This window comes from Acipenser ruthenus, chromosome 12, assembly GCF_902713425.1.
Source record: "Acipenser ruthenus chromosome 12, fAciRut3.2 maternal haplotype, whole genome shotgun sequence".
Taxonomy (NCBI): domain Eukaryota; kingdom Metazoa; phylum Chordata; class Actinopteri; order Acipenseriformes; family Acipenseridae; genus Acipenser; species Acipenser ruthenus.
This window is the reverse complement of record NC_081200.1, coordinates 17,543,277-17,687,455: the sequence shown is the minus strand read 5'-3', so window position 1 is coordinate 17,687,455 and position 144,179 is coordinate 17,543,277. Positions and strand designations below refer to the sequence as shown.

The following is a 144,179-nucleotide window of genomic DNA, read 5'->3' as shown; positions in this document are numbered from 1 at the left end:
CTGCCTCACTGCTCTTACCGTACAGTTTCTCCTCCTGCCTCACTGCTCTTACCGTACAGTTTCTCTCTCTGCCTCACTGCTCTTACCGTACAGTTTCTCTCTCTGCCTCACTGCTCTTACCGTACAGTTTCTCCTCCTGCCTCACTGCTCTTACCGTACAGTTTCTCTCTCTGCCTCACTGCTCTTACCGTACAGTTTCTCCTCCTGCCTCACTGCTCTTACCGTACAGTTTCTCTCTCTGCCTCACTGCTCTTACCGTACAGTTTCTCCTCCTGCCTCACTGCTCTTACCGTACAGTTTCTCCTCCTGCCTCACTGCTCTTACCATACAGTTTCTCCTCCTGCCTCGCTGCTCTTACTGTACAGTTTCTCTCTCTGCCTCACTGCTCTTACCGTACAGTTTCTCTCTCTGCCTTGTTGCTCTTACCGTTCCGTTTTCTCTCTCTGCTTGCTCTCTGAGGTGCGCAGCTGGATGGTCCCGTTGAAGTCCCCGTTATGTTCCCCATGGTGAGTCAGGGGGGTGGAGAAATCAGTGGTGCAGAATTCAGCACACCTGAGAGCCACACAGCCTTCTCCTGTAGAGGGCAGTAAAGAGAAGAGTCAGCTCATCCTGAAAGCTGAATGTCTTAAGGGACGGTGATTGACCACTAGGGGTGTGCAGTTGTAATTTCTGTCAATTTTGTACAGAAATGTAGTTCACTAATTCACATGGGTTACAGTTGCAGAGGAGGCCGAAACTGTACAACCCTAGTGGTCATTTCTGACACCACCACGCTTCAGAAATGTAGCTTCTAGGAGTTTTTTCAGCTGCATGTGGTTGGTAAATAATGATACAGCAGAAACAGCAAAACAGAACTGTAAAATAACAGCTCCCAAGGCCCTAATAATCTTTTGCTATATTCATAAGATTAATTTACCTAAGTTTGCTTTAGCTACTTCACATCTGCAGTAACAGAAATAGTGGTGCAATATGCAGTGTGATATGTGTCTTGTTAGTCACCATTGCAGTTGTGGAACAACTTTAAAATCTGTTGGCTATTTTTGAATATGGAATGATTACATATTCAGCGATACCAGGATATTTAGTAAACATGGAGAGTGGGGTGCCTTATAAAAGTTTTCCATAGTAAAAACATAGCAACGTTTAACACTAGAAGGACCGGAGATATACTCATACCTAGAAGGCCCGAAGCAGTCTTTCTGACGGTTGTATTCAAAACACTAAATAATATAACAAAAGGAGAAACAGTCAGATGTAATTATTTTTCTCTTTTTACTGAGTACGCCACAAACATCTGAACAACTGAAGCATATATATACTGTATATATATATGAACATTCATTTATTTATTTTACACATCAAAACAAGAAAATGTAAATAAATAAACATCTGAAAAGGCATCGGTTTACAACATACATATTTATAAAACAAATGATAGCAAAACATTTTTTACTTTTCAACAGCAATCGGTTTATTATCAGATGCGCAAAAGCAACTGAACAACGTAGATAAATAAACTTAGAAAAAAACATTTTACAGAATCGCACAACACAAGAAGTTATAAAAAAAGTCTAATTTTTCTTTTTTTCGACAAAAGGGTATTCCTTTACCTTGAGTCTAAGGCTGTTCACAATCAATACAGATAATGAGTTTCTCCACGCTGCCTTTCTGCACAGGACACAGCTGTCTGAAGTTTTGTTTTTATTGCCCTTGCCAACCTGCATTGGCGTCTCTTGCTGCTCTCAGCGGGGTTGCCAGCTTCAGCTGTGGGTACACGCATGGCAGTCTCCCTCTGTTCCAAATGCTTCTTGTGAAGTTGCTGTGCTAACTGTAAAATATATTCTCTCCTTGGTAAATTCTTCTCTGTGCATTCTTTGTAAAGTACCCAAGAGTTGATGGCTGTTACATCCAATACATTGTAAAACACCTGAAGAGACCACCACCGGCAGCCAGCTTTCACAAAATACTTCCGTGCCATCTGATCCAAAACATCAAGTCCATATTTTGTTGCGTTGTAAAACACCACGGTCTCTTGTATTTATTTTCACTAGTCCCGATGCTAATTGACTGACCAAAGCAACGCAGCTGGCAAGCAGGCGCCAGCCTTCAAAATGCTGATTGCAAACAATAGACTTTCAGTCATTCACTCAGAGAGTAGAGACAAATCTGATTACAGCTAAACACACTGCGGACTGGTAAATAAAAATAATAAAGTAGAATACCGTTCTGTATAATCAAAATACAATTGTTTTCTGTGTGGCCGTCAATGTGACTGCTCCCGGGGCTTTTAGGTATAATGTAATATATCTCCTTTATTTCTGCACTCCCGTGTTTCATGCTTTGTGAGAATATTTAATACATACGGACAGAAAGGTACATGAACGTGCAGCCCCATATGTGTTACACGACTGGAGAAAATTACATTTTAAAACCAAAAACCACCAAAATGACTGCTGCGGGGATTCTAGTGTTAATAATGCAAAGTGAAAGCATGACAAAGCATAGTTAAGGATTGCAGAGCCCAGAGAGGCATGGTAAAGCATATTTAAGAGCATAGCAAACTTTATTTAAAATTATTAAGTGCATAGTATGTATGAGAATGCATGGGAAAACTGCAAAATTACAGTGCAAATTTACTGTGGTAAACTGCGGTAAGTTTTTCTCATATAAATCATTTTAGAGGCAATGATTCACAGTTGAGCTGTCTGAGTGCAGGTAAAGCAGGCAACAAATGTCCCATTCTCCCAGCACAACCAACCTGCAGGGGCAGTCAGTATATGTTTGATTCACTGTACTTATTATTATTATTATTTATTTCTTAGCAGACGCCCTTATCCAGGGTGACTTACAATTGTTACAAGATATCACATTATACATTATTTCACATTATACAGATATCACATAATTTTTTTACATACAATTACCCATTTATACAGTTGGATTTTTACTGGAGCAATCTAGCTAAAGTACCTTGCTCAAGGGTACAACAGCAGTGTCCCCCACTAGGGATTGAACCCACAACCCTCCGGTCAAGAGTCCAGAGCCCTACCCACTACTCCACACTGCTGCCCTATGTAGCTGAATAGGGCAGAATAGCTACAATGTCAGTGTACGCTTGTCAGTGTTATAAACACCACAGAGCTGGACCCTGCGTGACATTGTTCCCCTACCGTAGGACTCGTCACAATCCGCGGACTTCACGCTGATCAGGATGTGTTGGTCCAGCAAGTACTCCGGGTCGGAAATGATTGGAGTCAGCTGTAAAAAAGAAAATAAGTATTTTTATGTCAGGTTGTAGTGTCTGTCTCTTTGAAGCCCACCTTACACTATGAGCAACTACTTTATTCCCAGTTTTTACAATAGGTTAGTATTTACTGATTTTTTATCCCAAATTTAGTGCACTCAAGCATGTGAAAATACTGATTTACACCAAGAAAATCCACAACTTTACATTCGGTAAATACATTTATGTAAATAACTCCTATTCTTTTGGAAGAGGTAAAACGCCTGTTAATTTTAAAAACTAGAACCAAACAACTAAGTAATATAATCCTAGTTCTCTTCAGAACACTCAAGGTGTTTGTTTCTCATTTTGTAACATTAAGATGATTTTTTTTCTCCTTTCAAAATTAAAGTTAAAGTTAAAGAGTAGAGGACAATACGAACTAGCGCATCTTATTTTAAGAAACATGCATTTTAATTTTAAATCATAACATCTGTTGGGACACTAGATTAAATAAATCTGTTTGCAAGCCATGCTTTTAGACTGCACTTCCTAGGTCATTTCACCTGGAGACACCTTCTTTCTTTTCAGAAACCAACCAAATGCTTCCTCTAAAGACTGACGTGAATTGCAGCCAGTAAGATGACCCTGAAGACGTTGCAGGGGTGAAATGACCAAGGAAGTAAAACAGTAACAGACTTCCCAAAGCAAGGCAAGGAAACCGAGAGCTCTCTTTAATATACTGTATTACCAGAAGTCATGTTTTAATACATGTTTGCTATAAAAATGTGTTTCTTCCAAGACCACACATTTCAGATAGTGAACAAAAGTGCATGACAGGTATGATTTATGGAATAATTTTTTCAGCTACAATTACTTTAAATGAAGGGTAAAGTGGACAATACAGCTCCTGGTCCTTTATTAATTTTTGCAATTAATTATACAGATTTTTGAAATCATTAAAAATATAAATATTACAGCTGGAGTATGGTGTAGAAAGATTGTGTTGAGTAAAAAGACTACAATGATTTTGTAGTATTCCTTTTTCATATTGAAAGCAATGAGTTACTTCACTCTGCACTCGTAATGCATGCTTTCTAGATGCAGGGACATAGCTAATCCATGCCTGTCTTTCACATCTAGCCACAGGTAGCTATGATTGTTTTTAATGATTACCAGTTGAAATTGAATTGAAAGCCAGACTCACATATTTACCTGTGTAACTTAGCTAAATGTCCAAAGTTAACCTGCTCGGAAGCATGGTGGTGGTGTCTGTGCATCAGATTTAAAGACAGTCGTCTCAGTGATTGCCTCCGAGGGCGCTCCCAATCGCACCTTCAGTGACCCCTCCTGATGTTCCTTGTTCTCCCCCTCGGTACTCTTTACAAAATCTGAAAGACAAAACTTCCCATGAAGATTCATGCATGCCCTTTCAAACAATACTTGTTGTGGTGAAGGAATGTAGAGAGTACAACTACAGCTTGATCTCTGTAATCCCCTGAATTCAGCTGTTAAATATAGGCTTAAACATACTGAAAACAAGGCAATGGTTGGACGTCATGTTTATATGATATAAATATATTATATTATATGGGCAGCAGTGTGGAGTAGTGGTTAGGGCTCTGGACTCTTGACCGGAGGGTCATGGGTTCAATCCCAGGTGGGGACACTGCTGCTGTACCATTGAGCAAGGTACTTTACCTAGATTGCTCCAGTAAAAACCCAAATGTGTAAATGGGTAATTGTATGTCAAAATAATGTGATAACTTGTAACAATTGTAAGTCGCCCTGGATAAGGGCGTCTGCTAATAAATAAATAATAATAATAATAATATAGCAAAGGACAATGAAGTAATTATTGAAGTTCGCATCCTGGCAGTGCGAAGTTGCCAGTCTTCACTGTGGATACACATAGGGAGTACACATTGGCTCTGGTGCTTCCATGGAACAGGGAGGGATTGAGTCACTTCATCGTGCTACAGCAGACCCCACTGACCAGGAGCTTGGTGAGTTCAAGCAACACCTGCAGGGCTGGCCTTTGTCCTCCAGCTGACATCCGCTCTCGAGTTCCTGGGTGTAAAAGAGGATCGGCGGACGGCCATTGACCTTCATTTCTTCTGAGCTGTTGTGGATAATTGTTGTGCTCAGGGTGGGAAATTGGACGTGTTAAATCTGGGACAAAATCAGGGCTAAAAATCACAGCAACATCACTGCTGAATAATAACAGCAGATATTCTTACTCTACAAAATGCTAGAGTGGAACTCAATGAAGAATTTGGTCTTAAGAATCGCTACGTAGTTCATAAACTTGATCCCACCCGGACCGTCTGTGTTGTCGGAATCTGAAAATCGGACAGTGAAACACTAAACAGTACTGTTCACTGACACAGCTACTGGCTGTTATCCCATTCTGCTACTGTTGGTTTTGTTCTTACTGTTGAACACATTTGGAGGACCTGTTATTTGTTAAGTTTCCCCTATGCATGGGGATTTGGTCAGTTTCATGCCACAGATAATTCATTCAGCAGAAGTAAATTAATAATACACCAAACAATCAAGCCATCACAGAATATGTCAATAACAGATAAACAAATTAATAAATATCACATTTGTAAAAAAAATAACGCTGACCATTTTTGGAGACAAACTGTGACGTAACCCCAACCTCAAATGTAACAAAGACTGGGTAGTGATCACTGGTCATGATGTCAGAGGTACATCCTGCAGAAAACATATACAACAGCATAAACCAAATGAGCAAGATGGGCCGAATGGCCTCCTCTCGTTTGTAAACCTGTAAAAATGTTCTTATGTTCTTAATAAACCAGAGAACAGCTTTCATCTTTTTACATTTCCCTTACTATGTGATGGTGTTTTAAATCAGTGATTTTGCACTGTCGCTCCAATGTCGAGTCATTATTTAGATAGATGTTGCGCTTGTCTGGAGTACCCCTAAGTGCTGGGACCAGTGTTGGGCAGTTTTAACACATTACTGTAATCTGATTACCATTTTCAGTAACTTGTACAGCTAACGCATAACATGGAAACCAGAACGCGCTTCAACAGTGCAATTCAAACCTTACACTACCAGACTTGTAGACCTCGAGTCCGGGACTCGGATTGCATTTTTCATGACTCTGACTCAGACTCGAGTCACGGACGCAAAAGACTCGGACTCGGACTCAAACATTTGGGCTCCGTGACTCGGCGATATTAATGACGAGTCCTTTTTTATTTTCTATTACACAGATAATATTACAGTTACTAGGAAACCTGTGCACAATAAAAACCCATCCATCAAAACATTATCCAATCACTGGTTAGCCCTGTTGTCTTTGCTGCCAATCATAGCAAGAATAAGAAATTGGAAGTGGGGTAGGTTGCAGCGTACACACACCCCCACTCAAATCCAAGACGTAGGCTAAGACGTAGCTTTACAGTAAACTAATGTGATCCATCTGCGTCTCCATCCATTTGCGTTTCCTTCCATCTGATGATGTAGATATCGTTCTGCCTGGTGTTGATGGCTGAAGTGTAATGCTGGCTCCAGGGATCAGGTTATTTTGCCTCCCCAGTGCATCATCACACACAACGGCTGTGATGCTGGCTCCGGGGATCAACAACAGTGCGGTCTCCCCAGTGCATCAGCATGACAACCGTCTGAATTGAGCTAAGTAGGGTACATCTCTGGGGTCTTAAGTGGGAACCTTCCATCCTCTGTGTTTCATCGACTAGCCCACGACATCTCAAGAGGGCTCGATGGTGATTCTGGCATCCCAGCAAGGAATAAATTATGTTAGCATGGTAAACAAGTAATTACTTCTTCCTCTTTACTACTTTAAACCGTGTTATAAGTTTTTTAAGCACTAATAAATAAATTTCTAAAACTGCATTCTTGAAAAATACAGAATTTTATTTTTGGGTTTACTGAAAACAAAAACGAATGAAAAATAATAATCATATAAGTTATAAGCATACTTTTATAGCTTCTCGTATTCATATCAGAAAGTTGCGCCATCACTGTTTGCAAGCAACGTCAATGAATTCACCTGGCAAATTCAGTCGAAAATTGCCTACCGTGAAACAGGCAGATATATCAGACTGATAGGACAGGACTGATTGATAGCAAAAAAAAGAACGGCAGAATAACTTAATACCACTTCATTTACCAAAATCAAAATGACTTATTATGGATGCGGGAAAAAAACATTAACAATACGCTGTGCAGCGTCAAACTAGAAATCAGTCTTGTGTGAACTTCATGTTTTGGTTACATTATGAACCTACACAAAGGGGAAATACCAGGGGCAGCCGGTTAACAGTGTTCGCTTGCTCACTGAACCCCCAGTCTCTTATTAATGAATTGTGCTTCCCTTCTTCTGGGTGATGTGTGTTTCATTCCCACTCTCACATGACACTGGCACATCAAGTATTCACTGGTCCAAATTAATCAACCCGACCCAACCGTGACCCAGCCCAATGTAAAATTCTTGTTATTAGACTCGGATCCGACCCGGCCCGAAAAAAACAGTGGAATGCTTTTCCTTTCCCTAGCTAGTATATGCACTGACTAGATACAGTATTAAAGCAGTGTGTTTTTCCAGTCAACCTGGAAATCTGGTTTAACTACAGACTACATATATTTTATAATATATTAACCTTGATATATTATCATGTATTTTAAAATGTATGTGTTGTAATACATTTAATATATTTCGCCATATACAAATGTGACCACGCTGTTGAGTGGCGTGTGGGTGGTGACGTCACGGACCAGGTAGTAAACAAAGGCAAGGAATGGCTGTGGTGAAACTGAGCGCTAGGGCGCTCAGCTATTTTATTAAATGAACAAACAAACAAAAGATTTAAACAAACAACAAAACAAAAAGGCGTGTTGACCAAGCAAACAAGTATTGTGCTGGTTTTTAGCCAGCACGTCTAGCAATTGTTTTGGTTCTAAATCTCTCACAGCCTTACGTCTTTCGTCTGATACTCTTCGCTTTAGCGCGGGCATCTGGAGGCTTTTATATTCTGGCCGAGGGGTTAACTAGCTGTTAATTATCTTATTACTCCTCGGCCACAGTCTGCACAGGTTTAGTAAGGATGTGTGACTGTCAGCTAGTTAAATAACACCATGTAACAATTTTTTTTTTTTTGGTTCCTGGGTAGTAAGTGTTATTTCCTAATTGCTTATGCCTCAAAAGTATAGAAAATGGCTATTATTTCCCACAAACTTTGCTTTTGTGACCAGGACAGTGATATTTTGAAATTTACCTATTTTCCAGAACATTCCAGATAGATTCAGTGCTGAGTAAACTTGGAGTAACTTCTAGAACTTTCCAGTAATATAAATAGTAGTATAAATACAGGGGCCTTCCAGCTGCCTAAGTGGATACATTTCTGCATTTTTCTGAGATGGCATCAAGAGGCTGCAAGCATCTGGCAGATGCATTTTGCTATGTCTGCGGCCAATTTATCAAGACAAGAGCGAAAAAGTACTCCGTGGAAGCATCTGCTAAGATGTGTGAGGCCTACAAGGCATATTTCGGCATGCCTGTCGGGGATCAAGACAAACCTTGGGCACCTCGTTTCACCTGCGAGCACTGCAAAAGAACTCTGGAAGGTAAGATGGACAATTGTTGCTCGGAAATTTATTTTATAAAATTTTATAAAATTTTTAAAATTGTAAAATATTTTTAATTTTAAAATCTTTTACAATTTTCAATGTTATTGAAAAAATATACAGACGTGCTCAAATTTGTTGGTACCCTTACAGCTCATTGAAATAATGCTTCATTCCTCCTGAAAAGTGATGAAATTAAAAGCTATTTTATCATGTATACTTGCATGCCTTTGGTATGTCATAGAATAAAGCAAAGAAGCTGTGAAAAGAGATGAATTATTGCTTATTCTACAAAGATATTCTAAAATGGCCTGGACACATTTGTTGGTACCCCTTAGAAAAGATAATAAATAATTGGATTATAGTGATATTTCAAACTAATTAGTTTCTTTAATCCTTTGCAGTCAATTTATTAAGTGCGCATCAGGCACGTCAGGTCCAATTTATTTTCACACACGCAGTTAATTTTAGATGCGCTGTTTAAAAGTATTTTTTTCCACAGTCAAAAGGGTTTAAAAGGCCCTGCATATCAACAAAGCACTCACTAGGCATCTCCAGCCCCGCCCCACCCTTTTGTTTGCTATAGCTTTCACATATGCTAAGAAATAAATAATAATAATAATAGTCGTACATACCGATCAATCATCTCCTGATCACTCGTTTTATCACCAAACGCCTCAATAATGCGATCCAAGTCATTATTTTATTACTATAACATCTGCAATTTGTCTGTGATATTCTCTGAGCACTGATGCACTACCAGCCAGCTTGTTTCCTTATGACCGCCCCTATCTGATGCCAGGGGCAAGTATGACTATTCATGAGATACACCCTTTTTTTTTTTTTCGGCTTGTCTCGGCTCCTGTCGCACCCACTCAGCCATTGAATGGTTTTCTCGGCTTTTTCCGGAGAAAAAACGACTAAAAACCAATTTATTTGTGTCTTTTTGATGATGTCGGACAGGGTCCGACATTGGACCTGATAGGAATAATTGCAATGTCGGACCAGGTCTGACATAGGACCGCAAAGGGTTAATTAGTATCACACATGTCTCCAATCTTGTAATCAGTCATTCAGCCTATTTAAATGGAGAAAAGTAGTCACTGTGCTGTTTGGTATCATTGTGTGCACCACACTGAACATGGACCAGAGAAAGCAAAGGAGAGAGTTGTCTGAGGAGATCAGAAAGAAAATAATAGACAAGCATGGTAAAGGTAAAGGCTACAAGACCATCTCCAAGCAGCTTGATGTTCCTGTGACAACAGTTGCAAATATTATTAAGAAGTTTAAGGTCCATGGAACTGTAGCCAACCTCCCTGGGCGCGGCCGCAAGAGGAAAATCGACCCCAGATTGAACAGAAGGATAGTGCGAATGGTAGAAAAAGAACCAAGGATAACTGCCAAAGAGATACAAGCTGAACTCCAAGGTGAAGGTACGTCAGTTTCTGATCGCACCATCCGTCGCTTTTTGAGCGAAAGTGGGCCCCATGGAAGAAGACCCAGGAGGACTCCACTTTTGACAGAAAAACATAAAAAAGCCAGACTGGAATTTGCAAAAATGCATATTGACAAGCCACAATCCTTCTGGGAGAATGTTCTTTGGACAGATGAGTCAAAACTGGAGCTTTTTGGCAAGTCACATCAGCTCTATGTTCACAGACGAAAAAATGAAGCTTTCAAAGAAAAGAACACCATACCTACAGTGAAACATGGAGGAGGCTCGGTTATGTTTTGGGGCTGCTTTGCTGCGCCTGGCACAGGGTGCCTTGAATCTGTGCAGGGCACAATGAAATCTCAAGACTATCAAGGCATTCTGGAGCGAAACGTACTGCCCAGTGTCAGAAAGCTCTGTCTCAGTCGCAGGTCATGGGTCCTCCAACAGGATAATGACCCAAAACACACAGCTAAAAGCACCCAAGAATGGATAAGAACAAAACATTCGACTATTCTGAAGTGGCCTTCTATGAGTCCTGATCTGAATCCTATCGAACATCTATGGAAAGAGCTGAAACTTGCAGTCTGGAGAAGGCACCCATCAAACCTGAGACAGTTGGAGCAGTTTGCTCAGGAAGAGTGGGCCAAACTACCTGTTAACAGGTGCAGAAGTCTCATTGAGAGCTACAGAAAACGTTTGATTGCAGTGATTGCCTCTAAAGGTTGTGCAACAAAATATTAGGTTAGCGGTCCCATCATTTTTGTCCATGCCATTTTCATTTGTTTTATTATTTACAATATTATGTTGAATAAAAAATCAAAAGCATAGTCTGATTTCTATTAAATATGGAATAAACAATGGTGGATGCCAATTACTTTTGTCAGTTTCAAGTTATTTCAGAGAAAATTGTGCATTCTTCGTTTTTTGTGGAGGGGTACCAACAAATTTGAGCACGTCTGTATCATATATGAAAAATGTTGCGAGAATCTCTTACACATTAATCATGGGTGAAATAAATGTATTTTTGTAGGATGGTACAGAGGGGAAAAGAGAGCCATGAAGTTCGCTATCCCAAGAATTTGGCGGGAACCCACTGACCACTCAAGCAACTGCTACTTCTGCATGGTGGACCCTTCCAAACGTCGGACTGGCAAGAATGCACCTGCTATCATGTATCCGGACCTTCCTTCATCCATCACCCCCGGTGCCACACTGCCATGAGCTCCCCGTACCCACTCCTCCGGAGAGAGAGCAGCCGTCTTTAGAAGAGAGCAGCAAGTCAGAGAGCAAGGAAGACGTTGTAGATCCAGATGACAATTTCAGAGGTGGAGCTGAGGAGAGAAACCCATACTACCCCAACCAAAAAGACCTCAACGACTTGATTAGAGATCTTGTTCTCACCAAGTTCAATGCTGAGCTTTTGACGTCTAGGCTCAAGCAGTGGAACTTGTTGGATGAAAGTGTGCAAGTCGCAGATCAGAGGAAGCGTCCCCAACCTTTTTCCAGCTTCTTCACCCGTCAAGATGGGCTCTGCTTCTGCCACAATGTGACCAGTCTGTTCGAGGCAATCGGAATCGCCTGTAACCAGAAATATCGAAAAACTACTCACTTCTAAATCTTTTGTAGTCATTTTTGTATTACTTTAGTATAAATACATGTTAATTTGGATTCATATGTTGTTTTTTTCTGATTTTATGTGAACGAAAAGACACAAATTCGCCCGTTTTCTCATTGGAAATAGGTAAATTTCAAAATATCACTGTCCTGGTCACAAAAGCAAAGTTTGTGGGGAATAATAGCCATTTTCTATACTTTTGAGGCATAAGCAATTAGGAAATAACACTTACTACCAAGGAACAAAAATTGTGTTACATAGTGTAATCAGTAGCTGATCAGTCACGCATCCTCACGAGGTTTTTAAAAATACAAAAACAATAACAGATAATGGCGGCGGCTTTTATACGCGCCACAAACAATAATACAAATAATAATAAAACAGTGCACATATACATAGGGGCGGGACACTCCGCCACAAGAAATTATTGCCGTTTTCATATATTTTAGGTTGGAAAAATATATTGTGAAATATAAAGTAATATATATGAGACAATATATTTGATATATCTATATCTATCTATCTATCTATCTATATATATATATATATATATATATATATATATATATATATATATATATATATATATATATATATAATATACAGTCACCTCCAAAATTATTGGCACCCTTGATAAAGATGAGCAAAAAAGGCTGTATAAAATAAACAACACAGGTAATGAGCTATATTTTATGCTCAAATATATGGGAAAACCATATTCTTTTATTCTAATACAATTGCTCAGAGAAATATTTTTTATTAGCAAGTAATACAATTTTTTCTCAAAAATAAAGGTGTCAGAAGTATTGGCACCCCTAAAGATCCTTATAAATAAAATCAGACAAAATGAAATCTGCATTAAGATTCTCCTTCTTTAAGTTCATCTCAGTCTTAAGGAACTGTATTGTGGCCTTCCACTACTAAGTGCAGGAAGGAGAGTGTCCCTCCCCCACTCCTACCACTGCTGACAGTGACAGAGCATAAATCCAGAAATAACACTGAATAACACACAACACTTTCCAATAAAAACACTCGATATAACGACAATAAACAATAACGCAATAATTAACAGCAATTTAAAAGACAATAGAAATGTTCCCCATAACCCTGCAATCCCAGCAACCTTTGCGTCACTATATGCAAATATATATGCAAATGAGCTATTGTTTTTGTTTTCATATATTTTAATCTATCAGCCAAGAAGAACATGCACAGGGAATTAAGGCATATAAATTGGGATAAGACTGAGGTCCTATTGTAAGTGACTCTGCAGCAGCAGTTGATGTATAGTTCACCCCCACGTCTCTGTAAGTCGCTTCGATAAAAGTGTCTGCTAAATGACTTATTATTATTATTATAATTACAATTATAATTATTATAATATTTAAGAAATGTAATTATTTATCTACGATGTCTATCCTCTCCGTTTCAAAGCTGCTCTCTAGGTCTGGCAGGACAATGTGTACAATTCATAAAATATTATTGGTCTTTTTATTATTATTATTTATTTCTTAGCAGACGCCCTTATCCAGGGCGACTTACAGTCGTAAACAAAAATACATTTCAAGGATCACAGTACAAGTAATAATACAATTAAGAGCAAGATGAATACAATGTTATGATTTCCATTACATAAGAGTAGATGTTAAAACTTCATGCTGATTTGAACTCGGCTCTCGCCAAGATAAGCACCAACTAAGACGTAGCTTTACAGTAAACTAATGTGGTCCATCTGTGTCTCCATCCATTTGCGCTTCCTTCCATATGATGATGTAGATATCCTTCTGTCTGGTGTTGATGGCTGAAGTGTAATGCTGGCTCCAGGGATCAGCTTATTGCCTCCCTAGCGCATCAGCACACACAACGGCTAAATACAATGTTTTAATGTTAAAGTACAATCTAGATTTTTTAAATCATGTCACTGCATAAATAAGATTTTGCAGTATGTGTTTATATATATATATATATATACACACACACAAACACAATGTAAAATGTCTGTTTCTGTGTGCTTATATTTAAAATATATTTCAACTTTTGTTTCAGCTCATTTATATATTTAATTATTTAATATTTATACAAAATATATTTTATATATGTTGCAATATATTTCATTTTCATAAGGGTGTCCAAACTGGAAAAAAAACTCTGTAAACTGCAAACTGTGCCTGAGAAGTGACTATTTGTAACTGTAAGTAGTCGGTTTAAGCAACTTGTAATTGTAATGATTACTTCTCTAACAGTGGCCAAGACTTCCTCACTCCATTCAAATCATGTGACAATGTGACCTTTCAACTCTTGGAGTCCCATAGACAGAGAGAGCAGGAAGAGCTCAATATTGGAGCAATAAAACCAGTCAGAGTGATTGAAAATACCATTGATTGTAAGAAAAAAAAAACAATTAAAAGCTACTTATTATAGCATCCTTTCATTGGAGCAAAAAAATATAAGTGTGATATACTGTAGTTATATACTAACCGTAAGACTGACAAACCACATGCACCATGGGATAGGATTTCCAGAGCACCCGGTCACACCAAGAAGGAAGGTTGTAATTCGTCTGCAGGGGAACAATGAAAACAAGTTGTTTTTGTGTTTACCATGTTCCTCACTATCCAGGGTATCTCTAGTACGCACGTGGTACTACGCATTACACATCTGTTCAATTTCATTATTTCCCTCTCCGCCGTGCCTATTGATCTCTGTCCTATTTTTTTTTGGTCATATACATGATATTTCTATCTGTATAAAATGACAGGTGTCCTGTACTGCTTTCTTACCACAGTCACAGTAACTTGGTCTGTCCAGGAGATAGGTCTGGATGGAAAGGATGGAGGTAAGTCCCAGCTTTTAAACGATTGGGGTAAATCAATGAGGGAAGAAGAGGGGCTGCCGTCTCTAGAACAGCAGCAAGCCTTTAATAAAGTAAACTGATAGTTAATATTTCCTCTTGTAGCACTCTGCACATGATAACAATATCCACAAAGCTACCCTCTCACAGCTGTGATCACCTATTTATAAAGAAAACCAAAATCAAACGCTCTGTATAATAGTGAAGCTGTGTAACATGTGAATATATGAAAAGTGGCATTTGCATGTGCATTGTGTTATACAGACACGTTATGGATTGTGACCTCTGTAAAGTTCAAAGCTCCTTAACTGTTGGTTCTTTTACCCAGTGTGTAAGATGATTGTTTTCAGGGTTGGACTCAATTCCTATTTTTCAATTTCAATTTCATTTCCAGTTCCTTTTCAAAATCAATTCCCAATTTCATTTCCAAATCCATTTCCCTTTTCATCAATTCCAACACATTGTTCACAATTGCAATCAGCAGTTTTCTGTTAAAATGAACTTCTCACAGTGGCAACAAATTACTTCAACTGAAGTTACTGTTCGTCAATTGGCTTCAAATGAAAGCAGTTGAACAATCACAACAATTATGTCAAAGCTTCTCATTCCATGTCCCTAGTCATGCCCTCAGGTCACAAGATCTTGGTTTAGGGAAAGCATGCTTTTCAAACTAGGCACTTAAACTCTGGAATTCCAAAACATATTAGGTCTCAAATTCTGTTCAATCCTTTAGAATAAACTTGACATATTTTATAGGTTTTGCCTTTTGTTTAGGACTGTGTATGTGAATGCTATTGTGTGGGTTAATTGTGATTTGGCCTTTGCAGTTGTTTGGGCCTCTGCTTTAAAACAGTAGTTTTGTGGTTTTTACGTATATCGCTTTGAGGTGTCTTGAAACAAAAGGGGCTTTAAAAGCTGTTGTTGTTGTTGCTGCTTGAGGAGTGCATGGACATTGGTAAGGGCCCAGCCTCTTCAGTTATTCATGTACAATGTTAGGGACTCACCCCAGTGGCCTTGGCTTTGGTATAGACATATCTTTCATAAGTGTGTCGCTCATAGCGAAAGGCGGGAGCAAATGTGATGTCTTCTTCCTCTAAATGAGACCGGAAATAAGAGATAAAATCAGTTTTCTTAAGACAGAATTTTATTATTATTATTATTATTATTATTATTATTATTATTATTATTATTATTATTATTATTATTATTATTATTTATTTCTTAGCAGACGCCCTTAACCAGGGCGACTTACAGTAGTAAACAAAAATACATTTCAAGAATCACAGTACAAGTATTAATACAATTAAGAGCAAGATGAAATACAATGACTTCAGTTCTAGCAAGTACAAGTATGACAAAATACGATTAAATAACGGAGCAGATAACAGTGTCAGTGATAGTTACATCAGGATATAATTAAATACAAAATACTACAGATTAAATAACACTTGTGACAGATTACAGTACTCTGTAAAGTACAGGATTAAATGCAGTAAAATAGGGATCAGATAAGAGCAAGGAAAGCACATTTAAGGAAGAGTGATAGTGTCCAGAGGGAAAAGAGGAGTTCTAAAGGTACTGCCTGAAGTGGTGAGTCTTGAGGAGGCGCTGGAAGGTGGTCAGGGAGTGGGCAGTCCTGACATCTGTAGGAAGGTGTGGTAATGAAGACTGGTGCAGTGCAAAAGAGTATACTGTCCAGGCTGCCGTTTCCCAATAATAACGATATTTATTTACAATTCAACAGAAAGTTCCAAAAAGTAATCCAAGCAAGAAATAATAATAAGCCCCGCTACCAATCGATGGTATTGGGGCCAAATAACTAAAAGGTTCAAAGTCCAAAAGTAAACAAAAAGACACACCGTTAGCCACAATCCTCCGTGCATGAAAACTGTGCTCTTTTCCTCTGGGGATCGTGGTGCGTGCGCTGTGTGGTGTTGTGCTGTGTGGTGAGGGGCGTGCTCTGGGGTGAATGCTGGATCTCTGGCTACAGCCTCCCGTCCTCCTGCTTCTCTATGAAAACACAAACAGACACGTAACACACAGATATACAAAACACTAGCTCCGGCTGGTCGTTTTTACTTTCTCAGCGCAAGGGGAGGTTTTGACGTAGCTGCTTCCCCTTTGTACCCAGCAAACTCCTCCCTGCAGTCCACGCGTCACCAAGGTTTCTCCAATAGAGGGCTGCCCCGCAGCTGACTGCAATGGAATCGTCCTGAGTACTTGCAGCTACGCGCCCCTCCTAATATAGTCACCTTCCGGTTTCCACCTACCACCGAGGTGGCAGATCTAGGAGGCAGCATACCTTCCCCCTTACACAGCGCCATTTCTAATCGGGAGGGAGATTTACAGCATCGATCCTTTCTCTCTCTATCACATATCTCACCCCTCAGAGTGATGCCGAAGGAACACTCGGCCAACTCTACATTCCCCAATGGTCCCCCCTCCCTTGAAAAAAATCTGCATTTTGATGCTCCTTACCCGCACGATGTTTCACTGTATAGTGGAAGGGTTGCAGCGCTAGATACCATCGAGTTATCCGAGCGTTATTGTCCTTCATCATGTGTAACCACCTTAAAGGAGCATGATCAGTGACGAGAGAGAAAGAATGCCCCAACAAGTAATAGCGAAGAGCGTGAGTAGCCCATTTAATGGCTAAACACTCCTTCTCAATGACGGAGTAGTTAATCTCCCTAGGAGCCATTTTTTTGCTCAAATAAATAACAGGGTGTTCTACCCCGTCAACTTGTTGGGACAGGACCGCCCCCAGACCAATGTGAGAGGCATCGGTCTGCAGGATGAACTCTTTGCTGAAATCTGGTGAAATCAGAGCGGGAGCTTGACAGAGTCGCTTCTTGATCAAATCAAATGCCTCCTGACACTGCCCTGTCCATTTAACTATTTTTGGAGCAGCCTTTCCGGTGAGATCTACCAGGGGGTTAACTATGGTGGCATACTCGGGGATAAATCGGCGGTAATAGCCGTCTAACCCCAGTAGTGATCTCACCTGTGACTTGGTTCTCGGGATCGCCGTCTCCACCAGCGCCTGGACTTTGGAAGTGATCGGTCTCACCCGGCCATTACCCATAATGTAGCCAAGATATTGGGTCTCCTGTTTGCCAAATGCACACTTGCCCAGCTTGGCTGTCAGCCCCGCCTCCCTCAGAGACTGGAGGATGGCTGAAACTCTAACAATATGCTCCTTCCAGATGGAGCTAAAAATCACCACATCATCAATGTACGCGGCGGCATACTGATGATGAGGAGCTAAGACCTGGTCCATCAGTCTCTGAAAGGTGGCGGGAGCTCCATGCAACCCGAAGGGCATGGTCCGGAAATGGAACAAGCCATCTGGGGTAGAGAAAGCAGTTTTTTCTTTCAAGCTCTGAGTCAGTGGAATCTGCCAGTATCCCTTCGTCAGGTCCAAGGTCGAAATCAACCGCGCCCTACCCAGTCAGTCAAGGAGCTCATCCACCCGGGGCATTGGATATGCATCGAACTTGGAGATGGCATTAACCTTTCAAAAGTCCACGCAGAACCGAGTGGAGCCGTCCTTCTTGCCCACCATCACGATAGGACTGCACCACTCACTCCGGGAAGGTTCAATGACTCCAAGCTCGAGCATATCCTCCACCTCCTTGCGAACAGGAACCCTGCAACTCTCTGGGATCCGGTACGGTCTCTCCCGGACCCTGACCCCTGGTGGAGTAATAATAGCATGAGAAATAACATTAGTCCTGCCGGGCAAGTCAGAGAAAACATCACTAAACCTTTCCTCTAACTGGTAGAGCTCATGTTTCTGATCCGGAAGTAACTGTTCCCCCATTGGAATATGAGTTGTAGCTGGTGGATTGACAGTGGGACCAAAATCCTCTTCCAAACTGTCACCAGCTACAAATAGGGCCTCCCTTTCGTTCCAGGGTTTTAGCAAATTGATATGATAAATTTCGGTTTTATTTCGGCGATCGGGTTGTCTAATTTCATAATTTACTCTACCAATTTCCCGAACCACCTCATATGGCCCCTGCCACTTAGCATACAACTTAGATTCCGATGTGGGAAGTAGCAACAGTACTTTATCACCTGGCCGAAAAGTCCGAATACGTGCTTGTTTATTGTACTGTTGCTCCTGGCGATGCTGAGCTAGTTTTAGGTTCTCCTGTGCCAAACGACCAACCAATGCTAGGCGGTCTCTTAACATAATTGCATATTTGACCATGTTTTTAGAAGTTTTTGTTTGCTCCTCCCACCCTTCTTTCACCAGATCAAGGATACCTCGTGGTTGCCTCCCATACAGCAGCTCAAAGGGAGAAAACCCGGTCGAACTCTGAGGCACTTCTCTCACTGCAAACATTAGGTAAGGGAGGAGTTTAGCCCAATGTTTTTGCTCTTGGTTGACAAACCGCTTCAGGATCTGTTTCAAGGTCTGATTAAAAAGTTCCACCAAACGGTCCGTCTGCAGGTGATAAACGGAGGTTCGGACTTAATTTGCATTATTTTGTACAATTCTTTCAAACATTGTGACATGAAGTTCGTTCTGTGATCAGTGAGGATTTCTTTTGGAATCCCTACTCTCGATATAATGTTCACTAACTCCACTGTGGCACTAGTGGATCTCAATGGTACTGCCTCTGGATAACTGGTCGTGTAGTCCACCACTACCAAAATGTGCGTATATCCAGAGTCAGACTGGCTCAATGGACCCACTATATCCATAGCAATGCGCTCAAAGGGAACTGAGATCAGGGGCAGTGGGACCAGCGGTGCCGGGCGAACCCGCCCTGGCGCTACTTGCTGGCATTCCGGGCATTCCGCTACATATCGTGCCACCTCACTAAAAACTCCCATCCAATAAAATCAAGCCAATATTCGTTCCTGAGTCCTATCGATACCCAAATGGCCCGAACAGGGGACATCGTGAGCCAACCGCATGATCTCACGTCGAAAAGACTGGGGACGAGTAGTTGTGTTACAATCTGACTTGTGCTCGTTGCTTCGGATACTCTATACAGTAAGTGCCCGACAATAATGTGGTGGGGATATGCAAGCGGCCGGCTATCCTCTACATCCTTCCCCTCGATAGACCGAACCTGCCCCCAGATGTGGGCCAGCGTAGGATCGTTCTTTTGCTCCAACGCTAGGTCCACATCTCGGTCCCAGAATTTCGGGATATTGAGCGGAGCTAAAGTAGCTTCATCACTGGGACCCTCAGTAACCTGCCCCCGCAGGTCACACTGGGTCCCAACCCCCTTTCCCTTACATTTGACTGATCCTGAGGCTTCCCCCACCAAACCCCAGCCTTATTTCATTAATGTTCCTTCCCATTTTTCAACCCTTCGCTCTTTTTTTGTTTTTTTTGGGGCGAAATCGAGAGTGGAATAAATCGGTGTGCAGCGGAAAGATATTCCCAATAGTTTCCCCCGCTGCTCCCATGGTCTTACCGGAGACTGGCTTTACCATTTTATTAATCATGCTGTCAAAATGTGGCCAGTCCCGACCTAAAATAACTGGATATGGCAGCTTCTCTGCCACGGCCACGAATACGCGGCGGGCATGACACCCAACTGTCAAATCTAATTTGGTGAGGGGGTAGTCCTTGTTATCCCCATGAATACAGGAAATGACCACAACCCCTCGTGACCACCAAGGTACCCCCTTGTCACAAAGACGGCCGGAGTGGGTGGTGTCAGACCAGAGCCAGGAAATAAACAACGGAGATTTGGGGTTTTGGTGAAGCTGAGCGCGTGATCGCGCTCAGCATTTAATAATTAACAAACAGAACAGAAAATAAAAGGGTTGAACACAAAACAGGACACGGCACTGGATCCAAAATAAACAGGTAAACAAAACGAACTAACACACAAAACAAGCGGACGAACGTTAAACAAGTACCGTGCTGGCACTTCCAGCATGCTGTAGCAATTGTTATTCTTACTTTCTTTTTAATGCTTTCTCCTTTCTCTCTCCCGTTCTCCACTCACGAACACCCAACCCCGACTGAATGAAACGTGCATCTATTTATGCAGTTGTACCGAGACTCGACTGCTAATCAATCATTCAATTGGAGTCGCGGTCCAACTGCACGTGAATAAATAAAGTGCAATTCCCCGTGCTCACATATTACATTTTACTTGCATGTGAAGTGCTGTGCCATCCTCGTGCCTAAATACAAATATACATGTTAAACACTCGTGTTACACAGACCCGTTTATATCCCGTGTACCAATGACTATACACCAACATTTAACACACCCAACATACAACATATAACACAGAAAATACACACAGGGGCGGGCACTTCATCACACCCCTTTAATAGAGCTCGTCTAATTAAAGTCTGCCCACATCCTGAGTCCACTAATGCGTGGGTGCTCACCTCACCAACCTGTACATTAACAACACAAGGCCCCTCCCAATCATTACCCCTGGACTTACCTGGTGCTGTCAGGACGTTATGGGAGGTCACCCCACACTTCATGGCTGCTGGACAATTCCGCGCCAGGTGACTGACCTCCTGGCACCGGTAACATGTGGGGCGAAAGGGTGCCCACGGAGCCTGCGTGTCCCGTTGCCGGTTTGGCAGTGGGGAGAGGTACTCTGCTCTTACCCCGCTGGGGGTCGCCCTCGCTCTCCACTGTGTTGGAGGGAGGCCGCCGATGGGGTGAGGTTGCAGTGCTGGTCCGTGGGTAGTGAGGGTGACACGGGGTGGTGGTGGTGGTGTGGCCGCTCGTGGTCTACTGGAGGCAGGAGCAGGTAGGGTGACCACTGGAGTGGAAGGGAGGGCGTCCTCGAACCCTTCGGCCAATCGAACTGCTGCATCCAGCGTGGTGGGACGGTGGCGACTGACCCAGGTCCGGGTGTCCGACCCCAGCACCTTCACAAACTGCTCAATGGCGATGAGCTCAGTTATTTTCTCCGCACTATTGGTGCCGGGGCAGAGCCACCAGGTCACATGGTCCACCAGTTGTTGCGCCACCACGCGGGGTCGCAGTCCTGAGGGTCGCTGGTATTCCCGGAACCGGCGACGGTGGGTCTCTTCAGTGATATCCAGTCGCTGAAGAATGGCCTGCCTCACATGATCATAATCAAGGGCGTCTTCATTTGTTAAGGCTTGGTAGGCTGCCTGGGCCTCCCCGATCAAACTGGGGCCCAACTGGGTAGCCCACCAATCCCGAGGCCACTGTGCTGCCGTAGCCTGCCTTTCAAAAGCTACTAAGTAGGCCTCGGGATCATCCTCCAGCGACATCTTCACCACCTTTATCCTGGGAACAGGTGGCGTTGGTTCGGTCGCCGGTCCCCCCACCCGATTGGCGTTCCAGGAACATGGAATGCATCCGCTCCATCATGGTTGCCATTCCCTCTTGATGTCTTCTCTCCTGCGCTTCCAGTATTGCTCCCAATGCGGCAGCATCCATCACTGATCCCTCTTCTGATCACCAACTGTGGTAATGAAGACTGGTGCAGTGCAAAAGAGTATACTGTCCAGGCTGCCGTTTCCCAATAATAACGATATTTATTTACAATTCAACAGAAAGTTCCAAAAAGTAATCCAAGCAAGAAATAATAATAAGCCCCGCTACCAATCGATGGTATTGGGGCCAAATAACTAAAAGGTTCAAAGTCCAAAAGTAAACAAAAAGACACGCCGTTAGCCACAATCCTCCGTGCACGAAAACTGTGCTCTTTTCCTCCGGGGATCGTGTTGCGTGCGCTGTGCGGTGTTGTGCTGTGTGGTGAGGGGCATGCTCTGGGGTGAATGCTGGCTCTCTGGCTACAGCCTCCCGTCCTCCTGCTCCTCTATGAAAACACAAACAGACACGTAACACACAGATATACAAAACACTAGCTCCGGCTGGTCGTTTTTACTTTCTCAGCGCAAGGGGAGGTTTTGACGTAGCTGCTTCCCCTTTGTACCCAGCAAACTCCTCCCTGCAGTCCACGCATCGCCAAGGTTTCTCCAATAGAGGGCTGCCCCACAGCTGACTGCAATGGAATCGTCCTGAGTACTTGCAGCTACGCACCCCTCCTAATATGGTCACCTTCCGGTTTCCACCTACCACCGAGGTGGCAGATCTAGGAGGCAGCATACCTTCCCCCTTACACAGCGCCCTTTCTAATCGGGAGGGAGATTTACAGCATCGATCCTTTCTCTCTCTATCACAGAAGGTCATTCCACCACTGCGGGGTGAGGGTGGAGAAGGAGCGGGCTCTAGAGACAGGGGAGCGTAGAGCAGGTACAGCTAGTCTTCTAGTGCAGGAGCAGAGGAGAGGTCGAGTGGGGGTGTAGGGAGAGATGAGGGTCTGGAGGTAGCGGGGTGCAGTCTGGTCAAGGCATCTGTAGGCGAGTACAAGAGTCTTGAACTGGATGCGAGCGGTGATTGGGAGCCAGTGGAGTGAGCGGAGCAGTGGAGTTGCGTGGGAGAAGCGAGGCAGAGAGAACACCAGGTGAGCAGCAGAGTTATGGATGAGCTGGAGCAGACGGGTGGCGGATGCAGGGAGGCCAGCCAGGAGGGAGTTGCAGTAGTCTAGGCGGGAGAGTACCAGAGTTTGGTGAGTTGGTGACAGACAGGAGGGCGGTTTCAGTGGTTTCAGTCCAACCACTCTCTGCTCGACCCTCTCCAATCAGGCTTCCGCTCTGCTCACTCCACTGAAACCGCCCTCCTGTCTGTCACCAACTCACTTAAGTGTGCCCGAGCTGCCTCTCTCTCCTCTGTCCTAATTCTCCTCGACCTCTCTGCTGCCTTTGACACTGTTGATCACTCTATTCTACTATCATCTCTTGCTGACCTGGGGATCTCTGGCACTGCTCTGGCCTGGTTCTCCTCCTACCTCTCCAACCGCACTTACCAAGTAACCTGGCGTGGAGCAACCTCCACACCTCACCCTCTCTTAACTGGAGTCCCCCAAGGGTCAGTCTTGGGTCCTCTCCTGTTCTCTCTCTACACCCACTCCCTGGGCCCCCTCATCGCATCCTATGGTTTCTCATACCATTTCTATGCTGATGATGCTCAGATTTTCCTCTCCTTCCCCACCTCTGACTCCACCATCTCCTCCCGTAACTCTACCTGTCTGTCTGCTATTTCCTCCTGGATGCACTTGCATCACCTCAAACTCAACCTCTCTAAATCTGACCTCCTTTTCTTTCCCTCCTCCTCCCCCTCCTCTGATCTCTCTATCTCTGTTCCTCTGGAATCTACCACACCCTCTCCCTCTTCCTCAGCTAAGAACCTTGGAGTCACCCTGGACCCCTGCCTCTCTTATTCCCAGCACATCTCCACTGTGGCACGCACTTGCCGATTCTTCCTGAGCAACATCCGAAGAATCCGACCCTTCCTCACCAACTATGCTACCCAGCTCCTGGTCCAGGCCCTGGTACTCTCCCGCCTAGACTACTGCAACTCCCTCCTGGCTGGCCTCCCTGCATCCGCCACCCGTCCGCTCCAGCTCATCCAGAACTCCGCTGCTCACCTGGTGTTCTCTCTGCCTCGCTTCTCCCACACAACTCCACTGCTCCGCTCACTCCACTGCCTCCCGATCACCACTCGCATCCAGCTCAAGACTCTTGTACTAGCCTACAGATGCCTTGACCAGACTGCACCCAGCTACCTCCAGACCCTCATCTCTCCCTACACCCCCACTCGACCTCTCCGCTCTGCCTGCACTAGAAGACTAGCTCTACCTCCGCTACGCTCCCCTGCCTCCAGAGCCCGCTCCTTCTCCACCCTTGCTCCGCAGTGGTGGAATGACCTTCCTACAGATGTCAGGACTGCCCAGTCCCTGACCACATTCCGGCGCCTCCTTAAGACTCACCTCTTCAAACAGCACCTGTAGAACTCCTCTGTTTGTATCCTGGGACACTATCACCCTTCATTTAAATGTGCTTTATTTTGCTCTTATCTGCCCCCTATTTTACTGCATTTAATCCTGTACTTCAGAATACTGTAATCTGCCAAGTGTTTAACCTGTAGTACTTTGTATTTAATCATATCCTGATGTAACTATCACTATTATCTGCTGTATTATTGAATTGTGGTTTGTCACACTTGTACTTTGCTTGAACAAAAGTTATTGTATTTCTTGCTCTTATTGTATTATTTGTATTGTAACACTTGAAATGTATTTGCTTACGATTGTAAGTCGCCCTGGATAAGGACGTCTGCTAAGAAATAAATAATAATAATAATAATATTTCTGTATTTAGTTATTGTATTTAAATGACGGCGAGAGTCGTGCGCCATAGGTTTTGTTATTGTTTTGTTTTATTTAAATGTATTCTGGCAGAGGTGAGATTGGCACTCGTCCTCTGCCAGGAATAAATTAAAAACCTTGTGCAGAAGGTGGCCATCTCCCGAATTAATTAAGTGATTTAATTTGTTGCTAAATCGGGAGATGGTCACCTGCAGAAAAGCCTGCAGCTCTCTGCGCTCTGGGTGGGTGTGTGTTAGGAGGAACGAGAGTGGAGAGAGCGAGCGAAATGAAAGGAAACTTAATAATAATACAGGAACAGTGCAGGCTACTGCTCAGCCTGACCTATATTGTTAAGTATTTTTGTGTTCGTGACCTGTTTTTGTTTAACAGTTTTATTTCGCTCTGTGAGCAAGTTTCTTTTTGTTTAAACCTTTTATTTATTTTTGTATTATTTAAATAAAATGGCGCCGCCGCGTCTTTTGTTTCGAACTGCAGTTTTGTTTGGTTCCTGCATCTGACCTGACGTCACCGCCCAGCCACCCTGTCACAGCTACATATTCATGCCACATCTGAGGCACATGCGCTCGTCTTCGTGACCAAATTCTCAAAATGTTTGTGTGCGAAGGACATAACTTTGGGATCGCTGGTTGCCATCGTGAAAGGATTTGAAACATTACACGCATGTACGTTTGGTGGTGTGATGATAGCAGAGTAATAGCAGCCGCGCAGGCGTGTACAGAAGAACGGGTAAGGAGAGGTTACTAAATGCATTGTGGGAGTTGTATTTCTAACAGGAGGGCAGATGTTTCGGCAACGATTCAAGTCTCGCAGCACGATGATGATTTACGTATGCAGTACATGCATGATGCATAACATTGTCATCAAGTCATGAAGCTCAAGTCACAAGCAAGTCACAAGTCCCAAACATCAAGTCCCAAGTCAAGTCAAATCATTCAAATCCAAGTCAAATCACAATTCGAAAAAACGTGGCAACTCGAGTCGCAAACTCTGCTTGATAATAGAAACAATAGTTGAAATTGGGATACTCAAATGCTTGGAAGTCTTCTTGTATCCTTCTCCAACTTTATGACAATAAATCATTTTCTGCTAAAGGTCTTAAGATAGCTCTTTACTTTTTCCCATATTGACTTATTGGTAGTGACAACAATCATCCCATGCCTAACCCTTTATACTCTCTAAGAATGTTCACCTACAATCCAGCATTTTCTAGACTTTTCTAGAATTCGGTTCTGCATTATCATATTGAAATTTCTAGTATCTCAAGCATCAAAGGGTATGAATAATTTTGAATTAGCATTTTTTGAGTTTTGCAAAAACATTGCTGAAATAAATAATTGTAGACATCTATTTCTTGTAACTTTTTTCCTCATTCACAAAAGCAAAATGTTTGCTACAAAAGATTTTTCCTAAGTGTGGCAGAGCAGGGCTCTGCCCTTGTAAATATTGGCAGGGATGGGGTTAAATTCTCCTCCCTGCCCAGGTTTATTGTGTCAGGTGGGAATCATTAGTAAGCAATCAGCACCCAGCCACCTGACATAAAAGGAGGCCTCAGCGCCTCAGTAGAGAGAGGTAGCTGAGGAAGCAAGCAGGTATTTTGTGTTGCTTGCTGGTTTTCTTTGTGTGCTGTTTTTTTTGTTAATTTTGTAATCCAGTGAAGGCAAAGCTCAACCTGGAAACCTTATTTTTGTAAGTTTTACTTTGTGTTTATTGTTTGTGTTTTGAGAACCTTTTTGTTTGGCCCTCGTGCCTGTTTATTTTGTGTTTTATATTTAATAAAAGTCTTTTGTTTGAACTGCAGTCTGTCTCTGGGCCTCATCCCTTGCACCATCTTGCCACAATAAGATTCTTTGTGCCTCCAGCCTCTGCTATTCCTGCTGCTAGCCGCTAATATGTGTGTGTTTTGTGTGATTCTTTATTGTTGTTTTTGTTATACTTACTAACTATTCCAGCAACATTGCTTCTGAAAAGACTCCTCTTACGTGACCGACTTCCTTTTACCCCTCGGAACGAAGTGTCAGACCACTTAGTCCAGAGTATTCTGTTACCATTACTTAGTGCCCTCACAGGCCGAGAGGGAGATTTACCACCAAGAATCATTGTCTTTCTGTCACATATCCCACCATTCAAAGTGGAGCCGAAGGAACACTTGGCTGAATCTACCTTTCCCATTACTCCCCCCTCCCGGGAAAAATAATCTGCATTTTGGTGGTCTTTCCCTGCACGATGTACCATGTGGTACATGAAGGGCTGCAATGCCAGATACCACCGAGTTATCCGGGCATTGCTCTCCTTCATTGTGCTTAACCACTTCAGTGGGGGGTGGTCTGTGACAAGATCAAATGAATGTCCCAGCAGGTAGTATCGTAAGGAGTGAGTAGCCCATAAAATGCCAAACACTCTTTTTCGACTACGGAGTAGTTGTGCTCCCGAGGTAGCATCTTTTTGCTGATGTACAGTATAGGGTGTTCTACTCCGTCAACTTTTTGGGACAAGACTGCACTCAAACCCACATCCGACGCATCGGTGTGGAGGATGAATCTCTTGGTGAAATCTGGTGTGATGAGAGGGGAGGCCTGGCAGAGTCTTTGCTTAACAGTATCAAACGCCCCCTGACACTCCGCTGACCACTTAATTAAATTTGGAGCACTCTTCTTGGTGAGGTCAACTAAAGGGTTAACCACTGTGGCATACTCGGGGACAAAGCGGCGGTAATAACCGGCTAATCCCAGTAGCAACCTCACCTGAGTCTTGGTTTTGGGGATCGCCGCATCTACCAAAGTCTGGATTTTGGTGACAACGGGTTTCACTCTTCCATTCCCCATTAAAAAACCCAAATATTGAGTTTCTGACACACATTTTCGCAAGTTAGCTGTCAGCCGGGCTACCCTTAGAGACTGAAAGACGTCTGTAACCCTAGTCAAATGCTCTCGCCAGGTGGAGATGTAAATAACCACGTCATCAATTTACGCTGCTGCATATTCATGATGTGGGCGTAAAACCTGGTCCATCAGTCTCTGAAAGGCAGCGGGCGCACCATGTAGCCCAAACGGCATGGTTTTAAAGTGAAACAGCCCTTCTGGTGTTGAAAATGCGGTTTTCTCTCTAGAACTGTGGGTTAAGGGGATCTGCCAGTATCCCTTTGTCAAGTCCAGAGTAGAGATAAACTTCGCCTTTCCCAGTCTATCTAGAAGTTCGTCGACCCGAGGCATAGGGTACGCATTGAACTTGGCAATAGCGTTTACCTTCCGGAAATCTACACAGAAGCAGTTGATGCCGTCTTTCTTGGCCACTATGACAATAGGACTGCACCACTCACTCCTGGAAGGTTCAATCACCCCAAGGTCGAGCATGTCCCATACCTCTTTGCGAATGCCACTTCGTCGACTTTCTGGGATCCGGTAAGGTCTCTCTCGTACTGTGACACCGGGTGGAGAGATAATGTCATATTCAACTAAGTAAGTTCAGAAAAAACATTGCTGAAATCCTCAATAAGCTTACGCAGCTCCCGTTGCTGATCTTGAACAAATTATTCCCCCATCGAAATGATTTTAGTGCTAGGAGTCTCTGGACAGGGGCCTAAATCATCTTTTACATTGCCTGGGACTATAAATAAGACCTCCCTTGCCTGCCAGGGCTTTAATAAATTTACATGATAAATTTCATGTTCATTACGGCGATCGGGCTGCCTAATTTCATAATTCACCTTTCCTATAGCCCGAATCACTTCATATGGCCCCTGCCATTTAGCACATAATTTCGATATTGAGGAGGGAAGCAGCAGCATTAGCTTGTCTCCTGGTCAAAAGGTTTGAATTAATGCATTTTTATTGTAATGCTGCTGTTGCAGGTACTGAGCCGATTTGAGGGTGTCCTGGGCCAAACAACCGACCAAATCCAGGCGATCTCTCAGTAGGAGCACATGCTTCACTACGTTTTTGGATGAGCCTTTGTGCTCCTCCCACCCCTCTCAACAGATCGAGGATGCCATGAGGCTGTCGACCTTACAAGAGCTCGAAGGGGGAGAACCCTGTAGAACTCTGCGGCACCTCTCTTACTGCAAAAAGGAGGTAGGGAAGAAGCGATGCCCAGTGTTTTTGCTCTTGCGTTACAAAACATCTCAGCATCTGCTTCAAGGTCTGATTAAATCATTCCACCAAACCATCCGTCTGTGGATGATAAACAGATGTCCTGATGGGACGTATTTTTAATATTTTATATACCTGCTGTAACGTGTTAGACAAGAAGTTGGCCCCATGATCAGTCAGAATCTCCTTGGGGATCCCTACACTAGCCATAACTCAGTGGCTATTGCAGGGGCACTAGTGGACCTCAATGGAACAGCCTCTGGGTATCGCGTTGCATAATCTACCACTACTAATATATGCGTATACCCAGAGTAGCAAAGGGCCCACTATGTCCATTGCAATGCATTCAAAAGGAGTGGAAATAATCGGCAGTGGAACCAAAGGGGCGGGGCGCACTCGACCCGGCGCTACTTGCTGGCAGTCTGGGCATGTGGCTACATATTTCGACACATCAGTATGAAGACCTACCCAATAGAATTGAGCAAATATCCGCTCCCTTGTCTTGTCAGCTCCGAGGTGCCCCGCAAAAGGGATATCATGTCTGGTATATATTGAGATGGGCCAGAGTAGCATCTGCCCTAGATGGCCCAGTAACCTCGCCCTCTTGGTCACACTGCGTTCCAACTCCCTTTGACTGGCATTTGTTACCATCCAAGCGCTCTCCCACCAAACCCCAGCTTTGTCTTAGTGATGCTCCCTCCCATTTTGCAGTCCTTCTCTCTTTATTCGTTTTTCTAGGACAGAAAATAGGAGAAAACATTTCAGCTTGAAAAGGAAACACATCATCAATTTGTTCCTGTTTCTTTTTTTCTGCCACGTTTACGTGTGCGGCTGAGACTGCCTTTATTTGCATTAATTCTTTAAATTTTGGCCAGTCTCGGCCCAGAATAACTGTATGTGGCAACCTTTCCGCCACCCCTACTACCAAGTGATGTTTTATCGGTCCTATCGATAAGTATACTTTTAGTGTGCCGCCGTATGTCCATGGACTCAGGAGATCGCCACCTGGCCTCGTGGCTGCCACGACACACTGCCTAAGAGAGCTGCTTTAATTAAGGTCTGCTCACACCCGGTGTCCACTAATGCATGGGTTGTCACCTTGACTAAAACTGCATTAACAATACAAGGCCCCTCCTTCACCTCCATGAAGAGGAGATCTAGGAGGTCTTAGTCCCGGTGTTGTAGGTGGAGCAGAGAGAGGAGGTGGTGTGCAGCTGCTCTGGTGGATGGGAGCTGTGGACAAGTTGGATAGGTGGACAGGTTCTTCAGTACTCCAGGAATCATACCCTGTGCGTTTCCCCCATGATGTTGAGCCGACGTAGGATGGCTCGCTTTACCAGGTTGTAGTCAGCGGCTTCGGTGTCGAGGGGTTAACTAGCTGTTAATTAATTATCCTATTAACCCTCGGCCTTAGTCTGCACGAGTTTAGTAAGTAGCTGATCAGTCACGCATCCTCACAAGGTTTTAAAAAGACAAAACAAAACAATAACAAATAATGGCAGTGGCTTTCGTCTGCGCCGCAAACAATAATAATACAAAGGGGGCGGGACACTCTGCCACAAGGACCAAACCCATTTTTTTCATCATCAATTTTCCTTTTTGAAGAGACACAACATATTGTAAATGAAGACAGATTTTGAAACATATAAACATATTTGTGGGAATGAAATTTGCTTGGACTCTGTTGCAAGCTTGGCCCCCACTTTTGTTAAGCATTCTGCCATTACTTCCCACTGCAATACAAACGGGTTTAACAACTTACATTTCTACATATTTTCTTTGTATAACTTGAGTCCTTGTGGACATATAACATTTGTATGTGGCTGAACCCTTGTTTTGGACAGATTCGCATTAACTTGTATTAAAGACGGTCTTTAGCTAGTTTTCACACTTAGACAAGTGGTTCTCTAGATATATGCATGTGTGGATGATGTGTGACATACAAAGGTGTCATTTTGCAAGACAATATTTTACACTATAACTAAAATACAAAGTTTCTCAATAGTCCTCTTGCCATTCTTCTACTTCATACAGTGTAAAATACAATTGGGCTGCAGAATTACAAGTTCATCATTCCATCCTGTGGCTTTGCATCGACCATGGCCACAGAACCTCATTCATATTTTCTTGCAAATCGCTGTTGCACATACAAAGTATATATTACTCTTTCACTCCGTATATGGATAGTTATTATTTTAGTCCAGTGGTTTTCAAACCTCAAGTACCCTCTAAGGTCCAGGTTTTTATTTTTGAACACAGACTCTAAGCTGTAGCACTTAAAGTGCTGTTTTTTTTTTTTTTTTGACGATGCAATTTTTTTTCAGACTTCGGTTCACCCTATTATATTTCATCAGAAAGAAAGCCTTCTTAGTTTTCCAGTTAGTTTGCATACATTAAGGGGTAGTTTGAGCTGCAAGAACACACATTCTGTCTCCTAAAGCTTTTCTGCTTGCAACTTGTGATTTTAAATGATAAATGCTACTCTTTTCATTCATGTTGATATTTATTGTAGTTGTTATAGCTTTTATTGTAATGAGTTATCAGCAAAAAATGATGTTGTGGCGGATATCCGTTGGTTATCGTATTTACTGCTCCTTTCAGGGTCATATATGCTCCACGTTGTTTAAAGTACTCACTTTTATGCACTTGAAACAATGCATGTTTAAAACACTTTTTTTTATTTGCTCCTTGTTGAAACAAAAACATAGACACTTTAAAGTACTAGAGCAGGTCAGACAGAGCTCCACATTAAAATGGATTGACATAAGTGCTCCCATGTTTATATGGACCGATCACAAGGTACTCATGTTCTTTGATTGTTTAGACTTCTGTGCACCCTACTTCATCAAAACAAGCTTGTCTTGGCTTTCCAGTTAGTTTACAAACATTAAAGGGTCATTTCAGCTGCAGGAACCCATATTCCGGTCTCCTAAAGCATGTCATGTTGTGAGCTTGCTGTCCTCTGCAAGCTTAGCTGTGTCTTACTGTCAAATCAAAATAAATGCTACTCTATGTATTGCCATATTCATAGCTTTTGTTTTAATGATTTCTCATACTACACATTTAAACAGGATGGTTGGAGATTTTTCCACAAGATTACAAAGATATGTACTTGTGTTAAATTAGGAGTGAAATGGAAAGTGAAAGACGGTCATGTTGTAGAGTTGGTTACTATCTCATAGCATACTGCCAGATGTGTAATTAAAAATAATAAATAAACATTAGGGCGCTATCTGAACCAAAATAAACGTAAATTGTCAAAAACACTACATCCCCCAGAAAGCTGTACAAATGTAAACGTAGTTGGGCCGGTGTAGCAAATAGTGACCAATCGCGTTCCTGTTTTAGAACTGTTACCGAGGCGACCGGTGATCTATCCAATAGAGTAACAGAGAAGGAACAAAGCTGGTAGCTTTGCTTTCGGGCGGAAGAAAGACACCCATGACACAGCAGTCAGAGATCGTACACGGAAGAAGGATGCCCTTTCATTCTATTAAAATAAAGTAATGGTTATATTATCTTTGTATACATTCCATAGGACAATCTAACTTGCCACATAAATCATTCAGTTTCCAAAGCGTCCCATGTTACCCTTTCCTAATGCACAACATGTTCTGTGTAAATAAACACAAGTTTATCACATGTAATAAACTAAAGGAAAACGTAGCTTGTTGTGATTACTAACGGCTTAGTGAACTCAACATGCATGTGTGGCTTCACCAGCAAAAAATGCTGTGTTGTTGTGCAGCCGCAGCTTCCTGCCGTGTCACATTACTACTAAAAGGGATAGGAACATGATGTCACAAGTGGGCGGAGTTAGCAAGCAGTGGAGCCATTTCTGGAACCCGTAGAGCACTTTAACAGTGCACTCGCAATGCTTTTAACGTATTCGTGCTTGGCCTGGCAAAATGTTTCTTGACATAATCAAGCATTAATTCGCATAAATAACAGTCAGTCACTTTATATTAACGATATTTTGTATTGTTATTAAAAAATACCAGTATATCGTAGCGCTGCAACACAGCATCGCCGCAATGTATTCAGTACTGAGTGGGCTCCACAAATGGCGCCTTTAATGGAGTACCGAACTGCATCACGGGATTGACTGTCCTATCCTTCTTTATATAGTCCTAGGGATCCAACAGGTAGGTGAGGCGCAGAGCTCACGACATCCTTCGATCTGATTGGTTCTGTCAGAATGCGTTGTTTTGCTAGCTGAGTTGTGCATTGGCCGTGTACAATTTGTCCCTGAAATACTGTTTTTGATTGGCGGTTTCTTTGTGATCTCGCAAGTGATTGGTTTACCTGAGCTTCGCTGGTCGACTCCTCCTCTTCCGGACTGACGCTCGGTGGTTGAAGAGAGACGGCTGTAGAAAGCTGATCGCGCTAATAGTATTAAACGAGTTGATATGTTTTTCTAAATTTCAAAAGCTATTTAAGTAAATGCTTAAAATTGTATTCGCTCAAAAATATACATTGCATTTTGATTTAATAGAATTTTGATGTGGCGAAAACCTAATTCTCTTCAGTAAGGTAAGGAACGTGTTATTATTTGTTGTATTCTGTTTTCAGCATACGGTACATACATATTTATTTAAAAAATAGCCTTTTGGTTCCACAAATAGAATGTTTTGTTGACTTGAAAACAAAGTTGCAAACAAATCTACTCGTAAGCAGTATGGGGGTTGCTTGGTGTGCTCTGTAGATGTTTACATTTTTTTTTCTTTACCGTGTCACATTTTCAATAATCGCTCACCTCAAAATACGTCATGATGTATAACTAATAATATGTTTGCAGTGATTAGTTTAGAGGCCATTCCATTTAACTGAAGTAAATAAAATGCTCCAACAAAGTGGCTACAGGCGCCAATGCTGGATGAAGACTCGTTGTTGCGGTACAATACAGAGTATTGCCTATTTCGTAGTGTCGGTCTGTCAACTATTTAAATATAGCAATTTTCTTGCTAATATCGAATATGTTGAACGACTGCCCTTTTAAAGTTTTAGCCCTTGTAAACTTTGTATTCCGAAATTTCAGGGACATTTGAATTGGTTCAGAAAACATCGCAAACCCAAACGAAAAACACAGAGCTTAAAAAAAGCCAGACATTTTCCAGATATTTAAATTGTATTGAAAACGTGCATTCACTGGAATTAAACCACCGTACGCGAGTACTTAAAATGTTGTTGTGGGGCTCTGTGCAGAGTATTGTCGTTGTTAGAAACTACTGGTGTTATTAGGAAAAATTATTGTCAAATTATGCTTCGAAAATGATAGATCTCCTAATTTGCCTCGTTCGTGACATGACTGCAGTTTAAATGCACAAAGCAGTTGGCTATTACAGTTAGAGCATCGGTAATCCGGACTGCATCTGTACAGCACAACAGAAAATACAGTACCGCTGCTTTCTTTTCTTGCGACCAGAACAGAAGCCACTTAAAGCCCCGGATTGTATCACAAAACACCAGTAAATGTAGATGATTGTGAGTAAACGAAGGCAGCAGAACTTCTTGGCTGACTACCAGATTTAATCCAGTAGTAATATGTTCAGGTACCAAGGTAGTTACCTCATTACTTAGAAGTCGTGGTTTGACGTCTTGATCTGTATTGCAGATCAAGACAGTATACAAATTGCAGTTCACAAATACAGCGCTGTGATGGGTCGGGGTACTGGTGGAATGGATTCTCCGTGATGTTGGAGAGTTTCTGGATCAGGGTTGTCATTTTGTCCCAAATCATGATAGAACCTTCTGTTCAGCTTCAGAAGATGTTAATCCAGCATCTCAGTACCCAGCTCTGTGAAGGTCTGTTCTGGTGAGGTGTGAAGGAGTTAGGCATGTCTGATTTTATAGAAGGTGTGGCCAGCTCCCCAGTAAAACACATCCATGTGAAGAGACAATCCCATTCAGATTTGGTTTGTTTAGGGTTGTAATTTAATCTAAAGTAAAATCCAACAACTGTGTTAAATGTTGGTCTGAGATTGTGGATGGTGGCAGATTTTCAATTTTATTGACAGCACAATCTTTTTACATTAACATATATTAATTTATACAGAGAAATGGAAAGTGGAACTGCTTGATATGGAAAGATACATAATCTGTTCACTGTTTGTCAAACAGAATTGGGATTTCACAGTAACTAATCTAATGTAATAAATTGCTAAAATTGTGCTTTCACGAAAGTCTTGCATTTCAAATATTTACCCCTGGTTTCACAGACCCTGATAAGCACTTATATTGGACTACCTATATTCTGTAAAGTAGTCTAAGCCTGATTCACACAGGACTGAAAATCCAAACAGGTGGTTTTGGAATATTTACTGATATCTGTGAAAATTAGTCCCTTGCGAACCATCCATTTATTTTTATCGCAGATAATAATTCTCAGAGGTCCTCCAATTTAATTTTTTAAAATTTTTTATACAGAACAGCAGGACCTTCTGTAAAATTTCAAACTTCTGTGTCTTTTTATTCCTGTTCGAATCACCCATGTCAGTGTTGTTAGAATTGATACAGCATTTCTGGGGGTATTCGCTTCAAAGCGAACAATACCAGCCTTTACAATAAACATCATATAATAAAATCTACAACACAACTATTAGGCATCTGAAGATATGTATGCAAATACATATCACAAGGATGAAAGGTTATTCATTTCTAACTTTTGGAAAAGAAGGTGCAATGAAATGAGGTATTTACACCCAGTTCATTGTATACAAATCATGCACAAAAGCACCTTCTCTAGCCACAACATCCCATTTCATTTTGAATTTACCGACTTGATGAAAACTAATCCATGTCTGGGAGGTTACTAGACGTCCTCTGAGGAACACTGATTTTTAGTCATTTTAATGTTTGTGCTAATCGTGTCGATAAAGCGATATAGCTTACAGGGTCCTGCAGATAAAAAAAAAAAAAAGTATATATGTGTGTGTATATTCTCGTAGTATAAACTCAAACTCCAGTAGCAAATACTCTCCTGTGTATCTATCTGTCTGTCTCAGTCTGTCTGTCTGTCTGTCTGTCTTTCTGTCTATCTATCTATCTAAAACAGGTCAGTTTTAAGCAGCAGGTTGCAGTGGACAAGAACTTAAACTTAAAACCAACGAAGAGGGGGGGAAAAAAAGGTGTTTGGTTGGTGAGGTCAAATACTAAAACCCAAAGAAATTGTATTTTTGCCTCAGATAATACATCTCTGTCAACTATTTTAAAGAGAAATACCTTGGTTGTGCAGAAGAATATTTATTTAAATTAACCTTAAACCTTAAATTAAAATTCACTAAGTGTTTCTTTCTAAAAAAAATAAGAAGACTCCTATTGCATAGCAGTTTTCACAGTGTATAAGTAACAAGCTCAGGTGTGTCTTATTAAAACTGGGAATGAATAAAACTGCTTAGCTCTTATTGATGATTTCTGTGTGGATCTGTCTTGTCTTTTTGCAGATTTTCTGTTACAATCTGAAGATGAGCTCCCAGCAATTTCCAAGGTCTGGAGTTCCAGCATCTGGCTTGGGGTCAGCACAAACAATGGGAGGCAACACTGGCCTGGCCCCTGGAAACCCTCAGAGCACAGGTAACACCCTCGCACCAACCTTGCTTGTGTTTAATTAACAGGATCGGCGCTCATCCTGACCAGTTTTGAACCAAACTTATCTTGCTCAGGGCTAGGATCAGAACTTCATTCAATATATAGAACACCTTACAGGGACTGGGCATACTTGTTTTGTAATCTGAGATCATTTGATTTTCTAAGTTACAGCTGCATAGAGACAGTACAGGTGGTGTCCAGTGAACAGTGCAACATCATTTTTGGCCTCTGGCTATAGTAGTGATATATTGGTTTTTACATTTCCATTTTATTTCATGTTTACAGACCACTCAATCTGATACAACATTCTCCTAAAGTTGTGCTACCGGAAATGCTTTGTTTTTGGTCACAAAAAACATTTGTGGTAAGGGATGAATGTCACTTACAAGCTTGTTTCTTTGCTTCTCTGTCTCAGGGATGGGGGACGAAGGTAGCCGGGATTCAGACCATGGCCCTCGTGATCACTCTTCCACTGGCGGGGGCTCCTTACCCTTACGAGATGAGAAGCAGGAGACGGTGGTGGTGAGACCCTACCCACAGGTCCAAACTCATGGACAGCCTCTAACACTGGCTCAGCACCACACATTACCAACAGGCACGGCCGTCACCGTCACTGCCCCTCCTGCTCACCTCACTCAAGCCATGCCCCTGTCCTTCCCTGAGGGGCTCATGAAGGTAAGAGACTTGCTGGGAATCTGATGCCATCTGAATAAAATGACATAACCATTTTGTGATTTAAGCTTAAGAAAGATTATTCAAATCCACTTTTGCTGTCTGACTGAAAGCTAGAAGTTTGAAATATAAATACATCATGTTGGGCTTTGGTACATACATCATTTTTAAATGCAGAGTGTATTCCATATTCAGTACTCAGCCAACCAAGTCTATAAACTCATGCAACATAAACTGTACGAAGACATGGCCATTCCTAAAAGCAATTGGGCTGGTCAGTGGACAGTTAATTTTTTAAAAATTATTCTATATACTGATACAGTGCCTTGCAAAAGTATTCAGACCCCTGACCAATTCTCTCATATTACTGAATTACAAATGGTACATTGAAATTTCGTTCTGTTTTGATATTTTATTTTAAAACACTGAAACTCAAAATCAATTATTGTAAGGTGACATTGGTTTTATGTTGGGAAATATTTTTAAGAAAAATAAAAAACTGAAATATTTTGCTTGCATAAGTATTCAACCCCCACACATTAATATTTGGTAGAGCCACCTTTCGCTGCAGTAACAGCTTTAAGTCTTTTGGGGTAAGTATGTACCAGCTTTGCACACAGTGTCGGAGTGATTTTGGCCCATTCTTCTTGGCAGATTTGCTCCAGGTTGTGCAGGTTGGTTGGACGACGCTTGTGGACCGCAATTTTCAAATAGTGCCACAGATTCTCAATGGGATTGAGATCAGGACTTTGACTGGGCCGCTGTAGGACATTCACCTTTTTGTTCTTGAGCCACTCCAATGTTGCTTAGGCCTTGTGCTTGGGGTCATTGTCCTGCTGAAAGGTGAATTTCCTCCCAAGCTTCAGGTTTTTAGCAGACTGAAGCAGGTTCTCTTGCAGTATTTCCCTGTATTTTGCTCCATCCATTCTTCCTTCAATTTTAACAAGATGCCCAGTCCCTGCTGATGAGAAGCATCCCCACAGCATGATGCTGCCACCACCATACTTCACTGTAGGGATGGTGTGTCTTGAGGCATGGGCAGAGTTAGGTTTGCGCCACACATAGCGCTTTGAGTTTTGGCCAAAAAGCTGTATCTTGGTCTCATCTGACCACAAAACCTTTTCCCACATCGCAGCTGGGTCACTCTCATGTTTTCTGGCAAACCAGACGTGCTTTCAGATGGTACTTTTTGAGTAACAGCTTCTTTCTTGCCACCCTCCCATACAGGCCAGTGTTATGCAGAGCTCTTGATATGATTGACTGGTGCACCATTACTCCACTCCCAGCCACTGAACTCTGTAGCTCCTTCAAAGTGATTGTTGGCCTCTCTGTGGCTTCTCTCACAAGTCTCCTTCTTGTTTGAGCGCTGAGTTTTGAGGGACGGCCTTTTCTTGGCAGTGCCTGGGTGGTGTGATACAGCTTCCACTTCCTGATTATTGATCCAACTGTGCTCACTGCGATATCCAAACACTTGGATATTATTTTGTACCCTTTCCCTAATCTATGCATTTGTATTACTTTATCTCTAACTTCTGTAGAATGCTCTTTGGTCTTCATTTTCCTTCAGATTCACAGCCTGACCAATGATCCTTCAACAGTGGGGTTTTTACTCAGAAAATGTGACGGCAACTTTAATGGTTCACAGGTGGAGGCCAATGGTAAGGTAATTGTGTCCTTGTTAGGGCAATTTCTTTCATCGGCGTAAACTGGGAGCTTCCACAGCACGGGTTGAATACTTATGCAGCAAGATATTTTAGTTTTTTATTTTTCGTAAAAAAAATATTTCCCAACATAAAACCAATGTCACCTTACAATAATTGATTTTAAGTTTCAGTGTTTTAAAATAAAATACCAAACAGAATGAAATTTCAATGTACCATTTGTAATTCAGTAATATGAGAGAATTGGTCAGGGGTCTGAATACTTTTGCAAGGCACTGTATATTTTAGTAATTGCAAATCCCATGACTTTTTTTAAAATGGATATTAATGGCTTGATATTAGTACTGGGACAAATATCTGAATATTTGAACAAATATTTTTTGACATGCACTTACTGCATCACCAGAAGTTGCACAACAGTTTAAAAAAAAAATGACAAATGAGAAAGAGCTCTTTGTGATAAGTGAGATTTAATATATATAAAAAACACAGAATCAACACAGCAGCTGTTGAGCCTCTATTTAAAAGTTTTAGACAGCAAAAGGTAAACAAACAAGATTATGCGCGCGCGCACACACACACAGCGATCTGTATGGAAAGCCATCTGGGTCGAGCCAGAATCTCATGGGACAGAAAAAAGGCAAGCATGTCATTCTGAAATGCCTCGCTTAAACATTGCCCAACTTTCTTGAAATGTTGTGCAGTGGTTTTTATATAGATTGTAAATATTATATATATATTTTTTTTGCAACTTTTTGTGAAGTGGAATGTAATAAACGAGAACCAAAACGGTGAGTTTTTTCCTCCCTTCATTTTACATTTTGTTTTATTTGAAGTGTTTAAAGTTAAACTTAAGTTTTCCTTTGCTTGTGCAGCTACAAAAAGGCACAAGTAAACCTAATGCTGTTACTTTATGAAAATGTGCGTGGCCACTGTTTACTGTGAAGAAACGGCAGTGGCAGGCAAAAAATAAATAAAATGCGGTGTCAACTTTATGCACTATTTATTTTGGGAATAAACAAAACAGCGTTTAACTTGAACTGCTATTTGGCATCCTTGGTTTTGTAGTTAATTCACTGGTGTAAAGTAAGGCCTACACAACTTTATTCTTTGCTCCTGGGATATTGTTCTACTTTAATGTGTTACATAGTGTAACATCTTGTTAAATAGACACACACAGGGTCCACGCCCCCCTGCCCCTGCTGCTATGCTGTCAGCCTGCTTTGAGAGCAATATAATGGATGTTATTGCTTTTTCGAAAACAAACGAATATCCCAGCAAATATGTAAATGAGCGAATATCCGAACATGAAAATCCCTTGTTCGTCCCAGCACTACTTGATGTCGGTCAACATGTGTTGTCAAGCTATAATGGATGTTGCACCTGCATTTGTTGCAGGAGATGTGAACGTTGCTTGATAGTAGCGTAAGCATTCATTGGAAAAATGCAATGTTAAATTAGTGTTACAGAACACCCTGCATTATGCAGCGTTTATATCGCAGCATTATATTTTTTTTAAACCTATTGCCGACTCTTTCAAATTGTAATCATAGCTCATAAATCAACTGGGGAATACATTTCTCAGCATTTACTCAGGAGTGTTCTCCAGGAGAAAAAACAATGTCTTCTGAGGATCGCAGTGTATCCAGATCGCACTCCTTCCTGCAGCACTGCTGCTTTTCTGCTCCCACAATAAGCCACTCATTTCAATCTGAACACCAGTATCCAAATTATTTGTATCCTCTGGTCCTACCTTAGAAGCCATGTGAGGTTCATACTTCATCTTCATACCTCTGTTCTTTCAAGAGTACTTGTAAGAAAATGTTTCCTATTCACACTGGTAACTGTAAGGACCCAAAACCAGGCTTTTTGCGGCAAACTGTATGTGGGACCAAAAATATGACTAGGAGTAGTAATTTGCATGATCGTCATAGACTTTTGGTGTGGAATCTAGTATAATTTTATCAATACAAAATATAAATCATCAACCACCGCACAAACAAGGAAGTAACGTGCAAAACTGGTTTGCTTCACTAAACTGATGTCTAAAAACTTGGTCTCACTTATATTAGGACTGTGCAATTCATATCGCCTGATGCCCGGGACAACAAGATTTGTGTGAGGGACAACAAGTTTTGCCGTTATACTTTGCCTTCTTGAATTAAAATGGCCAGTTATTGCTGTTTTGTCAAACCCAGATTTGACCAAAAAGTCTGACGCAGCTACTTTAGATCTCACGACTGAGCAATGGAAGCTAATGGCTGAGATACTACCTCTACTACAGCCTTTCGAACTGGCTACAGTACTTTTGAGTACAGAGAAAAACATTACAGCTAGTTCTTTGTACCCACTTGCAACAGGGATAAAACAGACTGATTTGAAGTTCCTGATGAAGAGGAGACGTCGTCTTCAAATTCAACTGATTTGCTAATTCCAGTTACAGTGGAGCAACATTTGAATGCCACAGGATATCTGAACATCATTGCCAATCAGGTGCATCCCTTCATGGCAGCAGTGTATCCATCTGCTAATGGATTTTTTTAGCAGGATAATGCCCCATGCCACAAGACTAGGATTGTCCAGGAATGGTTCCACGAACATGACGGTGAATTCAGCTTACTGCAATGGCCTGCCCAGTCACCAGATCTCAATCCAATTGAGCATCTGTGGGATGAGATGGAACGAGCTATTCGGAGTAGAGATCTACTACCTGCCAACTTGACACAACTGTGGGAAGCATTGGAGTCAACATGGGCCAGCATCCCTGTGGAACGCTTTCGACACCTTGTAGACTCCATGCCCCGACGAATTGAGGCTGTTCTGAGGGCAAAAGGGGGTGCAACTCAATATTAGGAAGGTGTTCCTAATGTTTTGTACACTCAGTGTGTTTATATATATACATATATATATATATGAGACACTGTTTGATTCTCTTAATGGAAGATTTTTTTTTCATTACATTAATACATTTGGTGGCACTACATAATTTATTAATATACAAATTACAATAGGTGTATTTTTATACTCCCGTTTGTTCTGGGCACCCACCAGGAATGTAAAAACGTGGCACATAAAAAATAAAATGACTTTCTTCTAAACTCTGACTTAAGACTGGCGATTTGTCATGCAGCTCAAGTACAAATTTGATAAATTACAAGAATTTTAAATATTGTATTTGTCCAATAATCACGATTATGGTGATATTTACAGACTCTGATCAATAGCTTAATGTCATTATCGTCCAACCCTACTGTACTGTACAACATTTTTTCGCCATGGAACTCAATATAATACTGGACATAGCATCCCTCAAAAGATCCCCCCAAAAGATCCCTCAACAAGGCGTCTGTGGGTCAAGTTTGACAAATAAAGAGAAAAGACTTCAATGAAAGTACTAGTTCTTCACTTATTTGTGGAAAGCATTTCTTACCGGTCCTCGGTAGCATCCCTACCGAGGACCAGCTGAGTTCCGGGAATAAGAGACAAACCGGTAAGGCACTGCTCCATTATTATTTCTTTCATCTTCAGAAATTTAGGAATCTTCATGTACTGGGTCGCTTTCATTTTTGCTGTCACTGTTGTACAAATTACTGTAATCCGAATACCTGTTGCTAGTATCACTATCATTTTCTGTCGTGTACTGAAACTGACGTCACTGAAACTTCGTAAGCGTTCGGAGTGTGCTTATCAATTTCCGGATTTATTGAGAAATTTCAGGCATTTTCATTCTATATTGGTCACCACGAGTTGTTTTTCAAAAAAGTCAGTGAAAATGTCATATTGAGTGCTTGCAACATGCAAAAGTTTGTATATACGGTGAAATTTACCCTTTTAATGTCCGAACCCTGCAATTGTACTGCACCGTGTGCAACACTGAAATGTTTTAACTGGTTGTTAGATGGTGCACTGTTTAGTTTTAGTGTGTGTGTGTTGTTTTTTTGTACTTGATGCAAGCAGCACTGTTAATGCTTTTAAATTTAAATTAATACAACAAATTTGTAAAAGCCAATGCAGCTGGAACTATTGTCTAAGTGTGGTTTTGGAAAGGAATGCAATAAAATGTTGCAAACAAGGGTTATTTCGAAATGAAACTTGTGTACAGTATTTCTTTATTTATCCGTGTTGAGCATATAGGAAAAAAATCAATTGTAAAAAAAAAAAAGTATTTTAAATAAAAAAAAAAAAGGTGTTCTCCTAAAATTGAAGTCTCAAAAAGGGGGTGAGTGACTTTTACGCCAGTGTGACCCTGTGGCAAAGTGGCTGCTGATTAGAAACAGGTGCAGAGGTGATGCAGTGCAGAAATAATCACACAAAAGGAAACTAATCCTGTTTGTTAAAAGGGTCTTATTTTGTAAAACTTGCGGTCTGGTGACGAAACAATAATCCTCCGGCAATACACGCCAATGTGTAAAGTACGGAAGGAAACGATAATAAATGGTTTGCAGACCAAGTAATACACGTTATCCGCCCCACAATACAATACACCAGTCCGGGTGCGTGCAGTAGTGTTGGTGGTGGGTGATAACAATTTAAACAGTGACTGTAGTGCAGTGTTGTTCCGGGTAGTGTTGGCCCAAGGCGACAGCTCTGGAGACATGTTAGCAGTCTAGTGAATTTACAAAAACAAAAAACAGTTACTAACAGCGACAAAAACAAACAAAACACTCATTAACTATTTTGCAGTACAATTGGGAACTCTCCCAGTCCTTCCAGTTCCTTGTCTCTCTGAACCAAACGAAGGAAAAGATTTACGATTCTCCGTCCCCTTTATGCTATCACGCATGACCCCTTGGTAAAAGAGTGCTGCTGTCTCTACTGTCTGCAGCTGCTACGTCGTTTCCCTTCCGGGTCAATACGTTCCTGCAACGGAGTCTCGTCTTCTTCCAGACTGACCGACTTCCCGGCCCGGAGAAAGAACTGTCAGGCCAGCCCGTCCAAGACTTCCCCTTTCGCCGCTTAGCGCCTCACAGGTCGGGAGGGAGATTTACAACCAAAACTCATATTTCTGTCACAGACCTATAGAACGGTACTTTTTTTTTGTAAATTAGCAAATAAGTGATTCTGCTTTCTTTAATACATGAACCTGACATTTTAATGCAGCAATCCAGTAAAGTTACAAAAAAAAACCCCACCGTAGTTGCTAAGGTATTAGTGGATTAGAAAACATTGTGTCGTGTAATTTTATAAAGTTATTTCTGAGACTACTTTGTGGTCAAGCATGTACTTGCTGGGATGTTTATATAAAAATAAAAATAAAACGTTTACTGTAGAAGCATTTCAAGACAAACTTTCCCTGGCAAGAAATGCAATATTCTTTTTCTTTCGATTTTAGTTTTGCTAACTTAGGTTGCCATTTACCATATTTACATATTTTAGATTTTGACCGCTATATTAAATCTATGTTTTTTTTACTAGATTTGAACAGAAGCGATATTAGATATTTATTGGACATGCACAATCCATCGATTTTGTGAAATTTAAAACATGAAGATTGACAAATATGTTTATGGTGATAGAAATGCAATGCTTATAGTGAGTATCTGTACAATATTCTATTTTAAAATTAAATACACAATCTCATGGCAATGTGTTTATGAATTAACATTAGAAGCCCGTTGGCGGTCATTTTGGTGGTTTTTGGTTTTAAAATGTAATTTTCTCCAGTCGTGTAACACATATGGGGCTGCACGTTCATGTACCTTTCTGTCCGTATGTATTAAATATTCTCACAAAGCGTGAAACGCGGAGTGCAGAAATAAAGGAGATATATTACATTATACCTAAAAGCCCCGGGAGCAGTCACATTGACGGCCACACATAAAACAATTGTATTTTCATTATACAGAATGGTATTCTACTTTATTATTTTTATTTACCAGTCCGTGCTGTGTTTAGCTGTAATTAGATTAGATTAGTATCTACTCTCTGCCTGAGTGAATGACTGACAGTCTTGTTTTTCAATCAGCCTTTTGAAAGGCTGGTGCCTGCTTGCCAGCTGCGTTGCTTTGGTCAGTCAGTTAGCATCGGGACCAGTGGAAATAAATACCAGAGACCGTGGAGTTTTACAACGCAACAAAATATGTAATTGATGTTTGGATCAGATGGCACGGAAGTATTCCGTGAAAGCTGGCTCCCGACGGTGGCCTGTTTAGGTGTTTTATAATGTATTGGACCCAACAGCCATCAACTCCTGGGTACTTTACAAAGAATGCACAGAGAAGAATTTACCAAGGAGAGAATATATTTTACGGTTAGCACAGGAACTTCGCAAGAAGCATTTGGAACAGAGAGAAACTGCCAAGCGTGTACCCACAGCTGAAGCTGGCAACCCCGGTGAGAGCCCTGCTGAGAGCCGCAAGAGACGCCAATGCCAGGTTGGCAAGTGCAATAAAAATGAAAACTTCAGACAGCTGTGCCCTGTGCAGAAAGGCGGCGTGGGGAAGCGCATTATCTGTATTGATTTGTGAACAGCCTTCGTTTCAAGGTAAAGGAATACCTTTTTGTCTAAAAAAAAAAAAGAAAAAGAAATTAAACTTTGTTATATAACTTCTTGTGCTGTGCGCTTCTGTAAAACGTTTTCTTCTAAGTTTATCTACGTTCAGTTGCTTTTTGTGCATCTGATGATAAACCGATTTGTTGTTAAAGTTAAAAATGTATTGCTATCGTTTTCAGTTTTATAAATGTGTTGTAAACCGATGTCTGTTCAGATGTTTTATGTAACGTACTCAATAAAAAAAAAAAAAACATCCGACTGTTCCTTGTTATACTATTTACAGTGTTTTGAATACAGACGTCAGAAAGACTGCTGAGGGGCTTCTTGGTATGAGTATATCTCCGGTCCTTCTAGTATTTTTCAGTGAGTAGTGCAGGGAAATAGTGTTATCGCCCCCCCCCCCCCCCCCCCCCCCCCCCCGCGCACACACGCAAAAAAAGCTGTCTTTGTATTGCTTATTATAGTTGTACTCTGTGATTTAAATGTACTATCAAATGTGTTCCAAACTGCAGTGAAAGGAACATTTCCTTAAAGTATGTTATACATTTGCTGAGGTGAGGTGGAATCACAGGGAACCTTTTGTGTATCTTGAATTTAGTGAACCATTCAAGGTACATGGCGATCTTCCCCTATTAATCATTAATTGATTGATTGTGTTCACTGTCAAATAAAACCAAAATCCTACAAGTTTATATTCTACTTTTTTGTGTGTGTTTTGTGCGACGGAGAGGGGGCAAGTAGATTTTTCTAGTATTTTGTCCCGATACGTATCACGATACAGTGAATTTAGCAAGAAACATAAAAATCACACAATTGTCTCATTTGCTTGTGCTGGTAAAGCTGTTTGGTCCAATAAGCTTTATGGCCAATTTTGCTTTTGTTTCCTGTCTATTCTTTCACGGTGCATTGGTTAGTTGTGAGGGGAAATGATTTATAGCAGCTCGAAGTGTGGCATTTACTTTGAAGTGATAATTATTATTTATTTCTTAGCAGACGCCCTTATCCAGGACGACTTAACAATTGTTACAAGATATCACATTATTTTTACATACAATTACATTTTTTTATTTTTTTTTTTATAAATTTAGTCGTTGCCAATTATTTTTCCCTATTTGGAATGCCCAATTATTTTTAGGCTCAGCTCACTGCTACCACCCCTGCACTGACTCGGGAGGGCGAAGACGAACACACACTGTCCTCCGAAGCGTGTGCCGTCAGCCGACCGCTTTTTTTCACACTGCGGACTCACCATGCAGCCACCCAAGAGCTACAGCGTCGGAGGACAACGCAGCTCTCGGGCAGCTTACAGGCAAGCCCGCAGGCGCCCGGCCAGACTACAGGGGTCGCTGGTGCGTGGCGAGCCGAGGACACCCTGGCCGACCTAACCCTCCCTCCCCCCGGGCGACACTCGGCCAATTGAGCGCCGCCCCCTGGGAGCTCCCGTCCTCTGTCGGCAAAGGAATAGCCTGGACTCGAACGTCCAGACTATAGAACGCATCCTGCACTCTACGCAAGTGCTTTTACTGGATGCGCCACTCGGGAGCCCCCTAATTACATTATTTTTTACATACAATTACCCATTTATATAGTTGGGTTTTTTACTGGAGCAGTGTCCCCCACCTGGGATTGAACCCACGACCCTCTGGTCAGGAGTCCAGAGCCCTAACCACTACTCAACACTGCTGCCCTTAATAATAGGAAAGCAAGTTTCAGGCTCGTGATCGGGAACCTTGGTGACTGAAGCTGGTCTTGATGACTCCTGAGACCTGGAAAACATAAAATGTTAGTCCCTGACTCACTGGAGAGCCGTGGCGGCGACTTTGATGCGGATGCAAACCCATAGGGGGAAGAGGATAGATGACCCGTCTTGCCAGACAGAATGGACTTGCAATTGTGCCCTTGAAAAGGAAAAGAATAGATATAGTGAGACCCCGTCGTTTAGGTTGGCATTGACTTTAGGGGTACCCTGAATAGGAAAATTTATATATATATATATATATATATATATATATATATATATATATATATATATATATATATATATATATATATATATATATATATAAAAAATATGGCAAAGTGGTTAAGAGTGTGCAAGTGATCAATGAACAGACAGACAGTTAGTTATAATCCAGGTGCAAAGTTGTTTAATGGGTTTGTATGTCCAGTGCCTGATGGCAAAACAAACAGTAAACAATAATAATGGTAAGTAATACAGCGGCGTGTATTACTTAATTTGTAATCCCCGGGTTTGTCCCAAAATTGTAATCCCTGGGTTTGTCCCAAAATAGGTCCCATTTATGGTACACCCACATGAACACAAAACACATACACAAGTCTGTTAGTGCAGGAGTAGTAGTTAGGGCTCTGGACTCTTGACTGGAGGGTCGGAGGTTCAATCCCAGGATGGGGGACACTGCTGCTGTACCCTTGAGCAAGGTACTTTACCTAGATTGCTCCAGTAAAAACCCAACTGTATAAATGGGTAATTGTATAAAAAAATTTAATAAATCTGATAACTGTATAATGTGAAATAATGTATAATGTGATATCTTGTAACAATTGTAAGTCGCCCTGGGTAAGGGTGTCTGCTAAGAAATAAATAATAATAACAAGTGCAGTGCTGTTCCGGGTTTGTGCTGGCCTCTGGCGACCGCTCCGGAACGTGTTAACTGTCTTAATAATAACAAGTAACAATTGGACAAAAACAAACACTCACGATACGGATACACAAAACACAGGTCCTTCCGGGTTCTTTTTCATAAACCAAAACGACGGAACAGATTACGTCGCTTCGACCCCTACTTATACCGTCACTCATGACCCCTTGGTAAATGAATGCAGCCTCTCCACTGATCCGCGGCTGCCACATTTCCCTTCCGGGTCGATGTACTGAAGCTCTGCGCCTTTTCTAAATGACCGACTTCCTTTTAACCCTAGGAACGAAGTGTCAGGCTAAGCAGTCCAGGGTACTCTGTTCCCGTTACTTAGCGCCCTCACAGGTCGGGAGGGAGATTTACCACCAAGAATCATTGTTTTTCTGTCACAGATTAGTATACAGTTATATAATAAAATAAGACTGGATAGACAGGTAACAAAAGATTTGATTAAAAGCATTATAGAGCATGAGCTGCTGCCGGACAGAATTATTTATGGCTGGGGGTCCCGCTGGCTAGAGATCCTGGAGCTGATAATGGCGGATGTCACAGGAAGTGTGGTGGTGGTGTTGTTGTTGTTGTTGTTGTTGTTTCTCCCAATTTGGAATATCCAAATTGTATTTTAGGCTCAGCTCACCGCTAACTCGGGAAAGGCGAAGACGAACACACTTCTTTTCACTCTGCAGGCCCGCCATGCAGCCAACCCAGAGCTACAGCGTCTGAGGACAACGCAGCTCTAGGCAGCTTACAGTCAAGCCCACAGGCGCCTGGCCAGTCTACAAGGGTTGCTGGTGCGCGATAATATTTTTGTTTGAATCTCCATAAAACTTCGCTTTATGCATATATAAAGACCACCTTCTTGTCACAGATTTGTGCCAGGGAACAATTTAGTGAGCAAAACGTTATTTATTTTAAAAACCAAACCAACCAACCAAAAGAAAAGCCATAGCTTAAAATTAAGTCACATGTTAAAGTTGTGTGAATGTGGGACCTTCTTTCTGTCATTTTCATTTAAATGCGGGCTATGTAGACAGCATGTATGGTCCAGTTTATTTTTGCTTATTAATAAACATGTTTTTATGCGACTTGCATAATCGGAAAGAAAATGTCTCGTGCTGCTAAATGCACCACCTGCAAGCCACCCAGGCATTGTCTTTCTTCTGGATGTCTTTGTAGTCGTTCAGTTTGCAATCATATAATAATGGATACTGCTGCACCTCATAAATGATCTTTTCGTAGTCTATTATTAACTTGCTTTGAGGTGTGACATGTTTTGAGGCGTGTGTTTGTGTGTCAAGGGTGTTTAACCTTGCTTCTGATTGGTCAGTTTCATTCCAGTCGTGTGGTGAAAAATAAATAAATAAATTTTGCGGCACCTCTAATTGTGTACAGTTGTAACATGGGGAAATAGCATGCTGCACCTCGCATGCTCAGTTAGTGAAGTCTTGATCTAACCGCATGCAAAACAGACGGCTCTTATGATTTACATACCATTTATTCTTCAGTAAAAATAAGTTTAAATTGCAGTGAGTTGGTTCTGCTATTTCCGATACTAAATTTGTACACACTCGCTCACGTTTGGTCACTGTCACAACTGTTGCATGAAACTGGGGTTACCGTATTCTGCTGGTGTTAAATACAGCATCTAGCTGCGCTTACAAGCATTTCTATTTGATGAAATGGTGGTGGTTGTTGTTCGATTATTTGTAGCGTCCTTCTCACACTTCAGTTTATTAAAACATGATGAAATTCATTTTTTTCCTCCTTACAGGCTGGCATCATAGCGCATTCATAAATATTGACACATGCTTTTTAAAGGAAAGGCAGAATTTTTGTGTTTCAGGCGCCAATCAGCCTAACCCCCAAAAATACGCTTAGTTTTTTTTCTTTTTGCATTTGCAACCATTTAGGTATAGTCTGGAGCCCTTTTTTAAATGCTGCAAATAATAATAAAACTGAAATAAAAAATGTGCATTTATTGGAAACACAAAACTTTCAAAAGTTCTAAATCTGACCAAAAAGGGAAAAATCTGTTTTCCTAAATGCATATTTTTTTAAAAAACAAATCAAGTTTTTTCTTGAGGAACACTGGTCTCTGGGATGCACAGGTAACACTTGTTAACACGCACAGATGTTGCAAATAGTTTTGAACTTTAATGTTTGTAGTGTAGCTTGTGTATATCAAGTTATACCTTCACGATTTGACAGTGTCTGTAACTGTGATGGAGAGATGAGTTGTATTCCCTGAATACTTGAGTCGAGCCTTACTCATTTTACACACAGTGTGACTCTTCTCAAGAACACTGAGTCCACACTGGATGTTATTTTTAAACCGACCAGAGCAGGTTGAATTTCACCGTCGCCATCATGAGGTTATCAACATTAATAACCCGCCTTTCATTCGGCTGCTGGCGGACTTGACAATAACACCTTTATGATTAGTAGGTGAGGTTGCTAGAGTACATGCTAATAAATAATACTCTCTAATTTATCAGTGTAGACACGAATTAATGCATGCACATGTTTGTGTTGGCAGATAATTTTACTAAAACAAAACAAGTGTATCGATACAGTGGTCGCTGTATTGATAATCATATTGTCAAGAGAAATATCATGTTTCACCATGATGAATCGGCACACCCCTAATGTAGACAGACTTAAATATTCAAGTTATCAGTAAAACCAGATAATGATTTTGGTTAACCACCAGTCCTAAATGTATTTATATATTTGTCACTTATGCACGTTTCAAAATGTTGCATTACGTTTGTCCTTCAACAAATTTCAAACATCTATTCCCTTAAACATTCAAGATAACGTCATTTTGAGTCTTTGTATGGGCTCCAAATTGCTGAGTGAGGATAATTTGTTTTAACATTTGTTCTTGTGTGCAGTCTCGTTTTCAAAATTAATTGAAACTGATGACAGTAATTTAAAGTGGGCAGTGGCACCCCCTGCACACAAGGAGAGTACATTTTCAGTCCTTTTTCTTCATTAGTTTTGGCATACTGGACAAGAGCTGTCTGGGACAAGGACACTGTCGTACGATTCCATGACTGTCCCAGTGAATGAGGATGGGCGGTTACCCTATCAGGTGAAATATTCCCTTTGAAAACACTATTGTCACTGTACACATGGTAACGCTGAATTGAGACTACTTATTTAGAAGTTTTAATTTTTGGAATACTGAATACCCTCTGCATGTAAATGCATGTATAGTTTTAAGTTTTATGCTTTAAATCAGGGGCTGTCAAACTGGGAAAAGGGGGTTGCAAAACAACCATAGCACAAGCAGGCCGCCTTGAACACATGCTCAGTTAAGTAGAGTTATGTTCTGATGCAGAATGTTTGTTCATGTATTTCCTGTTAATACTGTAAAAATCTGCATCAACATGTATCTTTAGTATATTAGTTATGGCTTTTGGCAGAGAAGTTTGAGAACTGTTTTTTTAAACAATGTTTTGATCAGTGTAGCAAAACCAGTAAAAGTGGATTTTCTTGGATTGCGTGTGACCTGTTTTGAAATGTATTACTAGTAAAAAGGACAAACGTTGCACATCATGAACATACACCACAAATATTATGAACAGTTTAAATGTAATACCTACTGGTTTTTCATATTACAGGGGTGAGACCCAACCCTCTGCACCTCCCCCCCGAAAATGTATATTTCAAACCCCCACCCAAAATGTCGTTCCCCCTGCATTGGCAATAAATCCCTCCGGTCAAGGCATGTCACACACCTATTTAGAGGTCTGGCAATTCTTGTTGGAGAGAGTTTATTTTGTTTGTTTCAGCCTGCCCTGAAGCCTACAATGCCTAGCCGCCCCATTGCCCCAGCACCAGCCTCCATTCAGGGTCACCTTCCCATGCCTCCCAAAGTCTCCGGTCATGTCACCGTTACCATGGAGAGCAGCATGCCTCAGGCCTCCGCCATTCCTGTGGCAACCATCAGCGGGCAGCAGGTGAGAGGCAGACAAGAGGGAAAGTGATAGCAGCAAGGAAGTGCAGAACCAGCTTTAATACTGCATGTTTAAATTCAGCTTGTACATTTCAAGTAGAACTGTGACACACCATCTGAAGCAAACACATTCTTGGGGACCCAAAAAATAATTTGAGACCAGAAATACTACATTGTAGATCACTTTTTTACTTTGTGTATTTTATTAATTCTGGACACAATTTACCTTTATCCACTAATCCCCTTCAAGACCTTATTACACTACAGTGACGCTGTTGGGAGACTGCAGAAGATGGCAAGTGTCCTACAGTTGCTATCTTCTGGTGTCCTGAGAGACAGTTGGTTATTTAAAGACCCTCTTTTTGTGTGCAATGTCCTCTGACGCTGGGGTCTCTTGTTTCTTCACAGGGTCACCCCAGTAACCTGCATCACATTATGGCAGCCAACATGCAGATGTCCATCATCCGGAGCAGCACCCCTGGACCTCCTCTGCACATTGGACCTTCAGCAGCACCCCAGCACACCTTCACCTCCCACTTACCCAGAGGTGAGCACGTGGGGTATTAGTAACACATACTTTTACAACACAGTTAATTTTTTTTTCTGTGTACCTGTAGCATATAAAATGTAAAGTTATTTATGAACTTGGAGTAGGCCAGGGCATTACACAACTTTTTTTCTTGGGTGCACGTTGTTTTTAAGAAAAAAACCTGCAATAAGCGATGGACAGTATAAACTCCCATATAATAACCTGACATTAAAAATGTCTCCCAATCACCAGTACAGTAATCAAAACAAACAAGCGTGTATGTGGTTAAAAATCTTTGACACTCATTACGCTAATAAAAAAAATGTACTCAAACGTATGAATGTAATAGAAAAGTAATGCAAGTGCAGAAATGTACAGAACAGGTAGGCTACATTACTGCAAATTGTTTCCAGCGAAGAATTCGGATATGCATTCGGACGGCAAACTTTGTCAGCGTTTTAAAAAAAAATGATTCCAATTCGGCTTTATATCCGGATGTTGCTCCATAGTATGTCACAGTGTTAAAAGCACATCACGCACGCTTAAGTCATCAGTGTCTGTTTCAGGCAGAGCATCCTAGTTGCCAAGGTGACACAACAGAGAATTTTTCCTCTGACATCCCCTCTGGTGTGTGTTTTTTAAGCAACATTTCATTGTTTGCTGAACCACAAAGTTCCAAGAATGCTTTAGCAAGCGCACGGCATCTAACACACTGAATATTTGTGCTGATGTGCATTGCTTTTCTCTTTCCAGTGTTGGTTGCTGTTGCAGTCAATGCTGTTTTTTCAAACTGTAAACCCTGCGTAAAGGGATTAAATAGCTAAGGTACAGTACAGGGGAGTAAACAGTTGATTTGATCAATCTGTTAAGCATTTACTACTGTAAAGTGCTGCCTTTTTTATTGACATCTATGTGAATGTCAAGGTAACGAGGTGAAAACAGCTGATTGTTGGATTAGTACGAGAGATTCCTACAGTGTAAGCAGTGCGTTTGTTATTTCAATCTATGTGACTGGTACATAACGAGATCCAAACAGCTGAGTTTGCCTGAAATATATCCGTGCTAAACACGTTATAAGCAATGCCTTTGTTATTGCAGTCGGTGGCAAACGCTATTTATCCGAAATAAACCCTGGATGGTGCAAGTGGTGGAATACTGTATATGTGTGTTTGTGTATTGTAACAGGGTAATGGTCCGAGTTTACCCCCACCCACAATGACATTATTCTCATCAGTTTCAATTAATTTTCATGGGCATAAATGTTTATTGTTGCACTGGATACATCACACAAATTACAATAGCACAGGTTGTAGTACAAGCGTTGTACACAATGACTGACATTTTATTATTAATTTCTTAGCAGACACCCTTATCCAGGGCGACTTAGTCGTAAACAAAATAGATTTCAAGAATCACAGTACAAGTATTAATACAATTAAGAGCAAGATAAAATACAATGAATTTAGTTCTAGTAAGTACAAGTATATTACAACATACGAATCAATGTCGGCGCAGATAAGTGTTAGTGATAGTAACCTCAGGATACGATTAAATGCAAAATACTACAGATTGAATAACACTTGTGGCAGATTACAGTACAGGATTAAATGCAGTAAAATAAGGAACAGATAAGTGCAAGTAAAGCACATTAGGCAAGAGTGATAGTGTCCAGCAGGAAAAGAGGAGTTCTACAGGTGCTGTCTGAGAGTCTTGAGGAGGCACCGGAAGGTGGTCAGGGACTGGGCAGTCCTGACATCTGTAGGAAGGTCATTCCACCACTGCGGGGCGAGGGTGGAGAAGGAGTGGGCTCTGGAGCCAGGGGAGCGTAGAGGAGGTACAGCCAGTCTTCTAGTGCAGGAGGAGTGGAGAGGTTGAGTGGGGGTGTAGGGAGAGATGAGGGTCTGGAGGTAGCTGGGTGCAGTCTGGTCAAGGCACCTGTAGGCGAGTACAAGAGTCTTGAACTGGATGCGAGCGGTGATTGGGAGCCAGTGGAGTGAGCGGAGCAGTGGAGTTGCGTGGGAGAAGCGAGGCAGACACAACACCAGGCGAGCAGCGGAGTTCTGGATGAGCTGGAGTGGACGGGTGGCGGATGCACGAAGGCCAGCCAGGAGGGAGTTGCAATAGTCTAGGCGGGAGTACCAGTGCCTGTACAAGGAGCTGGGTGGCGTAGTTGGTGAGGAAGGGTCGGATTCTTCGTATGTTGCTCAGGAAGAATCGGCAAGCGCGTGCCAGAGTGAAGATGTGTTGGGAATAAGAGAGGCAGGGGTCCAGGGTGATTCCGAGGTTCTTAGCTGAGGAGGAGGGAGAGAGTGTGGTAGACTCCAGAGGAATAGAGATAGAGAGATCAGAGGAGGAGGGAAAGAAAAGGAGGTCAGATTTAGAGAGGTTGAGTTTGAGATGATGCGAATGTATCCAGGAGGAGATAGCAGGGAGGGGATGGTGGAGTCAGAGGGGGTGGGGAGGAGAGGAAAATCTGACCATCATCAGCATAGAAATGGTATAAGAAACCGTAGGATGCGATGAGTCGGCCCAGGGAGCGGGTGTAGAGAGAGAACGGGAGGACCCAAGACTGACCCTTGGGGGACTCCTGTTGAGAGAGGGCGAGGTGTGGAGGTTGCTCCACGCCAGGCTACCTGGTAAGTGCAGTTGGAGAGGTAGGAGGAGAACCAGGCCAGAGCAGTGCCCGATTTTCCCAGGTCAGCGAGAGAGGATAGTAGAATAGAGTGATCGACAGTGTCAAAGGCAGCAGAGAGGTCGAGGAGAATTAGGACAGAGGGGAGAGAGTTTAGTTAGTTAGTGACATATAGGAGGGCAGTTTCAGTGGAGTGAGCAAAGCGGAAGCCAGATTGGAGAGGGTCGAGCAGAGAGTGATTGGACAGGAAAGCAGAGAGCTGGCGGTGTACTGCCCGCTCGAGGATTTTGGAGAGGAAGGGTAGGAGGGAGACAGGACGGTAGCTCTGGAAGGAGGAGGGGTTGATGGTAGGTTTGAGGAGGGGAGTGATAAAGGCTTGTTTGAAGGCAGAGGGAAAGAGACCAGAAAGGAGAGAGGTGTTGAGAAGGGAGGAGATGAAGGGAAGTGGAGCATAAGCAGCAGCTTGAAAGAGGTGAGAGTGGGGTCCAGGGCACACGTGATGGGTTTGTGGCCCTGGAGCAGGGAGGAGAGGTCAGAGTCTGAGAGGGGAGAGAAGTTGGAGAAGGAGGGTGAGTTAGTAGGGGACACAGTGGGTGTAGGGCTTGGAGCGGGAGTGGGTCGGGGGGAGGGAGAAGTGTTAGAGTTTGTGGATATCTGAGATTTTAGAAGAGAAGAAAGAGGCAAAGTCATCAGAGGAGGGGGGAGGGTTTAGGAGGGAGGAGAAGGTAGAGAATAGTTTACGTGGGTTGTTAGTGGAGGCTTGGATTATAGATTGGAAATAAAAACATTTAGCAGAGGAGTGAGGAGAGGAGGGAGTGGTAGAGGTCTAGGGCAGCAGGGAGTTTGGTTCTCTTCCATTTCTTTTCAGCAGATCGGTGTGGTTCTTGCCGAGCGGAGCACAGAAGAGAGCCAGGGTTGGGGAGGGAAGGGGCGAGCAGGTCAGGAGGTGAGGGGACAGAGGGAGTCAAGGGAGGAGAAGAGGGTGGAGGTAGCAGAGTCTACAGAGAGTTGGGAGAAGGAGTCGGTAGCAGGGAGGTGAGAGAGAGCGGTGGAGGCAAGGGGGACAGAGTGGAGGTTATGGCGAGAGGTGACAGTGGGGGTAGGGGGAAATAGGAGAGACAGAGAAAAAGAGATGAAATAGTGATCAGAGAGGTCCAGGGGGGTGACGGAGAGGGTGGAGGGGCAGCAGGCCCTGGAGAAGGTGAGGTCCAGTTGACTGCCAGCTTTGTGGGTAGGAGGGGATGGCGAGAGACCGAATTTGAAGGAGTGAAGGAGAGGGAGGAATCCGGCAGAGTGGCTGGGGTCCGAGAGATGGATATTGAAATCACCTAATAGGACAGTTGGGGTAGACAGAGAGGGGAGGGAGGAGAGTAGATCGTCGAGTTCATCGAGAAAGTGAGCGAGAGGTCCAGGGGGACAGTACAGTACAATTAGCAGGAGTTGACAGGGAGAGGTTAGTTGGACAGCATGAAATTCAAAGGTGTTAACTGATAGGTTGGAGGGGACAGAAAAGAGTAAGGAGGGAGAGAGGAGAAGACCAGTCCCACCTCCCTGTCCAGTGAGACGTGGAGTATGGGACAGGACGCAGAGAGAGGACTGGGCGGCAGGAGTTAGTGTTATCAGGGGACAGCCAGGTTTCAGTGAGAGCAAGGAAATCGAGAGAGAGTTGGGAGGCAAAGGCAGAGATGAAGTCAGCTTTGTTAGCAGAAGAGTGACAGTTCCAGAGTGCACCAGAGAGAGTGCGGGGGGGGAGGGATGTGAGAGACAGTCATCACAGGACAGGCGAGAAAAATAGGCACAGTGGGAGTGGGAGCGGTGTGTGTGGGGGGGGGGGGTTACAGACCTGACCAAGTAGATGGCGTCTTCCAGAGCACTGCTAGGTTCGGATCTTTTCCAACAGGCTCTCGGCGCAGGCCTCCCCTCGCTAGACTCCCACAGCTATACTCCCAGCTTTTTTGTTGTGAGGCTCATCAGTTGGCTGATGCTTCGTGCTGGCACACAAATAGCCTAACTGACTAATATAACAACTAGGTGGATAAAAGCTGTGTGGAACCCAATCAAATAGCAAATCAACCTCTGTTCAATTTAACCACACTCCCTGGTACTAATCAAACACTACAGCACCTAATTGAAACACCACCTTTATAATGTTACTTAAATATAGCTAAATGAAAAATTACTTGAAGCAGGATCACTTACCTATCTGCCTCTAGACTCTGGTTACCTGTACAAGACAATCTCACTACTGACCACCTAATAATAATCTCTCCTAAGGAAAGGCATGGCATTTTATAATCCCCAGCCCTGCCTACTCCTAACAAGATAAATTATTCAATAAACATTTGCACCTGGAATGATTTTATACAAAAAAAAACTATTGCCTAGCATTCATGTGTGCAGGGAAGGGGGTTGTTTAGGATGCAGGGGGCAGGTTACAACATGCTCACCTACATATACGTCAGATCAGATGAAATAAGCAGATATGCGCCGCACTTGTTTAACCGTCACTGAAGTCCAAAGTTTATAGGGTTGGATATTATTATTATTATTATTATTATTATTATTATTATTATTATTTGTTTCTTAGCAGACGCCCTTATCCAGGGCGACTTACAATCGTAAGCAAATACATTAAGTGTTACAATACAAGTAATACAATAAGAGCAAGAAATACAATAACTTTTGTTCAAGCAAAGTACAAGTGTGACAAACCACAATTCAATAATACAGCAGATAATAGTGATAGTTACATCAGGATATGATTAAATACAAAATACTACAGGTTAAACACTTGGCAGATTACAGTATTCTGAAGTACAGGATTAAATGCAGTAAAATAGGGGACAGATAAGAGCAAAATAAAGCACATTTAAATGAAGGGTGATAGTGTCCCAGGATACAAACAGAGGAGTTCTACAGGTGCTGTTTGAAGAGGTGAGTCTTAAGGAGGCACCGGAATGTGGTCAGGGACTGGGCAGTCCTGACATCTGTAGGAAGGTCATTACACCACTGCGGAGCAAGGGTGGAGAAGGAGCGGGCTCTGGAGGCAGGGGAGCGTAGCGGAGGTAGAGCCAGTCTTCTAGTGCAGGCGGAGCGGAGAGGTCGAGTGGGGGTGTAGGGAGAGATGAGGGTCTGGAGGTAGCTGGGTGCAGTCTGGTCAAGGCATCTGTAGGCTAGTATAAGAGTCTTGAACTGGATGCGAGCGGTGATCGGGAGCCAGTGGAGTGAGCGGAGTAGTGGAGTAGTGTGGGCGAAGCGAGGCAGAGAGAACACCAGGCGGGCAGCAGAGTTCTGGATGAGCTGGAGCGGACGGGTGGCGGACGGGTGGGAGGCCAGCCAGGAGGGAGTTGCAGTAGTCTAGGCGGGAGAGTACCAGGGCCTGGACCAGGAGCTGGGTAGCGTAGTTGGTGAGGAAGGGTCGGATTCTTCGGATGTTGCGAGTGCTGACATATATTTATATAAATTACACACACATATATTTAATTTATATATTCATTAATTAATTGGAGGTCCGCATGGGTACCCGTCTAGTTTTAAATTACGCTACTCTGGTCTCTCTTTATGACCTGGGTTGTACAGTTGTAAGTGCAAGTCTCTGGCTGGCATAATAAAGACAATGTTAAAATAAGCTTTTGCATTTAGCCTTTTCTTAACTGACCAGGATATCAATGTTTTACAGAAAACAATAACACACAGCGAGCAGCAAACCCACCACAGTAATAATAATAACTGTGCCGACTATTCTTCTCAGGAACTAAATCGGAAAGAAAACATAACATCCTGTTGGTTTATGTCAGTGATAACTCTGTGATCCATTAATGTAGCGAGAATTTGGTCCATTAGCTGTTTATTTATACTGTACATTAAAAAAATACCGTTAATTTTAGTAGAGCAAATTACCACAGTGTATATAAATCAGAATGTTCCATAGGACCACATTATACAAAATGGATTTGTGAATATCCTTCAAATATATATACCGCATATATTTTAATTTACGGCCTAGTAAAAATCACCTATCGTATATCGCATTATACAAATATATTCTATGATCATAAGTGGTATAAGGAGATCTGATTTTATGCTTAAAATTGCAATACTTTCAAACGCAAGGTGCAATATGCATTATAACCTCCTTTTGGGTCTTCAGCGTATATAAATTACTAATTTATACGGACAACTTAATTTTGTTCAAATTCTTTCACAAGGTGCTAGTAGCTATGACGTGTTTTGAAAGTTGGAAAGAACACTAGTAATTAATCGAAACAGTAGTTCTGTTTTTTAACTAGTAATGTGTGCTTTCATGAACGGGTTTAGAATGTGTATGCTCAAAAGCAGCATTCCACTTTTTTCTTGAATCGAGTGTCCAAATTGAACCATTCAGCAGAATGAATATTGTGACTCACAATAAATTCAAATGCAGCTTGCTTTATTTATTATTATTATTATTATTATTATTATTATTATTATTATTATTATTATTATTATTATTATTAATAATTGTTGTTGTTAATGATTATTATAAATATTAATTGCTTAGCCCTTATTCATCCTTTATCATTTTATTTTTGACAAAATAATCACTTCCATATAGCCTTTTTTTACTTTTTATTTTCAGAGCATGCAGCAATCACCGCTTTAAATAATGAACACTATAGGCTTTTGTATTTCTTGTATTTCTAGTTGTTTTATGAATGAGTACGAAATCGCCTTGGTGCCTTTGGGTTGGATTTTTGTTTTGCCTCTTTGCCCCCTAGAACTACCTTGGTGCCCCTGGATAACCATGCCCACCAAAGGCAATATTGCCTTGCTCTGCATTAACTTAAATTCATGCCCTGCACTTACCGGAAACAGCAGTGGTGTGTGGGATATGTCATTTTTAGTCTTGCTAGCAATAGCAACTTTGCTTTGACTTTTACTAAGGTGGCTTATAATGTCTCCTGATCTAATATGGCTTCCATTTTATGGTTAAGTAACTAGATTTAACCTGTAGAGATTGTACTTTGATGTTACACCTCTCTATTCTTTGATTTTATTAGCTCTTGGCTTAATTACTGGTGTTGACCAGTAAAAATAAACCATTTCACTGCCATATTGTTTTAACCAATGGACGTATCAATGATACAGATTTTACTTCATGTTTACAACACTTGAAACGCCCCATTTGTGGTTCACCTTCTTGAAGCCACTGTAGTACCATTTTGTAAACTGACTTGTTCACCCCTGTGTTACTGTTCTCAGGAGCGGCAGCTGCAGCAGTGATGTCCAGCTCCAAAGTGACCACAGTGCTGCGACCAGCCTCTGGACCCAGCACCGGGACAGGACAAGCCACAGTGCAACACATCATTCACCAGCCAATCCAGGTACTGCTAGTTACTCCGCTGGAGCTGTGACGCAGTTATTGACCCATCAGTTTGGTGAGGCTGTTGTTGCAGGACCTGTTCAGAAATGCCCTGTACCAAACCAATACAGATCTGGGATACATTGAGTGTGTTTAAAAATATACAGTTATTGGGTCCCCGAGGTGGCTCACGTGGTTAAAGCCCGGCCGCAGGGTGACTCCAATAGTTAGGAGAGTGCAGGTTTGCATCCTGTCGCTGGTCTTTGCTGGGGAGTGTCACATTGACGCTGGTGCTCCTACGGGTTAGGGTGTCAAAACCGTCATGAATTGTTTAACGTGCTGCAGTAGACCCCAGCGGTGCCTGGTGAGCTTACCTACAGGGCTGACATCCGCTCTCGAGTTCCAAGGTTAAAAGAGGCATTTGGTTTGGTCATGGGATCAGAGGATGTCTACCAACCTTCAGTTCTCCTGAGCTGTCATGGAGAATTGCTTTGCTTCCCACACAAACTAGAAATCTCAGGAATCTGTTATGTTTTATGGATAGGATGTTAAGGCATGCTAGATTGAGAGTACACTGTATTTTAGTGACTTTGTCTGTCTGTTTCAGTCTCGCCCTGCTGTGACCACGTCCACAGCAGTGCCACCCACTGTTGTGGCGACAGTCTCTGCGACAAGGGCCCAGTCTCCAGTGATCACTACCGCCACGGCGCACATTGCCGACACAGGGTATGGGTAAGGAGTTCATCCTCGCCATCCATGTCTTTCTGTTGCCAAACATTAACAAAGTAGTGACATTCACACTCCTGGTCCCAGACCTCTTGTACAAATTGGTTGTTGAAGTACATCTGTAAAAGAATTCTCGCTGGCAAAAAAAAAAAAATCTATAAATTACATCATGAATTAAGTCCATACTGTGTATCCAGTTTGATTTGTTAGGTGTTTCTTCACTGAGTATCCCAGCAGTTTTTTGGATGATTAACCCTTTGCGGTCCTATGTTGGACCTGGTACGACATCGCAATTTTCCCTTTCCGGTCCAATGTCGGACCCTGTCCGACATCATCAAAAAGACGCAAAAACAGGTCTCTAGTTGTTTTTTCTACGAAAAAAGCAGAGAAAACCATTCAATGACCGAGTGAGACCGATAGGAGCCGAGACTAGCCGAAAAAAAAAAAGGGCGTATCTCATGAATACTGATAGACCCGACACCACATAGATAACACGGACATAAACAAACAAGATAGCCACATCCAGCGCTCAAAGAATACCAGAGACATTTGCAGAGCTTTTTTTAGATGTTATAGTAATAAAATAACGACTTGGATCGCATTATTGAGGAGTTTGGTGATAAAACGAGTGATCAGGAGATGATTGATCAGTATGTACTACTATTACGAGGTATGTAAAAAATATAGTGAACAAGGGGTGGGGCGAGATGCAGTACTGAGTGTAAAATAAACTGCCCGTCTGAAAATAAATTGGACCTGACGCGCCTGACCCGCTGAATAAATGGAAAAGACCAATCACATTAATATATTGTCTTTATTTCTCTAACAATTTGAGCCTGGGAATTAAAAACCACTGTCTGAGGTTACGACTTTGTATTTGCAGGGGTTTGTTGTAGCTAACATGTATTTTCATTTAAGCATGATATCTGGTACTACACTAGGTTAAAGAAATCTCCGTTTGCAGGCCTTGCTTTCAGATAGAATTTCACTTTCGTGATCATTTCACTTGGTGCGTGAAATCGTCCCCACCGTGTCCGGGCTTTCTTTGCTGTCGGTAGTTGCTTGCCCTAAGGACTGACACGCTTTGCAGCCAAGATTCTTTGACCAAGGACATTGCTCAGTGAAACGATCTAGGATGTCAAGCAGAAACACTTTCTGGAAGGCAAGGCAAGCAAACTGAGAACTCTTTCACCCAGTGTTGTACCAGATGTACATTTTTTTACATGTTTGCTAAAGTGTTCCTTATTGGTGAATGGAACAGACCATGTAAACTTTCACTTTATCACTACATATTAATGTATTCTTTATTTAGACACCATTCTCTCGTATGTGACATTAATCTTGCATTAGCCACAGGGGATGTCTACTTCCATTTATTTTATCCTTATACAAGGTCTGTCCAGACATCTGCCACTAGGCTTTGATCACAGAACTGCAAGTACTGGAGTGATGTGCTTCAGGATAAAAGTTAAGAAAAGAAAAACACTTCTTTTTGCATGCAAAATTTTAATTGCATTAATTTACTTCCAGGCGACCATCGCTGACCATCCATCCTCCCCCAGCCACCATCACTATCCAGCGACAAACGCAACCCAGAGATGCAGCCACACGCATCACCCTGCCTTCACACCCTGCCCTCGGGGCCCAGAAGCCACAGCTCCACACCATGGCACAGGTAACTGGAACATCTCACCCTATCTCATCACTTCTGTAAAGCAGAGTTTGTGACATCTTTATGAAGAAGCCCAATAACCCGGCCCTGATGCAGTCTCATTTTTACCTGTTTTCCACTGTACAACCGAGCGTGTCGGAGGAGCCTGTTTAGCTTTCCACTGCAGTGAATGTATCGAGATGCATGTAGATGATGCGTTATTAAAAAGTAAGTAGTGAGGCTCTGAAAAATATAGCATTATACCTCCTCACATGTTGTAACAACTGTTTAAATAACGTACCTGTAATTTATTTTCATTGTTAACATCCTGACAACTGTTTTACACTTATAACTTTTTAAAGTCTGTTTCAAAGCTGTTTTCAAAATGGCTACTCTAGTGCACTGGGGTTTGAGATCTGTCCTCCTAAATCACTGTCGGAAGAGCAATTTAAAAGTGCTCTGGCTTTTTTGTTCTGTACCACATCATGGATCGTTATTGCTGTGTTATCTGTTTGACAGTGTGGTCAATAATCCTTACACTCATCCATGCACTACAGCGGCCATTTTGAAAAGAGCTTTGAAACAGAGTTTAAAGTTTTATTAATGAAAGTTGTCAGATGTTAACAATGAAAAGAAAAACCTACAGATATGTTGTTTTAAAGAGTTGTAGCAGTATATGTTTTGGAACCTCGCTACTTGCTCTTTAAGAGGCGCTGTATTTGAGTTGAGAATGGTGGATCCAGAGGTTATGGTTGTTTTTTTTTTTGTTTTTCATATATTACTAATAACAACTGAAATGCAACAAAGGGCTGATTTTGCAGAGGAAAAGAATGCTTCTTGCTGAACACCAGTTTAGTCGTCCTCGAGTGTACTGACTGGCACAATGTAATGGTGCAGTTCCAAGCCAGATTCAGATGTGTCGAGACAGAGTTTCAGTTTGGTTCTTGCTCGGCTCGACGCGTAGCCAGAGAAAAAGAGGTATCTGATTAGTAGCCGTTATTGGCTGTTTTGCAGTGGATGGGTGCGAAATAAAGCCAAGTTGAAAACAAAAGTTTGCCGTACAAGGGCTGTGCGCTATCCTCCAAGTGAGGAGTCCCGCTTGTTCAGCTTTTGTGCATTTCATATGTATTTGTTTCAAAACGTACACATGACGCATTGATCTGGGGCAGCATCCAGCATTACCTATAGGGTATAGCAGTTTTGCTTTCAGGCAGTCTAAAATGAGACCTCAGTGATGCAATCTAGATTTCACTGTTGATTTTGCGGTTTCTCCCGAAGACCCTGATCAACAACTACTTCATTTTTATTTATTTATTTATTTTTTTAATGTATGTATTTTTATTTCTAGAAATCCTCACTTTTCAGCACAGTGACTCCAGTTGCTGCAGCTACAGTGGCACCAATTCTTACAACCAACACTGTTCCATCACCTACAACCACAGGTAGGTACAGGCAGGGCAACATCCCTTTTTGGTAACTTTTAATACTGATGCTTTTATTGTAATGATTTACAATAAGACCTATCATAATAATAATAATAAATATATTAACTTTGCATGGTGTGAACAGTAAATCTTTTTGGGGAATGTATAGACTTTTAACAATCCTGGATATATATAAAAAAAAAAAGTTGCAGTACATAATATTGACTAGCTAATACGGTCCCCTGATCTTGCAATTTCCTCTGTTCCAGGCTCCATGCCCCACACACAGTCTGCAACCAGTACCATTGTTACCATGACAATGCCCTCTCACTCCTCAAATGCAACAGCAGCCACAACCTCTACAATCCCAGTGGGTAAGTGCAATGCGAGTCAAGGTTAAAGTGATTGGAGCGAACAAAGTCATTCCATAAACCTTCCTTGGTGATCCACATCATTTGCTATAAAGGTCTCAAATGTACAGGTTTGAAAAAAGAAAAAAAAAAAAAGTTATTGCAAACATGTATCTTCATTTTAAAACATGATATTCTGGTACGACATCAGGTTAAATAGATCTGTTTGCAAACCTTAGTCCTTAGGTGGTCATACACTTCCTGGGTCATTTTCACCTTGAGAGGGTAATTGTTCCCAACACTCCCTGTCATTAACCAACCGGAACCCTCCTCTACTGATTGACTTGCTGTTCAGTGAGGAACATGCTGTGATCCCAATGAGGTAAAGGAAGCAAGGAAGTGAAACAGTAACAAACTACCTGAAACACACAGAACATTCCTTTAACTGAATGGTGCCAGATATCTTAAATGAAAATACATGTTTAAATGTACGGATAAAGGAGGTGCTGTTAATCCTGTAGTTACAATTTGAAAGAGTCATTAAAACGGTAGTCTTGGCAGTGCTTGTGTGTGTGCTGTTAATGTAAATAAGATATTTTGGGGCAATTAACTTAAAAATGAACAATAATTGAAAGAAAAATAAATAAACCGCCATTTCTTCATTAAATCAGTTTAGGTGAATTGGCATTCTTCATTTTATACACAATAGATCTGTTTGGTTTACACCTAGAAATCTGCAAAATGAAATAAAACAATTCTACACAAACAAACATTGTCATTATTTTATCAAAATAAACATGTTTACTATTCAGCTAGTGTGTCTAAATACGGGCAGTAAGATTCAGGGAACTTCAGGGAATTGTTCAAAAGTTTCTTTACTAACCAGGAAATCGAAAGTAGTTTGGTGATGGTTTGATATGCATTCACGCACGGTTTCATACTTGCTGCTGCGCTGGTTATTTTTATATTAAGACTTCCTATTAGATTTCATAAATGACTGCAGTTGATGAAGGTTACCAAGTGTTATTTTTTGTTATTGACTTTGTGTCTTCCAGGGCCAATACTGGTACATTTCAATAGTGCAAATACGTAATCCTCTCTCAAATACAATAAGCCCCCCCAAATGTAATTTGACTTGAAAGCAAAACTGTACAAAGTTTACAGGCTAGTCCAAATAGCATTTCACTGCTAGATACCCAAATGTTGCCATTTTATTTAAAAGCATGCTGTAGCGGTGAAATTCTCTTTCGTTTTGGTATTATTATTATTATTATTATTATTATTATTATTAGTTTATTTAACAGACGCCTTTATCCAAGGCGACTTACAGAGACTAGGGTGTGTGAACTATGCATCAGCTGCAGAGTCACTTACAATTACGTCTCACCCGAAAGACGGAGCACAAGGAGGTTGAGGTGGGATTTGAACCGGGGACCTCCTGGTTACAAACCCTTTTCTTTAACCACTGGACCACACAGCCTCCTTATGCAACAGTTAGATTTTTAAAGTTGACTCATACTTCATGTACTATATCAATTGAATGAATTTCTCTTGTTAACAGCTAAGGTGGTCCCTCAGCCCATTGCTCATACTTCTCCCCGGATCCAGCCTGATTACCAAGGTGAAAGAGGCAACCTCATTCCCATTTCAGGTCATAGGTCATCGCCAAACCCAGTTGCAATGGAGGCCAGGAATGACAACAGGTAGGCTTCCTTTTCAAATACGAAATGTATCCATTAAATAATGGGTTAACTTTATTTACCTGAAAATTCTGGGACTTCCCAAAGCTGTCACGCAGTGACCAGCAACATCATCACGCCAGTGACTAGAGACTAGCCTCCGTGATGACGGTTGAACAGCGCTATTTTCTTTTCAGCCTGATTTGAGCAAGCTGCAGAGAGAGTCATTGTTTTCAAACCAATTCATCGAAAGCTAGTGTTTTTTTTGTTGTTTTGATTTTTTTTTAAACTTATATAATTTTGATTGTATGTTTCCTTGCGGAATTAATTGCAGAGTTATTTTTTTCCCCAGAGGTTTTGAGTATGTTTTGTGTGTCGGTACGCGGTCTTGTGGCATGCCGGGAGCCTGCGGCTTGCCTGTTCACTGGTACCGCCCGTGCACCGCACCAGGTTGTGGCAGCCTGGGTACCGCACAGAGCCACGTTCACACCAGCACCAACCAGTACCGCACCGACTGTGCATTATTCACCAGTACTGCCCGTGCACCGGCCCGTGCATTATTTACCGGTACCGCACCAGCTGGCCCGTACATTACACTGGTACCGAGACGTGCACCGCACCGGTCCGAGCATCACCCTGTGCACTGCACTTAGTAGCACTAGATCCAGGTCCAGTGCTTTGCACCATGTCCTGTGACAGTACCCTGTTGACAGTGCCTGTCATTGCAGCTGTACCATCAGTCTCCAGCTCAGGCATACGTTCACACGTAACTGTTCATTGGCCACCTTTTACAGTTGGGGCTTACGGTGAATCATGAAGAGCTATCTCACTCTTTCTCAGACAGCTTCCTATCTAGGAGTGTGCTTGGGCTCCGGGTCCATGCTGTCCACTCTGTCGGACAGCACAGTGCAGAGAATAGCCGCCTGTTTTAGAGCTATTCTGCTCAACAGAGCTCTGGTGGTATGGCGTTCCAGAACTTCTGGGCTTGAGGGCAGCAGCTTATGAAATCCTACTTTTGGGTCCCCTGCGCATGGTCCCTGTGCATGCCTGGTTCAATAGCAGGGCTTTTACAGCCCACATTGAACCGCAACTGCCCATCACCGTCTAAAGGCATTCTCTTGGTGCAAACAGCCTACCCATCTGCGCCTTGGCGTAACATTGGGCAGTGTCACCAAAAGAGAGGCTGTCCCCACAAACGCGTCCAGCCTGGGCTGGGGCGCTATGTAGAATGGTACGCCACTTAAATGTTCTTAATGTCTACCAAAAGCAGTTGAAACCTTAGGAACAATCAATTTAAAAAATGTGTTGGATCTCAAATGTGAAATATCAGATCAAAAAGTCTGGGGAAAAAACTCAATACAACGTCAGCTGCACAAGTCTTCTAGTTTGTATTAAATTGTGTTCTTTTTAATGTGTCCAAAATAAGGCCATGCCTGTCTTACTTCAGGGTTTCGAACATTGCTCTCTGTTTTTCAGGCAACCTATGCCAGTGCCAGTGCCTATGCCAGTGCAGTTCCAGTACTTCCAGTACAATCCATCTGCATATCCACTAGCTCACACCTACACACCCATCACCAGCTCTGTCTCCACCATCCGCCAGTTTCCAGGTAAGGCGACCACCTCCCCTATACAATATAGGTCTGGAAGAGCATGAATGCTGTGCTTTTTGTATAAATGTGTAATCAAAACTTCAGAACATTTGTTTAATCTCTCTCCCCTGGTCAGTTTCTGCTCAAGCTCCCAGTTCAGCCATCCCTGCACAGGCTGGTGTAGGGGTCCACCTGAACCCCGTGCAGCTAATGACAGTTGAAGCTTCCCACCGCATGGGGCTCCAGGCTGCACCAATCGGCACGCAGGGAATCCAGACTGCAACATTGGGTGCACAGGGAATACAGTCAGCTCCAATAGGCACGCAGGGGCTCCATCCTGCAGCACCAATCGGCACCCAGGGAATCCAGACGGCACCAATTGGCTCGCAGCAGACTGAGGCTAAGTCTGGTAACTACTATAACTTATTTTGCAAAGAAGTAATCTGGGTAATGACTGTGATCTACAAGCTGGAAGGCAAAGCAGTGCATTTATCATTTACTATTCAGTTTACTGCAGGAGGGTTGCATGTTATCTGCAAGTATAGATGCTTAATTTTGTAAGCCACTTGAGGACCAGAGTTACCAATGTTCAACCTTTCTTCTTCTTCCAGTGGTTTTGGCAGACGGTTCCACTCTTGTTGCCAATCCCATCAGCAACACGTTCAGTGCCACTCCAGCAGGCGCCACCACAGTGGTGCAGACTCACCCACAGAGCAGCAGCACTAATGCGCCAACACTGGTCTCCTCCCCGCGCCCCAGCATTCTTCGCAAGAAACCCACCAATGAGGGGTAAGCAGTGCCATCCCTAGATCAGCTGCAGGGATTCTAAAGCTTCACTAGTGTCAGAATGTGGGTTCAGATCCTCGCTTGCTAGAAGTCTGGGATTTGAAATGGTACGCGTGATCGGCATGAAGGCTATAGGTTTACATTAGAATTGGTAAAAAAAAACTGGGAATTATTGTATCTCTTCTGTAAGAGGCCCCATGACCAAGATCTTGTAGAGTAGAAATCGGCTGCAAGCCTTGATTTAAAGTGTCTGGAAATTGGAATTCACAACAGTAATTTACAGCCACTAGCCATAAGAATATACCCCCCACAGTAGGTAATTTATCACTTTGGTGTGACCACATCTTCAACTTCCCTTTTGAGGCTTACACGTGAGGTGGAAAGGGGTGCAAATGCATCCCACATACATAAATCTGAAATGTCCGTAAAATGAGTTTTCAGTGGTTTTAATGAATGAACCTGTTCTCTACACCATCATTCTGGAGAATACAAGGATACAGCACAGTAAAATGCAATACACTTTGTTGTGGTTCTAAAGTCTTTACGATTATAAATGGAAAAAGGCAACATCAAGCAGGGCTTGAATTTCATCGCGGGAATCGCGCATTTTCCAAGTTGCTCCTCCATATCTGCAACTTTCAGTGCGGGGAAAATCCCACAGAGATATTTTAAGACACCAAGCTACTGTATTTTTCACCCAATTTAGAATGCCTGAAACGCTACAACAATCTCTAAAGAAGTGGGTGTCAGTGACAAAGGCACTATGAGCCGCATTCCAAGTAATTCTGGTTAAAATAAATAAATAAATAAAAAGTAGTGCTGGCTATTTGAAGTGCTGCGAGACTTTATTCTCTCGTACGTGATTCTCGGCCGCTATCTTTAAGCATTATAGAAACTCAGTACACTGCAGTAATTAAACAGTTTTGAAAAAAAAAAAATACGATATTAACCCTTTGCAGTCCATTTATTAAGTGCGCGTCAGGTCCAATTTATTTTCACACGCGCAGTTAATTTTAGACGCGCTGTTTTAAAATGTATTTTTTTTCACAGTCAAACGGGTTTAAATGGCCCTGCATATCAACAAAGTACTCACTAGGCTTCTCCAGCCCCGCCCCACCCTTTCGTTCCCTATCGCTTTCATCTATGTAAGAAATAAATAATAATAAAAATAATAGTCGTACATACCGATCAATCATCTCCGGATCACTCGTTTTATCACCAAACTCCTCAATATTGCGATCAAAGTCATTATTTTATTACTATAACATCTGAAAAAAGCTCTGCAAATGTCCATGATAGTCTCTGTGCGCTGACGCACTCAGCCAGCTTGTTTACTATGGCAGCCCCGTTATCTGATACCAGGGCCATATGTATGGCTATTCATGAGATACGCCTTTTTTTTTTTTTTTTTTTTTTCCCTGACTTGTCTCGGCTCCTGTCGCTACCACTTGGCAATTGAATGGTTTTCTCGGCTTTTTCCGGAGAAAAAACGACTAGAAACCTGTTTTTTGCGTTGCTATAATGATGTCGGACCCAGTCCGACAAAGGACCTGAGAGGAATAATTGCAATGTCGGACCCAGTCCGACAATGGACCGCAAAGGGTTAAGTCTATCTGGGTGTTGTTTTGCAAGCGGTGACTTTCGCTTTAACTCTTAACTCAGCCCCATTAATTTGGGGGGCGCCAGCTCACCGAAGGTTACGCACATTACTCAGGCATCGTAAAAGCCACCTAGCTGGCTTGTTTAAAAGTACATACTCTGGGCTTTCCAAAGACTCCTAGCTGGAACTACGACTGCCTGAAGTTAACCCTTAGTGGTCCATTTATTCAGCGTCTCTCGGGCGCGTCGGGTCCAATTTTATTTTCACACGCGCTGTTTATTTTACATGCACTGTTTAAAAGTTTTTTGTTTTTTTTTCACAGTAAAACCTGTTTAAAAGGCACTGCATATCAACAGGACACTCAGTACAGCATCTCCAGCCCCGCCCCACCCCTTGTTCGCTGTATTTTTCACATACCTCTTCATAGTCGTGCATACTGATAAATCATCTCCTGATCACTCGTTTTATCACCAAACTCATCAATAATGCGATCCAAGATGGATGCAGAAGCAGCTGTTTTGTTTGTTTATGTCCGTGTTATCTCTGTGGTGCCGGGGCTATGTGTATTGCTCAGATCCGGACCCCTTTTTTCGGCTTCTCTCGGCTCCTATCGGTCTCACTCGGCCATTGAATGGTTTTCTCGTTTTTTCCGGAGAAAAAAACATTCGAGACGCGTGCTTGATGTCTTTTTGATGTCGGACAGGGTCCGACATTGGACCGGAAATGGAAAATTGTAATGTCAAAAGGGTTAAGCCTCTCACCATGTGACAGAGTTCACAGCTTAGGTTTCATTTTGAGTCTATTGCTCCGTCATTGAGGCAGCTAGACTGAAAGGGGCTGTATCGTTGGAAAGCTTAGAAGCTTAGCTGCAGAATAAGTTGCATTTCAATAATGTACTGTAGGAGGTCTATTATAAAGAATGCAGTAATCTAGTCCCTGCAACTCTGCACTGTAATCTGCTAGTATTCTGTGCATGGTAGCCTATACAGTATATGAAATACATGCTTAATACAATAATACATGCTTAATACAAATAATACAATATTTGTTCAATACTGTACTGTATTGGGTAATAAGCAAGGATACTGTAAAGAATGCAGTTATCAAATAGTGCTGGAAACTAATGTATTACACACCATATGGACTTGGCTAAACAAACACATATTTAGGGATAATTCGGTAATTTTACAATATGGTTTCTACGTCTCCCTCGGCTCTCCCACAACTCAACAGTCTAATCTGCCAGTAGTCGGGAGCTGTGATTAGTAGTATGTGAAAAACCTATATTTTTGTAACCCTTGGAAGGCGGAAAGGGATGCAACTGCACCCCAAAAACGTTTTTGGTATCAACATAAAGGCAAGCAATTTTAAAGTTTAATGACGTAAGGATGTCCTGCAATCTTCAAAGAGTTATGAAATATGTTCATTTTTAAACACGCTGAGGTGCATTTTCATCCCTTGCTGCTGACGAAGGGTTAAAGGAGTTATACATCTTTAAGGATAGATGTAGCAAGACAACAGACTAGAAATGCCTACTCTTGTAGGTGCTGAGAATTAGTTTTGTGATGTGGGTATCTTGACTCGGCAAAATTTGGGGTGAATTTGTGGAGGATAACCCAGCTTCCCACCTAGTTATACTGTAAAAGATTAGTGAAATAGAAAGTGGTTGATATTTCATATGTTGAAGCTGTAACAAGTTGTTGATTTCCAGGTCTGCAGTGCGTAAAAGCCTGATCCCAGTGCAGGCAGGTGAAGCAACCAGCCCGCGGATAGACAGCACTATGAGGAGCGCGTCTGGGTCACCGCGACCGGCAGGGTAAGGGATTAGGAGCTGGGGGTTTGTGCTTCTCCTGCTTTTGTCTTTTATGTAAAGCTTCAAAAAGATAACCTGGGATCAAATTAGTGGTATATGACTTGTCTACAATGCCATAAGTCCCTTCCCCAGCCCTAAGTACGTACTACTTTTTCATTGAAAAGAAAGGTTAACTGTAGTCAATGAAAATCAGTAGGCATTGTTATTTTGAGATCCACGTGACAAAATGTTGTTTGGCACAAATTCTTGAGCACCTGAGATCATTGTGCTACTTTTTCCTGAGTTCTGGGCCCTGATTTGTTTTAAACTTCTGAACATATACTGTAAGTGAAGGTTATATTGATTTATCTTTTTCATGACACTTGCACCTGTAAATACGGTGCTTATCTTTTGACTGCAGGATATTTATCATGGTGACCTACTGTCTGTAATTTTCTTAACTATCTTCACCGCATTTTACATACATTTAAATGTATTCCAAAATATATATTCATATTTTTTCAGATTAAAATGTATTTACAGAAAAGAAAGGGAACCTGCTGATTTATTTTGATGGTTCAGGGGTCCTGAAGTGTTTTTGATTTGATTTAATTTATTTGCAGTGCAAAACCAAAACCAGAGATCCAAGTAGAGGCTTTGTCCAATCAGAGCAGTGAGCAGCAGGCAGTCCCGGCCCCTTCCCAGCACCCCTCGCAGACTATTTCAGCCATATTGACAGCGGCCGCACCTCCTTCCCAGCCAAAAGCGGCTCTGTCGGCACTTCCAGCAGCCATGGCTGTGACCCCGCCCATCCCTGCCTCAATGGCCAACGTAGTGGCCCATCCCACCCAACCAGCAGCGAGTAGTACAGCAGCATCAGCCGTCAGCTCCGCCTTCCAAGAGATCAAAATCAAACAGGAGGTGGAGCCTATGGAGACAGGTAGATTTGACACATCTGTTTTGAATTGTCTGTTCAGTTTGACTCCTTTATGGTATGGATGTGGATGCTGTTTCTCTTGGAAAATTAAATGAAAATCTAAATTCTTAGTTTTTTATATATCTATCTCCTCTCTGTGTTTGTGTGTATATGTGTGTTATATATGTAATATCTCTCTCCCAGATCATTTGGTACCTTGTAAATTTAGTCCGGTTTTACTATGTACCTGTTTCATAAAATGAACTGCAGCACACAACACAGCAATCCAACCTGCTTTCAGGGGAAATTCCACAGAGCCCAGTTTCACAAGGACTACTGAGTGGCAGAACTGTATGCAAAGGGTTACTTTTTTGCTGTGGGTTCCAATTGTTTTGTTTTTAATCACGAAGTGCCCACGCTGCCTCCCACAGTGGCCCCTGCCCTCACCCCATTTGGCAGCTCTCTGGGGCTCCCTTCAGGGGACGTACCCCCTGGCGCCTCCCCCAGGAAAAAACCTCGCAAGCAGCAGCATGTCATCACAGAAGAGAGCGAGATGATGGAGACCAATAGCACGGATGAGGAGAAATCCAGTGCCAGGCCCCATGCAGGCAAGGCTGAGAAACGCAAGTTACCGCCAAAGGAGTACATAGGTAACTGGGTCTGCTTCAGCTCAAGAGCTAACGGATTAATTTAGTAGCCTAACTGTTTTTTGAATGCACTAGAACTGTCAAATTATTGACTATGAAAAGGTTTTAAATTGCTTGCAATTGTAACCCCCCATGAACATTTAATGTTTAAACAAGAAACTTTGTAACACTTCTGAAGTATGAAGTACTACCTGAGGCAAAGTTGCATGAACATTTGTTATTTGTTTCTTTTCAGATGAGGAGGGCGTACGTTATGTGCCAGTTCGCCCCCGGCCACCAGTCACTTTGCTTCGCCACTACCGCAATCCATGGAAGGCCGCCTATCACCACTTCCAGAGATACAGTGACATTAGGGTGAAAGGTCAGTCTGCTGCCTGTTTTGTTCAAGAATCTGTTAACAATGTTCTCACCACATAAATAGTTATTTAGCTTTATAACAAGATTGTTAAGGTAAAACTATGGCTGGATATTCGAGAGTCACGTTGTACATGCATGAAATCACAGTAATAACAAATGTAATGTTCAGATTTACCATGTATATCATTTTCTATTTCAGTCATCCCATCTTGGTGACTCAGAAGTTAAGAGCACCACTTTGGCGTCAATGACTCTGACGTGGTACAGTCGGAACACCAGAGTGTAACCAATAACCCTTCCCCCTGTCTCTAGTGGATGCAAGATATGCATCAGCAAGAAATACAATATAGAATAGAACAAACATGGTATTTCTGAAATCCACTTGGTGCAGAGTGTTGCAGGGGGGGTCATGTTAAAGATTACACACTGGTGTACTGAACTTGGAGAACAGGTTTTAAAGGCTATTTGAGACCACACCACAATGAGATACTGAAAAAGAAAGTTTATATACATATTGAATCTAAACAAGAACAGTCATTAAAATAACTGATATTTCATACCCTAACCAAGTTGCTTTTCTTGAACACTTCCATTTAAGTAGATCTCGGTTTTAAAGAAGCATGTGCTATAGCAACATCGTGTTGTAATGTAGCGCTGTTAAATAGATACTATTTTAATCCAAATTTCTACAGCATAAGCATTGGCATCTGTTTCACGATGTAATGAGCCAGGGTGTATGAATAATAAATATCAAAGAAATTGCAGTTTTTGTGGTAAAGTAGACATGCCCTGCACATTTGTGCTTTGCTAGTACATTTAATAACATGTAGGGTACCTGTTTGAAACGCTCCTCAATGCGATGCTGGTCAGCTTGAGATCCAGGCACAGTACAATCTATACAAAATATTGCAGAATACCAAATATGACTTATGGATAGTTTGTGCCAGACCAGACCCCTGCCACTTGTTAGCCAGTAGTAAAGAGCGATTAATCGAAAATAGGGTTAATTTCCGATTTATTAAATTAAACACCGAAACCGACTTCGAACGATTAATAAACTACACAATTTCTATCGATTTTATTATACTGTAAAACTTCACATCTTCTTTATGGTCACTCATCATAAAAGTTGCTTCCCCATCCCAGCTGCTTTAGATTCCTGCAGTTCGCGTAAGGCAACCACTGAAGCTGCTCTCCCTCTGGGATCTGTAGTCCAAGGGAACCTTGAGACCCGTCCTGTTAAAGCTCCCATAATGCATACAAAACGGCGTCACAAACAAAAACTTATAGGGAGCGTAGCGTATCAGAACTCTTCATTATAAGTACTTGTCAGAGAAAGATGGTGAGCGAGGGTTTAAATACTGTAAGTTCATAAATACTAACTATTTCCATTTTATTTACACGGCGGATATTAAATTATATAAATATGGGGTTAGTCCATGTTGGATCAATCACCCTCGAAACCGAAGCTTCATGGATTTTGATATAAATATGTATTTAAGTGAGCTCCCCAAAGTTATTGTATTGTTTTACTGGGACTTTCACTTGTATGTATCTTTTATTGTTTACTCGGTTTCTCATTTTAGTTTAGTCAGAGAGGCAGGTTAATAAATTACTTTTTTTTTAAATAATAAACAAATGTTTCAAATTACTATTTCTTGTATTACTATTAATTTAATAATTACTACTTATTAAATCAAACGTAATACAAGAATGGCAACCTGAAACAAAATATTATAAAAGTGTTAGTAATTAATATTTAATGAGTTATAAACTACCAGACATGAATTACTATTATTATTTTTTGTTGTGCAGCATTATCAACCCTTTGTGACTCTCCCCCCCCCCCCCCCCCCCCCCGGAAAAAAGAATGATCGATTATTCGGGATTATTTTCAAATATCGAATCGTCTTCTAAAAGTGATAATCGCTCATCACTATTGGCCAATCCTGCCTCAGTCCATCACTGTGTTTTGCAGAAGAGAAGAAGGGCACTATGCAGGAGATTGCCAATCAGAAGGGTGTGGTGTGCAGAGTGCAGGGCTGGAAAATTCACCTGTGTGCAGCACAGCTTCTACAGCTGGTGAGTAAAGGGACAGGGTCGGGATACTAGAGGTTTAGCAGAATGGGGTAGTGCTTCTATTTTCATACTACAGACTAATACTTCCATACACCTAATCAGGAGTCATAATTCTATCATGTCAAGCCTTTATTCTAATTGCACCCTGCGTGAGATGAAATGTGTCAATCTGTATGTCACAGTTACATTTTTGCATATATATAGAGATCTGCTTAGGCAGTTGTCATTAAACTTAGTATTAATATTATTTAGCTCAAGTTTATTTTGAGTATCGGATTTTGGGGGGGTGTCTGTCACACCTTAAATGTTTCCATGTATCTGGAGAACCGCTTATTTTAATTGTGATTTAAATGTTTTCATATTCTGTAGTATTTTTTTACCTACTGTTGCAATGTCATCAACTTTAACCATACAGTTACCTCTAATTTATTTTACAGCAATGATGAGGGGTGCATTTTACTGACATACTTGTTCTAATTGTTTTTTTGGTTTTTTTTAACATCCTAAATAGCTGGATAAAATTGCATCAACAATGTTTTCATGTATTTTCAGTTGTTTTTATACAGCAATGTTAATCTTCCATCAAAGAACTGTATATGGAATACACACTGCAGGTAGTAGGTTGAAGTGTTTGTAGTAAGTAATAAATACATGATGCCCTTGTGTGCTGCGCTATCCCCAGACGAACCTGGAGCATGACGTGTACTGCCGGCTGAGCACGCTGCAGGAGGGGCTCATTCCCAAGAAAAAAGCAGGAGCAGACGATGACCTGCACCGGATCAATGAGCTCATACAGGTGACTGAGCCCAGCACTTCAGAACACTATACAGTTATGATGGAACTTGCTAAGGACCTTTTTTAGCACAGGTTATTGAGTGTGTGGTAATATGGAAATGCAGTCTGTCACTTGCATTTACTTGTCAAACAATTATTTTTCTATTTATTTTTGTTGAGAGGGGGTGGGGTGTCTAAATACTGTTCTATTATAATTTGTGAAAATCTTGCCCTCTGACTGACTAGCTTTCTGTATGTTTAAAAGTGCACGAGTATGGCTGGACTCAACTGAGACAAACCAAACGACAACCACTGGATTAACTTGAGTTTCTTATTTCATGTATGTTTTGTTAACTTGGTGCAAGTCCTCTGGTTTGCCCCACAAATTGTTTTGCTATACTTTCTAATTGCTAGTTTGATAGCAGCAGCTTAATACAAAATTAAAAAACAAAAATTAATTCAAAGCTATTCATCCTATTGCTCAAATGTTTGCCTGCCAGTTGAAGGAGCAGGGTAATAATACTAATACTAGTTTAGTTGGAAGCAGTGTAGTTCAAGGAACGCTACAGGTATAGTCCTGAGTCCACCCAGAAGCTGAGGGCAGTTAAGTATAGAAGAACTGAAATGTCCACACGGGGATAGAAACATTAAAAAGATAACCTTAAGTTACAAACTAAAGAAGTACTATAATCAAATAGTAATAATGCACTATCGGGGAATTGAGGCTGGCTGTTGTGGATCGAAGGACTCGACATGCACATTGTTACTTTTTTACTAAAGCTGCTTTTCTGTATTTCTGTGTGCCCATTTCCCTTGGTAGGGTAATATGCAGCGCTGCAAGCTGGTGATGGATCAGATCACAGAGGCCCGTGAAGCCATGATGAAGGTGCTGGACCACAAGGACCGAGTCATGAAGCTGCTGAACAAAAATGGCGGGTCCAAGAAGGCGTCTAAACTGAAGCGCAAAGAGAAAGCTTAGCCCCTCAAAGGGGCACTTGCACAGTTCAAGTCTTGTGTTAAAATGAGGGTTTTAGTTAAATATATACAAATGTTAAACTATATTGGGTCTCAAAGTATTATGAATGGTTCTACATTCTTGTTTTAACCAGAAACTATGATTTAATATTCACACACACACACACATTATCCTACAATTCCATGTGGTTTAGAGTCTGCTTTGTTTTAATACTGTGCAATATTCCATAACTTATGGATTTATTTGCAGTCAGACTTGTAAATACATTTTTCACCAATGTGAAAATGAAACTAGCAATCCCTGCAGTTTTAAATAAAAATAAAACTAATCTGCCATCTTAGATATTTCATTTTTAATGAAGGGTCTGCTTTTTCAATGTTCTGAATTTTCCATGTTTCCCTGACTGCTACACTCACTCCTCAACACCTGCACAAAGCTCTGCCTTATAGCAGTGTACAAACAATCCTGCATATAGCATTATAAGCTCTTTCATTGAAACTGCTGTTGTCTAATTATAAGTATGAGCAGTCTTAAATAGCTATATGGAAAAACTAAAATAACTTGGAGTCCACATCTTTACATGAACATTCAACTAAATGCATTTGTAGTTATCTATCTTTGTGCATAAAAATAAAAATGAATATTTCACAAAATCATCCCATTTCCAGATGGCGTCTGATTACTTGCCCACAATGTTGATTTTAAAAGCTTCATACAGTATAAGTGGTAAATGCTTTGTAAGTATATGGGCCCATGTCTCTTGTCTTTGATTTCTCTAACCACTAGACCAAACTGCTGTCAAAAATAAATGTCTATCAAAATATTCACCTAAATACAGATCCAATATTATCAATGAAAAATTATCTATCTCTTTACACAAAGATGTCTAGTAGTCTGCTTGCCATCTCCTCAATCATCAACAAAATGTTTCTATAACTTACCTTACTATAGAATAGTTGCCCTTGCCCATTGAATGACATGCATGTTTTATAAAGATACATGCAATGGGTTTGGGTGGATTTGCTATTTGAGTGATATTTGGTTGTATTCTTATAAATAATAATAATAAGGATGATTATCATGTGCTGTATTCATGCCTGCTGCTGCAACAGCTTTGTTTTAATCACCTTTTCTACTAGAATAAGCTCTTTTATATTGGAAATGTCATTAGAAATATCTGTATGTGAGGAAGGTAGAAATCGTGACTTGCCGCTAATTCTTACACACTTCAGCTGTCTCTAGCTCCAGTCCACTAACTAAATCTACCTGAGCAAGGCCTATTGTTAGCACATGGGGCTTTTGATGAAGAGTGGCAATTTTGTGGACTGAATGCTACCCAAGATACACTTGCCAACTTAATTGCTCGAGCTATGTTGTTCAATAGAATTCTGAGCCTACTCATCCATAATTTTAACCAATAACAGCAGGAAATAGCGTGCGTGTGTGTTGATCTGGGGTGGCTTGGTGCTACAAAAACAAGATTGATGTGAAAAGCCTGTGGAACTGCGTGGAGGATAATGTTAAAGCTATCCAAATCTTGGGGTTGAAAGAGTTTTTTTTTTTTTTTTTTTTATGAATACACAAGAGAATATAATCTGATTTATACCACCCAACCCCCCCCCCCCCCCCCCCCATCCAAGTGTACATTATTATTGTAAATTATAATTACATAAGTTGTTTTTTGTATAGCAGTTAACATGTAGTCTCTGTTGGATTTGAAGTGACATGTAGTACTTTCTCCAGTGTATGTAACACTGTGCTGTGTTTAGTATCTTTTTAAAAGATTTTTTTGTACATGCCGATTTGTTTTCCTTTGTGTGTGTTTTAAATAAGGACCCCATCATAATATGGATTTGGGTGGCATGTGCTGCTTTTTATTTTTTTTACCCCACTCAAACCACTTGCTTACAAATATCTTGGTACCGGTATCCCTGAATAGATTATCATCTTCAAACATGTGCAAGTAATTCAAATAAAATTAATAATATCTATTTGGTATTCCCTTAAAACGATGTGTGATAATGCGCGTGTGTTTATGGAAATCTGGGATTCCAGGCTTCATGGAGTACAGACCTATTATCTTCACTGCAGGAACACTGACTGATGTTTAAATTAAGCACAGATTCATTCTTTTTGGGTAATAATGCTGGTTTCTCCATAAATGGTTTACATTGTTTTTTTGAATCTGGTAAACTTAAATAATTAGAAACTGAACTTGGCTGTGGCTACACCACTGAATACTATGAACTTGAACAAAATGATGATTTTCATCGCCATGTAGCTGATTACACTATGTAACACAATTTTTGTTCCTGGGTAGTAAGTGTTATTTCCTAATTGTTTATGCCTCAAAGTATAGAAAATGGCTATTATTCCCCACAAACTGGTTTTGTGACCAGGACAGTTATATTTTGAAATGTACCTATTTCCAATGAGAAAACAGGCGAATTTGTGTCTTTTCGTTCACATAGTCAGAAAAAAACAACATATGAATCCAAATTAACATGTATTTATACTAAAGTAATACAAAAATGACTACAAAAGATTTAGAAGTGAGTAGTTTTTCGAGATTTACGATTATACTGTAAATCACTTTCACGAATCAGCCCCCAAATGTAGTCTCCCATCATGTTCTCGTTATACTGTCCTTGGTAGCGGCGTTCAAAGTCCAGTATATCCTGGTGGAAGCGCTCGCCTTGCTCCTCCGAGTACGCTCCCATGTTCTCCTTGAATTTATCAAGATGAGCATCAAGGATATGGACTTTGAGGGACATCCTACAGCCCATTGTGCCGTAGTTCTTCACCAGAGTCTCAACCAGCTCCACATAGTTTTCGGCCTTGTGATTGCCCAGGAAGCCCCGAACCACTGCGACAAAGCTGTTCCAAGCCGCTTTCTCCTTACTAGTGAGCTTCTTGGGGAATTCATTGCACTCCAGGATCTTCTTTATCTGTGGTCCGACGAAGACACCGGCTTTGACCTTTGCCTCAGACAGCTTAGGGAAGAAGTCTTGAAGGCTGCCGACTCCTTATCTAGAGCTCTGACAAATTGTTTCATAAGGCCCAATTTAATGTGCAGTGGTGGCATCAGCACCTTCCGGGGGTCCACCAGTGGCTCCCACTTGACGTTGTTCCTCCCCACAGAGAACTCGGTCCGCTGTGGCCAGTCCCGCCTGTGGTAGTGCGCCTTGGTGTCCCTGCTGTCCCAAAGGCAAAGATAGCAGGGAAACTTGGTAAAACCGCCTTGGAGACCTATCAGGAATGCCACCATTTTGAAGTCTCCTGTGACCTTGATGCCATCTCAGAAAAATGCAGATATGTATCCACTTAGGCAGCTGGAACTAAACTGAACTGGTGGGCTTAAGGCCCCTGTATTTATACTACTATTTATATTACTGGAAAGTTCTAGAAAGTTCTAGAAGTTACTCCAAGTTTACTCAGCACTGAATCTATCTGGAATGTTCTGGAAAATAGGTACATTTAAAAATATCACTGTCCTGGTCACAAAAGCGAAGTTTGTGGGGAATAATAGCCATTTTCTATACTTTTGAGGCATAAGCAATTAGGAAATAACACTTACTACCCAGGAACCAAAAAAAAATAAATAATTTGTTACACGGTGTTATGTATTCATTTTTTAAATGGGGAATTTTCATAGGGGCTTTGTAAGATCAATTCTAAATGTAAAACATCAGTTTGCAATCACAAATAAAATATCTGAAATGCGAGCTTGCCTTGTAGTGCTCTGCATATTCTCACTGCTGTGCTGCAGGTACCCAGCATGTTGTGCACAATGACGTTGCAGTGCAATAGAAACGAGGATGGCTCCATTGAACAGTCAGTGGCACTGGCAAGATTTGAATCATCTCAAACCTGCCTTGTCATTTGAACTTGAGACCGAGCTAGCTTCATCTACTTCACCCGTCATGAACTCATCCTGTCAAACACCAAATCAGTTTTGTCAACTGCTGACCGCACTATAACGTCATTTTCAAGAGGCGCTGAACTCAGGTAAGACATGTGATTTACATAAGATTTCCCCTTTAATTTGATTCACCATACAAATATTAAGGTTTTTTTTTATTGGCTTTAATGAGCACTCTTTCAGTTTTACCCTAAAAGAATTGTCTTGCAATGACCAACAACTTGGATATTTCAGAGCAGTGGTGTAAGTATGATGAAATGTTGACCCTGTGGGCCAAGTCATCAGAAATCAGTTTTGTCCTTGCAGTCCTTGGACCAAAGACATACAAGGAAATGAAGGAAAATCCACAGCATCTCATAAAAAGTCCATGCATAGTTTCCAAGACGTGGCCTTCAAAAGCTCAGTCAGTCTTGCGTCAGTTATGTGAAAAAGTAGGTTATAAAGTATAGCATCCAATTTCATCAAGGTGTTGTGTTTTCATTCCTTTCCATTGTTTCATTAAATTCTATTTCATTTTCATGGACGTGACCTAGTTCAAAATGTGACTTCTACTACATATGCAATTAGACATTCTCCACTAAACCCCAGCAATATATTAATCCACAGGGATAATTAACAACAACAACAACAAATATATGTAACATGGCATCCTACTTTTATGATTACTACTAGACTATGGGACAGGACTCAGTACTCAGCTGATGTTTTTTTTTTATGTTTTTTTAACACTGGACCCCATCTAAACATTTAAAAACATTTTGCACACCAGTCTAAATGCACCTTTGACTTGTAGGCCTGATGTTACACACTGCACTACGGAAAACTGCTAGATATGGTTTTGAAAATTTGAGGGTTAACCAACAGGCTATAACTGTAAACACCAAAAAATACTTCAACAAAAGTAACTCTGCTTCCAGCATGTTAGCAAAGGTCATATATTACCCTGAGCCGCTTTGGGATACACTGGCATTTAATATCCCTGACTGATCTGTGTTTTCTGTGCATTAGTCATTTTCTCACGTGTGCAGTTGGGATATTGGAGGACTGGAATATCACGATTCGGTCCTCCTGGTCGTCCCCACCCCGTCCCTGTGGTACAGTACTTTACTCTCGTCTCTGTTATACATTCCCCCTACAGCTCCTCTCGGTCTGCTGTAGAGGATTCTCAATTTCCTGACGGTCTCAACAGCTTTTCACAAACTCATCATGGATTCATAGAGGAACAAGGAAGAGGACGGAGGATTGCTGCAGCCCAGCTGTCCCTCTGGAGACGTGCTTGATTGATCTCAGCAGGTTTAAAGGTTTGACAATTCCATTCATAAAAATCAGCGTTTTTCACAGAGATGCTTATAAAATAAAAAATAAACGAGTGTGATTACAGATTAACAAAACTGAATAAAAAAAATAAACGATAAGGCCTATACCTTTTGTATATGTCTTAAGTGAGCTTTATTTTGTTGCATAATATCTACATACATTATATTGCTTTTTAAATACATCTTTCAAGAGTTTATAAATACATGCCTGTTTTATATACAGTAAATAATTATAGGTTTATAATATTGTTACATTCATATACTGAAGTTTTAAAACGCAAGGGCGTTAAGCTGTACCATACGTGAACTGGTACAGCACATACTCCATCCGATTTATAACAAAACGAGATGGTTATATTCATAAAAAAATAATCCACTAATGATAATTGAAATATAATATTTTGCTGGAAAGGCGGCAGCCTTTGATAATTTAATTACATTTTTTTTTTCAAATGCAGAGAAATGCTAAGACCAGCATGTTTTTAATTAAAAACTTTGTATTCGGTGGTTCACAGTAAATGCAGTTTACGAGGGTTCCCTGTACAACGGGATGAATTTCAAATAATTGTGACTGTATCCTTGGGGTGTTTTTCACTATTCTACTGCAGCAGTTTTTCGTAATACAGATACGATTTTTATTTAATGGTTGGATAGCTTATAATTAAAAGGAGTCCTCGAGTGAACCTTCTTCCGCAAGCGGATGTGATGCATTCTAATATTATGGAAATTCCACACACATCTGCCGTTTGGCGCCACCTGCTGGAAAATACACGATACCCCCCCCCAATATATTGGGACAGATTACGCGTCCACCATTAACCTGGCAAAAGAAAGTACGAGTGGGTATTATTATTATTATTTATTATTTCCTAGTGATTCTAATTGGATGCTTTAATTACCCATAGTGATATTAAAGTGAGGTAGAAATCAGTGGTGTGACAGTTAAATGTGAATTAACCAGAGTGTGATAGTAAACGAAGTGATCTTATCAGCAGCTTATCCCCATTGACTCCCATTATATTCAGCCCGGGATATTTCACCAATGTGGTGATAATAAGCAGAGGGTGACATTAACAGGAGTCATAGTGATGTGACTGTAGCTAACAAAATAATTCCATCAATCTTACCTGCTCTGCCTTACATCAGCTACATAGGCCTCACATGGTCAGTACTGTTATAGTAATTATGTTTGTTTGTTTTCGTCTTTTAAATATGCTATCTGGCCCTACACTTGGTTAAATAAATCTTGTTTAGGGGAGAAATTCTCCCCACCCTTTCAATGACTGCTTCCCTGATTTTGACTGACATCCTTTCAGCCAGTAACATGCTCTGACAGGGCTGAGGTGAAATGAGCCAGGAAGTGCAAGTGTAACAGTAATCCTGAGAATAAAGCACAGAAACTGGGAGCTTCCCTTAACTTAAACCTGTACCAGATCCCATGTTTTGAAACCAAAATACTTGTGCTATAGCATGTGTGCTATAACATGATGTATCATTGAAAACTGAAACTTTTCAGACCCACCCATATGGAAAGAAATATACAATAACTATATTTCAAATATATATTTTTAAAAAATATAGTGAAATATTTAAAAAAAGGCCACAAAAATATATTGAAATATATAATTGTATATATTTAAATTTATTTTAGACATACATCGACATATTTGTAAAAATATATCACAACAGTGTGGAGTAGGGCAGCAGTGTGGTGTATTGGTTAGGGCTCTGGATTCTTGAACGGAGGGTCATGGGTTCAATCCCAGGTGGGGGACACTGCTGCTGTACCCTTGAGCAAGGTACTTTACCTAGATTGCTCCAGTAAAAACCCAACTGTATAAATGGGTAATTGTATTTGTAATTGTAAAAAAATATATATTTAAATATATAAAATGTCCATAAAACAAAATATAAGGAACTATATTTCAAAGCATGCTTCCATATACTTGTACAATATTTTGATTTATATTATAATATTTTCTAACATATCATAACATTACTGCTACACATCCATTCTACCCAGAATTGATGACAGAGTTAAATCAACCAAGTTTTATTCACCCAAACCATAGAGCTGTAGAACACAGGTTAGGGAATTTAACACACAGTGCTGAAGAGACGGGGACACACACCAAACGACCCACACACTACAGCCTGGCCTTCAGAGCTGATAGAAAGTCCAATCGCTCTGTCCCAGCATGCCCCGCTCCGGCCATATGCTAATGAAATCCCTGATTCCTTGTACTGTGAGGTAATGTCATTTATAAAGTTGTTTTCTGTCAAGACAATAATGACTTATGTGTGATAATATAAAGTGTTAAACTTCTTCAGGCAAGGATACACTTATAATAATAAATCAAAACTGGAATATATGAGTGTTCCTTTGCTTTCTTATATTAGTAAAATATGATGTCTGGTAAGGAATTAAATTTAGACCCGGGATCACAATTTAAGAATTGTAAAATGCACTAAAGACAACGTGTATGTTACAGAAACAGTGCGGGCACGCCACGGCATGCAAAGGAGCCTTTTTTTAAAGAATGTATTGTAATATATTTTGATGAAATCCAAAATATAATTTAGTATTCTGCCATCTATAAAATATAACATGTATTCTTGTACTGCAATATATGTTATTATTATTTATTTCTTAGCAGACACCCTTATCCAGGCCGACTTACAATTGTTACAAGATATCACATTATTTTTACATACAATTACATATTTTTTACATACAATTACCCATTTATACAGTTGGGTTTTTATTGGAGCAATCAAGGTAAAGTACTTTGCTCAAGGGTACAGCAGCAGTATTCCCCACCTGGGATTAAACCCACGACCCTCCAGCTAGAGTCCAGAGCCCTAACCACTACTCCACACTGCTGACCATGTTGAATGTTTTCTGAAATGTATGACTATGTTTAAAAATATATTGCACTTTACAGCATATATTTAGGAAAAAGGTGACAATATAGTACCATGTATTTTAAATATATTTCTATTGCTTTGACATATACTGTAATATATTATTTTTCCATATGGGCATGTAACTAACGGAACACATTTTATATCCTCTGGCCATATTAAAGATACAGATCACTCACATTCAGGCAATGTCTTTACAGTTGGTACACATCTGTATTCTATGATTCCCTCAATAAAGTTATATTACAGGTGGTGTCCACTAGAAATTAACCATTTCACTGCCACATTATTTTAATCACTGGACAGTGTATACTGATCTTTTTCACCTATCCATTTTACTTCATATTTAAAAGCATAATCATTGTCATTAGACACAATAATGAGGCCACTTGTTTATAACAGAATTGAAGCAATGATGTCAGAAGAAGCTTTAGAACACGGTGCTGGTCTGTGTTTGTGGAGGATCTTGATGCTTCTCGAATGCACCTCCAAGTGCTGCTGTTTTATACAGCTTTAACACCCCTTTGTCAGCAGCATTTTGACCAGACAACTCCTGCTTGCACCAGGTCAGATGAGGTCAGTTTTATTGACACCACCTCAGGCACTAAACATTCCATCCATGATAGAAACCAGATAACAGCATACTTTACACAGCTGCACTCATGCCTCTTTTTCCAGTTTACAAACGAGCCGCGCCGGGGCTGTAGCGAGCCCTCACGGTGTGGTTAAGGAGAGCCTGGGTTGTTTTTCCACTGCAGAGCCGAGCCGTGCTACTGACGTCACACACAGCGAAAGACAGTTGTTATTAATTATTATTATTAATTAACTCAGTTTGCCAAAAGATGCGCAAACAAATGATGTTCAAAAATGAATAGACCAACGGTACAGCTGTATCTTGTACGCTATATTTTTGTAAATTTAGGAATTTCTTTATAATCCACGAATTTTCGACTTAATTAGTTCTGTTGAAAGAGGAAAGGTTTTAAAAATATGATTTGCCAAAGATATCCCGTTTTAAGGATAGTTGTTGTTTTTTGTTTGGGTGCTTAAAAAAAAAAAAAAAAACTGCGGGAGTGCAAAGAGAGCTGTAGTTGTATGTACGGTACAGCTGTATTATGTTTTACTATATTTTTGTAAGTTTAGAACTGTTTTATATTCCACATTTTGTTTTCTTTATATTAATATAATAAAGGACAAGGATGAGACGTTTGGTAGAATACTGTTTTTGAGTGTGTGAGTTAAGTGTACCGTACCTGCGGTTTATGGCCATTTGCTTCAAATCGTCAGAAATTCGGGCATAAACTTTCTAATTTCTGACTCCAGATCTTCCTGAACACTTCTATCTGCCCACAGAAAAACTAGAGCCTGCACTTCCTCAGCGTCCAATGGCTGTACTTTTCTCTCATCACACTCCCTGCCCACCATGTTGCTGCTTGTTTGTCTTTCTGGACTGTACTGACTGATGCAACGTAATGATGAAAATCCTTAACCTCGGCTTGGCTCCGAGCCAGATTCAGATGTCTTGTGAGGCCGGAGTTTCAGAGTTTGGTTGTCACTTCGCTTGACAAATAGCCAGTGGAGAACCACCCGTACTGGTACCGTACTGAGCCCTCACGGGTCAGATTTACCAGTGGAGAAGGGGAATTGGAGTCATGGTTTGTACTCGTTCCACACCTGTAGCAGTGCTGTGTACTTGTTTGCAGGTGCTGGAGGCTGGAACAGGACTGAAGGGAATGGAATACCTTCAAAGCTCCAAATAAACCCCTTTTCACAACTCCCCATCCCTTTGGAAACCTTTTGATTTGCAGTAAACGTTTAGTACTGGGACTGCACTGGTCCATATGTTGGTGAAAATAGCTACACTTTATATTGAACGCTTCACAAAATGTTGTCAATTTGGTTATTTCAAAACTAAGAAATGTATTTATCATTTCTGCATCCCTGGTGAGAGGTGATTACAGTATATGGATTGCTGCTGCTTTTATCTGGCTTTGTTTGTTTCACCAGATTTAAACATTACAGTATATGGATTGCTGCTGCTTTTATCTGGCTTTGTTTGTTTCACCAGATTTAAACATTGCTGGTATTGCTGCTAGAGTTTGTTGGGTGACCATGCCCTTGACCTTGCCTGCCAGCATTCCTGTTGGTCTTGCTTGGTAAAGATATCTCCAAAATGATTGAATGATTTTGGGAAATTCCATGTACGCTGTAAACAATGGCAACTTTACACATCTTGAGTTTGTTCTCAACTTAGCACTGACTGTCAGTGGATGTGTCTAATGCTCATGCAAAGGGGGTTATGATGAGGTTGTATAATGCACTGGTCTATCCAGTTCTTTTCACCAGAAGTTTAAAGGGAGAGAGTCCAACAAAGAGCAACCAAACTAGGGCTGTGAATATAGCTGAAGCTGAATCTGAATCTATTTATCCTAGAACAAAGAAGAATTAGGAGGGACATGACTGAATTTTTTAAAATCTTGAAAGGAATTGACAGTTAACCCAAACCATTATTTTAAGTGCAGCACAGAAACCAGGACCAGAGTGCACAGTTGGAAATTAAGTGGAGATAGACCGAGAACAGAGGGTAAGAGACATTTCTTCACACACTGAGTGGTGAGGGTATGGAATGGGCTACCTAGTCATGCTGTTGAGGCAGAATCACTGGGTCCTTTAAGACCCAACCTGACAAAGTTTTGAGATCAGTCAGCTCCTGAGAACTGGGATCTGGGAACAAAGACACATATTTCCTATTTTTTATAATAATGTTAGTGCTTCTCAATTAGATACTTTAAAAGGGAAGTCACTGGCTACAGTCAGGCACTGTGCTGGTACAAACAGAGCTTTGCTGGCCCCTCAAGCCAATCAGGTACCAGTGCACTGGGTTTATGGTGTTGACAAATGTCCACTGGGGGCTACGACACAACCAAACAATAACCTGAGCCACTGACATAGTACAGACCCCCATGAGATTCGGTATCCAAATCCACACCATAGAAAGGAGGGAGTTGAGAGAAGAGCAAAGAGACTAACCCCCTGCTAAAGAGTATGACTTATGAGGAGAAGTTTAGGGTTAGGGGGAGACTTTTTTAAATTTAGTCGTTGCCAGTTTATTTTATTATTTTTTCCCAATTTGGAATGGCCAATTATTTTTAGGCTCAGCTCACCGCTACCACCCCTGCGCTAACTCGGGAGGGCGAAGACGAACACACGCTGTCCTCCGAAGTGTGTGCCGTCAGCCGACCACTTTTTCACGCTGCGGACTCACCATGCAGCCACCCAAGAGCTACAGTGTCGGAGGACAACGGCAGCTCTCGGGCAGCTTACAGGCAAGCCCGCAGGTGCCCGGCCAGACTACAGGGGTCGCTGGTGCGCGGTGAGCTGAGGACACTCTGGCCGACCTAAACCCTCCTCACCCCCCGGGCGACGCTCGGCCAAATGTGCACTGCCCCCTGGGAGCTCCCATCCACAGTCGGCTGTGGAATAGCCTGGACTCGAACTGACAATGTCTAGGCTATAGAGCGCATCCTGCACTCCACGAGGAGCACCTTTAACGGATGCGCCACTCAGGAGCCCCAGAGGGAGACTTGATCAGACTTTTACAACCCTAGAAAGGGTCAACAGATTCAACACTGGAACCTGTTTACTAAACTTTTAGGACTGTTTTAAGAAATGTATTTTCAAATTGAATATAACAAATGTTGTTTTGACAGGGTGTATGTTTAGAAAATTGTCCACGTATGTTAAGTGATTAATAAGCAATGCAAATATATTAAAGTTAGGTCCTTACTTTGGTCCATAATAAAGGACAATCAGAATTAACCATGTTCATATTGAGCATAATGGACTGAACAGTTGTACATGTAAATACTCTGTGTCAAAATTGGAATGTAAAATATATGAGAAGAACAATATTCTCACAATAATATGTACACATAATGTAAAATAATAATGAAACCAACCTAAAATATATACATGAATAAAAAAAAAAAGCAGATAGACTTCTTTCCCAAAGTGTCTTAATGTGTGCATTACAAAAAAAGTCACAGACGGGACTCGGCTGATGTCAGGACTAACGATATCTGAGGACAGGTTAAAACAATTAAAAACCTTCAGCCTAGAAAAGACAGGTGGTCACTCTAGGCAAATTGCCCATGTAATTAATTTTCTATGCAGGGGGCAATCTGCCTGATTTGCTCATTAGGGAAAATATAGGCCAGGTAGTTTGAAAAAAACAAAAAGAGCTGCAGGTTCATTTCAGGTTACTATTTCGGACATAATGGGAGACACCCTGAGAATAATAAATGTCTGGAAGTTGCCAGGTGAATCTGTAACTGAACCGTCATGTTACGATTGGATTCTGCCCTGTTGAGAAGCAGACATACCTAAAAAAGCAAATGGCACTCCTTTCACACTCCAGCTTTAAATGTCACTTGCTTCTCTTTCCTTCTCTCTATCCAGGGTAGTGTGCGGACCACAGCATAGAGAGGATGGGTAAGAGGCGCTGTGTCCCCCCACTGGAGGCCAAGCTGACATCCAGCTGCTGCAGGGTGAAGAAGCCCAAGCTGTGTGGGAGTGGCCACGGGACCCCCCCAGGCTCCAGCTCCAGCCTGGGCCCCAACCCCCAGCATGGGGTGGAGGTGGGAGTGGGCGGCGGTGGAGGAGGTGGAGGGAGCTCGAACCTGGGGAACCAGACTCCCCCGCTGGCCCGGATTAACCCGGGTCCGGTGGTGCTGAGCCCACTAGTCCGCAGGAATGGAGTGGGAGGCTATGGGCGCACCCTGGTGGTGAGTGCCGAGATGTGTTTCTACTGCTTCGATGTGCTGCACTGCCATCTGCTCGGGTACCCACAGTCCTGCCTGCCCCGCTTCACCAATGAGTCCTAGTGAGTATCATACTGCAACTCTTATTGCTGTATATTCATGCCAGCTTCGTTTCCACCTTTATTTTTCAGGGGCTCACAAAGTACCGTAATAATGGGGTTCTTCATTGGAACACCATGAAACTTCCTAATTCTACAACAGTTTCCGCCACTTTCAGTTTCTGACGAGCTTGGCTGACGACATGCTGTGATTGAGTGGGGTGGAGATACTGTCTTCTAAAGCCAACAATAAGAAAGTTTCCAGTGTGATTGACACTGGCTTAATTTGCTGTGATTTTCCTTAGCTTGGATATCTCTACCCTTGACACTATTGGTAAACTGCTGGTCAGGCACAGAATAAAATGAAAGTTATCTCAAGTAGCGAAACCTCTGAAACAATGAATTGCACAATTAAATACAATTCAATGTGACTTCAAAAAGGTGAGTGATTTATTAGGGTATTTTGTGTGCCTCATTAAAAGGAGTGTAAGTGAAAAAAAGAGCAAGTTCAGGTGTGATATTAGGACGTTGAAGCTTTCTTGTAATAGACTAGAAGATTAAGTTTTTAGTAATCTGAGTATAGGATTAAAATCTGTCAAGGTGAAACCGTGGGCGGGGGTAAAATTATTACAATGCAAGAGATACCAGTGCCATCTTGAAGCCTTTGTTATCACTTCTTTCAGCTGATAGCTAATTGAATGAAAGGTTTGTTTTGTTAAAAAAGCACAGATGACTGACACCTGTCTTTGTGCAGCCCCCTGTTTGTGACGTGGAAGACGGGCCGGGACAAGCGTCTCCGCGGCTGCATCGGGACTTTCTCCGCTATGAGCTTGCACTCAGGACTCAGGGAATACACTCTAACTAGGTATGAAGTTCTAGCTGCTTTTAACGTGTGTGTCACATCACTCAAGGCTGTCCTCTTGGTTGTGCCAAGATTTAAGCAAGCCTTTTTTGTGTCTTTTTTTCTTTCAGCTGTGTTGCACCTTAGAATTCTCTAATTGAACATATGAGAGAGAGGTGTTCTGTTTCTGTGTTTAAAACCAAACTAAAAGCACACTTGTTTAACTCTGATGGCCTTGATGGGCTTCATTTTTTGTATCTTTGATTTCTTTGTAAAAAGTTTCATCAGAACATTGTTTTATTCTTTTTATGATTTTCTTGTTAGTAGACTTGGGATCATTTATGATGAAAGGCGCTATATGGGTTTGGAACATTGGAGTGTGCAGATTGTAATTTGTAAAATTTACAACACACAAAAAATGTCATTTTATACCAAAAGGTTGAGGGTAGCCCACATGTGATTGTCTTGACATTGTGTGATGCCAGCTTAGTTCTCTCTCCATTCTGCAGTGCCCTTAAAGACAGCCGCTTCCCTCCGATGACCCGCGAGGAGCTGCCCAAACTCTTCTGCTCCGTGTCTCTGCTCACCAACTTTGAGGACGCGGCCGACTATCTTGACTGGGAGGTGAGGCAGGTTGGGACGGGCCCTGTGTCTGCACTAAACACAATACCAGCTGTACAGATTGAAACTATCCATGCCTGGTCTAGAGGCACTGTAGAAACATGCATTGTCTCAACATATCCCTTTAATAGAGTTCATAAGGCCACAGTAATGTACATTTTGGATCCCACTTGTGTTTTTACAGAGTATCCCTTATAATCCACCAGTGAGGGAGATGTAGTGGAGGCACATGATGAAACTTGGTTAGAAATATTCTTTTAAAATGTCTTACTGTATGTGACAAAGTGCAAGTTTCTGAAAAGCAGCAGGCTTTTTCTTGTGTAAGTTTAACCCCCACTACCATGTTTTAACTGTCGTTGCAGGTGGGAGAGCATGGAATCCGGATTGAGTTTGTGAATGAGAAGGGGATGAAACGTACAGCCACATACCTTCCTGAGGTGGCCAAGGAACAGGGTGGGTAAAAGAGGCAAGTTCAAACACAGACAGGCTGGCTTGAGTACAGACTGAGGGAGACCTGCTCTCCCTTGTACCATACCAATCCACAACATAATATAGCCAGTATCTCTTGTAACAAATTGTTTATTTAGTGGTATTGTCAAGATATTTAAAATATGAAGTCTAGTATTTCTCTATAGCGTGGAGGATTGCAGCAAATATTTTATCAAATGTCTATCATGAACAAGTATGCTAGTAACTTCTGTTTTAATTGCTACAAACTACAGTTCTATGTTTGTGTACAAAACAGCTTATGCTAGTGATTGAAGCTCTCTGTGCCATGGTAGTTATTGAGAGTATCTGGATCTGGAAATCTATGGACTGGTCTGCCCATTTCTTCCATGTTTATACAATAGATGCCACTTATTAACAACCTCTCGGTTCCCAGCAAAAAGTTGTCATTAACCGAAAGTTGCCAATGAGCGAAAAGCCCCCGTTTTCAAGTTCATTTATATGGAACGATATATACTGTAGTTGTACAAATATGGCACTGAAATACATGTGTTTTAAATGTTAGTGTTTAAAAAAATTAACATGAGAAACACGAAATACCCAAACATAGAACTGTTTACTTCACACGTGTGTAAAACAAAAAAAGTAGGCTTAAATAGTACTACACAATGATGTTCTACAATTGTCCTTACAATGAGTAAAGCAAACATAAAAATATGTGTTGTACTTACAATCAATTGTAAAGAACACAATTTTAAAATAAGAAATTGTCCAATGTTGTCTGCTTTTTACAATGTACCGCCTCCCTCCATCTCAATTTTGCGTGCAGCTTTGTAGCTTCATAGTTTCAAAGCCACGATTCTGCCTCAGTCCACCAGAAAATGTTGTAGAAAGAGCATTCTTTAGTACTTTTGATGCTTTGGTAAATCAAACACTGCTCTCCCTGCTTCACCATTTTAGCAAGTGCAATTTAACAACCTTTGATTTATGACAAATGTTACAACACAAAGTAAAATGTTTTCTTAGTGCGAGAACCCCACCCACCTGTTTAGAAGGACCCACACTTACTGAGGAAAGGGTGCCTTTGCTATACAAGAGTTTGGATTTTGGTTCTGGAACACTGTATAGTCACGCGCATGGGCTTATACTTGGGTACATTCTGTTTTCTGATTTAAATGCAGTTAATCCTTTGGTTTTATGCCTATCTGGTATAAAAGTTTCCTATAGTAAAAGCACAGCACAACAAAGACTTGAATATCATTTTCTATTCATTTGCATGCATTATTATACATTATTCAGATATACAAAACTCTCACCTTAACTTTCAGACTTCTAATCCAGTTGTTCACATTGCGTATTTAATACATGACCATAATGTAAATGTGGTTGCAAATAAAGTGAATGGCAATCATGTGGTTTTAATTGTTGTGAGAAGTAATGTTTCCTTGTAAATGTTTCCCTTAATAAAAGCATAGCAAAGTGTATTAAAGTGTAGTGAAAGCATGGTAAAGCAGAGGTAAAGATTGTAAATGCCAGCGAGGTGTGATAAAGCATATTACAAAACATGGCAAAACAGGGTCAACTATTATAAAGTCACAGTATAACCATAGGAAAAACATGGGGGGGGGGGGGGGGGGGGGGGGGGGGGGGGGGGGGGGGGGAGACACTACAAACATACTGTGGTAAACCTTTATAAGGGAAGCCAAGAAAAAACGGCCCCCAAAGCTGAACTGGACACCAACATGTTAAAGTGTGATAATAACATTGATAAAGCATTGTCAATGGATGTTTGCACAATACACGGTACTGGGTGTTTTCACATTGTTCAATCCCTTTAATAACAGCCTGTCTTTCTCTGCAGACTGGGACCAGATCCAGACTATAGACTCTCTGCTGAGGAAGGGAGGCTTCAAAGCAGCCATAACCAACGAATTGAGGAAAACTATTAAACTGACACGGTAGGATGTCTATATGTATATATGTTTAATATTCTTTAGTGGGTTCATTGATATGGTAAAACCTTTTAAATAGAGTTTAATAACATCATTGTATACATTGACACCAAACATTATTCATACATCCAACATATATTATGATCAATTGTGGTAAAAAAAGGCAGTTCAGGCAGAGGCAGGACAAATCAAGTAATGAACAGAAGTTTACTGATACACTTCTGGGTAGGTTGCAGGACAGATCTGCAGCCTCCCAGCACCAACACTACCTCACCAGATCACAACCATGTAAAATTCAAAAATATTGTGGTACAATTGTGTTGGGAATCAATTAAAAAACAACAATGGTTTGTTTTAGTCAAAGGTTGTATTATGCGTAGGTGAGACTGTACTAGACTACTGTGTTTAGTTCTGTTACCAACGATACAAAAAAAAAAAAAAAAATTGTGGGAAGTTTTTTAAATCCTGAAAGTTAAACCTAAACACTATTTAAGCACAGCACCAGCAACCGAGGACACAGTTGTGAATTGAGTGGTGGGTGTATGAAATGTGTTAACGAGCCATGCTGTTGATACTAAATTAATAAGATCCTGTAAGGACCGACAAGACAAAGTTCTGGGATCAGATACTAGGAACCTTGATGGACCCTGTTGTCTGTAACTTTTCTTCTGTTTGACTCAATCCCACACCATACGGAAGGTGAGTTAGCAAGACAGCAAAGTAAGCAGCTGAAAGCAAGCATAACCCTCCCCAGAGGGAGCAGTGAGAGGCAATGGAGCACATAAGGGAGGGTGATGGTACAGGTGTGTACACATAGTAGTGAAGGGTTGTATCATTTTAAGATAGGGGGATGGGTGCCCTGCCCCGCTCTGTGCTGCCCTGCCCTGCGCTGCCCTGCCCCGCGCTGCCTTGCCCTGCCCTACCCTACCCTGCACTGTCCTTTATTGAAAGCTTGTATTTAATTGTTCCTTGGGTGTAATAATGCAGCCCTTTCTCCTCTCAGGTATCGCAGTGAGAAGATGACCATCTCGTACTCAGAGTACCTTGCCTCCCGTCAGCACTGCTATCAGAACGGGGCTCTCCACTCCTCGTCGCTCTTCAACCATTACTCCTGACACCAGTCCACCTGCTCAGCCCCGCCCACTGGGCGCCACTGCCACCTACGACATCATCGGTGCTGATGGAGGCAATAATGCTTATGATGTCATTGGTGGTGCTGCCAGCACCTCAACTTGGTCCAGCTATTTTTATTACTGCACTATATTGTGATGCCAGCTGGTGACTCGAGTGAGAGAGAAAAAAAAAAAAAAAACTCCCTCAGCAGATCTCACAGAAACAAATCTGGTACAGAGAGGCTAGCGCCTCTTCCACTCGGACGCATGTGACCCCACTACTACTAAATTAGAACCCCTCTTGACATCATTTTGATAGCCTGTATGAGCTTCCCTGATATATAGTCTGCATATCTCCTTCAATCAGTACCAGTGGTGTGCTGATGATTCAGATTGTCTTCTTATACCTGTGAAATCTTACAACACTGCAATGTAACCCTCAGTGTTTTACCCATCTGTCACAATCTTGATTGGAAATCGGTATTCCAGTACTGCATAAAGACTTCCCCAAAGCAGACACTTTAATACAAAATGGGAAATATTATCACATTTTGTAGGAAAGCCAAGAATCTTAATTGCTGGTTTTAATTTAAAAAAACAGAAATGCCCAGAGCTCTCCCTTTATAATGCGATCGTCGGAAGCCATACATATGAGACCATGCTGTTTGTGTTGCGCCTTATAACCAGAATGAAAGTGCTAGTGGAATGGCAATTATGGGGCAAATGGGAGCTACCACAATGCCGCCTGGTTCTGTGTTACAAAGAGCTGCCTTATAAAGGGAAACCACTGGAATAGTACATCTGAATGATTTGCACTTTCTTACCTTCTGTGCGTAACTCCCAACATTCACTAAGGATTTACTCAATTTGTTTCTAAATGGATCAGAGTGTTTGCAAAACTTTAAATAAATAATCCTGTGTTCATTCAAGGATCCCGATGTATAGCATAGCTATTTCTTGATAAATTTGGAACCTTGCAGACGCTGCGCTGGACTAATACCTTGTGACCTGTCTTTCCTACTCTGTTACTCATTTTAACAGAGCTCCGAACTTTTCCTCAATCTGTACCTCCAGAACTGGCCACTCTCCCTCAATCTCTTCCCTGCTGTACCTCACTGTAAGAGACCCCTCTTTTTCATCAATGTGTACCCTCTGTACCTCATCATAAAGTACTAATGGTGAGCTGAAGACAGCACAGTCTCCACATTAAAGAGCTACTTCTTTCTGTATTAACAAAGCTGGTGCTGAAACCTGTTCAAATCTCCTGATTCTGACTGAGTGGTTTCATAGGCATGCTAGTCCTCAATGAAGCATGGAGAGTTACTGATCTGTTAAACTACATTTTAAGATGTCTAGAATTATAAGATTTTGAAACATTACAACCTAGTCCTACTTTAGTTTTAATTTTTTTTTTTACCTGGAAGTTTTTATATTTTACCGTTTAGTTCCGTGAGGAAATAGAATCCATATATAAAGCCTTTATAGCCCTCTTGAGGTGTATCAACCTGGGATTCTGTTAGTTAGGTGTGGGGCTTATTTATTGTGATTCCTTACAGAATGACAGTGTGTTTCATTTTTTCTGTATTTCCATTGTCCTGAATTCTCTTCTGAGACTCTGTTCTGGTGATTGTCCTCCTTGTTGCCCCCTGGGTTTATTCCAGTCTTAGCAGAGAAGGAAAAGAAGTGTGGTCCTCTACAGGTCTACCCACGTTTCCTTGTTGATCGTGGTTTTAGCCATGTCCTGTTAGAGATGGAGCAGATTACTTTTAATTGTGGACTGAACCTGATCCGATCTAAGCATTCTTCTAATCATAGTAACTATAGGAGTGCAAAATAGCTGAAGAATTTCCTCCCCTTCAGGTCTGAATGTACACAACCGTTTTGTAACTTAAAACTACTGGTTCAAAGGCAATTTTAATTGGGATTTGACATCTCTTTAGATTTTTATGGTGTTTGAGTGGAATCCTGTTGCTCCAGTATTGATATTTGCTCATTTTTCTCAAACACTAACAATACTTGCCTTTGAGCTTGCTTGATTCTTAGTTGCTTCCAAGTTGAATGCACTTCCTAATTCCTGATCATGTGAGACTGTGATCTTTGAACCAAATGCCATGATTTGTCTGGAATGAGGAAGATAAGAAGGTAACTAGGACTTTCTAAGCAGCAGTGAAATCCGGGTATAGAGATCTATAGAGAAACACAACATTGAAAAAAACAGAACTCTGAATGATTGCAAACATAAGGAAGGGTTTTTACAAATTACATTAAAAAAGTTCCGAACAAGAGGGGGCCATCTGCCCATCAGTTTCCATGTGGTTCCTAATAGATGCTTGATCTCAAAACGTTGTCAAGTCGGGTTTTAAATGATCCCAATGATTCTGCATCAACACCATGGCTAGGTATCCTCACCACTCTGTGTAAAGAAGTGTTTCCTGCTCTGTGTCCCAAGTCTGTCTTTTTAGTACTACCACTATCTGGTTTATTTATACAGCATGTGGTCTACTCATTCAGACTACCCTGATGGAACTTCCAGCAGTGACCTGAGCTGGTGGTTTACTGGCTTTCAGCTGGTTCAGGAGACTTTGTTCTGGTAGAGATGCTGGTTAAACTGGTCCCAGGAATATATAGGTCCATTAAAAATCTCTTTACTGTAAAGTTCCAAAGTCAACATTGTGTTGTCTACCTACACTCCTAGATGATATAAACCTTATCTAAGATTGTATATCACTGCTGGGGGCCCAGGGTGACTGTTCTAACTCTTAGCTGATTGCCAGATCACCAGCCACAGCTGCAATGTTCAGATTGGCAGAGCCACCGTTCCCCTGCCCTCTGCAAAAATGTCAAGTTTTAATTTTCCCTTGGGGTGCATAGCTGTTTGAGCCATTTCATGGTTTACCTCAATTCAGCTTTATTTAATACAGTGTATATTTTGTTTAATTTAATTTATTATTGAATGATATGAACAAAAAATCAATGAAAAAAACAAAACACAACAAAAAAGAAATACACAAAAATCATATACAAATTGGCTCATTTCAACTAAGAATTTAAAATATGCTCTCCATGTGTGCGCTGTTTGTGCTTCATGTTTTATTCTGTTTTCAATGAATTGTGCTGCTTTTCACTAAACTGCTTCAAGTGTTTCTCCTGGTCCCTTCATTTGCATTCTCAAGCTGCAACACCACAATAGCAGTGGTGCATTCCCATTGTCCCATACATACTATATGTTGGGAGCCAAGATATCTGTAGCCCTGATTCTCAGCTTTCTCTCAGATGTATTTGTAAATGCTTACTTTAATCGACGAGAACCAAGTGAAACCTGTAATGGCTTACGGTTGCAATGGCTGCCTCCTTTCCACCTTGCCTTGAGCACTTCCCTTAAGCAGTGGATTCAAACACAATGAAACATTCAGATAAACTTTACAGTGCCAGGTTTCAGTTCCAACCAAAAAGAATAGCCATATTACAACAGACATGTCATATAAAATGCCAGAAGCTGTGACTCCTGTGCTCGTGAAAGCAGTGCACAATTTGAAAAGCTAAACATTTGATCTATTTATACATTTTGAATTGAATCAAATATTTATACAACAAATATTTGCAGGCATCTCACGAAGCAGCAAAACCTCCACCTTTACCTGATTCAGCCCAAAATAAATACAGAACCAGTCTTGGCTCAAAATAAATACATTCACCTAAAAAGCAAATGCTGTATTACGGCATTTTGTGTGCTCAAAAATAAACTAACATGTTCTTGTCAACACCATTGCTCTTCTTCCCAGGCAGGGTTCTGCTCCACTCAACACAGCTCTAGTTCCCTTATAACTACTGTCTCAGTGAAATTCTTCACCTCTCTCATCTTGTAAACCAGTCTCTGGAGTTTGGCTCCAGACCAGTTCACCTGGTTCTATATTCTAGCCAGTAATTCAGTCCGATCAGTTTGCTCAACTTTGCTGACCCTGATTCAATGTCCATATTCTGAATCTAAGATTGGAACATAACAAGTGGTCTATATACTGTATGTTTCTAAATGTTACTTCAATAGTTACAGTTTTTATTTGGAGGCTTCAACTGGCTGCAGCTGCTGTAATACCCCCAGCCCTCCCCAGGTCAAAAGAAACAATCCACAGTACTTTTAAAAATATATCCAAACCGGTTTCATTTGTCAAAGAATAATCACATAGTATATGCATTTTAAAGAAAACAACTCACTATATGGACACAGCATTGAAAGGTCAAGCATAAGCATGTGCTATGAGATAATGCCTATTGTTCTTAGTTCAGTCAAATGCCTTTTCCATCGGCCACAGGGACTGGCATGAAAGTGATTTGAAATCAGACTTGTTGATTTCATCAACAGCATATGGCGATCAAATCGATTTGATCCTATTAAGTACCGAATCAAATGTTCTTAAATGTTCAGGGGACTTTTTAGACCTGAAAAAAAGAAACAAGGACCAGGGGTCACAAATGGAGATTAGATAAAGGGGCATTCAGAACAGAAAATAGGAGGCACTTTTTTACACAGAGAATTGTGAGGGTCTGGAACCAACTCCCCAATAATGTTGTTGAAGCTAACACCATGGGATCCTTCAAGAACCAAACTGCTGCGCCCTAGTTTGACACCAGTGATATTATGCCATGAAACTCAACATATAAAATGTAGCTTTATCATCACCTGTGGGTGGGAAAACACCCAAGAAATGTATCATTTTTAGGCTTTAGATTCTTGTTTTATATTGAAATGACGTAAAAGCATCTGAAGGGCTATTTTTGCAGAATTAACAGCTACATTTAGACTTAACTTTTGCGGTTAACAAAATAAGAATAAGTTAACAATATGGTTAACGAGAACATTAAAATAACAGTAAAAAATGGCAATACAGTAAAAAATTGCAATGCTGCTTATTGCAATTTTGATCAGTGATGTATTAGAATTGATTACATTGGAATTGGAATTGGGAATTGATTTTAAAAAGGAAATGGAATTGGAATTGAAAAACAGCAAATGACCCCTAACCCTGATTATGGGCTACATTTTAGCACTGGATCACAATCTGTCACCGACGTTAATCCTGCCCTGTCTGCTTCATGAGAAATACACTTCATGACAGAGGCGAACTTCACTTAATTGGATTACACAGCAGGAGTGAGTGACCTCAATCGCAATGAAGTGGAGAGAGGAAGTGAAAGCCGGTGTGAGAGAGGGAATGACAGCGGCACCGTCATGGGACAGAGTGAGAGGGAGGTAAGGACCTTCTGCTAAAAGCAATACGGAGTAGAGCTGATCATGCAGAGGTTCAGGCTCAGAGATGCACCGTCATGTTCCTCAAGGACACTTCTGCCGTTCTCAGCACGCTCTGCTTCAATCAGTGAATAGACCAGCAGTGGCTGCAGTTTACAGGGCTAATTTTACATAAATCATGTGATGGAGTGGAGATGATATAGAATAAGGAGAGAATAAATAAGTATATTTTTCACTTTTGTTATAGCGTTATTTGTTCAGGTATAAAGTAAAATCGGGGCAGAACTGAAGGCTCATCAATATGGGAAGGCATTATGGTAATGCACTAGTTTAAGGATCCATTGTTAATGATCAACAATGCATCTATAACTGTGTTATAAAGGATGTTGTAAAAGCTATTGAATTATTTAATGCTATAGCAGTATAGTGCTAAAAGAACGTTATAAGGCATTATAAGAAATGCTATTGATTGTATTTTATCCCTTGTTAATAAACCAGATACTAACACAATAACAAGTAATTGCTTCTCTGGCATTTGCCATTTTGGAAATCAATTTGAACTTTTTAGTAAACATGCTGAACTATTTGCCTTAAGTTTCAAGGAGGTTCACTGATTTTTGGTATGATTACAATGTTTTTGATTTAAATGGAAGTCATCAGTCATAAATGTATAACACATTTTTAGAACCCCTGCAGTGCTTACAAGAAACACATGACATTGTGTCCCGTGTTGTCTGCATCGCTGCAGTATATTAACATAATCCTAACTGATATTTTATTCACACTTCATAGGTAAGTCAACTAGGGAATTTGTTTTTTTCAACTTTTATTCGGGAATGTTTGCCAGGAGAAATATTTTTTTTTCTAATAATTGCAGTGTATCCAGTTAATGCTCCCTTCTGCAATAATGGTGGTGCTTCAATTGATATGAGTGATGTATTGTGGGAACTGCGATCCTTAAAAGAGAATTGTTCTTTCTCCCTGTCATCGCAACTGAGTAAATGTATTCCCCAGTTGATTTATGACTCGTGATGTGGGATTAAAAAGAAAATGTGTTTTTCAATATCTTTTATTTTTTGTTGAAAAATATTATTGCTGGATTTCATGAAAGTTGTCTAAATCCATCAATCAATCCATCCAGAGGAAAGAAGACAAGGCCACCAGAATAAATTTCACATTCATGTCGGAGTCCTGGAGTTTAAAGGCTGGTCAAAGGCTCTCTACCTGGGGCCTTAATACTAAAAACTCCATTGCAATAACAGCTGGGCTGAGTTCATTTAGTTTGACAGTTTATTAGCGTTAGTTTGTCTGTTAGTTTATTATTAATAGTTTATTAACATACACTTGCCTATTGCTTTTGTTTTATTCTATTTATTTCATATGTTGATGCACGTGCGTCATGACAAGTAAAGCACATTTATTTATTGATTCATGTTGTGTCTGGTGGCTGACTCCATCTTCCAGAACACTTTGGCTATAAGAACGCATCGCTTGTTCCCGAGGGTGTTCTCTTTGCTGAAGACTACTGTATTGCTATTGCAGGGTTGGCATATCATGGGGCTTTTCTCTGTAACGAATACCTACTGTAGCCTTACTCTAGCGGCTTTTAGTATTCTCAGAACAAGACAACGTGTTAGCTGAGCTTCTACGTGAGCGCACCGCTCCGCCTATTCCCTTTCTTGCCTGTAGAGTAACAAGGAGTTGCACACGTAGAATGGCACCAAGAAGACCTGCTGTCTACCGCTGCCTCGGAGGACATGGCTGATCAAGAGTTCCCCTCCGAGGAGGGGGACTCGGATAGCGCAACACCAGTAGCGCACATGTCATTGTCAGCAGAGCTTATGCCGCTGATTAAGAGAGCCACTGACATCTTACAGGTTCCATGGCCTGCAGATGACAAGCGGAAACACTCTGTATTTGAGGATGATCCCACTCCCTCGTGTGTCTCCTCCAGTGGCCCTAGACTTTCTTTTTGAGGTCCATTCATCCTGGGGCTACAGTGCCTGCTGCTTCACGTTCCTCAGGGATGCTGTACTGCTTGCATGAGACAAGGAAACTTGGCTTGGCTAATTTTCCTCTAGTAGATGCCGCTATTGCATCACTGGTGCAAGCTCCAAAGCTAGCGCTTTTGAATAAAGACGCTATCTGCCCAAATAAACAATGCAGGGTTTCAGAGATTCTAAAGAAAGATTACTCAGCCGGTGCATTCGCCGCAAGGCTGGGCAACTACAACAGAATCTTGGTAGCTTATATATAAAAGTTCAACAGACAGGCGTTGGGGATGAACCTTGCTGCACTAGTAGCTGCAAGAAGGCAACTTTGGCTGTCCCAAGCACGTATAGCGGATGGGGAGAAGACACCATTGCTGGATGCTCCCATTACTCTGGGGCACACTTTTGGTCCTGCAGTAGATGACATGCTGCAGCACAGAGTCTACAAAGGAACTGGTGCGTCTGCTTCCCAAGCGACCTCCTCCACCATGTAAACCAGCCCAAACTGGCAACCAAGGTTCCAGCAGCCTCAGAGACCGGCACAGCCGGCTTCTGCTAAAGCCAGAGGGGGATTTCACAACCGACCTGCGGCTGCGCAAAGGGAAAACTTCAATAAGTCCCACCGCCAAGCACAAAAGCAAAAGCCTCATGGTTAAGCCCCAAGCAAAGTAGTAGCCCTAGCTGGGGGACCCGCTGACAATAGATGCCTTGGTGCACCAGTGGCCGCAGCTTCTACATGCATTTCTACCTCTCGCCATGCTTCCGCTGGACCTGGAGAAGATCAAGCAGGACTGGACCAGTGTGCAATTAGTAGCCCCTTATTGGCCCAAGCAAGTGTGGTTTTCAACCCTGATTCAGCTCCTGAGCGGCCAGCCATGGAGTTTGCTGAAACGGCGCAACCTGCTTAGTCAGGCGCGGGGAACATTGTGGCATCCCGACCCATCGAGCCTGCTGATGAAGGGAAATCCCCCTCTACATAAAGGTCTATTTAGCAGCCATTTTGACTTGTCATATTAAGATTGATTTAGTCTCCCCAGGAACTAATTTCCTGGCGGGGCAATTTTTAAAGGTTGCTCGGCTACAGCCGCCTATGAAGGACATTGTCCATCGCTGAAGGCTTAATGTGGTGCTGGAAGCACTCATGAAGCCCCCCTATGAGCCTTTGTATTTAGCAGAGCTGAAATTCTTATGTATGAAAGCAGCATTCTTGCTTATTATTATTATTATTATTATTATTATTATTATTATTATTATTATTATTATTATTATTATTATTATTATTATTATTATTATTATTTGTTTATTTTGCAGACACCTTTATCCAAGGCGACTTACAGAGACTAGGGTGTGTGAACTATGCATCAGCTGCAGAGTCACTTACAATTACATCTCACCCGAAAGACGGAGCACAAGGAGGTAAGTGACTTGCTCAGGGTCACACAATGAGTCAGTGGCTGAGGTGGGATTTGAACCAGGGACCTCCTGGTTACAAGCCCTTTTCTTTAACCGCTGGACCACACAGCCTCCTATTCACAGCTTGCAATCACATCCACTAAAGCCTGCCTAATTTTAAGCAGAAGCCAGGGCAAAAGTTACACTTTTACACCAATCCTGCTTTTTTGCCAAAAAACCTCTGCTCTGTCTAAACAGAGGTTGTCAAGATGGATTACAGACACAGTTAAGACTGCATATGAGCGAGCCAACTTGCCCCCTCCAGAGAAGCTCACTGCCCATTCCACCAGGGGCATGGCAACTTCGTAAGCTTTGTTCCAGGACATTTGCGATGCAGCAGTGTGGGCTTCTCCCCATACTTTTTCATGGTTCTATCAACTGAATGTCGTGGATATACACAAACCTTGGTTTTGGAACAAAAATTTTAAGGGCGGCCTCGAGCTAGACCCTTACAGTAGAAACATAGAGGTGAGTTCCCCCTCAATTTTTTAGCCCTAGCTACTTGTACTGGGGTTCCTTATGGTAATGCACAAGCTGGTCGTTGGCTTAGCCTTGTAGCATTCCAGTTGTTCTGCAATATTGCCTTGCGACAGCTTTGGTGTTAATACCCATGAGGTAATGGTTACATTTCGTACTTGATAGGGAACGTTAGGTTATTATCATAACCCTGGTTCCCTGAAATAGAAATGTAACCATTAACCTTCAAGGTCGCTGCGTTCATGATTGCAGCAAGTCTTGAAGGAAAAATGATGACGATGTCAGTGTCAGCAGTCTTTTTATACCCTCGGGGGCTGGCGCGTCTGCATCACTGGCATTATGTGCAGCTTTGATATTTCTATTCAGATTAGACGGTATTGGAGGATTAGTACCCATGAGGTAATGGTTACATTTCTATTGCAGGAAACCAGGGTTATGTTAATAACCTAACGTTCTCAACAATTACTGCAATCCTTAATATTCAGGCTGAGATTCTCAACAGCGACAATAATGACACAGCCTGTTGTATTCTTGAATTTATTATCCCCTTCTGGGGTTGCATATCCCTGATGATGGGGGATACATAGTAGTGTGGTCAACATACATCACATACAGTATGCTTTCTATATGTCTTGATAAGCAGTTATCCAATTGTGATCCAATTAGGGGTATTGGAGGGGTATGGGAGGCTGTATGTCTGTATGTCTGAAAAACTGTCTGTCAAATTATAGGTGTCTGTTTTTGACACCTATGATTTGACACACTTCCAGAGAATCATTGTGGGGGTATATATGTATGGAAGCACATTTATTATTATTTATTTCTTAGCATCTGCACATTTTTGTATACAATGCATGTAGATCGTTATGCTTTTTATTTCTGAAACGGGGCCAAGTTATATACAAAAACAAGGTATTGATAGCTGTTTTATTTTTGTAGATGAAACATTTTATAGATGAATACTGCAGTAAAAAAATCAGGGCTACACATCAACATTCAATACTTGAGAGCTTGTTTTTGCATTTCCAATATATCTGAGAGATCAGTTGAGGGAAGTTTGGTTGGTGTTGTGGCATGACATCATCGTGTGTTCATTATTTCCTTTCTGCTTCAGAACATGTTTTGGCTTCCTGTTTTTTCTGTAGCCCTGACAAGGTGTCTGTTAATGAGCTCAGCATTGGCAGTGACTAGATAACATTTAGGATACCAGCATATGGATGCCTTTCTTATTAAAACAATTTGCATATCTTTTAAAAAATTACCCACATTTCATGCATACAGGGTTTAAAATAATCACTCCCACTATTATAAATCTTCAGTGATACTTAACAAAACAAATATTTGGTGGAAAACATTTTGTAAAAAAGTGTTGCGAATATCTGTTCCTTCTTGTGTTGAACGGATCTTGCCAGTCCATTGATGGTTTGTATGTCTTTAAACACTCTGTAAAACTGTAATATTCAGTAGTAGCTCACTGTTCACACAATGCTAAAGTATCTTTCATCAGCTATATCATGTACCAGGCTGGGGCTAGTTCCTGCTCTAGGTGTTTAAAGTGAAACGTCCTGAGTTATTGGCATTATGGGCCCTTTGTGTGCCAAGGAAAAATCTAACACGTCAGTTTAGGGGGGACATAATTTATATCTCTAAAATCTTAAAATGCCTTGGGGAATGGGTTATCTTTTACCACTTTTTTCTTGACAGTCCTCAAATTTGCACTATTTTGGGTGGGGGTGGGAAATAAATATTTGTCAGCTTCCAAAAATAGTGAGATGTATAAATAAATGATTTTGAACCACCTAAGATTTGATCATCACTGCTGTGATGTTTTTTTTTTTTTACAGAAATTATGCCATTTCCACCTTGTACAGTAGTAAACAGCATCATTTAAGCGTTCTAGTGATGCAACAGAGGCTGTTTCTGACATACCTTATGCAAGGAACCTCCCAGAGAGAGCAAGGGCACAGACCCAGGCAGGCATGCCATGACATTTGAATATTTGAAGGTACAGAAATGGGTGTTTTTCAAAAACAATCCATAACCCATCTAAAGTGCATCATTGACAGAGTGAACCATGATGGCTTTGCTCAGGTTCTGGACTATTCTGCTTGTCAGGTTTTTTTTTCTTTTTATTTGGTGTGTGTATATGCATTAAAGTTTTCTGAAAAGTGACTCTAAATCAGGATATTAAACATATTATCCAGTGCCGGAATGCATTTCCATTCTGATGAAAATTACCAAGGACATTAGTTAAGCGATAGTGTCCATCAATGAAGGCTCTACCATGTGTTAGTTGACCGTGACTGGAGTTATGCATGCTGAGCCAAAGGCGAGGGCACTATCGCTTATAGAAACCTATTTTTCACATTATTTTCTTAAAAAAACACTTTGAAACCTACATTTACCTTGAACTTGTAATGATTCGTTGGGTACCCTTCCGCTGAGAAAAGTTTTAGGAAAATAGTCCCAAAAATGCTTATAAATGATCACACACATAATTCAAAGAAAAAAATGCTTTATTAAACAAATAGCTTTTATAATTGTCAGAGCTGCTTATAGTTTATCTGAACAGTACCAGATATCGGAATGGAGCAATATTACTGAACTGTCCTTGTCTCAGTTTGTTGTTGTTGAAAGATACCGTCTGATCTCCAGTCGAGCTGACAGGCTGTGACTTGCTAACTCGGCAGTTGCCGGTACGGGACTGGTTGCTTTTGTCGATACAAAGTATTGATTGGCTGGTTTTGGTGGATAATAAAATAAATTTGGACCAATTGTCTCTTTGTTTAGTATTCACTGTCCAATAGATGTGAACTACACTTAAAAAAAATACAGCAAGTCAAAATGACGTTTCAACCAGGCATCTACTGTGTATTAATGCCCACTATAGCTGGAAGCTGATTGGCTGATGACACTGAATTTCTTCTTATTATTTATTTCTTTGCAGAGAAATAAATAATAAAATTGTTTTCTAATACACGTTAATAAAGTCCTGTCTGTCCCTACAGCTGCCTGCCTTTATGTCCCACTTAGATTTATATATAATTGTCACACATTGTAAAATAAAATGGCATAGTAGCCAGAAACAAACAAAACGAACAGACACTAACAAACAAACAGTGGACGAAACAACAAACAAGTATCGTGCTGGCTCCACTCCCAACACGCGTAGCAATTGTTATTATTTTTTATTATTCTCTCTCTCTCTCTCTCTCTCTCTCTCTCTCTCTCTCTCTCTCTCTCTCTCTCTCTCTCTCTCTCTCAATCTCTCTCTCACTGCCCAGCACACAGCGTCTCTCCCTCCTGTGTCACTGTCCAGCCCAGCCTGACTCACTCCCTCTCCTCATCCACAATCAAGTGTAATCTTGAGCAGCTCTCCAGCCCAGCCTGCAAAAGGCAGAGCGCAGTGAAGGAAATTAAGCTCTCTCTCTCTCTCTCTCTCTCTCTCTCTCTCTCTCTCTCTCTCTCTCAATTCAATTCAATTCAATTCAATTCAAAGTGCTTTATTGGCATGACTTATTTTCCACAGTGTTGCCAAAGCAAATACATACATATTATGAACAGATGCATCTATATACAAACAAGGAACAATGGTAACAAAATAATAATAAATAAAATAGAAGATAAATAATAATAATACAGAAATTGAAATATTGAAATAATAAAATTGAAACTATTAAATTGTGCCATGTCACTGCGTGCCCCTCAGGTTGTGGCAGGTGGCTACATATTTGGCAGCCAGTGGAGCTGTGTGTCCCTCCCCTAGGAGGACAGCAAGTTTCTCAGAGTCTGCCATTTGTCTGAAAAGAGGATATTTTTCTTGTATTTTAATGAAGAATGATTCTCTGATATGGCTGTATTTTATACAGTGTAGGAGAAAGTGCATCTCAGTTTCCACCTCTCCTGTCTCGCAGTGACCACAGAGCCGATCTTCTCTGGGCAGCCAGGTCTGCCTGTGTCTGCCTGTCTCTATGGCCAGGCTGTGGTCACTGAGCCTGTACTTGGTCAGGATCTGTCTCTGCTTCGTATCTCTGACAGTGGAGAGATACTCTGCTAGGCTGTAGTTTCTTTTTAGGGCCCGATAGCAATCAAGTTTATTTTGGGATTTTATTTCTGTGTCCCAGTGTTCCAGATAGGAGTTTTTGGTTTGTTTTATAATTTGGTTTACTCTGATTGGGGGCTGGTAAGCAGTGCTGACCTGAAGCTGGTTGGAGTTAGTATTGGAGGGGGTCAGTGTGATGAGCTTCAAAGCCAGCTGGCATAGGGGACTCTTTTCAGGGCTGAGCTCTTGGGTCTGGAGGGCCTTGTACTGGAGTGAGTCAGGTTCACTTTTTTCAAGGTGCAACCAGAATTTGAGTGCTCTTTTCTTTATATTAATAAGAGCTGGATATCGGCCTAATTCTGCCCTGCATGCGTGGTTTGGTGTATTTCTTTGCACCTGCAGTGTATTCTTGTATAGTTCAGCATGCAGGGTCTCGATTGGGTGTTTGTCCCATTTAGTGTAGTCTTGTTGACTGAGTGGACCCCATACCTCACTTCCATACAGCGCAATGGGCTGCATAACACTGTCAATTAATTCTAGCCAGATTTTGACAGGTATATTGATTTTATAGAATCTCCTTTTGATGGCATAAAAAGCTCTGAGTGCTTTTGCTTTTAGTGCATTCACTGCCAGGTTAAAACTGCCTGACGCACTGATGGTCAGACCCAGGTAAGTGTAGCTGGTGCTGTGCTCTAGGGTGGTGTTGCCGAGTGTAAAGTGATATCTGTTTCCCTGAGATCTGGCCTTTTTTTGAAAAATCATTATATTGGTCTTTTTGAGGTTTACTGCCAGGGCCCAGGACTGACAGTACTGCTCTAGCAGTGCCAGGCTCTGCTGCAGCCCCTGCTCTGTGGGTGACAGCAGGACCAGGTCATCTGCGTAGAGCAGGAACTTGACTTCAGTGTCATGTAATGTGAGGCCAGGGGCTGCAGACCGTTCCAACATCGTTGCTAACTCATTGATGTAAATATTGAACAGTGTTGGACTCAGACTGCAGCCCTGCCTCACCCCCCGCCCCTGAGTGAAGAAATCTGTCCTTTTGTTGGCAATTTTTACTGCACATTTGTTTTCTGTGTACATTGATTTTATTATATCATAGACTTTACCCCCTACACCACTTTGAAGAATTCTATAATATAAACCTTCATGCCAAATTGAATCAAAGGCTTCTCTCTCTCTCTCTCACTGCCCAGCACACAGCGTCTCTCCCTCCTGTGTCACTGTCCAGCCCAGCCTGACTCACTCCCTCTCCTCATCCACAATCAAGTGTAATCTTGAGCAGCTCTCCAGCCCAGCCTGCAAAAGGCAGAGCGCAGTGAAGGAAATTAAGCTCTCTCTCTCTCTCTCTCTCTCTCTCTCTCTCTCTCTCTCTCTCTCTCTCTCTCTCTCTCTCTCTCTCTCTCTCTCTCTCTCTCTCTCTCTCTCTCTCTCTCTCTCTCTCTCTCTCTCTCTCTCTCTCTCTCTCTCTCTCTCTCTCTTAGGTACTTTACCTAGATTGCTCCAGTAAAAACCCAACTGTATAAATGGGTAATTGTATGTAAAAAATAATGTGATATCTTGTAACAATTGTAAGTCGCCCTGGATAAGGGCGTCTGCTAAGAAATAAATAATAATAATAATAAAATACACACAGGGGCGGGGCACACTGCCACAATAATGTATATAGAAAACAACAACTTGTCCATATCTGAAGAAACTTGCTAAAGACATTCTTTCCCTTATAAATGTTTAACACAGTAAATTTGCATGGTGATTTCAACCCGGCCCACTGCTGCCACCCCGCAGGAGAGCCGAAGACTGACACAACTGACACACGTGTCTTCCGTAACGTTTGCCATCAGCCGTCAGCATCTTTTCACTCTGCAGGCCATGCAGCCACCTCAGAGCTACAGCGTCGGAGGACCACGCAGCTCTGGCCAACTTAGAGGCAGGCCCGCAGGCGCCCATCCAGTCTACAAGGGTCGCTGGTGACTGTGAGAAGAAGGGAAGTCGGACAGGAGTCTGAGTGACGAGCCAGAGGAGCTGCATCAGGAGAGCAGTGTGTGTGTGTTTTCATCCCCTTCCCCACTCTTCTGCCTACCATGTGCTCTTTTCCCCCGTTCTCACTATTCTATGTAGACACGGGCTGTTACCCCTGTTTGCTACAATTATTATTATTATTATTAGTTTATTTAGCAGACGCCTTTATCCAAGGCGACTTACAGAGACTAGGGTGTGTGAACTATGCATCAGCTGCAGAGTCACTTACAATTACGTCTCACCCGAAAGCCAGAGCACAAGGAGGTTAAGTGACTTGCTCAGGGTCACACAATGAGTCAGTGACTGAGGTAGGATTTAAACCGGGGAACTCCTGGTTACAAGCCCTTTTCTTTAACCACTGGACCACACAGCCTGCTATTACTGTATCCGTTACTGTATCTGTCTGATTCCATAAGGGCACTACCCAAAAAACGCAACAATACTATCGTTCAGACACAATACTATTGTTGGGCTTATCTTTGAAACACATCAGAACATGTGCCTCTGCAGAGCAGAGCCGACTTTCAGTCTAACCGCCGCCCAGACAGTATTATAGCAGACTTTATCTTTCAATTAAAAAAAACAAGATGTCTCTGAGTATGAACCCAGCACCATTAGAGGAGTTCTGTGCAGCATGGACAGGCACTTAATAAAAAAAAATACTCTGCCTCAGTCCCTCCTCAGTGTTCAAGCAGACCCTAGGATCACTCTGATCCATATATTGCAAAAAAAAAACAAAAAAAACAAACAAAGCTGGTTCAGTGTGTATAACCAGGGGTAATACCGTCTCTAGGTTCTGGGGACAGGAAGCTCTTGAGGTTCCACTGTCCCCAGAATCTCTTGATGGTATTACTCCCTAGTAATACACACTGACCTAGCCATTATTCTATTTATAAAATACAATTTTTAAAATATGAATTATATTTACAAATGTACAGATACAAGATTATACTGTACACAATGCACAAGGTATAAAAGTATTACAAATACATTGATTGTTTAACAATATGAGATTACTTTATGGGAACAGATATTACAATATGAAACCATTTTTATGTATTAAGATTTAGGTCTTGTATTTTGCCTTTTCACTTGGATTGTGCATGGTGTAATATAAAATACATAAACAATTTGATATATATATATACAGACGTGCTCAAATTTGTTGGTACCCTTACAGCTCATTGAAATAATGCTTCATTCCTCCTGAAAAGTGATTAAATTAAAAGCTGTTTTATCATGTATACTTGCATGCCTTTGGTATGTCATAGAATAAAGCAAAGAAGCTGTGAAAAGAGATGAATTATTGCTTATTCTACAAAGATATTCTAAAATGGCCTGGACACATTTGTTGGTACCCCTTAGAAAAGATAATAAATAATTGGATTCTAGTGATATTTCAAACTAATTAGTTTCTTTAATTAGTATCACACATGTCTCCAATCTTGTAATCAGTCATTCAGCCTATTTAAATGGAGAAAAGTAGTCACTGTGCTGTTTGGTATCATTGTGTGCACCACACTGAACATGGACCAGAGAAAGCAAAGGAGAGAGTTGTCTGAGGAGATCAGAAAGAAAATAATAGACAAGCATGGTAAAGGTAAAGGCTCCAAGACCATCTCCAAGCAGCTTGATGTTCCTGTGACAACAGTTGCAAATATTATTAAGAAGTTTAAGGTCCATGGAACTGTAGCCAACCTCCCTGGGTGCGGCCGCAAGAGGAAAATCGACCCCAGATTGAACAGAAGGGTAGTGCGAATGGTAGAAAAAGAACCAAGGATAACTGCCAAAGAGATACAAGCTGAACTCCAAGGTGAAGGTACGTCAGTTTCTGATCGCACCATCCGTCGCTTTTTGAGCTAAAGTGGGCTCCATGGAAGAAGACCCAGGAGGACTCCACTTTTGAAAGAAAAACATAAAAAAGCCAGACTGGAATTTGCTAAAATGCATATTGACAAGCCACAATCCTTCTGGGAGAATGTCCTTTGGACAGATGAGTCAAAACTGAAGCTTTTTGGCAAGTCACATCAGCTCTATGTTCACAGAAGAAAAAATGAAGCTTTCAAAGAAAAGAACACCATACCTACAGTGAAACATGGAGGAGGCTCGGTTATGTTTTGGGGCTGCTTTGCTGCGCCTGGCACAGGGTGCCTTGAATCTGTGCAGGGCACAATGAAATCTCAAGACTATCAAGGCATTCTGGAGCGAAACGTACTACCCAGTGTCAGAAAGCTCTGTCTCAGTCGCAGGTCATGGGTCCTCCAACAGGATAATGACCCAAAACACACAGCTAAAAGCACCCAAGAATGGATAAGAACAAAACATTGGACTATTCTGAAGTGGCCTTCTATGAGTCCTGATCTGAATCCTATCGAACATCTATGGAAAGAGCTGAAACTTGCAGTCTGGAGAAGGCACCCATCAAACCTGAGACAGCTGGAGCAGTTTGCTCAGGAAGAGTGGGCCAAACTACCTGGTGCAGAAGTCTCATTGAGAGCTACAGAAAACGTCTGATTGCAGTGATTGCCTCTAAAGGTTGTGCAACAAAATATTAGGTTAGCGGTCCCATCATTTTTGTCACTTATTACAATAACGGAGAACATATTTAACAAATCGATTAAGTTGTGATTGACTCCTCATCCTTTTCAGCACCTTTGCTGGGACAGTACCTTCTATGATACACTTTAGGGTAATTTTTAAGATGCAGTTTAATGATGTGTTTCGGGAAACGCACGTGAAGATCGATCGAACTCAGCTGCGATCCATCGTGAGCATGATCTTGAAACCTCAAGTTCTATCGTTATCGGGAAACGGCCCCCTGATCCCTTGCAATATTTATAGTTAAGGATAAACACGCTCATTAACATTTACACGTGAAATGCAGGTTTCCATGCAAAACTGGGTGTGGTTTTCCTGTGTGTTTTATCATTTACACAAGTAAATGAGATTTACCCTATCCCTGTCTTTGGCCGTTTTTTTCGGCCACAGACCTGATTTACCTGAGTAATTCTCCTAAATGTGAACGTGCATTGTCATTTCACATGTAAATTGACCACATAGAAACCCCATGATTGAGAACAAAAACAGGCTATCAGGTTGTTTCCATCAACGCGCTACTTTGCTGTTTCATATGCTAGCTTCTAGCAAACTTAAAATTTAACTATAACTGAAATAACTTGGTTGGATAAGTGTCCACCCCCCTTGTAATAGCAATCCTATATTAGTTCAGGTGTAACCAATTGTCATCAAAACCACACACCAAGTTAAGTGGCCTCCACCTGTGTTAAATTGTAGTGATTCACATGATTTCAGGATAAATTCAGCAGTTCATGTAGGTTTCCTATGCTGGGTAGTGCATTTCAAAGCAAAGACTCAACCATGAGCACCTAGGAGCTTTCAAAAGAACTACGGGACAAAGTTGTTGAAAGGCACAGATCAGGGGATGGGTATAAAGAAATATCAAAGGCCTTGAATATCCCTTGGAGCACGGTCAAGACGATTATTAAGAAGTGGAAGGTGTATGGCACCACCAAGACCCTGCCTAGATCAGGCCGTCCCTCCAAACTGGATGGCCGAGCAAGAAGGAGACTGATCAGAGAGGCTATCAAGAGGTCAATGACAACTTTGTAAGAGCTACAGACTTTTATGGCCAAGACTGGTCAAAGTGTGCATGTGACAACAATATCCCAAGCACTCCACAAATATGGCCTGTATTTTACTCAAGAAAGACCACCTTGAATCCCGTTTGAAGTATGCAAAAAAACACTCAGGAGATTCTGTAGCCATGTGGCAAAAGGTTTTGTGGTCTGACAAAACTAAAATGGAACTTCTTGGCCTAAATTCAAAGTGTTATGTTTGGCACAATCCCAACATAGCGCATCACCCAAAGAACACCATCCCTACTGTGAAGCATGGTGGTGGCAGGGGATGTTTCTCATCATCAGGGACTGGGGCACTTGTCAGGATAGAAGGGAAAATGAATGGAGCAAAGTACAGAAAAGTCCTTGAGGAAAACTTGCTGTCCTCTGCAAGAAAGCTGAAACTGGGACGGAAGTTCACCTTTCAGCATGACAACGACCCAAAGCATACAGCCAAATCTACACTGGAGTGGCTAAGGAACAAAAAGGTAAATGTCCTTGAGTGGCCCAGTCCGAGCCCCAACCTAAATCCAATCGAAAATTTGTGGCATTACTTGAAGATTGCTGTCCATCAACGCTCCCCAAGGAACTTGACAGAGCTTTAACAGTTTTGTAAAGAAGAATGGTCAAATACTGACAAATCTAGGTGTGCAAAGTTGGTAGAGACCTATCCCAACATACTCACAACTGTAATTGCTGCCAAAGGTGCTTCCACCAAGTATTAACTCAGGGGGGGTGGAGACTTATCCAATTATGATCTTTCAGTTTTGTGTTTTTAATATATAATCTTTTTCTCAATAAAACCTTTTTTCCCCCTTAACAGTGTGGAGTATGGTGTGTAGATAAGTGGAAAAAATCCTCATTTAAATGCATGAAACTAAGGCACTGACACAACAAAACATATATAGTAATAAAACTGCACCACTCAAGGTTTAATGCGCTTCTGCGCTATTTTTTAATAAACACAACAAAATAAAACACAAAATAAACACCTAGCTCTTATTCGAGCACTAACTACCACAGCGACGGGAACCTAACTAAAACAGAACAGCTAAGCTGTTTCCCTGTCACAAAACCCAAAACAAATAAACACGGTTTTCACGCCACTCACAGGTTTCACTATACCTTCCTTTGTACACACGCACGCACGCACGCACGCACGCACGCATGCACGCACGCACACTCAGTCACTCACTCACAAGTGGGCTCTTCATACAGCAGCCTTGAGCCAACTGACTGCACTCTTTAAATACCCTGCACCTGATTCTAATTTAAAGGAACCAAGATTTAAATTAACATTTGCAATGGAAACAAAACAAACTTTGTTGAAGCGCTTTTTTTCGGGGGGGTGGGTGGGTTTTACTGTATGCTTCAAGGAATAGGATATAGCCAGAATACTGGATGCAGCACGCCACAAATAGGTACTGTACTTTTAAGTAATTCTACTTTTATTCATAGTCTCATTGCTATTATTATTATCAGTGGTAGTAGTGACAAATACTGTAATAATAAAGAAAATCAAAGAATATAAACAGTATTAATATTATTAATTTAGCTAATGCCTTTATCCAAGGTGACTTCCTTAACTTACTCCAGCAGCTTATTGTTCATTTTGGATTGTCCTTTTACTATAGCAAACAAAAGGCTTTGGACCCAAACAGCGTTGTTATAGCGAGGGTGTACTGTATTTAGTATTTGACTTGTATGTTTACGTCACAGGGTGGCGCAAGGGATGAAGCCCAGAGACAGACTGCAGTTCAAACAAAAGACTTTTATAAAATAAAAGACACAAAATAAACAGGCATGAGGGCCAAACAAAAGGTTTTTAAAACACAAACAATGAACACAAAGTAAAACTTACAGAAAATAAATCTTCCAGGCTGAGCTTTGCCTTGCACTGCACTGCAAAAACTCAAAAAAACAACACAAAGAAAAAACCCAGCAAGCAACAAAAAAAAAAAAAAATAACATGCTTACTTTCTCAGCTACCTCCCCTAATGAGGAGCTGAGGCCTCTTTTTATGTCAGGTGGCTGGGTGGTGATTGATTGTTAATTACTCCCTCCTGACACAATAGACCTGGGCAAGGAGGGGAATTTAACCCCATCCCTGCCAATATTTACAAGGACAGAGCCCTGCTCTGCCACAGTTTAATATACGACACTTGCACATTTTAATATATAATGCGTGCACATTTGTTATTTCATTTTTGTTATTTTGCACCTCCCATAGTGTTCAGCATTTAACAGAGGGTATAAAGAAGTTTGGATCTTGCAGTATACAACTTTTTATATTCTTTTTGTAAATAATGCAATGTAGTTCTCAAATATTGGACATTTCTTAGATTGCATCTTACTTCTCTTTTGCATACCTGCATTGTCTCTTGTTAGATATGCACCTCCAGATTTTGACAAATACTTTTAGAAAACCAGGTGCAACTTCTGCTCTGGATCAAAAAGCTATAATGCTCTGCGGCTGCCCGCCTATGTGGATAACTATTGAAAAGCTAGTAGAAACTAACTAAAACACAAGTCTGGGAAAAACAAACGGAAGTCTGGAAAAAGTATGGAATTGTGATGTTGAAAAAAATGTATGAACCCTGTATCTAGGTGTAAAGACAAGTACATTAATATTTATCTTCAGGGGATCGATCACACAGTTCAAATGTTTTATTTTTGTTATTTAACAAATGGATGTATTTAAATATGTTAATGACATGTGCTTCTAGCAAAAATGTGTGTAAATAAAAAACGCAATGTTTAGTTATTTATATTTGTCTGTGCTTGAAATCACTTATTGACAAATGTAACCTTTTTCTTCAAAAAGTTATAATATATACAAATACCTTTTTTTTTTAATGGTAAGATTCCTGAGTTAAATTTTTGCACTTATTTTTAGCAGTGGTAATATACAAATCTCCATTCCTGTGTAATATCTAGTAACAGAAAATTTAAGAACAATGAACAGAATAATCGCATCATGCTTAAAGGGTACATAAGGACCTTTTTTATTTTATTGTGTTACATGTTCCCATGTGTTGCAACAACTGTTTACATAAGTTGTGTGTATTGTTGTAATTTTTATTATTATTATTATTATTATTATTATTATTATTATTATTATTATTATTTTTTACATTTTGACCACTTTTTTTAAACTTTTAAATTGATTCCCTGCCTCAAGATGGCTTCACATGTACCTGCATGAACCTCTCAGAACTCCATTTCCCATCATCCTCCTGCTCACATATGCAACTGAGATGGATTTACCAGTGAGCACATAGATAATCCTTTATGGTTTGTGCGTTCTTCAAGATAATGTCATTATTACTGGATTAGATATTTAAAAATAAAAAAGATCAAAGCTTATTGCTGTGACATCAGTTTAACACAGGCAGGTAAATTGATCAGTTTGAGGATAGGAGGCTGTATAACGTGTTATATTCTTGAATCAGATTTGTTTTTGTATGAGTTAATACTTTGTGTGTAGCGTTTCTCGTAGAATAAGGCACTCCCTACGCACAATGTATGAACGTATTCAAAATCACACAGATGTTTTACAAAAATACTTTTATTAACGAGCAAAGCATTTCCGGTCTGCGGTTGCACCCCATGCTCCCTGCAACACAACATGAACTGTGTTTTCACTGCCCTTTATTTGAGCTACTGCAGGCTGTGCAAAATGTTTTACAATTTACACACACAATCCTTCAGTCAAAATAGAACAACTTCCCCTTTCTATTTTTTCCAGCTAAAGCTGATCTGCATCATAATAATAATAATAATAGTAATAGTAATAATAATAATAATATATATATATATATAGAGAGAGAGAGAGAGAGAGAGAGGGATGATATGCCATAGCCCAACTGAAAATATCAAATACATTTTCCGAGTTAGCCTTGGCCTGTTCACCTTCACGAGCGGCAGAGCAAAGCGGAGAGGAGTGAGGTCGAAGAGAGGCTAATGAGTACAAATAAATCTGATACATGCATACTATTATTATTATTATTATTATTTTTATTTATTTCTTAGCAGACGCCCTTATCCAGGGCGACTTACAATTGTTACAAGATAACACATTATTTTTACATACAATTACCCATTTATACAGTTGGGTTTTTTACTGGAGCAATCTAGGTAAAGTACCTTGCTCAAGGGTACAACAGCAGTGTCCCCGACCGGGGATTGAACCCACAACCCTCCGGTCAAGAGTCCAGAGCCCTAACCACTACTCCACACTGCTACCTACTTCCACATGACCATTGGCAACCATGTCAAGGGAAATAAGATTCAGTCAGAAAACTCATGCAATAGATTATAGATTATTTATTAAAACAGACTAGACTATTGCAATGCACATGATCTATGCTACATTCTTTGGCCTTTGGCATCACCTTTCGAGGTACCCCTGCTCATGCATTAGCTCACAGATAAGTGGACAGGCTGGCTGCAGGGAGACATGCACAGAGGGGCAGGATAGATGCCCTCCACAGAGCCAAAAAAAGCCGGGGGAGGCTGGGGAGGAGGAAGCAAACTGGCGCACAGCAGGGACGTAGTGGATCGAGGTAAAATATAAATCCTTTCCTTACCGATCATTGGACATATTGTTTATCGAGGGAGGAATAAGGAACCAGCGATTTGATTGACGATTTAGTCTGGAGTTCCCTGCCAGAACCATCGCTTTGGTTAATTTATCTGTGAAACCTCTGGTAAGAAATATCAACTACTGGCCATCACTGTTTAAAACACTAGATGGCAGCAATGTCCTTTCTTAGTGAAGTGCAAAATGCAGTCTGAAAATGGCACGCAGGTTATTCAATCTCAGCAAGCTTCTTGTTGTTTATTATTATTATTATTATTATTATTATTATTATTATTATTATTATTATTATCTACACTGTCACAATAACACAGTGCTCTAAAACAGTTTTTTCAGCTCAAGTACCCCTTTTACAATTTTCGGCCTACTGAATGGTACCACAGATGCAATAAAGCTAAAGGCAGAAAAATCTGATTAACAATTTTTGGGACTGACAGACTGCTGGTAGGGCAGAATACCAAGCGGTAGGCCTACATTTTTAATAACACGTCTGGATGCACAGAATCCAAAGACAGTATGTGTGAATCTCTTTGGAAACACTTGTATTCGCTTTCTGTTCGGCAAAGTTATTATAAATAATCCAACATAGTCTCCACTGTAAATGTTTATCACGTTACCATTTACTCCCATCTCAGCATAATTATGTGTGCCATTTAAAATGTTTACAACATCAAAGACATTAACCTTAAGATAAAACTATAATAAACTAACAATGATAAACTTTGAAAGAAAAATTCTGTTGCTTTACACTTATGTGTTTTCTTTCTTTCTTCTTTTTTTTTTGCAAGTAAGAAATGTATCAATTTTTGATCATCAATCCATCAATCACCAAAAACAAATTCAAGCAGCCACTATTGGTGTTATTAAAATTCAGCCGCAGGATATCAGAGTGGAAATCCGATCAATCGAAATCACATGCGTGTACAGGGGGTGATCATTTTAACTAGTCAGGCTGTTACCTTTAAGTTGCTAAACAAAAATGAAATATTCATGCACAGTGGTTTGAGATAATATAAAATAGCATTTAAAAAATCAATTCAAAATCATAAATATAGTAAAAAATAAAAAAAAATGAAAATGCCACTTCAAATAGTGTGCTGTTTCTCCCTCATACAAGCAAGGGGTAAATAAACAAATAACTAAACCAATCGTGTATGTCACAAGTGACTTTGGTCACTTGTGACATACACACACACACACACACACACACACACACACACACACACACACACACACACGTGTCTTTCTAAAAAGTCATTTTCTAAAAACTCCAAGAATCTGGTTGGACTGTTCATTTTCCCAGAAACATAAATTAACAAGGGTTTTATGAGATTAATCATTGGTTTTAAGCAAATCATTTTTTGTAATTATTTATTTTCATTAAAGACCTAAAATCAGTTTGAAAAGCATTAATGTATTTAGAACATATTGTAACGACCCAGCAGTCTGCATTTACTCAAAGGACTTGTTTGCTGTTTGGACACAGGGAGAGTATTAAGTAGCACGGGGCAGGCGAACACTTAAAGATTCAAATAAGGGAGCTCGTGCTAGCAACAGTAAAAACAGCAGAAAGGTTTGGTGCTTGAAAGGGAGGAGCCAAAGACAATGTTAAATCCAGTAGGATTTAAAAGAGAGACATCAGTAACCAGTTCAGTTTATTATTTTGGAGACGTAGGTCACAGCTGACAGTGACTAAATAAATACAGTATCTGTAAATAATAAACCATTGAATTCGAGAACTGCAATACCTGTCTCCGTCTGTCTTCATTTTCACATTCAACGTTACATTGGTGTTCAGAAGTGGGATTATGGAGCGCACACCTGTGACAGTGAAGGCAGGGGGGGACATTTCACTGCTGCTAAATGTAGCCCATCTGCGGCAGAGCCTGTAACAACTTGCCGCTGAGCTAGAAACTGCCACCAAATGATGGGCCCAAGATGGTACAAGGGGGAGGAGGAGAGTCAGTGATTCGCGAGACCAGAGGAGATCAGAGAAGGTGACGTCAACACACAACAGGGCGGGGTGACATGAGGATGCGAAGGAGGGAGCGACTGCGGATGTGATGTCAGCGCAAGGTACGGAAAGACCTGCAAATATAAACAATAATGGTGGCGACCATATTGCAACACCAAAACAATCCAGTGAGACCCATTTTGAAGATTTTTATGGGCAGCTTGACTACAGTGCAGCATCGAGAAAGCTAGTTAAGCCCCGAGATGGGCCCCGTGCTGATCACGGGAGAGTAGAAGAGCTAGGGAGAGGTGAAGAGGCTGTGAGGAGGACTGGAATGATGGCACGGCCCGGGGATGTGAAGATTCCGGGGTTTGATGGGACAGGCAGCTGGGAGGCCTTTGCCATGCAGCTTACAATATTCACACAGCTGCATGGCTGGACTGACAGCGAGAAGGCCAGCCGACTGACAGCTGCGCTGAGGGGCGAGGCAATTTGTGGAAGCACCGGGGCCTAGGGAGCTGAGGAAACATCTGAGGCTACAGCAACCCCTGACTCTGCAGGCCGCACTCCGCTTGGTCCAAGAATGGGAGGAAGCGACAGCTGACGAGGGGGCAGAGGCACCCCGACACCAAGTGCACCTTGCCCAGCCCTGTGAGGACGAGACTGAGGCCAGCCAGCCCATCCCTGCCTGGTAGCCTTCATCCGGGTCACACGGGCGGTCAGCTTGACATCCATACAGGGACATTACACTTACAAGGGGGCCCGGCCCTGGCCTTAGCCTACCTGGGGGGGTCTACCTACCCCCCGGGCTGATATATGACCGGGACCCCTTTGGCCGCCGCACACAAACAGCCAGTGACGGGACCCGTCAAGCACCCCTGGAACAACAGCCAATGACTCTCCCAGGACCAGCGCACTCCAGCACAGAGGCCGCTCCTGCATAGCCATCCCGGGGGAACTCAGCCCTCCTCAGCCCTCCTCCGGCACGCACTCGTCGGATTGTAGTCTAGTGAGCAAGTTTGGGGCGGACTTGAGGATGGCAGAGGAGAGTGTAGCGTGCACGGGGGAAGCAGCAGCAGGGCTGGTAGGTGATGTAATCACAATCTGAAAAGACATAAGCCAGATATACGCTCCTTGCAGAGGAGCCTGCTCTTTTGTACAGTGGTATCGGCGCTATGCTTTGGTGCGAGAGGTCCCGGGTTCGCGCCTGCCCTCCGCCTGTGTGTGGATTCCCTCGTCCTGTGTGATGCGTCTGTCTGCGTTGACCTATTTTGCTACAATATAGTTGCCTTTGTCCTTTATTTAGAGCTACATTTTAATGTTAAAGATCTTGTTTTTACTGAATGTCTTGACTTTTTTCTACCATTTCATATTGCACTAGATTAATGGAACATTTCCCAATACTTACATATTTACAACTAGTCAGTATAATCCTGAGTAAGTATTTGAGAAACCATGCATGGTTTCTATTACAGTGTATTGTTATATCCATTATAGTGCAGTCACTATTGTAGCAATTGCAGTGAAGCCGCTATTATGATTCAACCTTCAGAAGTCCAGTCTCAAATATCACTTCTCCTCAGGAAAGTTCCAGGTCTCCCTATCCTTGGTAATACTCAGCATGAACTGTCATCGCCTGATCCATTGCAGGGAGAGGGACCTGCAGACCATTTCACTGTTAACAACCACAAGGGTAACATTTTCTATCCAAATATTTCTCATCTCTTACATATCTATTCTGCAAAATTACTACATTAAGCAAAAAACAATTATTTTAATTTATAGCATTGTCCTGTGGCCAATATATTTGAATACTGTCTTTTTTAATAAATAATCAAAAAACATGCACTGTTGGTGTCAAGTTGTTTCTTTATAAAATCTCTAGTTATATACTGCAGCCTTCCCATGTCCTATAACATCCCACTTGGTCTGTAATACTACATTGTATTACCTGTTGATATATTTAAGAAGCTTTGGCCCCTGTACTGAAGTGCATTCCCGCTCACTTCATATCTCCATGGCGACCTCACTACACATGCCAGTTTTAATTACAGTAAGAGGCACCATTCGCCAGTATCGGAACCACCCCCATCTTTCCAAACATTTGTTTATTCAGAGATTCTGTTTCAATCAACTACCTGTTGAAACAAAGTTTGAAATTGTTCATGAGAAAATGATTAAAATAATGGTATAGAAACTGGCAGAAAGAGACTTAATTGAGGATGTCAGCAAACTACTAGCCTCAGCTCTCTGGATGCCTGGCCAATAGGGGCTTCTGTAGTGCGGTAAGGTGAAGCAGCCACTGCCAATCTTCCCACCCTAACCACAGGAGCACTAGGACTGCATGACTCCCTTTTCACAGTGCGGCTGTGTGTTTACCAGGTGAACCACTTGGATCATTTTAAATAAGCTGAGAGAGCAGTTATTCCAGCATCACATTGCAAAACAAAGGGAAAGATGGGGTTCCCTATGCATTGCAAAATTCTGCCTGCCCATTTTGGCAACGTGAAAGTAACTTACTTTAAATTGAATCTCTTGTTCCAGCTTAATATCCGGAAGAAGCTGCAAGAACTGTTACTGTTTTGCTTTTGCAGACTGGAAACAACTCAATGGAAACTGACTACTTAAGTAATGCCTTATTTGAGACAAAAACAACATTAATTCAGTACATGTGAAAGTATAGTAGCCTCCGAGAATACAATAAATAGAACTGAATTCTTGTTCAGGGTATGGTACCAGTCTACATAATCTACTAGAGATTCTACAAGCTTTACCAACCATGATCATAAATCAATGGAAACAAGAATTCTTATTTCTATACATCATTTATATTTTAAGCTCTACAACTGAACCCCTGTGAGACACTGGAGGGTCTCATTCCGAACACTGAATCATGTTGACACAGAGCTGGGACTGGGCTGGAGGAGAGAATGGGCTGATGTGTAGACTGTACAGCTGTGATCTGCTGGATGAAAGAAATATTCTCTTCTCTTGCTCGCGTTCCAGTCCATCTGCCTTGTCAAAATAGAGATGATTATTCAGATCTGAAACATCAGGCCTCCTGTTGGGAGGCTAGTAACAAAAGCCTTGTTTTCTCTTTCAGTTTCCCTCCCTTCTTATCTTTGTCGAGTACAGGGGGCTTCTCAGATTAAACCTTCTGCAAAGAATTATGTCCTTCCCTTCATTCATAACCCTCCCCATTAACAACACAAGCTGCCCTCTATATATTGATATGGACAAAAAATAAATCATCACAGAGTCATTTGGAATTAAGCTAGGCCTCGTTGCCATGGGGCCTGGGTTCACTGCTCATAGCTAAGGAGAATCATTCTTTTTCAAAATAAAACAAACCCCTTCTCTTAACTCAGACTATTGTCCCGTAGACTGTGAATGGATAGACTGGAACACAAGTGATCCTCAGAGCAGAAAGGGAGGAATATAACTGAGGTCAAGGTTCAACACCAAGAGCCCCCCTCCCCTCCATGTCAATCAAATTAGATAGACAACAAAAAGTAGATTCAGAGAGCTGTGGTTCTACAAATAACTCAGAGTTCTTTTTTAAATATACATTAAGCCAACAATATTTTGCTATGGGAGCTGATAGGTGGATATACAGTATCTCTCTTATTCAGCTGGTCTTATAAAACTGATGCAGCCTACATTTATTTCCCACTCCTATCTCTCTCTCTCTCGCACACACACAAACTCAGAGCTGCTGTGTCTGTGTATTTCCTTAACTTCACAGGCAGCTGTTTTCAGATCACTGCCAGAAACAACTGTCTGACGGACACACACCAGGCAGGCATTTTCTATCAGCACAGCAACTCAAGAGGGGCAGCATCCTAACAGGTAAGAGGCCTATTGGTCAGTTAGGTGTTCAGTCTGACAGGGTTTGATTTTTAGAGACAAATGTAGGTACTGTTAAAACATGGTGTAGCATGTGGCACTGAACTGTAGCAACTCCATATGAAAATCAACACTGAAAAGTGGATGCCTTTCACTAGAATATTCTACATGAAGCATCTGTTTTGTAAAATGGGTAAATGGATTCACCAGCATGCTGATGTTTGTGGGACTGGTATTACCAGCAAGGCAGTGTGCAATTGTTTTATTTTCTGTTCTTCTTGGGTGCAGCAGGATTACTTGCTGAGGAGTTATTTGTATCAGTTTGGGGGTCAAGCCTTTTAATGTGAGGCACTTTGGTTTATCCTAGCAGCTAGGATACAAGAGTTCCTACTTTGGTATTTCAACACAGAACGATGCTGTATTCACTAGACATTTAATCCAGACAGAGCAATGTTTTACCACTTATTTCTAAAAAGGAAAAAGTAGTTAAATTGTAACAAGGTCTTAAATCAATACTTAATTTTTCTAATATTGAAAATTGCACTTTTTAGTCTCACTTAGCAAGTGCTAAGTGAGATTGCAACTTGCTGTGTCTCCTTACTGTTTAAACTGTTTAGCATATGTGTCATACAGGTCATGATATAGCCTTTTAAATTTTGCTCATGACAGCAACAGCAAGGCTTTCTCTGTATTTCTGATTTGTATTGTTTTTACATTCCTTTACACCTGGCAAGGCTCACAAATGTTTGGCAATTCTGCTGTTTACATACTAGGACTGTGCATGCTTTTGCCACACATCAGATTGTATTTTTATATTGTATTTGTATCTATATAAACAGAATACACTAGTTATATGTTGAATCAGAGATAACAAAGTTTTACTAGCTAAGTGAAAAATAAATTTACAGCTAGCCCCTGTAGCACATACAAAATCTAGAAACTACCTTACAGTTAGATTAGGCTATTCCATTAAATACATCCAATCTATTGATAATGTTCAAAAAGTGCTAATTAGTGGGGCTTGCGAAGCAAGAGTCCCCACTTTAAATCTTCGACATACTTCTTCTTCTTCTTATTATTATTCTTTGGCACGCTACTCCTCTTACACCATTTAAGCTAGAAATGCTGTTCAAACTTTAAAACGTATAGACCGGTCTGGAATAGTGTGCAACTTTTACAACTTTTTGATATCTTTTATACTTTTTAAACTATTAAGCTTTTTGTCCTTTTGTATCCATCTTCATTCACTTTAATGGGACTTTTTTTCAGCATTCTAAAACTCCCCATTGTTTAAAAACTCCCAGACTCCCAGACTTTCTATTTACTGTAAACGATGTAACTTTTGACACAAATCAGCTACTTTGACCACTTTCCCAACAAGTAAGACAAAAAGTTAGAGCATATGGAATCTACTTCTCTGCTATTCAAATCTGAAATCAAAACAGGAACTTTTACCAATCAAGGAGTACAGCTGTTTTAGTAACCGCATCAACTAAATTTTCTCTAACTTTTTATAAACAACTGAAATTTGGACCACTTTCCCTAAAGCAAGCCCCACAACTTTACTTGTAAAGTTATCATCTAGTTGAATCTGTTATGCGAGCATACCAACAAACAAGTGTGACAGCCACTAGTGAAATATACAAAATCAAATTAATCACTTATTTATACTAGATTTTGTTTTCCTTTATACATGATTATATACAAAAGCAGTTTCCTGTGCAGTTCATTCTTAAACCTTTGTTGATGGATCAAATAAAGAAAATAATATTGTGTCATGCGTTTGTTGTGCCCTTGTTCGTTTCACTTACATAAGAATTGTTTGCAAAGTCTTTACTAAGTTTAACAGGCACAAGCCAGAGTTGCTTCTGCAATTGATTGTGTGGGAAATACAGCTGATGCCCAGGGCTGTCAAGGCTGTCTGCATGCAGGGATGAATTAGCTTCCTGTGCTGGTTAGGACATTGACACTGGGGACTGACGCCCCTGTCAAGTTAATCCTCTTTAGCCCTGAAGTACAGAGTTTTCATACCCAAACCTTATTCTACCCAGGGCCTCTTATGAACACACTGTGAAACATGCTGGATTATTAAAGATTTGTACTCCTATGTAATCATCGTTATTATTAGGACACTTTTATTCTGAAAGGAAATAAAAAAACAACAATTACTTGCCTCAAACTGATAATGAGCAATTTACTGGCTATTTACAAACACTTGATGTGAGTTGTTTATTTCCTGTTTACTTTATTGCTTGCATTTTTCCTGTCTAGAAAACAGATCTACTAACGATATGTATTGAAAAGCCAGTACTGTATGTTCTGGTTTTGTGGTGTGATTGTACCTGACTGGAAACATGGATTTAGAAGAGGCACAGTAGATCCTGGCTGTCAGTTACTGAAAGAATGGGTACAAACAGAGCGCATGGTAAATTATAGCCAGACTTTCACAAGTCTTTTGACAAAGTGCTGCATTAAACTAATCCTTCAGATCAAATCGGTGGAAATACAAAGTAGCACATCTGCTAAATAAACAAATAGTAAATGATAACATGCACATGGATTCATAACTGGTTAGAAAGCACTTGTAAGGGGTGTATCTTCTAGTTGGGAATGCAGGGATTAGTGCTGGGACCCCCCATCTTGTTACCAAGCTGCTTTATTCTTGATGAATCTTTGAGAGCCTTTAAACCGATTAGACAACATTTTGGGATCAGAAAAACTGAGTGCATTTCATGTTCTTCCAGTTATGAACTTGCGACATGCAGTAGCAGCAAAACTAAAACATTTTACACATTTCACCGTAATTACAAAACACACGTTATTGTCAATTAACTTTATAACATGGACTGGATCAATCAATCAATCTTTATTTTATATAGCACCTTTCATAGTGGACCACCATCACAAAGAGCTTTACAAGATGCAGTAACAACAAGAAAATCCATTATACTTTAAATACAGAGAAAAGTATAATACATGCTATAGAGTAAAAAAAAAAAATGCATAATACATTAAATACAGTGGGAAGTGCATAATACATGATAGTAGCATAATACATGAAATAGTAGCAGCAACACAGCAGTTAATAGCAGATATCAGGCTTAAAGAGCATGGAAAGCAAAAGAGAACAGGTGGGTCTTGAGAGTTGATTTAATGCGAGCGACAGTGGAAGCATCACGCACCAAAGCTGGGAGAGAGTTCCAAAGAGTCAGAGCCATGAAGCTAAACAAGCGTTCTCCAAGTGTGGTGCACTTGTGCTTGGGGATAACAAGCAAGCCAGAGTCGGAGGACCTCAGCTTGTGTGCAGGGACATAGCGGGTCAGAAGGTTGAGGAGGTAATCAGGACCTGTGTGATGAAACTGCTCTTAGATAACAACAAGGGTGAGGGGAGCTTGATGGTGAGATGCTCAGATGAAGAAAAGGCAGGCAAAGAAAGAACTGAGGAAGCGAGCACAGAATTTGCAATAACAGCAGTGCCCCCGTCTCGGCCAGTGATGCGAGGTTTGTCAAAGAGGGAATAGCCCTTTGGGGTGGCTAGATGCAGCGACTGCATGTCGTTTACAGAGTGCCAGGTTTCAGCTAGACAGAGAAGATCAAGATTGGTATCGGTTATAAGTTCACTGAGAAGCAGAGATTTGTTAGTCAGAGAACAACAATTGAAAAAGGAGATTTTCAAGTTTGTAGCAGGCAGCATAGGGGGAGAAGGAGTTAGTAAGGGGATGTGGAGCAGGTACTTACCAGTGTTCATTCTGGGAGTGGAGAAAGAGTGAGCCCGCTTTGTCCAGGGGATCCAGACGTTAGGTGTCAAAGTAGGAATGAGGCCTCTAGTAGCCATTGGGAGGGATTTGGAAAAGGTCCTCGCTCCACCTGTCCTCGCTCTGACTGCCACAGCTCAGACTGCCACAGCTCAGACTGCCCTTGGACGTGTGGCCCTTAGACTAGCTGGTGCTTAGAACGGCTGGCATTCTAAGACACTGATTGCCAATTTATACTGTAGGCCTGGAGCCGTATACTTAACACTAAATTTGCATCAATCTCACAATTCATCATCCCAACACAGTTTGGATCACTTAATTACTTTTTTAAAATTTTAATTTAAGTGCAGGCTGCTTACCTAAGCAAGCAACGATTATAACAAAGAAACTACAATCCACTTACCTATTTCAATGCAGATTCAAACAGCAATGTAAATTCCAGCCAGGGGAAGAAGCAGGTACCACACGTGTTTGCAGATTATGCTCTCAAAAAGTTTTGATACATTAAAAACTGTTATTGGCTGAACAAAGTCACATGACCATGCCATAAGAATAGTCTTACCATACTCTGTGACATCTATGGGCTCATCAGTGTGTTTCTTATAACTAAGTGAGCAGCTTTGTTCAGGTTGACTGATATGAGTGATATTCTTCATGCATGCCTGCCTGCCTGTCTGAGTTCAGCTGATGCAATGAGACTTTGGGGAAGTTAAACTACTCTTGAGAAGAACAGGCAGCATGTTTGGAGGAAGAGCGCAATTATAGTACGAGGGAAACTTACTTAAGTGTATAGAACATGTAAGTAAGCAGTTATATATTTAAGTTTTGTAGTTTTCCTTCACTGAAAAATAGTACATTCAAACTGCAGTATAAAAATTAATAAATAAATACATTTCAATATCTATAGAATAATAAAATAATCCACTCCACAGTAATAAGTTCCTGTAGACCAAGTGCAGCCTCTAAAAGTATAGGAACTATTTGCACTGGCAGAAGGAAACTTTAACTTGTTTTTTTTTATTTTTATAAAATAAGTACAATAACCCACTGCAGGGTGTGTGGTGAGAATGGTCTTACCACACATCTGGTTGTGGGTTATTGCTTACATTTCTTCATGCTTTACCCCTCCAGCTGTTTGTTCAGATTGGTTGTTAAACCATATCACTTTCCACTGAACATTGTACCACTACATGAATGCACTCTGCATGGGACTAAGCATTACAGATAAACTTGCCAAATAATTACAGATCTGCTAGATGTGTAAATATTTGCACATCTGTTTCTTCACTGTCCCATAATTGTGGAAACAGATAGTTTGCCAAAATATGCAAAAGTAAAACAAAAATTATGTTTTGAAAAGAAATAAGTGTAATGAATGTATTGGCTGGGGAGTAAACCCTGTGAGCTTTAGTTTGCTCCCCAGCTAATCAATTACCTAAAAAAGTTAAATCAGTTAGGCCTGCCTTTATGCAATTGCCTATTAGTATAGATGGAGCATAGGGAAAGAGCAAACCAGCATATGTAAAGTTTGAGCTGTAGAACTTGATAATAAGTTATAGGTGGTGGTGGGCAACCACTGTTTACTCTGCCACTGCTCTTGTGAAATTTCTATACTTCGAATAAAGTGTGTTTGGGGGATAATATATCTTATTCACTGACCCAGAAGTATCCACCACTATATATTTATGGAATGTATATATGGTGGAATGTACTGGTAATGCTTAACAGTTAGGCTAAAGAACAAGTGTTATGGATAACATTTAAGAAGTTGCAGCAACAGCTCAGAGGAAAAATAAAAGATGGCTGGTGTTTTATAGCCTTAAGGGTACACTAGAGCAGCAATTACCCTCCCCTCCCTTTAGGTCTGAGCAAAATATCTTTAAATTCTGGCGCATTAATCAGTGCATTCAAGTCTGAATTTTAGAATGTACTGAAAATGGGAGGTTTCCATGACGTTTATCAAATAACAATATTCTGATAGGTTTTTAGAAAACTGTATTTATATCAATAAGAATATAATCAATAAGAATGAATTTTCAGAAAAAAAATATGTTTTTTAAAATCCTAATTCATGTGTGCGTGTAACTGCACAGAAACGTCAGAAGTCCCCGTTTTGAGACGGGCTGGTGGATTTTTAAAAATGGACTTAATGAGCACAGTGTTTAACAAGAACACATCGGAGCAAGGCAATACTTGGCAGAAGAAACAGCTTCAACAAGACCTCGCGTTTGGACAGAAGTTGTAGTATGCAATAATGTTGATAAGTTTGTTAATACATGATTCTTTGGGGTGAAACCCAGCTGGTTTATTAAACAGTGTGTATTTTTAGATCTGCCATTGTTTCAATCATAAATAAACCCCTGTTATCTTTGTTGTTTACCTTGTTTGATGGTACCTCAGATCAAATGCTGAGCTCTCCAGTCACCCTCCCTTGGAAAAATAACAATAACCCCATCTAAAGCAAATCACTTTCATAAAATACTTTTCATAATTTAATTAAAATTCAATAACTCTGTCCCCTCCCACAGCGAATGTGGTAAAGGTTCATCTTTTTAAGGAGGGATGCACACAAGAACATGCTTATATCTCCCCATCACTTATTTGCCGGCTGTGCTGAATACCAACCATGCTTGAGAAATAGATACTCCCCTGACCTTAATACGCCTCATTCCTTAGCAATCACTTAGAATTTACAGTATTCTGGAACAAGACCCTTTTTTTTCGGAAACTCCAGCAATGCTTTGACAAAAAGTTAAATGAAAACATCAGAGTTTAAACATCTAATTTGTCCTTGAACAAATCTGGCAGGATATAAACACTGTGCTGCTGCATTCCCCATGAACCCTGTCTTCTCTTTTTGGCCCTGTAATGGGATCGCTGGATCGCTGGGAATGCACATTTTAAGCAGTTGCAGTATTGTTATTATTGACTAACCACACCCAAATCTCTTCCACATTGCAAAGTAGTTCAGCTTGTACTCAAAGTGGTATTGAATAAGGTTCAGTAGGTGTTACATTAACATTTTTGGGCACACCTTATTCTTAACCCCTAACTGACAGACAACATGTGGGTACTGTGTTGCAAAGCAATAATGGTTATATTGGATAGGAACAATCTTTATCTAGTCAATTGGAACTTGAGTTACATTAACCCTTTCGCTGCTCACAGCTCTCAAAGGAAACAGGAAAACTATATAGTGTTTTTTTTTTTCAGTACAATCTGAAATTTTCAGTGGTGTTACATTTGTGGGCATATTTGGTCAACTGATATACCACAAGTTAAATATAAAATAAAATGAAAAATGACATTTTCTATGTAACTTTAAATCCCTGGAAAAGTTATTTTTGAACATGGTAATAAGACACATTGTATATGTCTCACATTGCCAATATGTTGACTATATATGAAGATTTTTTTTTCTTCTAACAGTTATGCTTCTGTCACGGCTGTTTAAACATAACTAAAAAGAAACATAAAAAATAGTACACCGCTATATCAAATTATCTTTGCGTTTTTCATAGTGTGAACTTTGGGGCATATAAAAACGATATATTTTCTAAAACTAGATAAATACAAAATTCAAACAATATGACATTATTTTGCTTGGAATAAAATTACAGCACATGACTGCTTTGTTCTCTATCTCCTTTTTTTTTTTTAAATACCGCTCCTTTTCACACTGCAGACCCACCATGCAGCCACCTCAGAGCTACAGCGTCGGAGGACAAAACAGCTCTGGGCAGCTTACAGGCAAGTCCGCAGGCGCCCGGCCATTCTACAGGGGTCGCTGGTGCACGGTGAACCGAGGACACCCTGGCCCAGTTTTCATTTTCAAAATGAAGGATTACCACCTCACATTATAAGACTTACCTCCTCACATTATAAGGATTACCACCTCACATTATAAGACTTTCACTAAATTGAAAACTTAAATTGGCAAGATAACTGTCAAATCTTATGCTCGTTTCAAAAAGTGCTTTACAAAAACTAGAAAATGTTATACTTGTTCAAAGCTTTTCTTGCTCTAAATATGCAAAATTCACAAAACTTCATATTTATTCCCAATGTTGTGCCACAAAAGCTAGGTACATGAACTGCAGATGTAGATTTCCATGTTCTGCAGGTTCTAAGGTTTGCAGGGATACCAAACATGTTTACTTTTACATGAAGTTCCTGGCTGCAATAAGCCTCAAAACAAAACCCACATTGGTAGGCATTTTCCATTATAATTCTGCTGATGTTGGCACCTCCCCCAATTGTACACTGGCACATACTCCCTTGGCCTCCTGGGTTGTGCAGGCTGTTCCTCAGACTCACTTTCTGGATTTCTAACATGCTCTTCCGTGGAAGAGGGGGAATCCTCTTCCTCAGTGACATCACTGGGGGGGTGTGGCCAAGTGCCCGCCCCTGTGCGCAGTTATGTGTTCTGTGCTGTGTGTGGAGTGTTAATGTTGGTGTATAGATTGCTGCACGGGATATAAATGGGTCTGTGTGGCACGAGTGATTTAAAATATATAGTTGTATTTAGGCACAACACTTCACGTGCATTTAAAGTATGTAATAGTATGTGAGCACGGGATTGCACAAATTAGTTCACGTACTGGGATTCAAGTGAATAATTAATTAGTAATTGAATCCCGGCACAACAGTATATATAGATGCACGTTTTACTCACTCATGGTTGGGTGTTCGGTGAGTAGAGAATGGGAGAGGAGATAAATTTAAAGGAATGAATAACAATTGCTATTTTGTGCTGGAAGGACCAGCATGATACTTGTTTGTTTTTTACTCACTGTTTGTTTGTTTGTTTGTCCACTGTTTAGTTTTGTCTATTTATTTTGGCCTCAAGTGCCGTGTGCTGTTTTTGTTTAAAACTTCTATTTTTACAATTAAACACACTGAGCGCCATAGCGTCTCAGTTTCACCTGCCAGTACTGTCTGTGTGTGCTTCTTTCTGGACTGACACCCCTACTGTCACCCCTACAGCCAGCCTGTTCACAGGGTGTCACTGGGGTAAAAGTCATTGCCAGAGTCAGGCTGAATCAGACCAGGGTCAGTTTCCATCATCATCCTGGACACCTCCTCTGTGTGCAACCATTTTGCATGATATTTAATTTACAGTAGTTATGCAATATACAGCAATCAATAAACTTCACACAATAGCAAAAAAATATTATAATAATAACAAATATAGGAATCAAATGTACAGTCTCAAATTTATCTGAAAGCTAAGATTCTGAAAATCACTAGGATGGCAAATCTATAACAATGATGCTTAACGACAGTGTCTTTCAAAATCTGCACATCATTATTTTGTGTCCGTCAGCTGCATACATCCCCTCATGCTCAAATTCTTTGCAGCGTTGTTTAATTGTTATGCGCGGTTTAGGCATTTTAGGAACAAACGTCTCTTCCCTTCCATCACAATTTTAATTCCCAAGCGACTCGCTTCAAATTATACATCTGCACAAGTGCTGGTCAGAGTTTCCATTTCCCTTCAGACCGTGGTAATGGCTGAGCCTTGACAACTACGATTGCAGTAGTATTTAAAGTATTTTCTGTATAAACCTCACAACCTGACTTTTAGACTGAACCACATGGAGAAATCCTATAGGCTAGTTTAGGCATCAATCATGATGCATGATTAGATTGACGGTGCACCATTCACAAAGTTGAAGACACTAAACCCTCCCACACATGTCCTACAATTGTGTAAGCAATTGGTCACTCACAGCCTGCAGGGCACTGTGCCACTGACATATACTAGACTGTGTACGGTACAAAATAGGGCAGCCTGCAGCAATCAATAGAGATTGTTTAGTTCTGAAAAGCATTGTTGAAAATAAGATTGAGTTTGCCAAAATAGCTCCTTGGATCCCCTAAATGGTGTAGCCATCACGCGTTTAGACGTCAATCACCCACTGTTTAACCCTTTGAGGTCCTATTTCGGATCTGGTCCGACATTGCAATTATTCCTATCCGGTCCAATGTTGGACCCTGTCCGACATCATCAAAAAACGCAAAAAACGAGTTTCTAGTTTCTAGAAAAAGCCAAGAAAACCATTCAATGGCCGAGTGGGAGCGACAGGAGCCGAGACAAGCCGAAAAAAAAAGGGGCGTATCTCATGAATAATCATACTTGCCCCTGGCATCAGATAACGGCGGCCATAAGGAAACAAGCTGGCTGTTACTGCATCACCGCTCAGAGAATATCATTTGCGGAGCTTTTTTCAGATGTTATAGTAATAAAATAATGACTTGGATCACATTATTGAGTCGTTTGGTGAAAAACGAGTGATCAGGAGATGATTGATCGGTATGTACGACTATTATTATTATTATTATTATTATTATTTATTTCTTAGCATATGTGAAAGTTATAGCGAACGAAAGGGTTGGGCGGGGCTGGAGATGCCTAGTGAGTGCTTTGTTGATATGCAGGGCCTTTTAAACCCGTTTGACTGTGGAAAAAAAATACTTTTAAACAGCGCGTCTAAAATTAACTGCGCGTGTGAAAATAAATTGGACCTGACGTGCCTGACACACACTTAATAAATGGAATGCGGGCTCCCGAGTGGCGCATCCAGTAAAGGCGCTCCTCGCAGGATGTGCCCTATAGCCTGGAGATCGCAGGTTCGAGTCCAGGCTATGTCACAGCTGACCGTGACCGAGAGTTCCTAGGGGGCGGCGCACAATTGGCTTAGCGCTGCCCGGGTAGGGAGGGCTTAGGTCGGCAGGGGAATCCACGGCTCACCACGCATCAGCGACCCCTGTGGCCGATAGGGCGCCTGTGGTTCTGCAGTGGAGCCGCCAGATCTGTGTTGTCCTCCGGCACTATAGGTCTGGTAGCATTGCTGTGGATCTGCAGTGCGAAAAATGACGGCTTGGAAGGAGCACGTTTCAGAGGACGCGTGTTTCAGCCTCCGTTTCCTGAGTCGGCGGAGGGGTTGCGAGCGGTGAGCCGGGGATACAGATAATAATTGGGCATGCTAAATTGGGGTGAAAACCGGGGTAAAAATAATTGGCGAAAAAAAAAATTTAAAAAAAATAAATAAATAAATAAATAAATAAATAAATAAATAAATGGAATGCAAAGGGTTAAATGACATAATCGATACACCATTCATATATATCTAGAGATTAAACCCTCCCACACACTCCGTGAAATTTTTTAAACGACTGGTTACTCACAGCCTGCGGGACAGTGAGATATACAGGAGGTCCCCTAGCACTGAAGGGATTAAAGACCCAATAACCAAGGCTTAAAAACACCACTCATACCATCTCCAAGCAGCTTGATGTTCCTGTGACAACAGTTGCAAATATTATTAAGAAGTTTAAGGTCCATGGAACTGTAGCCAACCTCCCTGGGCGCGGCCGCAAGAGGAAAATCGACCCCAGATTGAACAGAAGGATAGTGCGAATGGTAGAAAAAGAACCAAGGATAACTGCCGAAGAGATACAAGCTGAACTCCAAGGTGAAGGTACGTCAGTTTCTGATCGCACCATCCGTCGCTTTTTGAGCGAAAGTGGGCTCCATGGAAGAAGACTCAGGAGGACTCCAGTTTTGAAAGAAAAACATAAAAAAGCCAGACTGGAATTTGCTAAAATGCATATTGACAAGCCACAATCCTTCTGGGAGAATGTCCTTTGGACAGATGAGTCAAAACTGGAGCTTTTTGGCAAGTCACATCAGCTCTATGTTCACAGAAGAAAAAATGAAGCTTTCAAAGAAAAGAACACCATACCTACAGTGAAACATGGAGGAGGCTCGGTTATGTTTTGGGGCTGCTTTGCTGCGCCTGGCGCAGGGTGCCTTGAATCTGTGCAGGGCACAATGAAATCTCAAGACTATCAAGGCATTCTGGAGCGAAACGTACTGCCCAGTGTCAGAAAGCTCTGTCTAAGTCGCAGGTCATGGGTCCTCCAACAGGATAATGACCCAAAACACACAGCTAAAAGCACCCAAGAATGGATAAGAACAAAACATTGGACTATTCTGAAGTGGCCTTCTATGAGTCCTGATCTGAATCCTATCAAACATCTATGGAAAGAGCTGAAACTTGCAGTCTGGAGAAGGCACCCATCAAACCTGAGACAGTTGGAGCAGTTTGCTCAGGAAGAGTGGGCCAAACTACCTGTTAACAGGTGCAGAAGTCTCATGGAGAACTACAGAAAACATTTGATTGCAGTGATTGCCTCTAAAGGTTGTGCAACAAAATATTAGGTTAGCGGTCCCATCATTTTTGTCCATGCCATTTTCATTTGTTTTCTTATTTACAATATTATGTTGAATAAAAAATCAAAAGCAAAGTCTGATTTCTATTAAATATGGAATAAACAATGGTGGATGCCAATTACTTTTGTCAGTTTCAAGTTATTTCAGAGAAAATTGTGCATTCTTCGTTTTTTGTGGAGGGGTACCAACAAATTTGAGCATGTCTGTATATCACAAAATGCACCAACAAATTGTAAAATATTTTAGGGAGTAAATTCTTCTGGGTAAAGTTTGTCTCATTAAACTTCAGCCCAGGTGGACACTTCCCAGACTGGGCCAGTACCTCCAGGGTCTATTAGCTTGGTAACATAAGAAAGTTTACAAATGAGAGGAGGCCATTCAGCCCATCTTGCTCGTTTGGTTGTTAGTAGCTTATTGATCCCAGAATCTCATCAAGCAGCTTCTAGGTAACGTAGGTCTGGCGTGTGAAAAGAAGAGGTAGTTCTAACTATAATAGTCTAAGTGTCAGATGGTAAAACATTTGTCTCGTGTGGTGTATTTGGGTGCCTCTAGAGGTTCTTGGAAGGCTGTGTTGTCAGACTCGGAGATAAGCCACTTCCTGTGGAAACAGGTTTTTAAAAATGGCGGAGTCGAGCGCTTCTCTCAGTAGTTTTTCCTTTATAACTTCACACTAAATCGTGATGTCACCAGGGAATCAATGTTATTCCCATGGGTTAGTCATTGATTAGTTTCTGACAACTCTTCGAGTCCAGCCACATGTCTTTAATCACCTTTCACCTGATTTGGTACTTTGACTAATAATATTACAACCATGTTTTTTACACTACATTTTTAAATTGCATTGGATATATAAGAGACAATTGTGTTTTTGTTGAAAAGTTATCAATTTCTTTCTACTATCAGAAGATTAGAATGATAGGATTTTCAAATAATCAAGAACAAAAATCTTTCTGAACACTACAGTATGTAACCAGTAGAATTCTCACTGAAACAGGGCTGCCTTACATCCATTGTAATATATATATATATAGTTAATTTTGTAATTTACTTTCTTGCTTTGCATTCCAGCTGTAAGAAATGAACACCTCATCGATGGAATCTGCATTTCTACTCTCCAACCAATCCAATGAGAGCTGCAGCACGGAGCCAGCACTGGAGAACATCTTGTTTGCTGGCTTCTACCTTGTTGTTTTCCTATTGGCTCTGATTGGGAATGGGCTTGCTCTCTTGGTGTTTTCTCAGCAGGGAGGACCTGAGTCTCCTGCAAACGTCTTCCTGGTGCACTTGGCTGTGGCTGACCTCTCCTACGTGACCATCCTGCCACTGCGGGCCACGTACCACTTAATGGGAGGCCACTGGCCATTCGGGGAAGTGCCTTGTCGGCTGGCAGGCTTCCTGTTCTATGTAAACATGTACGCCAGCCTTTACTTCCTGGCCTGTGTTGCGGGAGACCGGTACTTGGCCGTTGTACATGCTGTGCGCTCAATGAAGATTCGCTACGCACGTTATGCCCATATTGCCAGTGCTGCACTCTGGGTCCTGGTTACTGTGTCAATGGTGCCTTTGCTTGTCACCCAGCAGACAGCACAGTTGGACAACACTACCATTTGCCTGCAGCTGTACCGTGAGAAGACCTCTCGCCGTGCTCTGGTCTCCCTTGCTGTGGCCTTCACCCCACCCTTCCTCACCACCCTTGCATGCTACCTGCTGATTGCCCGCAGCCTACAACAGGGAGTGCGGCTCGAATCAGAGCTTAAGACAAAGGCACTGCGCACCATTGGGCTGGTGCTGCTTATCTACCTGCTGTGCTTCCTGCCCTACCACATCAGCCGTGCCACCTTCATCCTCTCACACGGGCATCCCGGAGCCTCCTGCCAGGCCAGGAGAGGCCTGTTGCTGGGAAACAGGCTGACCTCTTCCCTGACTTGTCTTAATGGTGCCCTTGACCCACTGGTTTATCTCTTTGGCGCTGAGAAGTTCCGGGGCAGTGTGAGACGGCTTCTCTGTGGAGAAAAGGCTGGGCAGTCAGTGGCTACCAGTGAAGAAAGGAAGAGGACACACGAGAGCTCATTGAGCGCTAAGTCTGAGTTCTGAAGAGAGGAGAGGCTGGTCCTCAAACCTAATGAAACATTTCCACTTCTGTGCCAAATGTGTAAAGAATAATAATTGTCATAACTGTAGGCAGCTACCATTTAAAGCTACAGTAATAAGGATTCATTTGTCTGTTTGCTTTCTGTTGTCTAACAATTGCAAGTTGCCCATTGATCCTCAGTCTTCCTAAAACGGTATGTGGGTGGCAGCAGTGAGGTGACATTCAAAATTACCATTTTAAATTGAGGGGAAAACGGGAAAAACGCATAATTGGACACTTGTTTTACGCCTGTTCTGACTGTTTGTATGAATAAAATTAAGTTTGATATTTATGATATCATATTTAGTGCCATTTATTTATGTTGAAATGAAACCACAATAGTCCAGAACAGTTTTTAGAATATCAAACTTGGTTTAATGGTAAAAACAGTATACATTTGATTTGAAAAACCATTTTTTAAATACCCATGAGCTAAAGGTTTGTGAATAAAACCCAATGTTACATTGATCCTAGAACTTTAGAGTTGGGTCCCTTAAGAACAGCTAAGCGCCTTCTTGCAAACCCGCCCTTACTGTATTTGTAGGGCATCGCTAAACACTCTGGATATGCACAAATAGACGATTCCTGATATTTAACATTTGTCCAACACAAAATTGTCATCATAATAAACTGCCCAAATTCCTAGTCACATACAAACACATTATCTTGGGGTTCATAGTAGGCAAATGTAATACATTGTAATAAGTGTAATTTATTCTTTGTGGTAGAATGTGATCAAATATTTAAAACATTGCTTTGATTATAAATCAATCATATATTTCCACTATCTGCATGTAAACTTTGTGTAATCTTGGCATTCTTTGTAGGCCTTAGTTTACTATTAAAAATGCATTTAATTACATTTAAAATAAACATTCTTCAGTAAGCCTATCTAAATACTATAGTAAGCAATACTGCCATTACTGTAATATTATACAATTCTGCCATGTACTACAACATGCAACATCAAATATTCGAAGTAACATAAAATATTCGCTGTACATGCAAATTGTTGTTGACCAAAATCATGTACAAAAATAAGTTATAATAAATAATCAGGCATATATAGTTATTTATAGTTATTAAAGTAATAAAGCTAGCCCCATTTTCTTTAATAACTTTGCCCCTTTTTAGATATCACATCTTTATATGGCTCATCCCTTTACTTAAACTCACCTCTTTTTTTAGTACATGAAATATTTTTGGTCACATAATAAGAAAAAAAAATCTGTAGTGAAAAATAAAACAGGTTGGTGTATACTACTTCACAGGTATCAAATATGAGCTTTATTTTATTGTTAAAAAATAAATAAATATGCAGCTAGCATATATGGATTTAAGCTGGCAGTAGGTATGTAGACTGGTGTTGTTTTTTAAGTCTTTAATTAGCTGAAGGATGCACATTGTGTGAAAGTTCTGTTATTAACCTGATAATATATGTAAAGTTCTAAAACAAAAAACATGTGGGTTGTACTCTGAGTTTAGGGAGCGCACAATTAATGTGGTTGTTCATATCAAGCCTTTGATTAAATTGTCCTTTATCCACAGCATTGTCCTCAGTTTTCTAGCGCTGGATCCACAAGTAGATTTTCTTTTAGAAGAAGACTGTAGTGTATGTCGGATTTAAACCCAAGGTAACCAAAATGTTGTATCTTTTCAATATATTTTTGAACAGTTGGTTTGCACTGTTTGGTGTTATTACTTATATAATGGTTTGATGTTTATTAAAAAAAAAAAAAAAAAAAAAAAAAAAAACTGGGATTTTAAACTTGAACTTTTATTGAATGTGTCCTTTCACTAGTATAAAATATTCTCTTTAGAGCCCTGTTTTAATTTAGATGGAAATTCTGTTTTGTCATACAGTGCTTTGATACTGATCACCTCTGAAAAACAAGTAGTTAGGTACACATATTTATCAATGCATATCATTTGTTTTGTCTAGGTATATATATATGCATGTACAGTGCCGTGACAAAGTATTTGCCCCCTGTCTGATTTTCTGCATTTTTGCACATTTTTCACATTGTATTTGGTCAGATTTTTTTGTGGGTTGTAGTAGTATATAGACGGAGTCTGAGAGAAAAAATGACACCAAAATTTGGTGCTTCTTTCATTTGTTTGGTGTGCAAGGTAATCAAACATGCAATCTTCAGGAGTGAAAAAGTTATTGCCCACCCCCCTAGTTAACAACCAGGCCTGATTTGGGCCAGCCCTGCCCAATATAAATCTGACTAACTTTGGCCCTTACCTTCAGAGTGAAGTTGTCAGCACACAGGTTCTAGAGGCACATCATTCCACGAACAAAAGAAATTCCTGAAGACCTCCGGAAAAAAGTTGTTGATGCCTGTCAGGAAAGGGTTACAAAGCCATTTCTAAGGCTCTGGGGCTCCACCGAACCACAGTCAGAGCCATATTGTCCAAATGGAGAAAGTTTGGGACAGCAGTGAATCTCCCCAGGAGTGGCCGTCCTGCCAAAATCTCTCCAAGAGCAAGGCGTAAAATCATCCAGGAAGTCACAAAGAACCCTAGAACAACATCCAGGGATCTGCAGGCCTCTCTCGCCTCAGCTAAGGTCAGTGTTCATGACTCCACCATCAGAAATGGCAGAGTAGCAAGGCAGAAACCATTGCTCACTAAGAAGAACATGAATGCTCTTCTCAAGTTTACCAAAAAGCACCTGGATGATCCTCAAGAGTTCTGGAACAATGTTCTATGGACACATGAGTCAAAAGTGGAACTTTCTGGCCGACATGGGCCCCGTTATGTCTGGCGAAAACGAAACACTGCATTCCACAGTAAGAACCTCATACCAACAGTCAAGCATGGTGGTGGTAGTGTCATGGTTTGGAGATGCTTTGCTGCATCAGGACCTGGACGCCTTGCCATCATTGAAGGAACCATGAATTCTGCTCTGTATCAGAGAATTCTACAGGAGAATGTCACGCCATCGGTCTGTGAGCTGAAGCTGAAGCGCAGCTGGGTCATGCAGCAAGACAATGATCCGAAACACACAAGCAAGTCTACATCAGAATGGTTGAAGAACAAGAAATTTAAAGTTTTGGAATGGCCTAGTCAAAGTCCAGACCTAAACCCCATTGAGATGTTGTGGCAGGACCTGAAACGAGCAGTTCATGCTCAAAAACCCACAAATGTCACTGAGTTGAAGCAGTTCTGCATGGAGGAGTGGGCCAAAATTCCTCCACGGCGCTGTGAGAGACTATTCAATAACTACAGGAAGCGTTTGGTTGCAGTTATTGCTGCTAAAGGTGGCATAACCAGTTATTGAGTCTAAGGGGGCAATTACTTTTTCATACGGGGGCATTGGGTGTTGTATAACTTTCTTTAATAAATAAATGAAATATGTATCACATTTTTGTGTTATTTGTTCACTCAGATCTTTGGTTGAAGATCTGATAACATTCAGTGTCAAAAATGTGCAAAAATGCAGAAAATCAGACAGGGGGCAAATACTTTTTCACGGCACTGTATATATATATATACACACACACACATATACGTATGTGGCGAGGGATATCAGCACTCTGCAGCCGACCTCCCTGTCGCAGGGGTAATGTACTGTTACTGAAGCTAATGAGGAAGCACAATTGATTTTCACTGCTCCCTTTACCATTGTTTAGCTGAACTTTTCCTTGTTAATGGTGTTGTTTTGTTAAGGTTTTAAAATGAATTTTCTTATCATTGAATGCAACCATGCCCATTGCATCTCAGTGTCTCTGCTGCAGGTCTGTTATAGGTTGTATGGAATTTCCTGGTTTCTATTCCTATTGAAGTTAATTTAATTGTATTTTTATATTGAATTTTCTGACTTTTATGGCTTGAAGCTTAAATGTTATTTTTCTTGTCCATGTTCTCAGTGAAACTTGAATAATGATCATAACAATAACTTTGTGATGTGAACTGTCTTTTGACAAATGCTCTCTGGTTGTCTGTAACTCCTTGATATGGCGGGGTGTGATTCCAAAGTTTGACTTATACTGTTAGAGATAAAACCTTTACATGGTCATATGGGGTAAATGTAGATGATAATACTGCAGGTATCTGGCTGCCCTTAAACTCTCACCATGCAATGCAAACCAGAAAGGCTGCATTGGAAAGCCAGAGAAAAGATGGTTCCTTTGTGGACACTTTAACTGTGACCAACTCAGTCATCTAATTTAGTTCCTTTCTCATTAATTCTCATTAATAGACCACAAATCGGAATTTTTAAATGCAACTATGTAGGGGTCCGATGCGTTTCAATGGGCCATTATACCCTTTGGGGCGAGACACTATTTTCACATCTCACCCATTTTGGCATGGAAAGGACTCTTAATAAGATCAGGAAGACAAATTTCTTTGTTGTCATTTTCTTTATACTATAGAATTCACTTTCACTGTGCAAATCCGTATAAAGGGACTGATATTTTTGTTGCACTGAAGGCTACCGTAAATGTATTTATGAACTTGTTTTACTTTTATAAAAATCAGTAAGTTTTTTTTAAAATTAATTATATGATTTTATTGTCTATTGTGATGTACTACTATATTCCTGATATAATTATGCTTTTTTCCATGATGACAACATCACACAATTCAGCTTCTGGGCCTGTCCTAGTGACAGACAGGATGGTTACTTGCTCTATGTGATATTTAAAAAGTTTAATGCTGCCATCTAGTGACTTCTATCTGTAATTGCAGGCATTGGTCAGACAGGCAAGCAGATGTCACGGATCAATGAAGTAGAGAACCTTTATTGTTATTCAAGACAAAATAAACATAAGAAGCTGACTCTAGCGCTTAAAGGTGACACCTAACACAGACACAGATACATACAACATATAGCTTAGCGCGCTGGACTAACTTCAGCAAATGAGAAAAA

At 41.1% G+C, this 144,179-nt stretch overlaps 3 protein-coding genes across 11 annotated transcripts; all 3 read left to right on the top strand.

Moving 5' to 3' along the window:
* Positions 1-32,890: 32,890 nt before the first annotated feature.
* On the top strand, positions 32,891-78,573 carry LOC117417275 (histone deacetylase complex subunit SAP130-like). Of its 9 annotated transcripts, none has more exons than XM_059034648.1 (22): positions 32,891-33,183; positions 36,481-36,610; positions 37,041-37,300; positions 51,107-51,202; positions 51,906-52,073; positions 52,478-52,616; positions 60,472-60,593; positions 61,179-61,303; positions 62,828-62,972; positions 64,297-64,390; positions 64,642-64,746; positions 66,284-66,425; positions 67,878-68,008; positions 68,127-68,399; positions 68,602-68,779; positions 72,088-72,192; positions 72,792-73,108; positions 73,495-73,734; positions 73,967-74,092; positions 76,067-76,170; positions 76,850-76,963; positions 77,762-78,573. In XM_059034648.1, exons 2-22 carry the CDS (start codon positions 36,502-36,504, stop codon positions 77,918-77,920), a joined length of 3,252 nt encoding a protein of 1,083 aa, XP_058890631.1. In that variant the 5' UTR covers positions 32,891-33,183; positions 36,481-36,501; the 3' UTR covers positions 77,921-78,573. The 9 variants fall into 9 exon arrangements, with proteins under 9 accessions (XP_058890631.1, XP_033885182.1, XP_033885180.1 ...); XM_034029291.3 differs by lacking the exon at positions 32,891-33,183 and adding an exon at positions 33,359-33,571 and having other exon boundaries at positions 61,179-61,297; XM_034029289.3 differs by lacking the exon at positions 32,891-33,183 and adding an exon at positions 33,359-33,571.
* A 4,281-nt stretch (positions 78,574-82,854) lies between these two features.
* LOC117416713 (AMMECR1-like protein) lies at positions 82,855-96,853 on the top strand. Its single transcript, XM_034028083.3, has 7 exons — positions 82,855-83,140; positions 90,539-90,962; positions 91,693-91,803; positions 92,289-92,403; positions 92,763-92,853; positions 94,709-94,805; positions 95,803-96,853. The coding sequence occupies exons 2-7, from the start codon at positions 90,568-90,570 to the stop codon at positions 95,912-95,914; spliced, it is 921 nt and encodes a 306-aa protein (XP_033883974.2). The 5' UTR covers positions 82,855-83,140; positions 90,539-90,567; the 3' UTR covers positions 95,915-96,853.
* Positions 96,854-124,478: 27,625 nt separating this feature from the next.
* Positions 124,479-143,936, top strand: LOC117416970 (uracil nucleotide/cysteinyl leukotriene receptor-like). The gene is made up of 2 exons (XM_034028490.3): positions 124,479-125,178; positions 138,238-143,936. The coding sequence occupies exon 2, from the start codon at positions 138,247-138,249 to the stop codon at positions 139,261-139,263; it is 1,017 nt and encodes a 338-aa protein (XP_033884381.3). The 5' UTR covers positions 124,479-125,178; positions 138,238-138,246; the 3' UTR covers positions 139,264-143,936.
* Positions 143,937-144,179: the final 243 nt, after the last annotated feature.

Excerpts from the sequence above, each read along its gene's own strand:
- LOC117417275 (XM_059034648.1), top strand. The coding sequence starts at position 36,502 with ATGAGCTCCCAGCAATTTCCAAGGTCTGGAGTTCCAGCATCTGGCTTG. Across the intron at positions 68,009-68,126 it reads CACCATCCGCCAGTTTCCAG|TTTCTGCTCAAGCTCCCAGT; the intron begins GTAAGGCGACCA and ends TCCCCTGGTCAG. Across the intron at positions 73,735-73,966 it reads ACCGCCAAAGGAGTACATAG|ATGAGGAGGGCGTACGTTAT; the intron begins GTAACTGGGTCT and ends GTTTCTTTTCAG.
- LOC117416970 (XM_034028490.3), top strand. The coding sequence starts at position 138,247 with ATGAACACCTCATCGATGGAATCTGCATTTCTACTCTCCAACCAATCC.
- LOC117416713 (XM_034028083.3), top strand. The coding sequence starts at position 90,568 with ATGGGTAAGAGGCGCTGTGTCCCCCCACTGGAGGCCAAGCTGACATCC. Across the intron at positions 91,804-92,288 it reads AGGGAATACACTCTAACTAG|TGCCCTTAAAGACAGCCGCT; the intron begins GTATGAAGTTCT and ends TCCATTCTGCAG. Across the intron at positions 92,854-94,708 it reads TGAGGTGGCCAAGGAACAGG|ACTGGGACCAGATCCAGACT; the intron begins GTGGGTAAAAGA and ends CTTTCTCTGCAG.